Source organism: Mytilus californianus, unplaced genomic scaffold (genome assembly GCF_021869535.1).
Source record: "Mytilus californianus isolate M0D057914Y unplaced genomic scaffold, xbMytCali1.0.p SCAF_6, whole genome shotgun sequence".
Taxonomy (NCBI): domain Eukaryota; kingdom Metazoa; phylum Mollusca; class Bivalvia; order Mytilida; family Mytilidae; genus Mytilus; species Mytilus californianus.
Genome location: NW_026262712.1, coordinates 34,810,727 through 34,954,905, shown reverse-complemented (window position 1 = coordinate 34,954,905; position 144,179 = coordinate 34,810,727). Strand labels below are relative to the sequence as shown.

The following is a 144,179-nucleotide window of genomic DNA, read 5'->3' as shown; positions in this document are numbered from 1 at the left end:
TTAAAATCTCAATTTTAAACGGAAAAAAGTTCTGCTCTAAAAACATTTTAAAAACCCCTATTATTCAGATAGAAAATGTTTTGTGACTAAATTGGTCATTGTTTATTAATCATCGGACATGCCATCCACGAGAAAATTGCATTATGTGTACATGATTCACACCAGGAAAATATTTTCATGGCAAATCCTGTTGTTGTCAGATTGAAAGGCATTACATTGATGCGAACGTCATGTTTCCTGTCAGCTTCTAATTCCCGCATGCCACACACAATTGCTGGAATTTACAAAAATGGCCTATCAAATCTTATTATGTGACTGACTTGTTTGTTCGGCAAGTCCAACCACATCAGACTGACCTGCAAAGATAACAACATTTATATTTCAAAGGTCTAAGAACCTACTCAATGATCTTGCGGGAATGGGCTCACCTATGGCGATCTGCTGAACCGAAAACTTTAAACTCGTTCTTGGTATTTAAATTCATACTAAGAACACGGCATTTAGAATTCAAACCATAAATTGGTCAGCTCTGAGTTAGAAATAGTGTGACATTTCTTCCTGTGTAATTTTTTCTTGTGATCTATCTCTTAATACGGATTAGAAAGTCAGTCTACTACAAAGTCGGACTCATATTAATATTACATTGCCATGTTCTCGCCCTGATATGCATGTAGTACTTCTCTGTGAACCTTGACATATCCATTCATGCATCCAAAGGGCAAAGAGTTTCGTGCTTCATTAATTATTTTTACATTTGTAATTTTAGAAAAGAAATATCCTTGTTTTCGAAAGTCTTTCTCTATTTTCAGAAGGATTTTATATTCTTAAATTTGACCATGTGATTGAAATTAAACAAACAAAGGAAATGTTAGTCCAACCTCTTTTATGTGATTAAATTTATTAGCGATCTTTTAAGATTATACGCAATGTGCAAGCGTCTATACAAATGTAACGTACATATATATGTATATTTCCTCATAAAAATATCTTAAAGAGACATTCATTTTGCAACCTTTTTTGATTTAATAACGTTTTGTTTCTTTTTTGGTTTCTTTTTTTTGCTTAATTTGTATCATGTGGCCCGTTTTGGTTCAAGAAACCGGAGTACATGGAATTAAATACGTTTAATGATGATATAATATGTAAAGAATACATAGCTGAGAGGGTGAAAGAGCAGATTGCTACCACAAGAAAACATTGTCAACCGAGGCGAAGAGTAACAATCTGCTCCATCACCCTCTAATTATATATACATGTAGTTAGCTATGTGTTAATTAATTTATTATACTAAATGTTCTAGGGGCCATCTTATACTTGTGCTGAGATGAGATTATTTGAAGGGCTCACTGTGACTTTGAAATGGAGAACAGCAGTACAATCGTATTCCTTTGATATTATTTTTTTTTAAATTCGTGTAATTATTGCGTGTTAGAATTGATACACAGCCTTTACTTTTATTTTCATACAGTCATAACTTAGGGTTTGGGCATTTCCTGATATGGAGAGTAAACATATAGCTTACTATGCGGTATAGATTTTGCTCATTGTTGAAGGACGTATAGTGACCTATAGTTAACTTCTATGGCTTTTGGTCTCTGATTTTGTCTCATTGGCAATCATACCACATCTTCTTATTTTATATATAAACAGGTAAAATGGACAGGTTGTTGATATTTTGATCAGAAGTTACATATAATTCAATAGCAACCAGCTACCTGTAGACGGTCTATAGTTGGTTTAATTGATATACTCTTATACGCGGTTATTTCAATGATTTTTTTCGTTAAAATGAAAGATTTTACGTCAGTCTTAACTTATTGATAAATTTGGCCTTATTAAGGTGTAATACCACCAAATCAAAGTGCGTCACATCCGGTTTGTATACGAAAAAGGGTCGAAAAAAAATATTCCCTTGAACTTGACAATTATAGGAAATCAATCCTACATTTAATTGCAGTGAAAAAATTCTGAGTCATAAACATATATCTTGGGTGTTTAAAAGCACCCTTCTTTTTTATTTGGTGTTTCTATAGAATATTTTGGAAACTTGAGGTTACATGGTTACTTAAGCTTGTACACAGGGAAAAGAGGGGTGAAAATTTGATTGGTTAACTTCCAGTGATGGTTATTTTCTTATATGCCAAAAAAAATGTGATGTGAAATTTTGTCTATAGTACTGGACAGCATAAAACTTTACTCATGCAAAGTATTTCTTTATTTGAAACAAAGATAAATTCTGCACAATTTTTTTAAAAGTGCAAATTTAACAAAGACTAATAGGGGGGAAATTGCACCTTAACACGACGTTCACTCTGAGTATAGACAAACTAATGCATTATATCTTATATGAGTAATACGCTTTGTGCGTTTAAAATGTACCAAAAAAATCGGATTTCGAGATTCATTTTTTGCAAGCCTGTAGATGATGATGAAACAATCAAACAATTGCATTTCAATTGATACGGTCCACTTATTTACTCAGTTTAGTTTACTTATTATTGTACATCTAATGCTCATGTCAATTAGTGCGGGTCACTCTATGAATTATTACACGAAAGAAAGTTCCCAAATATCTATCTCAACTTAGTTTATTTTAGCACCTTCTGATGGAAGGAAAAATAAAACACGAAATGTTTTTTTTTCTTCTTTTTTTGCAACATGAAATGCATTTAAATGTTTATATATCTAGGTCCAATCATGACTTAAAAATTTCCATGTGCAAAGGTTTATGCTAAAGGAGATGAAATAAAGCAACAATTGGTACACCATATCCGGATTTCGACAATTAATGTCTCTTCATTGTTATAAGGAATCGAAATAGGATGAACGGATTATATAAACCCTATATTTATCAGATATATAAAGGGTTTATATAATCCGTTCATCCTATTTCGGCTTAGCCAGTAAAAAATAATTACATTATGATTGGAAGAATTGCTGATCCTTTTTCGGAAATTCCGTTTAAAAATTTACAGGTGACTCCTATCGGAGTAGTTCATAAAAAAGAGGATGGTCAATTTAGATTGATACACCACTTGTCTTATCCCTCGACTCATTCTGTAAATGATCATATTCCTGGTGAATCTAAAAGTGTTTCGTATGCTACAGTTGGTGATGCTGTCCGGCTGATAGTGTTACTTTGTCGTAATTGTAATCTCGCCAAGTGCGATATTAATAGTGCATACAGAAATATTCCTGTTAATTATTTGGACTATGAATTATTAGGTATCAATTGGAAGAATCAGTTTTATTTTGACCGTTGTTTAGCAATGGGTCTTGGTAGTTCTTGTTCTATTTTTGAGAAATTTTCCACAGCTTTGCAATGGATAGCCCAAAACAGGCTAAATATCAGGCATATGATTCATATTTTAGATGATTTTCTTTTTGTGGGTCCTGCGAACAGTAATGTTTGTGAGGAAAGTTTAAGATTGTTTTTGAATCTCTGTAAAACATTAGGAGTGCCACTTAAGAATGAAAAAAACTGAATATTTCTGTACTTGTCTTGTATTCTTGGGTATTGAATTGGATTCAGTCCTCATGGAAGCAAGGTTACCAGATGATAAAATAAGAAAAATTGAAGCTGCTTTGCAGGCTATGAAAGTTCGAAAAAGGGTTACTTTACGTTAGCTTCAGTCATTGGTCTGTTAAACTTTACGTGCTGTGTTGTTGTTCCAGGGCGAGCCTTTTTAAGGCGATTGGTAGATTTGACAAAGGGTATCTCTAGGCCTCACCACTATATCAGGCTTACAAAAGAAAGTCGTTTAGACCTATTAGCTTGGTATATGTTTATCAATTGCTTCAATGGAAAGGCTTTGATGCTCGACCATGTGTGGATGTCATCTGTTAAGTTGCACCTTTACACAGACGCAGCTGGAGCTATTGGTTATGGTGCTTTTTTCAAGTCGCATTGGTTTTATGGGCGCTGGTCAGATTCTCTAAATGAGTGCACAATTACGTTTAAGGAGCTTTATCCCATTGTGCTTGCCGTTGCAGTCTGGGGTCATTTATTTAAAAATTCTTGATTGTTATTCCATTCTGATAATCAGGCAGTTGTATGGATTGTCAATAAACAAACCTCAAAAGATCCTGTGGTTATGAAATTAGTGAGGCGATTTGTTCTGACATGCTTGAAATTGAACATATTAATGCGTGCCGAACACATTCCTGGAACACATAATATTCTACCGGATCTGCTTTCACGTTTTCAGATTCAGGAGTTTCACAGACTGGCCCCTTTGATGGACACGTATCCCACATACGTGGACCCAGGATTACTAGAAGTTTGTTAAACACTTCAAGACTGCTGATAGACGCTGCTATTGCACCCTCTACCAAAAAAGTGTATGGTAATACTTTAAGAGTATTTTTTTCTTTTTTAAGTAAAGTCTTTCCAGGTCATACTATAGTTAATTGCTCACTTGAAATGCTGATGTTTTTTATTGCATCTTCTTATGAGGATGGAAAGTCACCGAACACTATAAGTACTTACTTGGGTGCATTATCTTACAATTTCAAAATCAATCGTCGTCCGGATTAATGTTCAAATTTAAAAAAAAAAAATGATGTGTGGTTCTAAGCGTTTATCAGCAGCTCCTGATTTGAAGCGCCCTATTACTCTTTCTGTTCTCCATGACATTATCAGGGCATTATCATTTGTCTGTAGATCTTTCTATCAACAAAAAATGTTTTCGTTGATGTTTTTAATTTCATTTCATGCTTTCCTTCGTATAGGTGAGATAACGATTAGGAATAAACAAGAAAATCATAATTTGATTTATTTGGAAAATCTGACTTTAAAAAATTGTGGTTCTGGAAATCCGTATTTAATTTTAAAGATGTCCAACTTTAAACATAATTTGTCTAAACAGCCTGTCCAGTTACAAATTCTAAGTCAAGTTGAACCCGACTTTTGTCCTGTAAAGACAATGAGAGAATTTTTAGAATAACGGGGAAAAGCAGCAGGCCCTCTTTTTTGCTATAGAGACACAAGACCTATTCAAAGATCTGAATTTTGTAATTAATTAACATTGGCGCTTTCGTCTGCTAAGTATGATACAAAGTTTTACAAGTCTCACAGTTTTCGTATCGGTGCTGCTACAACAGCTCACATGATAGGTATTTTCGGGTGCCATTGTTGCCTTGCCTTCCGATGGTTTAGAAATCTTTCCTATCCAAAACCCGTCCAAAGTCTGTTATCTTTTAATTTTATTCAGTTTAATAAAAATATGAGACTGACTGAGGCAGCTCATATCTGAATTTAAATCTCTTAAGGGATTGTCTGAGGCAACCCAAACACGATTGTCGATTTGCTGTTGCTGCTAACCAGGATTTGTTTATTTTCAAGACTGAGATCATGGAGATTGCTTGTACATTCATATGTTATATTATTGTATTTTCTCTCAAGACTGTCAGAGGCGGCTTGGGATCTGCTTTATTCAATGTTTTGCATTTAATGTGTGAAAAATATATCATTTATAAAGTGACTTTCATTATTAATGTTGCATATGTTATTACAGTATTATTTTCTATTTTTAGTGAACGAGTGTAGTTTTTTAATTACATTATTTTAGTTAGTCTGCAATGATAGAATACATTTGTGTATGAAATGGTTATGGTTGATGTTGTTCTTGGAGAAGCTGTGGATAATTCAGTAGTCTTGAATTGGACCAATACATAAGACATTGCACATGAAAATCTCATAGTTTTAGAGATATTCTGGTGTTGTACAGACTTTATATGACTCCGATCTGTGATGCCTAACCTGCTAAACAATCTGTAAGAACTGAATTTGTGTCCGCTATAAAAGGAAACACGATAACGGACAACAACAACAGTTTTGGGAATGCAAAGTTTACGTTTTTACCTGTTGGATAGACTTTTAAATTCGGCTTGCTGAAGTTTTAATACTAGATGCATTGCAAGGATGCACATTGCTTGCTTTTATACGAAATTTGAACTTAGACTGATGTTAGAATACCTTTGAGCGGAATCGGATGATGATATTGCTAACATTTCAAAGACATTGGTCTGCCCTTCTTTGCAACAGCATTGTAACGTGTATTGTTATTCACAGCGGTGGATGTTAATATTAATTATGCCGTCCTGATATTCCATATCGTTGATTATTAGAATACTCCGCTAAAATCCGTCCATTAGTTCTACGGTTGACAGTAACATCTATTTTTGAGACTATGTTAACCATTATCATGATTTATATGTACATTGTTGTAGGACATTGCATGGCAAATGTACTGCTAGGAAGATGGTGTAAAAATAATTTTGTTTTGTTTAACAGTAGTTTATAGTCTTTAGTATTTCTTTCATTTTATTGTCGAGCCTTCGACTTTAGTCGAAAAAGCGAGACATAGCGATCCTACATTCCGTCGTCGTCGTCGTCGTCGTCGTCGTCGTCGTCGGCGGCGTCCACAAGTATTCACTCTGTGGTTAAAGTTTTTGAAATTTTAATAACTTTCTTAAACTATCCTGGATTTCTACCAAACTTGGACAGAAGCTTGTTTATGATCATAAGATAGTATCCAGAAGTAAATTTTGTAAAAATAAAATTCCATTTTTTCCGTATTTTACTTATAAATGGACTTAGTTTTTCTACCGGGAAATATTACATTCACTCTGTGGTTAAAGTTTTTAAAATTTTAATAACTTTCTTAAACTATCCTGGGTTTCTACCAAACTTGGACAGAAGCTTGTTTATGATCATAAGATAGTATCCAGAAGTAAATTTTGTAAAAAAAAAATCCATTTTTTCCTTATTTTACTTTTAAATGGACTTAGATTTTCTGCCAGGAAACAACACATTCACTCTGTGGTTAAAGTTTTTAAAATTTTAATAACTTTCTTATACTATTTTGGATTTGTACCAAACTTGGACAGAAGCTTGTTTATGATCAAAAGCTAGTATCTAGAAGGAAATTTTGTAAAAAAATAAATCCATTTTTTCAGTATTTTACTTTTAAATGGACTTAGATTTTCTGCCAGGAAACAACACATTCACTCTGTGGTTAAAGTTTTTAAAATTTTAATAACTTTCTTATACTATTTTGGATTTGTACCAAACTTGGACAGAAGCTTGTTTATGATCAAAAGCTAGTATCTAGAAGGAAATTTTGTAAAAAAATAAATCCATTTTTTCAGTATTTTACTTTTAAATGGACTTAGATTTTCTGCCAGGAAACAACACATTCACTCTGTGGTTAAAGTTTTTAAAATTTTGATAACTTTCTTATACTATTTTGGATTTGTACCAAACTTGGACAGAAGCTTGTTTATGGTCAAATGCTAGTATCTAGAAGGAATTTTTTTTTTCTTCCAGTTAACATTACATTCAGTCTGCAGTTAAAGTTTTTAAACATTTATTAGATTCATAAACTATCCTGGATTTTTACCGAACTTGGACAGAAGCTTCTTACAATCAAAAGATAGTATCAAGAGGAATATTTTTATTGATTTACTTCCTCATTTTTGTTGAGCCTGCGATTAACAGAAAAAGTAGGCGAGATACTGGGTTCCGCGGAACCCTTACGAATTTTTATACTTGTTCATAGAAACTGAGTTATTCTTATGTTTATCAGAGGCATACATCGGTTGGGGCTGCTGTTTTACTTTTCATGTAAAGACATTTAAATTCAAACAGCTTTATTGGCGCTTTTTATGCCCCACCTTCGCTCTAATTATATCAGATGAACCAATCACTATTTACAGTCTAGTCATATGCATGGTTTTATCATATTGGTTACATGAATAATTTTGATATTTGTTATATTTTATAAAATTTGTTTTTGATATCATATTGTACATGTGTTCTCTTGTTTGATATTGGCATTTTATATTAAATGCTCATTTTCGACATACAATTGTGTTGGGTTTTATTCAGAGCGAACAAGCTCCTGTATGTCTCCCTGTATATCGTTGTTTTAACGGTATAACATTGGCGGGATCATAAAGGTATTTATGTTAAATATAAATGAATTTATGGTCCCTCAATACTGCTAGGATTTTTGCTATTGTTTTAGCAGGTTTCTTGTTTAGATCGATAGCCGATCAACCAATGAAAAGTCTCTTTTTATACAACACCTTCATTTTAGAGAAACAAAGAAAAGAAATTTTATCCCACGAAACATTTAATTCGTCGATTTTCCGCTTTCCTCCCCTACCTCCCTCCTTTGAAACCAAATCTTTTTTATTTGAAAAAGTGTAAATTTGTGTTATGTTTTGATTTTTCGTCTCGTGTGGTTTGTAATCACATCAATTAATTAGTATTTGATAGTCTGAATATTTTTATTCAATGTTTGTGGGCGCTTTTTATGCCCCACCTTCGCTCTAATTATATCAGATGAACCAATCACTATTTACAGTCTAGTCATATGCATGGTTTTACCATATTGGTTACATGAATAATTTTGATATTTTTTATATTTTATAAAATTTGCTTTTGATATCATATTGTACATGTGTTCTCTTGTTTGATATTGGCATTTTATATTATTTTCTTTTATCAATCCCACATTCCAAATTCTCTCTGAAAACTTAGCATTTTGTGCAAAGGGAGGCAAATCAAATTTACTCTCTTTGGTGCCATATCACCAGCTGATGGTGCTATATCTGATGGGTGCAGTGATCTAGACTTTACAGGTTTCTCTATATTTAGATCTTGGTTAACCGTTATAGAATATCCGTCTCACAGATGACAACGGATATGTTCTAATTGTCGTAGGATTTAGGCTCACGATATTTCGGGCCTTTGGATAACACATTTCGCAGAGAAGTGTTATTGTCAATGTTAAGGTCGCCGTTAATAACGTGGCCAGCCGGATTATATATGAATGGGAACTAGCACAGGTGCAATCAGGAGGTTTAGACTTGATGTCGTCAATATTGAGATGAAAATTTTAGTTGCAATTGGTTTGGTATAGGTATAAGAAACGATAGGTACATATGATACAGACTGATCTTTACAAAAGGGAGGTTTTTTTTTTCGAGTGAACTGATTTATGATGAAGGATATTGCCCAAGTTGATGGCATCGAGACCTTTGTTGGCAAAGGAAAGTTTAAGAAAGGATCTTTTCCCTTTTCATCTTTTCCAATGCGTACTGGTTTGAAAAGTGTTTGACTTGCAATATCCGAAATGATAGCTGTAAGTTTGTATTGGTTTGAATGAGGGTTAGTAACAGTGGTTTTCAAACATGAGTTGTACAGAGAATGAAGTTTTGAAAGGGTTAATAAATAAAGCTTCGTGCGAATGTGATGAATACCTAACGGCTTTTGTATAAATGGCAGTAGGTCATTGATAGAGACATTATGGAAAGTAGGTGATGTATAATGACGATGACCATGACTGCGTCTACGTCGAGGAATAGAGTAGAAACCGTGAAAAATTGAAAACAACACGTTTAAAAATTTCATGCGTGACTGATACCAATATCATTATGTCGATGGCTGATACAGCACGATTGTCATTATTTGTATTACTAATATAATTTTTCACTTTTTTGGTCTTTTGGAAAATGTTGTTGTATTTAGACCCCTCTACCAAGAAATTTGTTTTGCATGCACACGTATAAAAGTTGCGGTTTTTATCCAACGCAATCATATGTTTGAACGTTGTTTTCAATTTAGACTTGTTTATATTTTTTCGTTTGGGCTTGTATTATATTTGCCTTCGGGTTTATATAATCCGTTCATCTTATTTCGACTCTTTAAAATTCAAGAGTCACTCCTAAATTGAGGTAAAATATATTGCCTTCCAAATACTGTTTCGATTCCTGACATCACTGAAGAGACATTAATTGTCGAAATCCGGATATGGTGTACCAATTTTTGCACCTTATGTTTGCGGTTTACTATCTTTTCTGCAAGTTTATTGTTTTCTATTTGGTATTAAATTAATAATTAAGATCCATTTTGTTACATTTGGTGATCCGTTTATTTGGCAATCGCCCTGACAGTCAGCAGGGTTTAAGAACATCTCTTGTTCGACCTGCTAGTCAAATGCGTTTTGTTAAAATATACTTTTTCACTTTTTTGGTCTTTTAGAAAATGTTGTTTGTGCTGTATTTTGACCCCTCTACCAAGAAATTTGTTTTGCATGCACACGTATAATAAAAGTTGCGGTTTTTATCCAACGCAATCATAGGTTTGAACGTTGTTTTCAATTTAGACTTGTTTATATTTTTTCGTTTGGGCTTGTATTATATTTGCCTTCGGGTTTATATAATCCGTTCATCTTATTTCGACTCTTTAAAATTCAAGAGTCACTCCTAAATTGAGGTAAAATATATTGCCTTCCAAATACTGTTTCGATTCCTAACATCACTGAAGAGACATTAATTGTCGAAATCCGGATATGGTGTACCAATTTTTGCACCTTATGTTTGCGGTTTACTATCTTTTCTGCAAGTTTATTGTTTTCTATTTGGTATTAAATTAATAATTAAGATCCATTTTGTTACATTTGGTGATCCGTTTTTTTGGCAATCGTCCTGACAGTCAGCAGGGTTTAAGAACCTACTAGTCAAATGCGTTTTGTTAAAATATACTTTTTCACTTTTTTTGGTCTTTTGGAAAATGTTGTTTGTGCTGTATTTAGACCCCTCTACCAAGAAATTTGTTTTGCATGCACACGTATAAAAGTTGCGGTTTTTATCCAACGCAATCATAGGTTTGAACGTTGTTTTCAATTTAGACTTGTTTATATTTTTTCGTTTGGGCTTGTATTATATTTGCCTTCGGGTTTATATAATCCGTTCATCTTATTTCGACTCTTTAAAATTCAAGAGTCACTCCTAAATTGAGGTAAAATATATTGCCTTCCAAATACTGTTTCGATTCCTAACATCACTGAAGAGACATTAATTGTCGAAATCCGGATATGGTGTACCAATTTTTGCACCTTATGTTTGCGGTTTACTATCTTTTCTGCAAGTTTATTGTTTTCTATTTGGTATTAAATTAATAATTAAGATCCATTTTGTTACATTTGGTGATCCGTTTATTTGGCAATCGTCCTGACAGTCAGCAGGGTTTAAGAACCTACTAGTCAAATGCGTTTTGTTAAAATATACTTTTTCACTTTTTTTGGTCTTTTGGAAAATGTTGTTTGTGCTGTATTTAGACCCCTCTACCAAGAAATTTGTTTTGCATGCACACGTATAAAAGTTGCGGTTTTTATCCAACGCAATCATAGGTTTGAACGTTGTTTTCAATTTAGACTTGTTTATATTTTTTCGTTTGGGCTTGTATTATATTTGCCTTCGGGTTTATATAATCCGTTCATCTTATTTCGACTCTTTAAAATTCAAGAGTCACTCCTAAATTGAGGTAAAATATATTGCCTTCCAAATACTGTTTCGATTCCTAACATCACTGAAGAGACATTAATTGTCGAAATCCGGATATGGTGTACCAATTTTTGCACCTTATGTTTGCGGTTTACTATCTTTTCTGCAAGTTTATTGTTTTCTATTTGGTATTAAATTAATAATTAAGATCCATTTTGTTACATTTGGTGATCCGTTTATTTTGCAATCGCCCTGACAGTCAGCAGGGTTTAAGAACATCTCTTGTTCGACCTGCTAGTCAAATGCGTTTTGTTAAAATATACTTTTTCACTTTTTTGGTCTTTTAGAAAATGTTGTTTGTGCTGTATTTTGACCCCTCTACCAAGAAATTTGTTTTGCATGCACACGTATAATAAAAGTTGCGGTTTTTATCCAACGCAATCATAGGTTTGAACGTTGTTTTCAATTTAGACTTGTTTATATTTTTTCGTTTGGGCTTGCATTATATTTGCCTTCGGGTTTATATAATCCGTTCATCTTATTTCGACTCTTCAAAATTCAAGAGTCAATCCTAAATTGAGGTAAAATATATTGCCTTCCAAATACCGTTTCGATTCCTAACATCACTGAAGAGACATTAATTGTCGAAATCCGGATATGGTGTACCAATTTTTGCACCTTATGTTTGCGGTTTACCATCTTTTCCGCAAGTTTATTGTTTTCTATTTGGTATTAAATTAATAATTAAGATCCATTTTGTTACATTTGGTGATCCGTTTATTTGGCAATCGTCCTGACAGTCAGCAGGGTTTAAGAACCTACTAGTCAAATGCGTTTTGTTAAAATATACTTTTTCACTTTTTTTGGTCTTTTGGAAAATGTTGTTTGTGCTGTATTTAGACCCCTCTACCAAGAAATTTGTTTTGCATGCACACGTATAAAAGTTGCGGTTTTTATCCAACGCAATCATAGGTTTGAACGTTGTTTTCAATTTAGACTTGTTTATATTTTTTCGTTTGGGCTTGTATTATATTTGCCTTCGGGTTTATATAATCCGTTCATCTTATTTCGACTCTTTAAAATTCAAGAGTCACTCCTAAATTGAGGTAAAATATATTACCTTCCAAATACTGTTTCGATTCCTAACATCACTGAAGAGACATTAATTGTCGAAATCCGGATATGGTGTACCAATTTTTGCACCTTATGTTTGCGGTTTACTATCTTTTCTGCAAGTTTATTGTTTTCTATTTGGTTTTAAATTAATAATTAAGATCCATTTTGTTACATTTGGTGATCCGTTTATTTTGCAATCGCCCTGACAGTCAGCAGGGTTTAAGAACATCTCTTGTTCGACCTGCTAGTCAAATGCGTTTTGTTAAAATATACTTTTTCACTTTTTTGGTCTTTTAGAAAATGTTGTTTGTGCTGTGTTTAGACCCCTCTACCAAGAAATTTGTTTTGCATGCACACGTATAAAAGTTGCGGTTTTTATCCAACGCAATCATAGGTTTGAACGTTGTTTTCAATTTTGACTTGTACATAAACATTGTATATATAAATATTTCGTCTCAAGTTTAGTCCAACAATGTTAGATCTTCAAATTTACGGATTCGAACATTTGCTTCTCTTACATCGTGACAACACCACCTGCACCGTGTCCAGCACCCTAGAACACTCAACTACCTAGCTTAAATTAAATATAACTTTCGCTGGTCGAGTAATGTCTTTCCTTGTCGGCTTTATCTAGGGTTGTAACACAGTTACTACATATAGGGTGATTTCATCTGTTTTAATACATATCTTTTCAAATGAATATTCGCAAATCAATATGACAGTAAATCGTGATGTGCATATAATTTGGTTTCTTGCTAGAATTTCAGTAACATATATATTATATATACTTCGAAATTAGTAATGATTCAATGGGAATTTTTGTACAGTATACTGAAAGTTCATGCGATTTTGTTTTAAATATTATTTTTCGATTATCTTTGGTCGTTTTTGGTTTTTTCCAAGGTCGTTGTCTGTTTGTCATCGACATACATTTTTGAGATTGAATATCCCTTTGGTATCTTCCGCCTTCCTTTTCTAACGTCTCTTTAAATCTCTCCAGAACTGTCAGGAAAGCTGTTCTAGAACAGTTTCTTGAACAGTTCTTCTGACACCTTTACAACAGTTTCTGACATTCAAGACAAAGCGGAAACATTAAAACCCATTAGTGGAAAAAAAAAACAGAGAACGCCATCGACGAAAGAAATATGACGAAAAGACAAAACAACATTCAACAAGTTAAACCTTTCTGAAAAGGAACAGAGTGCGTCGCACTATCAAAATTTACGGCAGTTTTTGTTATTAGTGTAATTTTAAGAGGGAGCAAATTTGGTACAGACGGTAGGCTGGGTTTTAAAAACCACCTCCAACTTACAAGTAATATTGATTTATTCGAAAATCTCCACCAATATATGTATTTCATAGGACACGCATCACATATTTAATGTCCCAGCTATCAGACATACAACTTACATCTTAATTAGATGTAAACTACACTAATCATTCATAATTACTATACTATATATAAAAATATTAATTTTCGCGAACCATTTAGGTCACAGAAATTCCAAAATATGGCATCAGTAAGGAGAGTTGTACAAATAATGTGAATACACATAACCCCGATCCAATTTATCTTTTGCTAAAAGTATTCATCATTTTCTGTTTTGTATGTACTAACAAAATTCCATTTTTCTATAATTTCGATTAAAATATTCTAAAACCTGCAGTTAAAATAGGTCATGCACATGCCCCAAATAAACATTTCCCCGATTGGTGGAACTAGTGTGGCGTCGATGCAAAGCAACGAAAGCCTCGATGTAAAGCACACGCTTCACAAGAATAAGGAGAGTTGTACAAATTATGTGAATACAACCCCCGATCCAATTTATCGTTTGCTAAAAATGATCAAGTGTTCATCATTTTCTGTTTTGTATCTACTAACAACATTCCATTTTCTATAATTCCGATTTAAATATTTCAAAACCTGCAGTAAAAATAGATGTATAATGTATGCCCCAACTAAACATTCCCCGATTGGTTGAAAAGCTATAGCATGTAAATCAACGCAAAATTTTCCGTTAATATGTTAAACTTCGACCCCGGGTTCAACCGATTCACAAACAGAGATATTCTTGCGCTCAAATGTAATTCTAAGTAAAGTATACTCAGTGTCTGGTAAAGTTAAAGTATATTCTTTTACAGAAATATATACACATTTTATCATTAATGTATTGTCATGCTTCTACATATGTACTTTTATTTATGCTGAAGATTAGTTAAATTTAATTCTATACAAATTTTGTTACGTCAATCAATAGGAGTAAGAATATTTCGCGCCAAAACAAGAAAAATAACCTGCATCACAGTACTTTATCACGGTACATCGACATTTTCAATAGAAATTAGCGTTTAATATAGAGTAATTTTGGTAAGTATTACTTATTAATGTTGTGGTTCTCCAGAGGTGGTTCTCTAGACCTTCTTGACGGTCAATTCAATTTAATCCAATTTATCAATTATCCGCGATGACAGAAATGTCAACCCAGTCGATTTGTGTCATGAGTGAAAATCTTATCTATATGATGGAACTTCATTACCTGTACATGCAATATAATGTATTTTTTGATAACCGTGCACATACCATTTGCAAGTTTGCAAGATAAATGGGTTATGTATGTGTGAATTGTGGCGGACGATATAAATTTGTGACGTCATTGAGTGATCACGTGACATTATTATTTGTAAACAAACGGGCTCCACATGTAACACGTGTCGGAATTAGCCATACTTTAACAAGGTGCAATCAATCTTATATTTCACTATTTTATGATATTTCTGTGTCTGTTTGTAGGTTTGCAGATCAGTAGTCATAGTTTCACAGACATAGTACCATACTATAGTGTTAGTGTCCTGTTCAGTAGTTATATTTCTTTTTTTTTTATAAAAAATTAGAAGGTAAGTCTAAAAAAAATGACAACTGGGCCTGTTATTTTTCCTCAATTTTTGAAACACGGGTCTAGGATGAAATTTGAAAAAAAGGCAGGACACGAGTTTGAATTAAAAAAAAAAGACAGGACAAGACACTTTGAAAAAGAAAAAAAAAAGGCAGGATGACAATTTATGTAAAAACAATTTTGGATAAACTAATAGAAAAAAATGCAGGACCGAAAAGAGTGAAAAATAAAAAGGCAGGACAGAGATTCAAAATGTTCATCCTTCAACCCCCCTCCCCCTTTTGCAGTTTTCCTACGCCTGTTCATGAGCAATATAATAATTGGTATGCCTTTGTCTGCCTGCCCTGATCTGTCTGTTTTTAGCATGTTGTTCACTAACACTTTCACCAATTTGCATGAAACTCTGGTGCATTGATTATATCTATTGACGTGAGCTCCCTTCATAAACTAAATGAGATATTTTATAAAGTATATATAATAACATATCTAATATAATAAATATTTATATATTATATAAGGTATATTATAGAAGACAGATTATATTAGATTTTATATGAGTCATCTTATTGACATGCTCTATAACAATTTAAAAATTCAGTCAGTGGTAGGCAGAAGTAGTCAAGAAGACAGTATTATTTTTTTCAGGGGTTGACAGGATACATGTAATCGTTATTAGTTTTAATTTCAATGTTCTTATGCAAGCAAATTTAATAAACAATGATCTTATACAGTTTCTTTTGGTTTTCACCTTACATAGGGCTTTATTTCTGATCTTATTTCTGTGTACACAATTATGATACTACATATTTCACTTTTATCAAGAAATCAGTTTAAAAGGATGATTCCATATACCATAATGTTTTAGGGTTTTTAGCTTCAGTGTCAAGTTGATGTACATAAAGCGTTGTCTGCGAGAAATAAATAATTTTTCTGATAGGGTAACTAAATTCTAAACCAATATAAATATAGTTAACATATATAAACTGATCGGAATGTGAATGACAACATAGACCTGAAATTTGTATTGGTCTATCCCGTTTAACGCAGTCATGACATTTGCGCGGGAATTTCTTCCATTGACATCGTAATATAATTGACTGGATTATTGTTAATTTTAGATGTAATGTGACAGGATTTAAAGTGATATTATTTGTCTCTTCTTCTATAGTACATAGTTTGACGTCAGGTTTGTACACATGATGTCTCTAGTCTAGTCAAACTGAAGTATGGATGTACTCATTCTCAAATTGATGTATTGCATATCCCATCTTATCGTCCTTTCCTACGTCACCCTGCTCAGTCGCTCCGTAATTCTCGAATCACGGCTTTGAGATGAGAGCAGGCATTATCAGCAATGTCATAATGTCTGGTAGAAGTTCTCAGCGATGTCACAATGTGTGAGGAGACATTTTCAAGCTTGCTTTCGTCTAGCGTAAAAACTGTCTGAGGGTGGTGAAAAAGCTAGTAATAGAATGATAAACAGATGCATGTATAATCTGGGTTTGGTATATAGATATCGTAAAATATCAGCCGCTCTACACAATGTGATTCATTCGCTGTGCTCACTTGCCGAAAAGGTTCATTGTGGCTCGCTGACTGATATTTTACGATATCAATGTATAGAAAAGCTGATAATCTATAATATATATCCGTTGATAATCTGGTCTTTTTCGTATAGATATCGTAAAATATCAATGTTTAGAAAAGCCGATAATCTATACTTATATGTATATATATGTCAACCAAAAATTCTAAGGGAAATAAAAAAGACCAGCAATAGAACGATAAACAGATAATCTGGTCTTTTTCGTATAGATATCGTAAAATATCAATGCATAGAAAAGCCGATAATCTATACTTATATGTATATATATGTCAACCAAAAATTAAAACCGATTTACACAACAACTGTTGAAAAGACCTTTTTGTATTTATATCTAATCTTATTATAGTTCGTTCAACTGGGCCTGCGAAATCAACAGAATTGGTGTATATTTCGTGAACTCTTAACAGAAATCGGCATGGACTATTCTATATACCAATACCTTTTAGCCATTTAGGGGTCGTTTGCATTCAAAGTCGAATTATAAATGTATGTTACTTAGAGGGTTTGTTTTGCGAAAAAAGAACTCAATTTCCTGATACACTCTCTCAATACAGAAACATTACATTTAGTTCACATTTTCTTTATATTTTGCTGTGTCAAAATGACCTAAATATATAGGACAGTATATAGCCCTAAAATGGTATATCGCGTTCTACACACGACATTAACTCGGAAAAGACTGCGATTGGAATATATCACCACATTGCGACAATAAATGTCTTAATTTGATCTCCTTCCACCAAAGTCGTTCAAGTAGAATATTATCAACATTTAATGTCGGGTTTGTCCACAATTTGGAATATATACAAATGCATATTATAGATATACTGTTTAGTCTGTTTCCAGATGCCTGAGATGGACTTCAATTTATATTATTTATTGAAAATAAGCAGATCCATCCTTTAGAAAAGTTGTTCCTATGGTAATGCCCCCCCCTTTTATAAGTTAAAAAGGCTACATCTTTTTTTCCTTTCTTTTTAAAACAGCTATTTTTTTTTTGGGGGGGGGGAGGGGGGAGGGGGTCCCAACCTATTAATTAGTTGAATTGTAAATCTGGTCATTACTTTTCTCAATACGTTTCATGTCGGGACTCTTTTTCTCATTTTTGAAGGCTCTATGGTTGCCTATAAATTGTCATTTTTGAACCTCTGTGGATAGTTGTCTCATTGGCATTCATACCACACATCTAATTTTTATATGAATCCATCCTTTTTGAATGTAATGAATCCCCTCCCCCCCCCCCCCTAATAAGTTAAAAAGACTACATCTTTTTTTTCCTTTTTAACAACTTTTTTATTTGGGAAAGGGGGGGGGGGGGGGGGGGGGTGTTCCCAATAGGTTGTTTAGTTGTAAATCAGGCCATTACTTTTCTCAATTGAATTGAATTATTGCATTCTTTACATTTTGGGACTGTTTTCCTCATATTTTTTGGATTCGAGCGTTACTGATGAGTCTTTTGTAGACAAAACGCGCGTCTGACGTAAATATAAAATTTAATCCTGGTATCTATGATGAGTTTATTTTAAGGCTGTATGGTTGCCTTTAATTGCTTTGATATTTGAGCTTGTGTGGATAGTTGTCTCATTGGCAATCGTACCACATATTCTGATTTATATGGATTGCAGACCTGAAAAAGATGTTCAAAGTTGAATATGCTGCAAACTTCAAACAACCTACTACAACTGATTAAACATGAAACTATATATTTGATCTCATTCCAGTCCTTATACCACTATCAATCAACAGAACAAATGCAAATAATTATGAAGTCTTGAAAGGTTTTTAATTAATCTTGAATCTTATCAATATAAAGTTTAAAACTGTATCGCAATAGAAACATATTGGGCTCTTTTACAGCCGAATACACATTCTGGGGCTTTTTCCCAATTTTGAAGGTGGTATGGTTGCCTATAATTTCTTACATCCATTTTATTTGAATTTAAGGGAATAGTTGTTATTTATATAAACAAATCCCACGTCAATATATTACATGTACAACAATCAGACATCAACCCAACAAACTGGATGTAACTGAAAGACATCTAGAGCAATATACAGTCTCGAACAATAGACAAAATAAGAAAAAAATATGGCGAATTATTGAGAAGAATTATTATTACATGTATTTGCAAGAATTAAAATATTTTGTTTAAAATTTTTAGAGTTTTAGGTTCCACCTACCATTTTAGAAAACTGTGATTTCATTGCGGCTAGTCTATTAGAGGGGTATTTCATTGGTCGTAGATTTGGAATCTTATTTTATTATGAAGTAAGATTTGAACATCGGCTTGAGGAATGAAGGTTGAGTAAAGGGCGGACGTCAATTTTAGTCTTATATATGTATACATATATTATTGATTCAGTGGTTATGGTAAATAGACACTGACGAAGTCTAATAACATTTTATAGTTTTGAATGTTTCTTCAACTGTTAACTAAGATTAGGTGGAGGTATGTTCTTATTTCTAACAGAGGGGCACTCAACCTATATCAATTTGCGCATGAAGCGATTATTACTTGCTAGATACCGATTGATTATACCACAAATTTGTGAAAGTTTTAACCGGTGTATATACTGAAAATATGATAAAAAAAAAATCATGTCTTTTTCAGGACTTCTGATCCAACCATGTGGTATGGAATGTTTGTGAGATGTGGTTATGGCGGATGGATGTTCATGAAGGACCTGTAGTACAAAGTATTTCACTGGATTGAGCTCTTTGTCTAAGTGTATTATTAAAGTGCTTTGCTTTGAGCTCAGTTCATTGTTATGCATTTCATTCTTTGTGAAATAAAGATTTGACAGACAACTCTCATCTGCACAAGGAATTATCAAAGTAGTATCCATTCTGTGTGCAATGTAAGTAGTAATCGGGAGATTAAAGCATTTTATTTAGATTTGAACCAAACATTTTTTGTCCAGAAGCCAAATTAAAAAAAAAGCACAAATTTACCAAACCATGCTACTTGTGTTACTAGCAATATGATGCTCGGTGGTTTTGTTACACTTTTTTTTTATACATCTGTACTGCCTTCTGACGACTCAGTCCTGAGTGTAAATGGTCATTCAGTATGTTAACAAAAAAAAGAACAAAATTCATAAGGCCTATCTGGCCTAACTGATTTCTAAAATTGTATTTCATTGTTCAACATTTATTATTTATTCGTTTATTTCTTAATTTGTGTGAATTAACAGTAAATGTTTTACTGCGCTTTCATACCACAGTACTGCCTTACTGTACTGGTATCACTTATATTTGTATCCATATATATATATAAAAAAAATGAAAACAAGAATATTTTTGCAACACCTTTTTTCATTTTGAATACTATAACTTTTTAGATATTTAGACATATTAAGTAAATGTTCATATCCACTAGAAATTTTGTCAGATGACTTCTGTAGCAGTTATGAGTCTGAAGCATGATCACAAAGGTCGATATTATTTTCATATTGGTCGAAACTTTTTTTTTGCTTTCACCAGGCCTTGGAGAAGATATTTTCGAAGAATTAATAAAAAAAAATAACACAGGAGTTTACTTTCTAGCTCATCTAGCCCCAAGCATCATGTCAGACATTGTCATTACTTAAAACCATTAAATGTCTTCTAATCTGAGAAACAATTTCGACATTTAAACGAACTTTTTTACTTATGATACTGGGAAGATCCATCTCAGAGTAACATAAATAGAACCATACAAATAGTATGCAAATACATGTTCTCAGATACCATCTCCAATATAAAAGAATCACATCATGATAATTGAACCTAATATGTGTTCCTTTCCTAGCTACAAAATGTATCCAAAATCAAAAATATGGAACATATTCTATCATAATAATTTGGTAGGCAATGCAGTAAGTGTCTCTTCCATGACAGTCTTGAACATAAAAAACTAAATATTAAATAAACAATACTCCTTATACTCGGGTTGGCTGTCATTGTGCAACACAGTTAATAATATGGAACCCTATTGGAAAAACCAGATAACTCTATTTGTCAGAAAACACTGTCAAACATCCAAACATACTATCCACACTGATCTGTGTCAACACTTGTCATTAGATAAAAAATAAATGCATCGTTTCTACAGACAACTTAACAGAAGTTGAATATTTATGACCCACTGACATATATGTCAACCTGTTGTTATATTATATCCGTGAATTTGCACCCTATCAATAATTTTGAAATTAAAAAAAAAGTTACCCATACCAGCAGCACTTCTGCGTATATCTTTATGTAGAAAGAGATCCCTCTTCCGTGTGTTAATACAACAACGTGTATCCATCACGATCGTTTAGCATTATAATTCATCGATCGGGTCTATGATACACATAATATTGCACTTCGATCCGTGTATAATTTTCTTCTCCTTTCCGTAATGGATTTTCAATTTTATAATCCATTTTAGCCAATAGAATCTAAGCAACACCTCTAGGAAACCACTCAGTACTAACTTTTGGTACGTAACTAATTGAAGATGGCTTGTATATCGTATGAAACTAATCAACAAAAACTAGATATTAACGAACAAAAACAATACCAGACACAGGACGAATAGCAGTTTTGATTAACTGGGTTATTCGGGAACAAAGTATGTAAGGTTTTAATGCAATTTTAGAACCTTTATTATAATTGAATTTTAACATATGCTTTAACCACCGTAACTTGAGAATGAGTGTATTTCATCAACGTTCTATTTCGTTATTGTTTTCAACTATACTTCTTCTGTATTATGCTCAACTACTTTGGATCAGGATCTGTATATCCTTCTGGAGCACCTGCAATTACCATCAGTGAAGTTTGTGTTGCTCGACCTTTACTTTTGTTTGTTTGTTGTGTTTTGTAGACTTGTTTTTTTTTTGTTTTGTTTGCTTTAAATGTATAAAAACGTATAAGTCTAAGGAAAAAAGACAACACTGTGGGAACAGAATAAAAAGATGAAAGACAAACAACACCAGAAAAATAATTTGTTTTGTTTTGATTTCTCTAAGACATGTATCGGCACAAACAAATTATGATCATGAGCACTGCGTGTTCTAATTATGATGTTTGCATTTTATGTTCTGTATTTCCTCTGTTTATCAAGTTTAAGTAAAAAGAAAAGATACATCAAACACATTCGACATGCAGAAATACAAAAATCGCAGTTCATAGATTTTTTTAAATAATGTCGTTGAATGCTAATTTCTATAAAAAAAGCTTGTTTTTCTATCAATGCAAATACACATGATATAAGTATTAGTTATAGAAGCATTTACCGTTTCATTATCCGTCTGTTTGTTTAAGTTATGTTTTTATGTTTTTATGGTTTTTTTTGGGGTTTTTTTGTTATGTTTTGCTTGATGCTCTGGTATTTTTGCCGTTTATGATACTATTTTTGCTCTAGGTAAGTACATCCGATTATGTTTCTACTAGTAATCATACCTATCAATTGACCATTTATGTATTTCCCTTATATTTATTTTAAAAAATTTAATAAATATTAAATGCATGTATGTTTGATATAAGATTTGATTTCATGTACTCTCCTTAATTTCTTTTTAATAGGGTTTATTCTTGGGAGAAGTGTGTCTACAAGGCTGAATTGAAAGGCATTTTATATCTTAGACCGTATAAACGGGTTTGAAAATAACACAAGCTAAAAAAAATTTGAAAACAATTGTATTTTGGACAATGGAATAAATAACGATTTGAAGTATATGAATTTTGTGAAATGCAAGGAAATTTCCAACAATAGATGGAAGTTGGAAGGTGCTGTAATTTCGTAATACTATTGTCGGAAACCATTTTTGAATATTTGACTAAATGTTGCTATTTAGAATTTTATTTAAAAAATAGTTTTTGTTGTTTAAAGTCAAATCTGCATACTAGATTGACTTATTTGGTGTTGATTTTTGAATAAGGAAAAAAAACCTCAGGTATATTGGGATAAAATGGTAGTAAAGGATTTTTACTATGTTTACGTTTATTAACTTCATTGTTAGAATACTTGTCCCATATTTGTTCGTCGCCATCATATCGAACATACGCATATTTCGTAAGGACTAATTTTATTCAAAGTGAAAATAACATGATAACAACGCACTAATGCGTTGAATAATAAAACAAACATTTCGAAATGTACATTATCTATTGTAATGTCATATCTTGAAGCGGACATTGGTTTCTTATACTTCAATTACTAACACGTCGAGTTACCTGAAAAAGAAACAATGTACATTGTGTTTTATCACTGTTAATTTATTGTTAACGATAAATTCGATGCATGATAATAATCTTTATAAGTTTTCGTACCGGAAAGTGAAACTTAACTTGGCTACACAGAAAAACAAGCAAACATCTTATAAAAGGCATGCCATTGAATAAATAGAGTATCAAATTCATACAAAATACAAAAAAATATACGGGGAAGTAATAATGAACATACAACAGGTGATGAATTGATCATGAAGATATGATTCTGGTAACCTTCCTAAATAAATTCTTTAACGTCTTAAAACCTTCTAATAAGTATTTTTAAGACATGTTAAATGGTTTCCAATGCTTTTTCCTTGCTATTGAATCTAACTCCCAATAAGTATCATGCACATTTACAGTTGAATATTTTGTGGGTTGACTGTATGAATCATTGTTTGGTCTACTGTGTTGCCCTTGTTTCGATACGTCAAACCTAGCTTTTCTACAAGCTTGTGTCTTAAAGTAACGTCAAATGGACCAATAGAGGTGAAAGAGGCGATACTAGATTTTGCAAATAAACGTTTAAGGGTCAAGAAAAAGAAACAAATGGCAAGGAAACAAAATAGTCCAAAGATACATTGTATTATAAAAAGAAATGAACATGAATATAATATTTAAAAGAAATATACCAAAATGACATGTACATAAAATCATTTCACTGACTGAACAGAAACTAGCTAACAGGAAAGAGAATTATTCACGTCAAAAATATAATATCAGACTTGTTTTTGTACTGTTGTGAATCACAGTTTATGACCAAATTCAGTAAAGACCCGTCTAAATTGCATTTAATTGATCAATTCAACAACACTTACCGTTATCTTGATGATATGTTTTCGTTTAATAATCAAGAATTTTCTAAATATACTGCCGAAATTTACCCAAAGGAACTCACTTTAAATAAATCAAATTTAAACGAAAATAACTGTTCTTCCCTAGATTTAGATATTTCGGTATTACACGGGAAACTTCACACTAAAATTTATGACAAAAGGGACGATTTTTCGTTCCTTATTGTTAATTTTCCCTTTTTGGATGTTGATGTTCCTTTGGCACCCTCTTCCGGTGTTTATATTTCACAACTCGTTCGCTATGCCCGTGTCTGTTGTGACGTTTTTGATTTTAACGAACGTAATCTAATCTATGTATTACTTGTAAATTATTAAGCCAAGAATTTCATTACCACAAATTGCTTAAAACGTTTTCTAAATTCTTCCATAGATATAAAGATTTGGTTTTGAAGTTTGGTTGTACCTGTAGAAAACTTATTTCAAACGGGATAGCACATCCTCATTTTTACGGAGATGTTGTTTGCCGTGCCCGGTAATTTAGAAACGATCCTGGTAAACTTATCGATCCTTTAAATAAACTTATTCTAAAAGGTTACAAATTCAACACTGTAATTAGATAATTGAATATTGTTTTTATTGGTATTAATATTGATTTTGTTATCAGTAAATTCAAACTAAATATTATTGTTATATACATGTACACATTCATTGATCACAATCTATCGGTACCTGTGTCTTGGCATTGCACAAGGTCATGTTTTTTCTCTGACTGTTTATGACGTCTTTACACTAAATCCACTGGATGTTGGAGTGTACTGATTGATAATTTAGTCTTAGATGCATGATTTTTTTATTAGTTGTTAACGGTTTTGAACTAGCTGTAAGTAACTGCAAGTACTCTCAGATCTGTACTTAGTGTCCTTTTGTTGTTGGGATATACAAATACCCTGCCACGTCCGTCCACTCTGTGTTTTTGTTTAACCCCACCACATTCTGTGTGTATGTGCCTGTCCCAAGTCAGGAGCCTGTAGTTCAGTGGTTGTCGTTTGTTGATGTGTTACATATTTGTTTTTTGTTCATGTTTTGTACATAAATTAGGCCGTTAGATTTCTCGTTTGAATTGTTTTACATTTTCATTTCGGGGCCTTTTATAGCTGACTATGCGGTATGGGATTTGCTCATTGTTTAAGACCGTACGATGACCTATAGTTGTTAATTTCTGTGTCATTTGGTCCCTTGTGGAGAGTTGTCTCATTGGCAATCATACCACATCTTCTTTTTTATAAGTACAAATTTACTGCTCCACATCAAGATAATACGTTTCATCAATAGATATAAATGATAGGAAATACTTACACTCTAGAAAATATCAGTATTAAAACTCATATTGCTTTTGCGGTACCTATTTTCTTTCAATTTTAACTTGTTTCTAATTAACTATGTTTCGACTTCTCAATCATTTTGAAGTATGTACTAGAATTATCACGTTTACGACCAGATAATACTAGCTTTATGTACGTACTGGGAAGACAACAGACATGACAGAACTCTGTGTAATAACAATCTGCATGCGATCTGTAATCTTTATAGAATCCAATCGGACAATAACTACGTCTACATTTACCTCCATGTTCTTTACAAGCGGACCCAGAACCTGTAACGCACATAATGAGTAGTGAATTATGATGACATTAAAGTTATGAGAAGATTTTTTTACCGATAAAGGACAATTTTAGTAGTTGAAGTGCCATGTCTTTTGAAATGTTTTGTGTTTATGACTTGTTGTTATAATTTCAAGATTTATCATCAAATAAAGATGATTAACTGAGAACTCTAAATCTGGTTCTTTTTTCATTTCTGGTTTTATTACATATTAGATATAACACTATGCGATGAATATTTTATCTCTTTTCTTCTAATTTTGTATGCATGTTCAATGTAAATATCTATGATATATGTGTTATAAATTCAGGATTTATCATCAAATAAAGATGTTAAACTGAGAACCCTAAATCTGGTTCTTTTACATTTCTGTTTTTTTATTATACATTAGATATAACACTATGCGATGAATATTTTATCTCTTTTCGAATTTGTCATCATGTTCAATGTAAATATCTATTCTATATGTGCTTATGCAGTACTTTTTAACAAAAATGATGATGAAAATGATTATGCAATTTTTAAATAATCATAACTCACATGTTCCACACAAGACCATTAATAGACAAGCAACAAATATCATATGTCCTTGCTTCATGATCAGTTGATTAAGTCCTTAAAATATAAAGTATTTCTGTATTTTTACTGTTTTTGTTTCGACTCTATATTATATTTAGCAGTTGTACTCGAAAATATTGGTAGATGAAGCATTCATAAAATATAGAATTCTAGAAGCCTTTGCACGGTTTACTACTTCAATTATTTGTGCAGCTGTGGTTCATTGATAGTCTCCAATGATAAAATGCAATCAACAGCAAAAAAGTGTATGATTAAAAAAACATTATTATAGATTTATAATTTTGAAATTACTAAAGTCAATGTTAAATCTCAGTTTGCAAATGTCTCAGGAATTGTTGACCAGTGTTATTGTTGTTTTTTTATATAGGTATTTGTTTCCAAATATTTAATGCGTTTGGCTTCTATTACATTAGTTATAAAATGTGCAATATGAAAGTTATTATACAACACGCTGTAGGCACAATTAAATTGGTATACCATGTTTGTATGATAACGACAAGATTAGCGGCGCTCTGAGCACATTCTTATAGCTGAAGGCACTGATCGTCATAATCCCAGTATTTAAGTGTGCAAACATAGTTCACATAATACATGTTAAACGTTTCTATAACAGAATTTAAATTTATTCATCAAAGTAATTGTAAAAATAACCCAGGTTTAAAAATTCTTAAGCCTGTTATGCCGAGATCATTTCATTGATGCATTAGATTATGTGGATACACGTTTGCGTATACATCAAGCTCACCCAAAGACACTAGATGATGCAGTTAAGTTGGCTGTTGAGCTCGAGGCATTTTATATCGCGGATAAACAGAGTGACAAACATTTAAGTGTTCGAAATTTTGCTAATTCGGAAAGTTCAGAAGTGTCTGGTCAAATTGAAACACTGACTGATGTGGTAGAAGAACTTCGACGTGAGCTTCAGTTTCTTAAGCGCGATATGTGTAAACAGAGACGCGGATTTAACAACAATAACAACAAGACGGGAAAAAGAGGATGTTGGACTTGTGGCGAGACAAGTCATATTAGACGAAATTGTCCTAATGATGACAAAAGTAACAGAAATTATCAACAAAAAGACAGAGTTAGAACCGGTCGTGTAGCAAGTGGCGATTGAGGAATGTATATTCCTGGTAAATTTCAAGGTACAAACGTTCAATGTTTAGTAGATACAGGTGCAAATGTGACAATTTTGAACGATAAGGTATACGATTCTCTGTCCAAAAACAAAGTGGTGTTGCGTCCAACACTACATTGGCTAGAGGTATAGGGGGAGGGTTGAGATCTCATAAACATGTTTAACCCAGCCGCATTTTTGCGCCTGTCCCAAGTCAGGAGCCTCTAGCCTTTGTCAGTCTTGTATTATTTTTAATTTTAGTTTCTTGTGTACAATTTGGAGTTTAGTATGGCGTTCATCATCACTGAACTAGTATATATATTTGTTTAGGGGCCAGCTGAAGGACGCCTCCGGGTGCGGGAATTTCTCGCTGCATTGAAGACCTGTTGGTGACCTTCTGCTGTTGTCTGTTCTATGGTCGGGTTGTTGTCTCTTTGATACATTCCCCATTTTCATTCTCAATTTTACATACAAACATGAAACATGCCGACGGTAAACCACTTAAAATTAAAGGAATAGGTAAAATGGACGTTGAAATTTGGAGGACACTTCTCACACACGATGTGTCGGTAGCTGATATAGATGAAGATATAGACTGTATTATCGGCTATGACTTCATGAAACAAATATGTGTTGCATTGATGTGGCCAACAATACAATGACTGTTAATAAAGAAGAGATATTATGTGCAGTATTAAATACACAGGGTGTGCGATGTTATCGAGTTGATGTGTCAAAGACAACAGTTATTCCGCCGGGTGTCGAGCAGATTATTCCGGGGAAAGTTATTGATATTGGTTATGCTCCAGAATGTAGCATATTAGTAGCTTCAGATACATTTGTGGAGAAACATCAGCTCCTGTTGGCTAAAACAGTAGTTAATTCATCATCAAATGTCGTTCCGATTCAAGTTTTGAACGCAACAGATAAGTCTGTTAAAGTGTATGAAAAAACTTCTGAAACGCCATGTGAAGCAGTAACAGTACTTAACGAGTCAGCTTGTTCTCTACATTTGTCAAAAGAAGATATTCCAGAACATTTATCTAGTTTATCATGTTTATACACAAACAGTATTAGCGACTTGTTTTACAAAATTCAGAACCAGCAAAATCAATTACAACAGATCTGGACTAAAACCGTATTTTGGAGATTTTGACAATTGGCTAATTAAAACTGTAATTCAAAAAGACACGGAGTCTAACGCTTCCGCAATCGAAGAAAATAACACTGAGTCTGACATTGAATTAAGTGAAAATGAACAGTGCAATTTGTCTAATTTTCCAACTGAAAAGTTGAATACAGTCGCATACAACGTGTTGTAAAGCGTCCACCCAACATATTCGTTCCTGATTAGAACTTTTATTGAACTTTATAAAATATGAACATTTAAAATGAACATTGAAATGAACATTGCATGTTTTCATGATTATGATTGGATTATTTTATTCATTTTATTGTTACAATGTTGAAATTGATTTTTGATACATTTTGATTTTTCCACGTATATTTTATTGCGTGTTTTTGTTTTATTTTTGAAAGTGGTCTTCCATACTCTAATAAGTTAAAGTTGTTTTTTTTATTTTTTCTTACATGTGAGACCCATGTTTTTCAAAGAGGGAAGTAATGTAATATTCTAATGTTTTGTAAATATTGACCTTTAGTTAATTTGGCTTTATAACTGTTTATTCGTGTACAGAGAAAATTAATAACGCAATGCTAATTTGACAACCGGCTAGTTTTATTATCTGCAGTTAAAGTTGAACTGTCAGATGTAATTAAGACAAGTAACGATGTCTTGGGGTGTAGGGTAATAAAATTAATTATGCCTATTTGTTTTGTCTAGAGAGAAAGTAATTTAACTCTCTGATAAAGGTCAGTTGGTCAAGATACTGGAGAAGGTGTATCAGCTGTGATACTGTAAGGATGGAATTTTCCTTGAAGTCTTGAATCAGAATAACGGTCACGTTACAATATTATATAAACAAGTCTAAATTGAAAACAACGTTTAAACCTATGATTGCGTTGGATAAAAATAGCAATTTTTATACGTGGGCATGCAAAACAAATTTTTCGGTAGAGGTGTCTAAATACAGCACAAATAACATTTTTCAAAAGACCAAAAAAGAGAAAAAGTATATATATACATAGATATACAACTCGTCTAAACATCAGCACAACAATGTTAGATCTGTAAATTTGCTTTCGCAAATTTTTTGTTCTTCCCTCGCCGGGATTCGAACTCATGCTACTAAGATATCGTGACACCAAATCGCTTGCACTGTATCCGACGCACTAGACCACTCGACCACCTAGGCTTCAAAATAAAGCTTTCGGTGGCCGGGTGTTACCTTTCCTCGTCAGTTTTAATCTAGCGTTGTAATACAGTACATGATATATAAGGCAAGAAGATGGAATTGTTACAGATCAGCTGAAATATCTATTGTAAAGGATCCTACAAATTAATGCAAGATACAGTCACAGAAATAATTATATTTATAAGTACGTCTGAACCAGTGACAACTCTACAACAGATTTATCCATCGGATCACCAACAGTGATGGTAAAAGATGGTGATACACATATATATATATATATTGAATGATACAAGTATGTCCAAATTGGAAACAACGTTCAAACCTATGATCGCGTTGGATAAAACCGCTATTTTTATACGTGTGCATGCAAAACAAATTTCTTGGTAGAGGGGTCTCAATACAGCACAAAAAAACATTTTCCAACAGACCAAAAAAAGTGAAAAAGTATATTTGAACAATATGCATTTGAATGATAAAAGATCATACATGTAGTTACCCTAGCGATCATATATTTTTCACAATGAGTATATATACCTGCACAAAGCTATCATTGTTACGCTATTTCATGGGGAGATACTCGTAAATAGATTTGACAAATATCTTAAACATTTACGAAAGTGATTTTAGAGACATATATACACAACCTCTGGTGATTTTAATTGCATCTGTAAAAAATTATCGACATCTGATTTTTTTCAGATTCAATCATCAACCTTGTCTTATATTTCACCTAAATTTCTCGACCTCATGCAATATCATGTAGCTTCAAATAGTGACCTATCCAACGACTCATCCCTTCCATTCATTACATAATAAGTGCCCCCACACACACCCCAAGATCGTTGGGCTGAGTTGATGTTGTCTAGATCTACCTAGCTAGCTTTTCCTAGCAAGATAGCAGACGTTACAGAACAGAAGACTAAAAATATATCTAAAAGGGAATATAAAAAGAACAAAAAACTACTCTCAGACGATAAAAGCAATTATACATGTATGCTAACATATTTTAAGCAATGTTGAACGATTTCAAAGGAGATGTGAAGTATACATAATTAATTTAGATAGCAACCCAATTAACCAACAAACAAAACGTGACAATTTACTTCTAAAGTTCAATCTACTGTCTTCTTCAATGGACATGTCATTACAACATTTTAAAGTTTTTTATCCTCCCAAGTCTAACTATAATATATAGAATAGTTGCGAATATGTGAGCCAAAAAATTGTTCCTTTGAAAAAAGTTCCAGCGGAACAAATATCACAGGAAAAATATTCAGGGAGAACTTTTTTCACAGATAATTTCTGTATAATTTGTTCCATCTCTATAAAATAAGTTCCACAATTTATATGAAAACATAAGTTCGGAGTTTGTGAAATTTGTTCTTTACCTAGTGAAATAAGATCCGGGTTCGTGAGATATGTTCCTTACCTGGTTAAATAACTTCTTTTTCTTTGAAATATGTTCTACTGGTTATCAAAGTTATCTTTAATACTGAGTATTGTCATCAGTGAGTCTAAAGTTATAATTCAAGTACATTATAAAAACATGTATTATATTGATAATATAATAAATAAAAGGTGATAACATCCAATATGGATTCTGTGGAGTATAGCAAAATGTTTAATTACATTATCTATAAAAAAAATTACCCAAATGACATTAATTTAATGAGTCAGAAAAGCGAAGAATAAGAAAAATCCATCAGAAAATTTTTAAAGATCAATCATTTATTTATGAATATTGCAATTCAACATATGTTACTTCATATCAGAATTTGTAGAAAAATGGAATAGTGTGTTTTGAATATTTATCATAGTTGTTAATCATAGTTGTGCATTTGTTTTTTAATTATATTATCTACGTACAATATATATGCTGACTTAATTTAAATTTATAAAAGATTTACCTTATTTTGAAAGTTTTCGTGTTGTTTAAAGACTTCAATGTTGAGTATTAAATTTGTCAGGTCAACTATAGAACGCTTTGCTTGATATAAAGTTAACGCATCCTGTTAATATATAACACCCGGAACTTATTTAACATTTAGTAAAAAAATTAGTTCTGGAACAAATTTTACAGTGCTGGAACATACTTCCTTATAATATGTATGCCGGATATAAATTTTCTGTGATATAAATTCCGGTGGAACATATTTCCTATGAAATAAGTTCCGGCGGAACAAATGTCACGCCGAGACAATTTTTTAGTTACAAGAAATAATTCAGATATTACTAGAAGCTATGAGCAGGGTCAGGAACAAACATCTAATGTTTGTTTTGAGGTTTATTGACTATTTATACTTAACATGCTATATGAGAGAACGAGAAATAAAAGAAAATTATCAATTTAAAAGACGAAAATACTGTTGGCCGTTTAAAAGATTATTCTTAATTGTATGTTTTCTACAAGAATTGTAAAATAAGTATAAACATACATATACTATGATCATAAAACAAAATGACTTTTATTGAACAGATATATCATGTTATTATGGGTATTTTCGAAAAATACCAGTCAAGGGACTGTAAAATTTCCCGAGTCGCAAATACCCCTCCATAACATGATATATATGTTTAATTACACCGAATAGATTTGGATTGAAACTAATTCATTAACATGTTTATGCATAATTCAATCCAGTATGTCAAGCTTTTAAAGGTAAGTAAGATAAGGACCTTATTCGTCATCCAACATTAAATGGTTTAGTAAATAAATATGAAGATATGTACAAGTAAAACAATAACAAAAGATACGATATCAAGCTGTATGCTTAATAACGTTGGTCAAATTTGTTGATTCTCTTATGTTGATGGCCTCATAGTGAACTTAAAATAGCTTTGCAGAACTTATCACCTTCTTTATAACCAACGACGTGACGTCCATTATAATTTGAAAAAGAACGGCGGCGAAACTTCTAGTTTTGAATTTCAGGCGCTTACAATAGGTCTTATATTACCAATAACCCGTCTCACGACTCTGTTGATTTTTTATCAGAAAATATAATCAAGAAGTCCAATAAAACCAAATAATATGAAAGAAAAACCATTCAATTGTAAGGATACTCATTATTCAAATATAGAAAAAAGAGGAGTGGGGCATTACATATTCCAGTCAAACTACAATGATTAGACACCATCTTCATCGACAACAAAAATAACCATACATATATGTTAAGCTTTACATTTTAAGGATCATTTTTGAAAAGATGTGATATACCGTAGGATATATTTTAATTGTGTTCTTATATGTTTAAATTTTACTACGTTTCACTCTCTACACTTTTCGATGCCTATTATGAACGAAAAACTTTCAGGTGAAAGCGGCCATACTTTTCTAACACAAATAAATAGGCAAACAACCAAAGAAAAAGTCAACGACCAACTCCGATATCTGTTTATAAGATAATGATCAAACGTCCTGGAAAATTGTCAAAATGAAACAAACTCAAATAAAAAAAGAATTGCCGTATATATCATTTTATCATTTATCTTGTTGTATAACAACAGAAAATGTCATACATTGGCTAGAGGAATAGGGTGAGGGTTGAGATCTCACTAAACATGTTTAACCCCACCGCATTTTTGCGCCTGTCCCAAGTCAGGAGCCTCTGGCCTTTGTTAGTCTTTTATGTTTTTAATTTTAGTTAATTTATATGTTTTGGAGTTTAGTATGACGTCCATTTTAACTGAACTAGTACACATTTTTGTTTAGGGGCCAGCTGAAGCCCGCCTCCGGGTGCGGGATTTTATAGCTGTGTTGAAGACCCATTTTTGGCCTTCGGCTGTTTTCTGTTCTTTGGTCGGGCTGTTGTCACTTTGACACATTCCCCATTTCCATTCTCAATTTTACATAAATGTTAAACAGTTCACTTCATAATGTACATCTTAAAAGTTGATTTTACCATTAACTACCTTAAACCAAAACTGTAATCTAAAAATTTAACCTGATACAGAACTAACAGAGGAATCCACAGTCTAACAAAATACTCCAATATTGTATTAAGGGAATAAACACATGTTATTTACTCTGTAATACCGACATAATTATATATGTAAAAGTTAAACTATAACTTATATCGAACTCATGCGAAAAAAAATTCTTGCTAGAAAAGGGCTTCTGGTTGGTTGTGCGGGATATATAAATACGCAGATAGGTATACAGTCAGAATGCGTTCGTTAAATCAGATGTCTCGTACAGGAAGCAGTGCATGTACTATTTGACTGATCGATGACTAATCGGTGATAGATCGGTGACGGATCCCTAACTGATTGGTGACGTAGCACGGAAGCAACAGATCTGACCTGTTGTATCCTATCCGGACAACAGTCCCCAATTATAAATAAAGTAATGATATGCACGAATCAGAACGGGTGCTTACAACTTTCAAATGTTTACTAGAAATAAGCTGTATTACCAACTGTGAACTGTGAACCGTTGAAATGCATGCATGTTGAATTTTTGCTCAGTTCTATAACACATTTAAGTTTACATTGTATTATGTTTCAATTACTAGTATTTGAACCTATGCATAATTTTTATAGTATGGCAAATTTTTAAACCGAATATTTCAATAGCACGAATATACAACGATTGTATAACCGAGTTAATATGTTACTAACATGATCCTAACGTTGACTGATTGATGAATGACCGATGACTGATGACTGATGGCTGATCGCTAATTCTGTTTTGCTAAGTCCTGAAGGGTGCCACGGTTTCCACGCGTATAAACCATTTTCAACAACTTATGTAGGTGACCTATTGCAATGTTATATGTCTATCCCTATAAAACTTTCATGTATACTCTTTTTTGAGTAGCAGTTGTAATACGTACAAATGTACCAATGTAGGACAATTCGAATTCTCCTGAATTTGTTTAACGCCATGGTCGTTTTCAAAATATTGTCCAGTGTGTACTTTAAACAAATTCACAATATCACAGAACTTCGTGCGCTTTGTATTTCTTTGGATATTCTGGCTTATTTCACTAGAAACTACCAAATCTATGAAGCAAACTGATTGCTAAAAACCGAAATTTTGACATATATTCCGGCTTCATCCTGGTCTATAGCTATATTAGTGCATATATACTTTTCCTGAAAGATAGGCCAACAATTTTAGGTAAGTTATTTTTTTTGTTTTTCAGGACGCCTGCTTCTTCCTAGACCAATTGAATTTAGGGAATAAACACATGCTATTTACCCTGTAATACCGACACTCGGCCAACTCAGCTATATAAAATAGGCAGTAGCTATTCTTCCGGCTAGCAAGAAAAATAGCAAAAAATGTCTATTCGTCCGACCATCCGGAAGAATAGCTTTTCTCTGCTATTATGCTATTATTCCGGCCATACATCCCATGAATGATAAATACGCGTTTGGTTAATTGATTATTGTAGCTTCCAATGGAGAATGCAGTGGCCCAAAATTTTACTCCGAGGCAAACACTGCGAATTGTAACTAAGTAAATTCAGAAATTATTGCGATGTTTTTATTTTTGCGAAAAATGCGACAAGGTTATTATCGCAATAATTTAAACTCGCATTTTGAATTTTTTTATATGAAATGAACAGGATATTTCTAAATATCGCAAAAATTTAAATCGCATTTTAATCTAAATTGACAAAATCGCAATAATAAATGCACGCAATAATTTCTGAATTTACAGTATTCATTTATGCACTTTCTCCGCGCGCATATTACTGATTAAAAACTCAAGATAAAACGTTCTGGAAAATAGTAATAATGGAAAAAAAAAAGATAAAAACAGAATCATCATGGGAATAAACTCCTCAAGTACCAACTTTGATTGGTGTTTCTACTAGCTGTTATATGGACCAAGTCGATTCCCCGTAAATATAAACAGCTTGTCAAATAAGACCAAAAGAATAATATCAACATCGATTGATATGCAGCAAAAAACACTTCTGAATTAAAGTCACTTAACTAAAAATTGTACAATAAATTTACTTTATAGCATACAGCATATTCAGATTTTTTTTAAGGGAAAGGGGGGGGGGGGCAAAAATGCCTCTCCCATCTTAATATTCTCCCTATGAATTTCCTGCAAGGTTAGGACTCGGGCCACTGATTTATGGCTTCAATGGGCTCTATTATTTCTAAAGAAGATCCTGAAATAATCATTTCCTTGAAGTTTGGTTCAAAAGAAGTCGTCAAATGATTTTGCACGATTTTTTATTTAAAATGTTCGGTGATTTTTAACACAACGAAATAAGAGAAAGGGGTAGGCACATGTTTATGTCCCCAAAGTAAGACTGTGTTTATGATAGCAAAAATATAAAAAAAAAATATTGACAAAATAAATAAAACAGAATGAAATAAACAGATGGGATTATACCCAAATCCTGGTATACTATTCCGAGTCCAGGCATATCAGTGCGTATTCATATATCTTCATTGTAGTAGAACTTAGAAATAATTACCTTCTCCTTGAGACGGTATTAAGATTGAACGATGGACAGTCTGCGAGCTGAAGGCTTTCTTACTACCTGATTGGAAGATATTACTGACGCTGTAATAATTAGAGTTCGTTGATTGGTGGGGACAATTCAAACCTAGTAAATGTCTTTTAATCCCGTAGAGTGTCGGATCCGAAATCTTTATTACAGTAAATAGATTTTCCTGGTTACCAATCATGCATATCGGTACACAGGTAGAACTTATCTATAAATAGCCGAATCTCCTGAAGATTTGTAAACACACACGTGATTATTTCAATCCAGTCGCTCACTGTTACGTACATTTTATACGTTAAACATAAGAAAACTTTTAGAAAATGCTTTTTTCTTAGGTTTTATTTATTTATACTCAGTAAGATAATCTAAAGGCAACATAAACATTTTAAAACGAAGAAATCAAATATTTCTTTTCGATAAATATCAATCAACACGAGAATTTTCATCTCAGGGGGGCGGGGGCGGCGGTACTTCGACCTTTCTATGGCATGGGTGAGCAGCTGAGACATCCAAAACCCCACCCTTTATAAATATATATATACATGTGTATATATATATATATAAACAAGTCTTCATTTAAACAACTTAGAGGGGTCTAAATACAGCACAAACAACATTTTCCAAAAGATAAAAAAAGTGAGAAAGTATGCATATATATATATATATCAGTATTGTTAAAACTTTTAACACTGAGGACGGCCATTTGTTGAGCCGAAATATTTGCAATTATTGTATAATTTATATCATCTGTTCAGTTTTTCAATCTTTGTGCGATGATATTCAACACTTTTTAGTGTTTTGTTTTCCATCTATTTATCGGTATTGTTACACAATCTTTTAGACTCATATCATTTTCCCTGTTTGTGTAGTATTGTCAATTTTGATGATCTAATACCTATTAAGTTTACTGGTTGGTAGATTCTTATAGACTCTATATATATATATATATATATATATATATATATATATATATATATATATATATACAGGTCTAATTAAATTGAAAACAACGTTCTATCCTATGATTGCGCTGGATAAAAACCGCAATTTTTATACGTGTGCATGCAAAACAAATTTCTTTGTAGAGGGGTCTAAATACAGCACAAACAACATTTTCCAAAATACCAAATGAGTGAAAAAGTATATTTTAACAAAACGCATTTGACTAGCAGGTCGAACAACTGCTGTTCTTAAACCCTGCTGACTGCTATTGGCGATTGCCTAATAAACGGATCACCGATGTAATAAATGGATCTCAATTATAAATTTAATACTAAACAGAAAACAATAAACTTGCGGAAAAGATGGTATACCGCAATAAAAAGGTGCAAAGGTTTTTGTACACCATATCCGGATTTCGACAATTAATGTCTCTTCAGTGATGTTAGGAATCAAAACGGTATTTAGAAGGCCATATAATTAACCTCAATTAGGATAGACTCTTGAATTTTGAAAGAGTCAAAATAGGATGAACGGATCATATAAACCCGAAGGCAAATGTAATACAAGCCAAAACGAAAAAATATAAACAAGTCTAAATTGAAAACAACGTTCTATCCTATGATTGCGCTGGATAAAAACCGCAATTTTAATACGTGTACATGCAAAAGAAATTTCTTTGTAGAGGGGTCTGAATACAACACAAACAACATTTTCCAAAAGACAAAATGAGTGAAAAAGTATATTTTAACAAAACGCATTTGACTAGCAGGTCAAACAATTGATGTTCTTAAACCCTGCTGACTGCCATTGGTGATTGCCTAATAAACGGATCACCGATGTAATAAATGGATCTCAATTATAAATTTAATAGTAAACAGAAAACAATAAACTTGCGGAATAGATGGTATACCGCAAAAAAAAGGTGCAAATGTGTTTGTACACCATATCCGGATTTCGACAATTAATGTCTCTTCAGTGATGTTAGGAATCAAAACGGTATTTAGAAGGCCATATAATTAACCTCAATTTAGGATAGACTCTTGAATTTTGAAAGAGTCAAAATAGGATGAACGGATCATATAAACCCGAAGGCAAATGTAATACAAGCCAAAACGAAAAAATATAAACAAGTCTAAATTGAAAACAACGTTCTATCCTATGATTGCGCTGGATAAAAACCGCAATTTTTATACGTGTGCATGCAAAACAAATTTCTTTGTAGAGGGGTCTAAATACAACACAAACAACATTTTCCAAAAGACCAAATGAGTGAAAAAGTATATTTTAACAAAACGCATTTGACTAGCAGGTCGAACAACTGATGTTCTTAAACGCTGCTGACTGCCATTGGCGATTGCCTAATAAACGGATCACCGATGTAATAAATGGATCTCAATTATAAATTTAATACTAAACAGAAAACAATAAACTTGCGGAATAGATGGTATACCGCAAACAAAAGGTGCAAATTTTTTTGTACACCATATCCGGATTTCGACAATTAATGTCTCTTCAGTGATGTTAGGAATCAAAACGGTATTTGGAAGGCCATATGATTTACCTCAATTTAGGATAGACTCTTGAATTTTGAAAGAGTCAAAATAGGATGAACGGATCATATAAACCCGAAGGCAAATGTAATACAAGCCAAAACGAAAAAATATAAACAAGTCTAAATTGAAAACAACGTTCTATCCTATGATTGCGCTGGATAAAAACCGCAATTTTAATACGTGTACATGCAAAAGAAATTTCTTTGTAGAGGGGTCTGAATACAACACAAACAACATTTTCCAAAAGACAAAATGAGTGAAAAAGTATATTTTAACAAAACGCATTTGACTAGCAGGTCAAACAATTGATGTTCTTAAACCCTGCTGACTGCCATTGGTGATTGCCTAATAAACGGATCACCGATGTAATAAATGGATCTCAATTATAAATTTAATAGTAAACAGAAAACAATAAACTTGCGGAATAGATGGTATACCGCAAAAAAAAGGTGCAAATGTGTTTGTACACCATATCCGGATTTCGACAATTAATGTCTCTTCAGTGATGTTAGGAATCAAAACGGTATTTAGAAGGCCATATAATTAACCTCAATTTAGGATAGACTCTTGAATTTTGAAAGAGTCAAAATAGGATGAACGGATCATATAAACCCGAAGGCAAATGTAATACAAGCCAAAACGAAAAAATATAAACAAGTCTAAATTGAAAACAACGTTCTATCCTATGATTGCGCTGGATAAAAACCGCAATTTTTATACGTGTGCATGCAAAACAAATTTCTTTGTAGAGGGGTCTAAATACAACACAAACAACATTTTCCAAAAGACCAAATGAGTGAAAAAGTATATTTTAACAAAACGCATTTGACTAGCAGGTCGAACAACTGATGTTCTTAAACGCTGCTGACTGCCATTGGCGATTGCCTAATAAACGGATCACCGATGTAATAAATGGATCTCAATTATAAATTTAATACTAAACAGAAAACAATAAACTTGCGGAATAGATGGTATACCGCAAACAAAAGGTGCAAATTTTTTTGTACACCATATCCGGATTTCGACAATTAATGTCTCTTCAGTGATGTTAGGAATCAAAACGGTATTTGGAAGGCCATATGATTTACCTCAATTTAGGATAGACTCTTGAATTTTGAAAGAGTCAAAATAGGATGAACGGATCATATAAACCCGAAGGCAAATGTAATACAAGCCAAAACGAAAAAATATAAACAAGTCTAAATTGAAAACAACGTTCTATCCTATGATTGCGCTGGATAAAAACCGCAATTTTTATACGTGTACATGCAAAAGAAATTTCTTTGTAGAGGGGTCTGAATACAACACAAACAACATTTTCCAAAAGACAAAATGAGTGAAAAAGTATATTTTAACAAAACGCATTTGACTAGCAGGTCAAACAATTGATGTTCTTAAACCCTGCTGACTGCCATTGGCGATTGCCTAATAAACGGATCACCGATGTAATAAATGGATCTCAATTATAAATTTAATAGTAAACAGAAAACAATAAACTTGCGGAATAGATGGTATACCGCAAACAAAAGGTGCAAATGTGTTTGTACACCATATCCGGATTTCGACAATTAATGTCTCTTCAGTGATGTTAGGAATCAAAACGGTATTTAGAAGGCCATATAATTAACCTCAATTTAGGATAGACTCTTGAATTTTGAAAGAGTCAAAATAGGATGAACGGATCATATAAACCCGAAGGCAAATATAATACAAGCCCAAACGAAAAAATATAAACAAGTCTAAATTGAAAACAACGTTCTATCCTATGATTGCGCTGGATAAAAACCGCAATTTTTATACGTGTGCATGCAAAACAAATTTCTTTGTAGAGGGGTCTAAATACAACACAAACAACATTTTCCAAAAGACCAAATGAGTGAAAAAGTATATTTTAACAAAACGCATTTGACTAGCAGGTCGAACAACTGATGTTCTTAAACGCTGCTGACTGCCATTGGCGATTGCCTAATAAACGGATCACCGATGTAATAAATGGATCTCAATTATAAATTTAATACTAAACAGAAAACAATAAACTTGCGGAAAAGATGGTATACCGCAAACAAAAGGTGCTAAGGTTTATGTACACCATATCCGGATTTCGACAATTAATGTCTCTTCAGTGATGTTAGGAATCAAAACGGTATTTAGAAGGCCATATAATTTACCTCAATTTAGGATAGACTCTTGAATTTTGAAAGAGTCAAAATAGGATGAACGGATCATATAAACCCGAAGGCAAATATAATACAAGCCAAAACGAAAAAATATAAACAAGTCTAAATTGAAAACAACGTTCTATCCAATGATTGCGTTGGATAAAAACCGCAATTTTTATACGTGTGCATGCAAAACAAATTTATTTGTAGAGGGGTCTAAATACAGCACAAACAACATTTTCCAAATGACCAAATGAGTGAAAAAGTATATTTTAACAAAACGCATTTGACTAGCAGGTCGAACAACTGATGTTCTTAAACCCTGCTGACTGCCATTGGCGATTGCCTAATAACGGATCACCGATGTAATAAATGGATCTCAATTATAAATTTAATACTAAACAGAAAACAATAAACTTGCGGAAAAGATGGTATACCGCATACAAAAGGTGCTAAGGTTTATGTACACCATATCCGGATTTCGACAATTAATGTCTCTTTAGTGATGTTAGGAATCAAAACGGTATTTAGAAGGCCATATAATTTACCTCAATTTAGGATAGACTCTTGAATTTTGAAAGAGTCAAAATAGGATGAACGGATCATATAAACCCGAAGGCAAATATAATACAAGCCAAAACGAAAAAATATAAACAAGTCTAAATTGAAAACAACGTTCTATCCTATGATTGCGTTGGATAAAAGCCGCAATTTTTATACGTGTGCATGCAAAACAAATTTCTTTGTAGAGGGGTCTAAATACAGCACAAACAACATTTTCCAAAAGACCAAATGGGTGAAAAAGTATATTTTAACAAAACGCATTTGACTAGCAGGTCGAACAACTAATGTTCTTAAACCCTGCTGACTGCCATTGGCGATTGCCTATTAAACGGATTACCGATGTAATAAATGGATCTCAATTATAAATTTAATACTAAACAGAAAACAATAAACTTATATATATATATATATATAACGGGTACCTCGAGAATTCGGAATGTCTGTTATTTTATTTAATTTTAAACATCCATTGACAATTCATAATTATTGAATTTAACAGTATACATTGAGTGAGGATAACAGCACAATTCCTCTAGTTAAATGAACTGTTATTGGTTAATGTCTGTCATATTTGTTTTTCGTAAATTTGTTTTTTAAGAATTATGTTGTTAGTTTTCTCAACTTGAATAGTTTCATATTTTTCATGTTGGGGCCTTATAAAGCCGACTATACGGTATGTATTTTTCTCATTGTTGAAGGCCGTACGGTTGCCTATAATTGATTACGTCCACTTCATTTGAACTTTGGTGGATAGTTGTCTTATTGGCAATCATACCACATCTCTTTATTTTTATATGTATGTTGGATGTGTACTGGTAGATAATTTATCCTAGATCGGTACTTTAGATCTTTTGTCTTCTGTAGATATTTTTTTTAAATTTCGTGCCCATCTGACAAGGAAAACTTTTCTTACTTATTTCAACAGTTTGGTCTTGTGTTGTGTTTTTATACAACTGCCCCAAGTTTAGTGGGATTAGGATAGATTTGAGCACTCACAAACATGTTAACCCCGTCGCATGCCACGGTTTAAAGTAACTGTTCTGTTTTAAGTCAGGAACAAATTACTTGTAATTATGTGTTGTCGTTTCTTACTGTCTTTAATATATATTTTCTTGTTGTTATTGTTTTAGCATAAACATGTTGGTTGGGTTTTTTTTTGCGTTTTAATTGTTTCGACAATTAACATGAGATCTGTCTAAACATGATTAACCCCGCCGCATTTTTGAGCCTGTCCCAAGTCAGGAACCTCTAGCCTTTGTTAGTCTTGTGTGTTTTTTTTTTAAATTGTGGTTCATTTATATGTTTCGGAGTTTGGTATGGCGTTCTTTTCTCTGAACTAGTTTACATTATTGTGTAGGGGCCAGCTGAAGCCCGCCTGCGGGTGCAGGATATTCTTGCGCTGCGTTGAAGACCCATTGGTGGCATTGGGCTGTTTTCTACTCTTTGGTCTGATTGTTGTCACTTTTTTGGTCTTTTGGAAAATGTTGTTTGTGCTGTAATTAGACCCCTCTAACAAGATTTTTTTTTTGCATGCACACGTATCAAAATTGCGGTTTTTATCCAACGCAATCATACATGTAGGTTTGAACGTTGTTTTCAATTTAGACTTGTTTATATTTTTTCGTTTGGGCTTGTATTATATTTGCCTTTGGGTTTATATGATCCGTTCATCCTATTTTGACTCCTCAAAATTCAAGAGTCTATCCTAAAATGAGGTAAATTGTATGGCTTTCCAAATACCGTTTCGATTCCTAACATCACTGAAGAGACATTAATTGTCGAAATCCGGATATGGTGTACTAATTTTTGCACCTTTTGTTTGCGGTATGCATCTTTTCCGCAAGTTTATAGTTTTCTGTTTGATATTAAATTAATATTTACGATCCATTTTGTTACATCTGGTGATCATTTTATTTGGCAATCGCCAATGCAGTCAGCAGGGTTTAAGAACATCAATTGTTTGACCTGTTAGTCAAATGCGTTTTGTTAAAATATACTTTGTCACTTTTTTGGTCTTTTGGAAAATTTTGTTTGTGTTGTATTTAGACCCCTCTAACAAGAAATTTGTTTTGCATGCACACGTATAAAAATTGCGGTTTTTATCCAACGCAGTCATAGGTTTGAATGTTGTTTTCAATTTAGACTTCTCTATTATCTTGTGAATTTTGTGGGTGGAGGGTAGGTCATCTCGTGGATATTTACCTAATATCTCACATTATATCAACATCTACGACGCAAACGATAGACAAGTTAAACAAGAAACAGAAAACATACAAGCTTCCAGCATAGTTTCCACCATATATCCACAGGTATATACCCTGAAGCTGACATGTTAATTGTCATACAAGTATCTGTTCAAAGCTAACAATCTTTATCGTTTTGTGAAGAAATTATTGATTTTTTATTTAATATTGTTTCGACTCAATACATTTTAATTGAAATGAAAAGCTAGTGATATAAAATTGACAAAGTGATAATAAAAAGTAGTTTTTTGTTTTTTGTTTTTTCTATTTTATACACTTTTCGTTTTGATTATTTTTGTCATCAACAAGTTTCTTTATGACGGCGAATGTAAAATTTAAGTAATGAATGTATTTCAAAACTATTTAACGGGTCTTGAAAGGTGCAAACTTTCCAATTTATTGTGCGCACATATTATTATTCGTGTATTTAGTTTCAAGAAATTAAATAACAGAAACTCGGTTTGATGTAAAATATATTATTAGATTTCATCTTGCCGTATCAAGTGGTCGAAGTCGTGGAGTATTCTAAATGTTGTTTTTATGCACTCTTTAAAGTGCGACGAAATGGAATTGTTCTCCTATATGATTGTGTATTCAAATCGTGTTATAATTTAAACCATCTAGGGATTGTCAAGAAAACGAGCCAGTTGTCTGATTAACAATCATACAACATCTTCTTCTTCTTTTTTTTTTAAATCAAGTGTGAATAGAAACCATTTAATGCCATTGAAAAAAAATATGATTGTGTATTGATAAAACATCCAGATGAACAAGCATTTATTTAAAATAATGCGTTTTAGATTTTTGATTGCATTCTAATGATATATTTATTAATTTCACTACAAACCAGTAAAGTCTGAAATGGCCTATATCTGTACTCGACTGTACTGATTTTTACTCGACCAGTCTGAATTGGTCTGAATTTTACTCGACATTACTCGACCCCAGTCTTAACCATACCCGACCGTACTGATTTGTACTTTACACTTATCTTTGCCATTGAAAATAGTCTGAACTATTACTCGACCAGTCTGAAACAGTCTTAACCCATTCTCGACCTGTACTTGACCAATTTTTTCAGTCTAAACCATACTCGACTAAAGGTCTGAACAATACTCGACCAGTCTGAACCATACTTGCCCAAAGAACCTATATTTTTTTTTTATTTTAGCTGTTAAAATTAAATTTTTTTTCTGACATGAAAACAGCCACAATAAAATAAAGATATATACATGATATATAAAAATATATTTTTACATCCTTACATGATTCTCAGATTTATCAAATAGAGATAGTTAAATTAAATTATCTTATACAATAATTTAATTATATTAATTTTAAAGTTTAAGAGTTTTGTTGAAAAAAAGATTTTCTTTTAACTAAAAACCACACCTTTACTGAGGGTAATAAAATCTTATTAAGGTGCTTCTTGTTTGGCATGTGTGTGTTTTTTTTTCCTTAATTTTCCTAAATTCCTACAGAAAAACTATATAGGCTTCATGGTTATATACAATAGTTATATAATTATCTTTTTCATGAGGTAACAACAGCCAAAAAATCACTGAAATTGTTTAATCTTATATTAGAAATATATCTATTCTTATTATGATTTGGGATAATATATCAAAAGGGGATTAAAAAAATAAAGAAATAGATTAAATTTTTCTTCTGATTAGTGGTAAAGTATAAAGTATTACCTCCTGCTTGGGGCAAACTCATTAAAAAGATCACACCTGGTCAGAGAGTATTAATTTCTAATAAACATTCATTAAAAATTGCAACATCCTGTAAAACTTAAATCGCAAGGCCTTTTGAATTCACTAGATGTGTAATACACGAGTTTAAGACAAAAAGGGCTTTCTTTTTACCCGTAAAACACACATGTACTGAGGTAAATAAACCTTATTAAAGTGCTTCTTGTATGCCATGTCTTTAATTTTGACAAAAGTTATTTAAATTTAATTGAAATAAATTTTTTCTGCAACTTTGGAACACATTTCCTTTTATAAATGGTTATCAAGGATTGCTATGGAAGTTCTATTATCATGATTATCTTAAATTCTTGGTTTCACAAAACAAAGGTGTTATTTTTAAAATTTATTAAGTTGCTTGATATACTATATTTTAAATATATTTTAATAAAAAAAAATGTTCACTGCATTATTAACTAAACTCAACTGACACCATAAATCTATACAAGGCTTAAGTAAATGGTGAAAATTGTCCAGTAACCATAAAATATATCTGAAACATTCAAAAAAATTTGAATAACATTGAAAATATTAGTCACAATTCAGTTTTGAGATTATTTGATCAGTTTGTTTTATTTTTACTTTAAAGGTGATATATTTATGTAAGTGTTGATAAATATGGTGTTGAATTTAAATTATGTTTATTGTGAAATTTTGGTTTTAATGCCATATTGAATACATTTTAAATTTCAAATTGTTGTTCAAATTTCTAGCCAGGCCTAGGGGAAATAGCTGTTAAAAACAGTTCCTAAATTGATGAAATACAATAGATAGATACAAAAATTAGGTCTAGGTTGGTTTAGACTTAGTCGAGTATGGTTCAGACGAGGTCGAGTATGGTTCAGACTAGGTCGAGTATGGTTCAGACTAGGTCGAGCATAGTTCAGACGAAAATAAAATGGTTAAGTACTGGTCGAGTACAAGTTCAGACTGTTAAGTATGGTTCAGACTACAGTCGAGTATTATCAAGTAAATTTCAGACCAATTCAGACTGGTGGAGTAAAAATCAGTACAGTCGAGTACAAATATAGGCCATTTCAGACTTTTACTGGTTTGTAGTGTTTTCGGTTATAACCACGTGAAAATAGAAACAAAAAATAACTCAAAATCTAATCATCTTCAACAAGGATGTGTATAGTGAGGTATACAAATCCTTGTCTTTAATTATAAAAAAAAACGTTGATTATAATTATATAGTGTTTTGCTATTCCTTCAACCCTAAATCAAATTTATACAAAATGTCGTTTACACTGTATTACATGACTCTGGGAATATATTATGTCTCAGCATGACTGTATAAACACGATTATGTAACAATTTTTTATCTGTTTACACACACGATGTATCCTGTTGTCAAACAGAAATTGATAGAAAAAAAACAGAAAATCGCCTACTTTCAAATCAAATTTGGAGCAAGAAGAAAATAACCAATTTAAAAATACATGTTAAGCTTTAACTTTTCATCTTTATCTTGGTTGCAGCAGCTAAGGTATATCATAAGTAAAAGTATTTTATTTATTTTTTCAAAGCTGACCTCTCTTCCGAATAATGACATTTTCCTGTAAGAATAACGGCAAAAGTAAGCCATTTGACATCACTGTAAAAAATCCAAATTTGTTGCAAGAAGTTAAAAAAAATTTTTAAATGATTTATATCATTAAAAAGAAGACACATTAAGGATTCTGGGGATTGCAGCAGCTTAGAATACCATTGAGAAGAAAATTGAATATCTTCTTGTAAAGACTATTTTCTGTATAACTTCTATATAACGATTTTATCCATGTAGGGTATCTGAATTCACGCATGCGCAATATTGACCGGACTGATTCTTCACAATGAGTGAACTACAATTGATAGACTTCAAAGAAAAAGTGATACTCACGATATTTTTTCCCTCATACAGCTCTTCTTATATTCGAATGCACACATATAAGTTGGTCTGTATGGACATCAATATAATGCTCATGTTTGGAAAGAAAAAAAAATGTGGAATTTTAGAGGTTAAAACAAATTAAATTCAAATGTCATGGCAAATAATGATGAGGGGACTGTGTATGTGACTGATGACTTCATCAACACTGTAGTGGTAGTGCCAATGACGGTAAATTTTGTAAGAAAGTTTTACGGAATCATTTGAAATTATTAGACTGGTTGTAATTTATTTCGTCAAAACATGAAAATATTCTTTTCGTTAAAAAAAGATTCAAAGGAAAGGATTTTGTTTTGATGCCCTAATAAATCAGACTGAACATAAACTTTCTTACCTTCATACATCTTGTCCTCCTTGTCTATTTTATAACTTTTCTGCAATTAACAAAGAATAGCCAAACCATTACTTTAAGCAGGACGTATGTCCTCCTTTATAAATTTAAAAGTGTTTCATTTACCTTCGAGAAATGTCAACAAATGAGTTATCTGACCGCAAAAAAATTTATGGATTGTTTGCTAAAAAATAAATCAGACTGAACATAAACTTCATTTACTTACATAGGCGTATTCATCTTTTTCTTCTTTGTCTATTTTCTAACCTTTTGTCGAAAACAAAGAGCAGCCAATCCATTACTTTAAGCAGCTTCAAGGCATGTCTACAAATGAGTTATCTGACCGCAAAAGCATTGATGGATTGGTTGCTAAAAAAGTCAAAAGATTCTGTATTATATAAATGTGTTTGTTGTAGCGGCAGCTAAAGCATAATCCCGATTGTTTGCAAGTTAAAGACAAGATATACAAAAAAGAAGGTAGGATCGAATTTAGACTTGTATTCTTACAAAACCTTTAATTTAATGTTAACAAAGAAATTTTTGTGTAATAAGTTTTATAAATTGATACTTATTTTAGTTTCTTTTTATCTCAATTCAATTTACTCAGTGCATAATGGTCAAACTTTATATTGATTTTGTTTTTTTTTTCTTTTAAATTAGACTATTTCAATTAACCTAGACATCAATGATTTCTAGCTAGTAACGAGAATGTGTGTCCAGATGAAGCTATAATAATATTCATTAGACAAGAAAAGAAGAAGAGACAAACAGATGATCCAGATCAAGACTATTTTTGGTTGGTGCAGGAAGATATCAACTCCATTTGTAAAAAGAAATTTGATCAACACAGCTGGAGGACCTAAATGAACAAATGGGCTGAATCAAGTATTAGCAAGTATTTAGCCAACTTAATGTATGATGACAATACTAGTTCATTGTGTGATAGAATTTAAACCAAGTTCAGCTTTGTTTACGGGAACAAACGTGTTTCTGTCAGGGATTTGGACAAAAGATCTTCTTATAGAAATAGAATAAGACGATCGTAAGGAGAATGTGTATACCGTAAAAGAGAGTGAAAACAGCAAAATATACAAATTGTCAAAGTATTTAATCTTTTCAAATGTAATTATGAAACTCTTTCTATGTTTGCAGTCCCATGTCATATACCCGCATGAAATAAAGTCTACATTTTTACATTGTAATTGAATTATTCTATGAAACATTTTTTTATAATATTATTTCTGTTAAAGAGATGGATATACGTCAACTCGACAGTTAACTAGTGACCATTTGTACCGCAATATGGTTGTTTACGAGACAATTCTCCATCCAAGACCAAATGACATTAATGTAAGCAACTATAGATCACCGCATGGCTTTTAACGCAGAGCATTTGACAACACCTCATAGTATTCTATATAGACCAAAGCACAAAAAGACCAATGTAAAACAATAATGACGAGAAAAATAACGGCTTGATTTATATGCAAAACAATAAACGAAAAACAAATAGGAAAACAGCAACAAACGATTTCCACTGAATTACAGGTTCCTGGTTTGAGCCAGGTTCATAAAGTATATACTAATAATTGCAATTTAACAATTACACTTGTTTGACAACTATCGTACTTTAAATAAAATAGAATTTATATATGGTGTACCAACACCTGAAGAAGTAGTAATCGTACGTTTGGGTAATAGTGTGTGGATGCCGAAAGGTATTCACAGTTGTCTTTTACTAGATAAGTGTATAAAACGATAATAAAGACAACAATACCGATCCATTACCGCATGGTAAGATTTTATTGCATGTTTCACCAACAGGCGGTAATTGATGGTAATTGATTGGTGTTGTTGACTTTATTATCGTTTTAAATAAAATAAGAAGATGTGGTATTATTGTCAATGAGAAAACTTCCAACCAAGACTGTCGCTGATATTTGCAACTAATAACCGTATGGCCTTCAACGTAGAGTCTTAGCCCAAGCCGCATATAAAGCTATATAGGACAACAGAATGACCAGTTTAAAACAATTCAAAAGAGAAATGTAACGGCTTGATTTATAAACAAAACAATGAAAGAAAAAAACTAATAGAAACACAGCTACACACGAAAACCTTTGCCCGAACTATATTCCCGTTACAAAATCGCACTTCATCGTGTTATACCATTGCACTAAAGTCCGTTTAAAAGTAAAATCACGTTAAAATTTTGCCAAAAATATAATGGTGTAAGATATCAGGTAAAAGAACTAATCTTTTCGTAATCTTGATCCTGCTTAATATTGATGTCTTCAAAAATATTTAAACGATTGAAATCATATCACAGGCCAGTAACATCATTTATATAGAGGTCTTTTGTTCCAATATTCCGTTGTGTAAGATATAAATGAAGATAAACGTATTTTTCCATAGTCACATTCATTAATGTTTACAAAATTATTTGAAAAAATTAAATTATATCACAAGATAGAAAATGCATTGATATAAATGCCTTTCTGCTATGAACGCGTACGTTTTGTAAATTAGTATTTTAAGAAATAAATCGTGCGTTGTAAACAAAATGTAAAACACAAAATTACACTTCGAAGTGCTTTTTCTGTGACGTAAAATTTATATTAATTTACATGTAATGGATACTAAACAACATTTATGGGTGTATGTACATTCATGTATTTATGGTATTATGGCAGTCGTAAAGCAGTTTTCAAATACATGAAACAAATTTATCAATGAACTTATAACATAATCAAAGGCATATCAATCCTTATGGTATCTTGTTTCAAAAAAGTATCCGATGATCCCCCCCCCCCCCCCCCCCCATTAATCAAGATGGCCGCCGTGTCTAAAAATTGAACATTGAGGAAAAATGTAGATTTTGGCTTATATCTCTGAAACTAAAGCATTTAGAGCTAATCTGACAGGGGTAAAAATGTTCATCAGTTCAAGATCTATCTGTCCGAAATTTTTCAGACACATCAGACAACGCGTTTTGGGTTGCTGCCCCTGCATTGGTATTTTTTAGGAAAATTAGCAGTTTTTGGTTTTTATTTGATTGAAGTTTTATTTTTTAATTAAGTCGTTATAACTAACTTGTTTACTTAAAAACTACTTATTGTAAATGCACAATTTTTTAACAGAGTTATGTTTGATTATAGTTTTTTTTAATTCATTGATATTTTCCACTTGTATCACATATTGATTTGTAAAATTCAACCGTCTGGGTAACCGAGACTAGTTCCAGATTTTATTTTATTTCTCTTTTCAAGAGTAATAACCCGGGATACAGTCATGTTTCTTTGGTTGGTACATGAATACTCTATTGATAAGAAATATACCGAAAACTTAATCACATTTACGGATTAGTATTAAAAGTATCGCATTTCAGTGAGGAGAAAAAAAATAACAATAACTTCTGCTTTTGCCGCCCTACAGACTTGACCAATCTTAAAATAAACACTGTTGATGTATTTATTTCAAATGTTTCTATTAAAAAAGTGTTTTATATTTAGAAATGCACTATCTTTTTCTAAAATATTGTGCACAACTATTTCGTTATAAAAATTAAGTAAATGCTAAGTAGCCTTTTAATTACTTTCCACTCTCTTTTCGAGTTTGTCAAACAACAATTAACTACTTGGCTGACAATGCTGTTAACCAAATTTTCCTTATTACTTGAATAGCCTCGAACGCTTAACGGTACGCCATTTGGAAATAGTTGCTAGACAATTCCGAAATTTAAAAATTAATACAGTTTATCTCAATAAATAGCTACACATGTCTTCCTTAAACTTTGCGATAGTGTTCCAAAAGTTAAAGCATTGTTTGTTATATTTGTAATATTTGTAATGTTTAAAAAAAAAACCAAAGTTGTTGGAAATATGATGAAATTATTACCAGACAAAAACAAATTTTTAAAACTAAAATGTTGCAAAATATTTTGGAGCGACGAACAGACGGCCGTTCGTATATCAGTGCAAATGGTGACTATATATCACTAGCGGAAAGAAGAAACTGTGCGTATAAGCTATAAAATGTCGTAAATGTATGCACTTCCACATGCAGCAAACGCCGACACCATTTACCATAATGGTAAAACAATTCAAACGAGAAAAACCAACGGCTTGATTGATTTACAAAACTGTATACGACAAACAAATATGATATACAGAAACAAACAACAACTTATAAATTACAGGTTGAACCCCCGTTCCTGACTTATTTGTATGATTGTCATATATAATATTTAGCGTGGTTAAACATATACAGAATTTCAATAGCGAAACCATCACCGTAACATGGCCGGATTATTTGATTTGATCAATTTCTAAACTATTCTAAAGTTTCGAACATGTTCGTCTAAATCTTTGAATATCCCATGTATTCTACAAATTTGAGAAGGTACACCATTGCTAACACGTTTGAGGATGACAGACTAACTAACGATTAGAATGAATAAGCGTTTGTCTATATAACACGATCTAAAATATTCCTTGTTGTGTAAAACACTAAGAATGCCAACTCCTCACACGTACAAATATCCTAATATCTTGCCTTCTTTTTCTCCTGTTTATGTCCCCTTTTTTCTATTTCTTCAATTTCTTTTTTTCACTCATCTAATTATTATGTCTATTTAAATTCAACATTGTATCAATATAAATGCATATGAACGCTTACATATATATAATTATTGTGATATCATATATAAGAGCGAGGCGAAAGATACAAAAGGGGCAATCACACTAAAAAAAGGTCGAAACAAACCAACAAAGCCACAGCTAAAATGAAAAACAACAAGACACACAACAGTCCACAAAACACAACATTGAAAAATAAAATCTGAGCAAGAAGAACCCTGTAAAAAACCGTGATGATTTATGGTTTTCGGGAAGGGTAAGCAAATCCTGCTCAGTTTGTGTCGTATTATAATCATATTTTGGACAAGACTTCAGTGTGCCAGGTCCATTAATATTATGTTTAATAAAAACATATGTTTAACTGAACTTTCTTGGAAGATCTTTAATCCAAGGGGTCCTAAATAGTTGCTTTTTGATGACCCTACAAGGAGTTACAATTTAATTCCTTGCAAACACATTCATAAGGACCGAAAATTCCCATCTGCATCTTTTAAAGATTCCGAATATTGTATAAATTGAATGGGATACCGCATTTTAAACCCAGCGTCTCGGAAAATCTCATCTAAGGGCACTAGATAATGATTAAATTTGTAGCTATTAAATAATTATACATGGATTTCTGGCGAAAACATTTAAAACGGCCGAATTTAAAGTTCGTCTTTGCTGATAGAAGACATTTCACAATAAAAACTGAAACGCAAAAACGCACAAACGCATAAAGATGTTTATTCAGGACAATAATTTATATACAAAAAAACAGCAGAAATATATATGAACTACCACCAATGAAGGTTGTAAAATACTATAGGTGATACTTAATGCTTTACGTAATGTTCTTTTTATCTTTTTTGTTTGTCGTTAAGAGCAAAAATTGCACAAAAATAAAGGAATCATCCTTTAACGAAAACAACTCTTGAAAAGTCATCGGCTATTCGTTGATGGCTAAAGGCTATTCATTTCTGAAATCTAAATTCTGTTTTGCTGTTCTGAGTGTTCAAGATGTTACATGCAGCTAGAATATTGGTAAAAACAATTGAAAAACATACTGCTCTGTATAAAATGTACACAAAAGTAAACGAATGAAAGCCGCTGGAACGCAGTCCAGGACTCGGATAAGCACATTTAAAAAAATGACAGCTTACATGAACTGAGTGCCACTAAAAGTCCAACACTTGCTTTTTCAAAAATTAAAATCTTTAAAAAAAATTGAATATGAAAATTTACAATTCAAACAATTGATCGATATCAACATGATCAAACAAAAATGTTTCATTATCATTTTTCGGCTACAATGGGTATATGAAACATCCAATGTCGAATTATCAATATAGAGTCCTAATAAAGAATGTTTCTGTCATGTTGTGCAACGAAATCTCTACAGCACGTTGTAATGACAACACTAAATGTTTAATAGGATCCCGCGAAAAGCCAGACTTTGGTCCACGAAGGTAGCAAATTGTCTGTGTGACCATCGCTGACGGCTTTTGGTACACATAAGATGTTTGTTGGTTAACAGATATTTTTTACGCCGGACGGCCATTAAAATATCACCAAGGAAAGGTCGCCGTGCTCTTTATTAATTTCCACGCAAACTGATATAGCTCCAAAGGTTTTACCATGAACACCAATGGATACTCGTGTCAATTAGAAAGCCACGCGGAATCAATATCGGAGATGTTTAAGACAAATGCATCGGTCCTGCTGAGCGTTTGTTGCTTTATGTCTCCCAGGATATGGCCTATCATTAAAAGATCCCTTTTGCGCAATTCAATAATGTAATTTAAATATACCTTCATGTGCTACTTTAAGAGATAAAAGGGGTAAAAATTTCGTTTTTTTTGACATTTCTATCCTTTTGATAGACACACCTAACTTTTTTATTTCAACAGATAAACGCAAGCGGATTTTTGTACAAAAATTATGAAAATATTCTTTACTCATCTCTTAGTATGTTCATCAATTCTTTGAAAATAGTTAATGTTTAACAAAATTTCAGAATCTTAGGAAAAACGGCATTTTTGCGATATATTTATCAAATTTTAAAAAATCAATGTTCACTTTTTCATTAAAATTGGTACATGTACCAATAAACTTTATACGTAATCAAACATAATGCAATTTTAAAAGAGAGGGGTCCATGTACTCGTTTTTAAGTTAAATCAGTTTAAATCACACAAAAAACCCATTCATTTCCCGATATGTCACAGTTTGACCTCGCGAAAATTACGTTTTACGTTAGCAACGCCATTACCTCCCCTGTAATTGTATTGTATGCCCTTAATGACAGAGGGTAGTCGTGAAAGTATGGATTACTTGTACAATTCATTCAAACGTTTATAACATTTAAAACAATAAGAGGGGTTTGTATGTTTAAGAACACATATTAATGTCATATAATTTTCACAATTCTTTTCTTCAGGCCAATTTGACTATACGTTTTGACTTTTAAGGAAAGATTCCTCTGAAAGTGGTACAAAAGACACTTTTCTAAATGTATTCACCGTGTTTTTACACATCAGGAAGATGTATTTTTCTTTCATTAAAACTTTTTTATCAGAATTTTTTATTTCTTACGTTTTGTATTTTAATCTATACAGTAATGCAAATACCGTATAGCGGAAAGTTTGACTTCAGTCTTATTGACTAAAAAATCAGAAGACATCAGAAATTTCATGCAAATCCAATGGTTTCGTGTAAAACTTGTGTGGTATATTTGTACATTAGATGACTATCCAGTAAAGCCAATAATCAAAAGAGTGATCATTATAAACCAGTTTTCGCTCGGCTTTTAACAGTGGATAAATCCCATACCACAGAAAAAAACTCGCTCAAGCCCTGGAATGATTGATATTTAACGCTAATGGCATTTTCTGAATTTGCAACCACGAGTTCGTTAGTTTATGCGTGAAAATCGTAACAATACTTGTATCTACATATTTTCAAAGTTTTTTTTGTTTCAAGGGCCATAACTAAGACAACAAATCAGTAGTCTGAAACGAATTCAAAAATAAATTAAACAACTCAAATTAATTAAATAAGTAATAATTATGCCTCGATACAAAATAGATGTAAAATTGACATTTCAAAGCAATTATTTATTTCAAGTCCTTCAACTTTGGCAAAAATTTCTTAATCTGAATGAAATTGAAGGATGCTATGCATTTTCTCAGGATAAAACCATACATACTGTTACAAGCTTACAGATAGATAAGGAAAATGGAAATTCTAAGGTTTCAAGCAGAAATGTTCCATCTAAAGAGGGAGGCGAAGGATACCACGGGGGCATTGAAACTCAGAAGTCGAAAATGAAATGACAACGCCATGGCTAAAAAAGAAAAAGACAAACACACAAACAATTTAAGTACAAAAAACATAACATACTGAGCAAAACTGGGGCTGATCTCAGGTGCTCAGGAAGGGTAACATGTATAACCCCGCCACATTCTGTATGTATGTTTTCTGTCCCAAGTCAGGAGCCTGTAATTCAGTGGTTGGTGTTTGTTGCTGTTGTTTTTCGTTATTTTTTTGTACGATAATTAGGCCGTTAGTTTTTCGTTTAAATTTTTTTACATTTGTGATTTCGGGGACTTTTATAGCTGACTATGCGGTACGGGCTTTGTTCATTGTTGAAGGCCGTACGGTGACCTATAGCTGTTAATTTCTGTTTCATTTGGTCTCTTGTGGAGAGTTGTCTCATTGGCAATCATAACACATCTTCTTTTTTAAAAGAAATTCCTGCTACACACGTGGCACTCAATGTGTTGCTCATGTTAGTACAAACCCGGTAACAATAATTCGGTAGGCCACATTCAGGGAAAAGTGGGCGAGATTGTAGTTAAGACATTTGAAACCTATCCGCTATACATCATCTGTGAAACAGATATTCCATAACGGTCAACCAACTCTTTATCGCGTCCGTAAAACCTACGAGGGGGAGATTTCAACTTCACCACTTGGAACTCTTGGTTTAACAGCTTCTATGTGAGCAGCAACCCTCTATCAAAGAAATCATGATTGGAAAATTGGTATTATTGTCGGCAAAACAGTCTTGAAGAAAATGGGTCAACAAAATAAGTCAAGTTGACCGATTAGTAAAAGTATCTGAAAAACTTGACTATCACAATATTGATCAAGGTCAAACAGACGTCTGATGTTCAGTCGTTTGTTGATGTGGTTCATATGTGTTTCTCGTTTCTCGTTTAATATATAGATTAGACCGTTCGTTTTCCCCTTTGAATGGTTTTACACACGTCATTTTGGGGGCCCTTTATAGCTTGCTGTTCGGTGTGAGCCAAGGCTCCGTGTTGAAGACTGTACTTTGACCTATAATGGTTTACTTTTACAAACTGTGACTTGGATGAGAGAGTCGTCTCATTAGCACTCATACCACATCTTCTTATATCTATTCTAACGCTATCTTTACGGTTTTTAGGTTTATGCATTATAAATGATGCCGATGATTTTCACGTTTTTGATTGTCTATGAGGTGAAGATTTCTGCTCCGCGTTGAGTGTCGTACGGTGTCATGTAGTCTCTATCATCAAAGACATTTGGTCTCTTGTAAAAAATGGTTTTATTGGCAATCTTACCAATTATTCTAAGTTCCATATTTTATTTTTAATCGACCGTCACTGATGAATCCTTTGTAGGGAAACGCGAGTTTGGAGAATACAGTTATACATCTGCATGGTATCTTTCATGAATGTTTTAATTATTATCCGAGATACAGACCTATAACCACCAATACTAAAAATTGACCAATGAACTATGAAACTGAGGTCAAGGTCAGATTGCCACTTCTTGTCGGATATGTAAATCATACATAAATTAAATCTAGCTTATGTCGAGAACTCATGATTGATCGATGAATGACGAAAGTAAGGGCAGTGTCAGTTTACATGCAATTAGACGTCTATATATTGCAATTATCCAATACAACCAATATTGTCCACCTATTGTATTTATTATCTAAGCTACCACACTCATTAAGACAAACAAATAAACCATAAAAATGTATTAAATTTCAGACATACTATTTGCGAATAGTATGTTCACGTTACAATCATTTCAGAAAATATACTTGGTCTACTATGAGATTATTAAAAAAAAAACACCAAAATCTCATGAAAAATAAGCATCGAACAAAAGCACATGAAAATAAGGTCAATGTTAGATGAACCCCATTCAATATTCTAGTAAAAATAACAAGCCCTGTATGCGCTAATTGTAATTGACCCATTGCTTAAAAAGCATCAGAAAAAAAAACCGAATCATAAAAATAGAACATTGACAAAAAGTTAGTTGAATGAAACCTACCGGTTGGACATGTGCACCATACAATCAGCCTATACACAAACGAAACAACGAAAATTAAATCAAGGACAATTGAAAATAATGTCATTGAAACATAAAGTTTTAGTATGCAAAATTTGAAGCATTCGGATCTTCTTCACATCTGAAATAAAAGAAATATATACCAAAAGATAATGACGTCGAACTTGCATACCTATATTTTGTATTATGTTGCGCTCTTCTCAGGCGAAACTAAATGTATGTCAAAATTATAAATGCTCATAATAACGATCTTCTAAAACTTTTCCAATGAATCATTTTAAACGTATGTGAGCGGTAAATTCAGAACATATTGATCATTCTAGATGGAGAGTTGTTTCATTGGCACTCATACCACATCTTATATCTTATATCTAGTGAAAGAAACGAATATTACATGTACAAATCATTTATAAAGTGAGTATGGTCTGTATTTAACTCCAAAAAGGGCATGGTGTTTCGAAGTTCAAGGTGAAACTTGCAACAAATATACCCATTTTTATATCGGACATAAAGCAAAATCAGCGGACAAAAAGCAAAACGGACAAAAAGCAACGGACAAAAAGCAAAAGTGTCGGACAAAAAGCAAAATTATAGGACAAAAAGCAAAACGGACAAAAAGCAACGGACAAAAAGCAAAAGTGTCGGACAAAAAGCAAAATTATCGGACAAAAAGCAAAAGAGGACAAAAAGGAAATTGCGGACAAAAAGCACCGTATCAAACGTTTCCGCATCCTTTTGTTAAATGCAATATTAGTGAAAACTGTCTTAATAATTTGTAAATCAATGAAATATCTGACAAATCATACGTATTTAACGTTTGTAACTCATGTTATCTAGTTTGTTGATCCAAAGTGTAATTTTGGTACAGGTTAATGGAAATAATATTTGATCCGTTTATATCTCTAAGAATATTTCTTAAAATTTCAATAATAACCGGCGAATTTCTGAAAAAAAACCGTTATATGTGTTACTGCAAGAACAATACAATGAATACTTTATTGCGATACTTCATCAATGTTCTTTTTCGTTGTTGTTTTCAACTATACTTCATCTATATTATGCTCAACTTCTTTGGAGCAGGATCTGCATAACTTTCCGGAGCACCATCAATTACCACCAGTGGAGTTTGTGTTGCTCTGCCATTTTTTTTTTGTTAGTAGTGTTTTGTAAACTTTTTTGCTTTATTTTGTTTTTTTTCTAAATGCATAAAAACGTATATAAGTCTTAGAAAAAACAGATAAGTACATTCGATAATGTTTCTACTAGTTATCATACCTATCAATTGACTATTTATGTTTTGTCCCTAATGTCAATTTTAAACAATTTAATAAATATCAAATGCATGTATATTTGATATAAGAATTGATATCATGTACTCTCCCAAATTTCTTTCTGATAGGGTATATTCTGTGGATGTGTGTCTACAAGGCTGAAATGAAAGGCACTATATATCTTAGACCGTATAAGCGGGTTTGAAAATTACACAAGCTAAAAAAAAAAAAAAAAAAAAAATTGACAACAACTGTATTTTTGACAATGGAATAAATAACAATTTGAAGTATATGAATTTTGTGAAATGCATGGAAATTTCCAAAAATTGATGGAAGCTGGAAGGTGCTGTCATTTCTTAATACTATTGACAGAAACCATATTTGATTAAATGTTGCTATTTTGAATTTTATTTAAGGCGAAGTATACGTAATTGCACGCCTCTAGCGGAACTTGGGATAAAAAACGTACGTCGTTAGTTACGCAAGTTATCTCCCCTACTCCAAGAACGGGAAATGGGCACATGAAAGAGAAATGACTTCGTGCGGTCTATCATGAATCCAAACAAGTATCCCGTGCTTCCTCAAAACTTAAAAAAAAAAAAAAAATATCAGAATGACTCCAATTAGAAATATGAGTATACTATTGTGAGTTAGTCTGTCTATATTACCACTGTTTATGTTTCTGACACGCAGGAGGAGCAAGTACACAATACGACTCGTGTTTATTTCAACAACAAGTAAAAACGCCTAAACAACAAAACTATAACCAAATAAATAAATAAACCATTGACAATTTCTACTTCTAGTCGTATCAAACTCGTTAAAATCAAATCAAAATTGACCCCCACAATATTATTTGAAAAATCATAGTTTTGAATGAAATTCACATTGTAGCGTAAAATTGTAGATAACGAATTATTGCATGTGAATTTGTATGGTGAACTATAGAAAGACGTTGGCATGTCTCGTTTTTTATGCAATTGATAATTTTAGGATAATTTATATTTATGTGAAACGTATAAAAGATACTACGGAGTAATCGACCACTAGTGCAACATTTATAACATGAACATGTACAAGTCGAAGAACAAAGCTAACAGCCAAAAAAAAAAAACCCTAAAAAACCAACATGCATCAGATTCCATCCACAAAACATTACACAGAAACTAAGAATTGAGCACTATAACATTTATCCCAGAATAAGTAAGATCTATATCATCCAAATCTCAGTTCTGCAAAAATAAACAGGTGTCTTCTATTCCATCCGCAAATTTTAGGGAAAGTAAAATCTAAATTTAGAACCATGGTTGAAACTGAAACTACACATGTATCATGATAAAAATAGAACAGTCATGGTGTTATTTCTTGATCAAATTCCAATTTCGAAGGGATAGCGAAATTTGTATTTCTTTTGTTGTCCTTAAATATGTCATTCATAAGTATTGAATTTTGAAGTAAAAATTTTCTTCTCAAGTCTCAATATTGAAGATTATGATAGAATAGAGTATAAGAGTATAAGGTAGGGAAGAAGGGGGAGAGTTTAGAAAATAATGTTACAATTTTTGGGCCTTTTATAACCGACTATATGTTATGGATTTTTGTCAATGATGAAGGCCGTATGGTTGCCTATTATAATTGCTTACATCCACTACAGTCAGTAACGAAGATAGCTGGGGTGTCTAAATGTTCGACGATAGATTATTCGTAAACTTCTGTAAAAGACTTCTCGGTCAATGAAATTTCAAATTTCAATATAAGAACCGATCGATGGCTCACGGACCTTGATTTTTCGTAATAGTACATTGAAATTAACGACATTTGGGGTATTTTGTTTTGTGTATATAGGGGAAACTTAAGTTTTCCTTATTGAAGAAACATTAAACGATAGAATTGGCTTAAATTCGATGAGAGAATTGCTTTTCATTAATACTGAAATATCAAAAAAAAAAAAAAAAACAATACAATAGGGGGTCACGGGCCTTATTATCTTAACAATCAAAAACATTATTGATAGTTCAATCTTTAAATTTCAAGTTTTATGTATTTTGTTGTATATTGAATGATACTTGGTAAAATGTTTTTAAAACAATAAAGTATTTTTGCAACATGACCAGAACGGACGCTCAGATAAAAAAAAACCCTATCTACCTTAAACTGTGGCAGATAGTTGTCTCATTTCTAATCATACCACATATCCTTATTTTTATATTATATTAAAAAAAATCAATTCATTTACGTTAGATACAGGCACAATTTGTATTATTTATATACATTAGGTAAACTCATATAGTATAACATAATGAACAGTCTCCTTGCCAACTTCCGAAGCAAGGTTGTCGGTTCTCCGAACTTTCCCGAAGTCCTGAGTTTATTGCCGACTTTATGAGTTTCGGTCCTTGCTTGGAAGTTGTCTCCTTGCATTACTGGATACATTCTAATAAAATTACACTAGGTACATTTTTAGCACCATACTGTATGGATACATCCGTACATTTATAGCATTACACCAGTACATTTATAGCATAAAACTATACACTATACAATACGGCTATAGCATTACAATATACACAATGCTAAGGCATAACACAAGCAATGATCTGTGCAACGGGAAGTTATATATATAAAAAAAACTCCGATCTGTTTTATTTAGCTGAAATTCATATGCGGGTTCTTCTTTTGACGTTATTACAGCAAATCACAAGATAATATGCATATGCGATTTCTTATATTTTGGGAGTCGTACATCATGTACATGTGGATATTAAACAAATAATGGTACAAGAAATTATTTCCCTTGTTACTGAAACTCCAGCAACCATTATATCATGCTTTGTCATGTAGTTAAAGAAAAGGGAAAGCGATCGAGATAGTAAATTTAAAAATAAATTTGCAGAGTTGTGTCACGTGCACATGTGTGATCCTGACAAATAGAATGGGTTTTGTACGCAATACCTCGAATAGCATAGGAAATACTGAAAATGAAAAGAAGCAGAAAATTATATTTACCTTTTTTTCAAAAACAAACACACAGAAATAAGATTTAAAGGGCACTAGCTGTCAAATTCATGTTCACCGATTTGACTCAAATTCTCATATTTGATTTATAACAAAGTAAAACATTTATCCAAATTATGAAAAGTCTAAAATAAACAATATACCGGACATGGGCTCGATGATATGTAGCTTCGTTTCGTGTGTACTTTAGTCTAGACGCCATCTAATTAACTGTCGAGTTGACCCCCGAAGACCTCCGATTGCCATATAAGCTATATAAACATAAATATAGATATAATAGATATCAGATTCGTGCATTTGATTTTTCTACGTCTGTTTAATTTCATATCATAGATTTAAAATATATGTTAATCATCGTTTTTACCTGTATAAGTATTAGATACTATACAAAGGTAACAAAGAAACAGGCCGGTAACAAACGTTGCCGGATAGTTTTTCTGCACGAGTAGTCAGGTGAAGGTCCGAGGCGATAGCCGAGGACCTTGACCTGACTACAAGTGCAGAAGATATGTGAAATTTAAATTAAAAATCTGTGGAGTAGTTAATTCCGTTCACTTCGCCTTAACATGCACTAGTTTTTGCAGTTAAAAGTCAAATCTGCAGACTAGATTGACTTATTTGGTGTTGATTTTTGAATAAGGAAAAAACACCTCAGGTATATTGGGATGAAATGGTAGTAAAGGATGATTTTTACTATGTTTACGTTCATTAAGTTCATTGTTTGAATATTTGTTCCATATTTGTTTGTTGCCATTATATCGAACATAGTTATTTAATACGCATATGTCGTAGGGACTTAATTGTTCAAAGTGAAAATAACATGATAACAACGCACTAATGCGTTGAATAATAAAACAAACATTTCGAAATGTATACATTATCTATTGTAATGTCATATCTTGAAGTGGACATTAATTTCTTGTACTTCAATAACTAACACGTCGAGTTACCTGAAAAAGAAACAATGTATATTCACACTTTTTTTAATATAGCATATTGTGCTTTATCACTGTTATTATATTGTTAGCGATAAATTCGATGCATGATAATAATCTTTATAAGTTTTCGTACCGGAAAGTGAAACTTAATTGGTTACACAGAAAAACAAGCAAACATCTTATAAAAGGCATGTCATTGAATAAATAGAGTATCAAATTTATACAAAATACAAACAAAAATATATGGGGAAGTAATAATGAACATACAAAAGGTGATAAATTGATCATGAAGATATGATTATGGTAAAACCTTCCTAAATAAAATCTTTAACGTCTTCAAACCTTCTAATAAATATTTTTAAGACATGTTAAATGGTTTCCAAAGCTTTTTCCTTGCTGTTGAATTTAACTCCCAATAAGTATCATGCACATTGCTAACAATTTGTAAGACGTTTACAGTTGAATATATTGTGGGTTGACTATATGAATCATTGTTTTGTCTACTGTGTTGTCCTTGTTTCGATACGTCAAACCTAGCTTTTCTACAAGCTTGTGTCTTAAAGTAACGTCAAATGATCCAATAGAGGTGAAAGAGGCGATACTTGATTTTGCAAATAAACGTTTAAGGGTTAAGAAAAAGAAACAAATGGCAAGGAAACAAAAATAGTCCAAAGATACATGGTGTTATAAAAAGAAATGAACATGAATATAATATTTGAAAGAAATGTACCAAAATGACATAAACATAAAATCATTTCACTGACTGAACAGAAATTAGCTAACAGGAAAGAGAATTATTCACGTCAAAAATATAATAGCAGACTTGTTTTTGTACTGTTATGAATCACAGTTTATGACCAAATTCAGTAAAGACCCGTCTAAATTGCATTTAATTGATAAATTCAACAAAACTTACCATTAACTTGATGATATTTTTTCGTTTAATAATCAAAATATTTTCTAAATATACTGCCGAAATTAACCCAAAGGAACTCACTTAAAATAAATCAAATTTAAACGGAAATAACTGTCCTTTTCTAGATTTAGATATATCGGTATTACACGGGAAACTCCACACTAAAATTTATGACAAAAGGAACGATTTTTCGTTCTTTATTGTTAATTTTCACTTTTTGGATGGTGATGTTCCTTTGGCACCATCTTACGGTGTTTATATCGTTCGCTATGCCCGTGTTTGTTGTGACGTTTTTAATTGTATCGAACGTAATCTATGTATTACTGGTAAATTATTAAGCCAGGAATTTCATTACCACAAATTAAGAAAACTCATTTCAAACGGGATAGCACATCCTCATTTTTACGGAGGTGTTGTTAGCCGTGCCTGGAAATTTAGAAACGATCCTGGTAAACTTATCGATCCTTTAAATAAACTTATTCTAAAGGTTACCAATTCAACACTGTAATTAGATCATTGAATATTGTTTTTATTGGTATTAATATTGATTTTGTTATCAGTAAATTCAAACTTAATATTATTGGTATATACATATACACATTCATTGATCTACAATCTGTCGATACCTGTATCTTGGCATTGCACAAGGTCATGTTTTTCTCTGACTGTTTATGACGTCTTTACACTAAATCCATTTGATGTTGGATGTGTACTGATTACTAATTTAGTCTTAGATGCATGATGTTTTGTATTAGTTGTTATCGGCTTTGAACAACTGTCAGTAACTGCGAGTACTCTCAGATGTGTACTTAGTGTCCTTTTGTTGTTGGGATATACAAATACCTTTCCACGTCACCTCTGTGTTTTTGTTAGATGTATTTCTATTTGTATCCATCAAATGAGTTAAGCCTTTTTCAACTGATTTTTATAGTTAGCTCTTTCGTTGTACTGTTACACCCTGTCCCAGGTCAGGGGGAGGGTTGGGATCCCGCTTACTTGTTCAACCCCGCCATATTCTGTATGTATGTGCCTGTCCCAAGTCAAGAGCCTGTAGGTCAGTGGTTGTCGTTTGTTGATATGTTACATATTTGTTTTTCGTTCATTTTTTGTACATAAATTATGCCGTTAGTTTTCTCGTTTGCATTGTTTTACATTTTCATTTCGAGGCCTTTTATAGCTGACTATGTGGTATGGGATTTGCTCATTGTTGAAGACCGTACGGTGACCTATAGTTGTTAATTTCTGTGTCATTTGGTCCCTTGTGGAGAGTTGTCTCATTGGCAATCATAATACAATACAAATGTAATGCTCCACATCAAGATAATTCGTTTCATCAATAGATATAGATGATAGGAAATATTTACACTCTAGAAAATATCAGTATTAAAAATTGATATTGCTTTTGAGGTACCTATTTTTTTTTTCAATTTTAAGTTGTTTCTAATTAACCATGTTTCGACTTCTCAATCATTGTGAAGTATGTACTAGAATTATCACGTTTACGACCAAATAATACTAGCTTTATTTACGTACTGGGAAGACAACAGAACTCTGCGTAATAACAATCTGCATGCGATCTGTAATCTTTATAGAATCCAATCGGACAATAACTACGTCCACATTTACCTCCATGTTCTTCACAAGCGCACCCAGAACCTGTAACGCACATAATGAGTAGTGAATTATGATGAATTTGAAGTTATGAGGAGATTTCTTTACAGATAAAGGACAATTTTAGTAGCTGAAGTGCCATGTCTTTTGAAATGTTTTGTGTTTATGACTTGTTGTTATAAATTCAAGATTTATCATCAAATAAAGATGATTAACTGAGATCTCTAAATCTGGTTCTTTTTTTCATTTCTGGTTTTATTACATATTACATATAACATATAACACTATGCGATGAATATTTTATCTCTTTTCTTCGAATTTTGTATGCATGTTCAATGTAAATATCTATGATATATGTGTTATAAATTCAGGATTGATCATCAAATAAAGATGTTAAACTGAGAACCCTAAATCTGGTTCTTTTTCCTTTCTGTTTTTTATTATACATTAGATATAACACTATGCGATGAATATTTTATCTCTTTTCGAATTTGTCATCATGTTCAATGTAAATATCTATTCTATATGTACTTATGCAGTATTTTTCAGCAAAAATGATTATAAAAATGATTATGCAATTTTTAAATAATTATAACTCACATGTTCCACACAAGATCATTAATAGACAAGCAACAAATATCATATGTCCTTGCTTCATGATCAGTTGATTAAGTCCTTAAAATATAAAGTATTTCTGTATTTTTACTGTTTTTGTTTCGACTCTATATGTCAAAATATGTCGCAGATATTATATTTAGCAGTTGTACTCGAAAATATTGGTAGATGAAGCATTCATAAAATATAGAATTCTAGAAGCCTTTGCACGGTTTAATACTTCAATTATTTGTGAAGATGTGGTTCATTGATAGTCTCCGATGATAAAATGCAATCAACAGCAAAAAAGTGTATGATTAAAAAAAATTTATTATAGATTTACAATTTTGAAATTACTAAAGTCAATGTTAAAACTCGGTTTGCAAATGTCTCAGGAATTGTTGACCAGTGTTATTGTTGTTGGTTTTTTTTATATAGGTATTTGTTTCCAAATATTTAAGAGCAATTCTCTGTAACCACCAACCATTTTATATAGGGGGGTCGGCACGCATAATCACCGATTTTCATGAAACTTCGCCAAAACATGTGATCATGTAAGAAAGTAAGAAAAATGCCCCCAAAATATTGCTAGGCCATGGTTTCCATGGCAACCAAGTGAATGAGACTTCCCGCAAATTTTGAGGAATTTAGCATCGAAAATACAACTACTTTGCAGTCATTCATAATGAAAACCAGGTTTTATTTATTGATATTTGTGAATAGTTTTCAGAAACATGAAACTTAACAAACAAAATAGCAATGTAATATATAAAAATTATTTTTGCTGAATATTGTCACAACCGCATAAGCAGAGGTCATTTTTCATTGTAGTTGAGTAGACAAATTTCACACATTTTGCATGAACAAAATAGGCATTTTTGCATCCACCTCCATTCAAGCTGTGGTTATGAATTAAAAGTATCAATGTTTCTTATCAATAAATTATAACAAAATGTTTGGGATATTGGGTTCTAGGATGGTTGCTATGGAAACAAAAATGTGTCATTTTTGCCTTTTTACCTCTAAAATGAGGCCATGTTATTAAAATAATCCACAAAAAGTAATAATTATTGAATGACTATGATGTGCAAACTATTGGAAATTAAATTACCATAAGTTTGTCCAGAGGTCAAAGGTCAATGATGACCTTGAACTTTGACCTTGTGTATATTAATTGAATTTTGAAAGGAAATCTAATAGAAAGAGGCATACTATACATGGAGAAAATGTTCAGGACGTTTTAAGCAACTATTTTATTAACATATGAAAAAAAAAGAGTCAAGGTCATGTCAAAAGTGCTTAGCAACCAACCTTATTTGATAAAAAAAGTACCTAGTAACCTTACATGATTTCATTCAGGACTATATAAACTATTACATAGACCTAACTTAAAAGGTGGGGGAGGGGGTTGTCATCACATTAGTTTTAAAGAATCATTTATTTGAAGTGTAAAAATGCCTAGCAACCATTCATTTGTGTTAATAAAGTGCCTAGCAACCATCTATTTATATTGAAAAAGTGCATAGTAACTATTTATTTATTTAGAAAAACTGCGCAGCAACAATATATTTATTTAGCTTTCATTTGGACAAAAATCCGAAAAAAATAATGTTAAACATGCAGTTTTCTTTAAGAACACATGTCTAATCCAGAATAGTAAATAATACAGCAAATTCAATTTCATGAAACATGATTACACATTCAAATATAAAAATTTAAAAGATGTCGTCCGATGAGACAACTTTCTAGAAGACAACCAAATGTTATTTTTAAGACAGGTTCTTTGAATCTACAAGAAGAAGAGAAAAGGAATATAACTGCTAAGAGATCGACGAGTTTATTTTTTTGGATGGGATTGGCTTTTCGAGCTTAGACAAAATATTCATTTACAATGACACATTTTTGTTTCCATAGCAACCATCCTAGAACCCAAAATCCCAAACATTTTGTTATAATTTATTGATTAGAAACATTGATACACCCCGGTTTTTTTATTTCAAATCGTTTGTGGCTGATGTGCATCTGAATGTACAGAAAATTCGTTTTCAGCATGTTTTGTGCAATATTATTGATCTTCAGATCAAGACACTATCACATTCATTTCCTTAAACATCCATTATCCCCATCACAAAATATAAAATGATCTTTCCTAACTAATAGAACTACCCTGCATCCGCTCATTGCTATGTTTGTATTTCAACAGTGGAAGATTAAAAAAAAATATTAAAAAAATACGTTGTGTGTTTAGCAATAGTTATTTTTTAATAGAGCCACAGAGCCAATTGAGATTTACTCATAACATTGGGCTAGTCGTCGTTAACTTTAAAAAAAAATTCTCCTCTGGAATTAATAATCGAACAGACTAGGCCAATCAGGATCCCTTTTTGGCCCCAAAATATAGAATTATTACAAATTTGGTTAAAAATGTAAACTTTAACGCTATTCATAAGAAAGTGGAATGCATTTGTTACATAAATATGAGTCGTCTATGACAACACAATGGACACGCGTCAGATACTTGAATTATTATGTCATGCAAAAATACTGAAATTTTAGCATTTGTGCTAATTGTAAGATGGTTTTTGTCTTGAATGGAAGTGGTGGCACTTGTGTTAAATCTTAATATTAGAATAACAATATTGTATGTAATGAAAATGCATTACATATATACAGTCTGCCAAAAGTTAAGCACCACCTAAATATAACTGGCAGTATTTTTTTTAACCATTTCGAAACAAATATTTATGTTTGGTGTTATGCATTACCTATAACATACACTAAGAGAATTAATTACGACAAAAAAAAAAATAAACTCCGATAAACACGCCAAGCAATTTTTTATTAAAGGTCATCTGCACTTTTTCGAATACACTGTTTCGATGCCTTTAAATCATCTTCCTACTGTCCCGCTCACAGGTGAAATTTAACCTTCACCAAGTTACTGTGAAATATGGCAAGGGATAAGTTATATGGGACTGAACCTTGACAAGGAGCACTAGTTGCATAGGTAACCATACCAATGTTAAACACACCGTCATTGTCAGATTTTTACAACGTCATGTTGACACAGGAACTGTAAATGATAGACCAAGGTCCGGAAGACCCCGTTTAACTACCGATCGTGATGACAGACTCCTTATTGGTTGTGCTGAAGCCAACCCATTTACTCCTGCCCCACAACTTAGACACCACTGGCGTCAAGATGGTCATATTAGTGTTCGAACATTGGTCCGTCGACTTCATAGAGGCTACCTAAGAGCACGTCGTGTTGTCAAGAGACCTGCCCTAACAGCCAGGCACCGTATAATCAGGTTTCAAAGGGTTAATGACCATCGACGCTGGAACATGAGAAGCTGGAAAAATATTCATTGGTCAAATGAGAGTCAAGTTTCTGTTACGACCAATAGACGGCAGAATACGAGTTTGTCGTGGAAATAAAACTGCTAATGACCAAAACAACATTTGCCCAACGACTGCATACGTTGCTGGTGGTGTTACTGTATGGGGTTTCTTCTCATACTGTTGTAAGGTGGGTATGCATATTCTGCAGGGTAACATGAACGGACAGACATACAGGGATTTGGTGCTTAAAAATTTTGTAGTCCCTCATTTTGATAATTTCACTTGCTTTAAGACCCTTGTGCATGTACGACAATGCTAGACCACACAGGGCAAGGATTGTAACCGAGTACAAAGTGTACAAAGAGCAAGAAGCCATTGACACTATCTTTTGGCCTTCCATGTCTCCAGACATGAACCCTATCGAACATGTCTGGGATGCCATTGGCAGAAATCTCAATCGCAGATATCCATCTATGCAAAATCTTAGCGATTTAAGAAGCCCAATTGTTGCTGAATGGAATACATTTGCTCAACTAAAGTTCAGAAGGCTTGTACAGAGTATGAGACTCCGTGTTATGGAACTGTACCAGAAGAGAGGGTGTTACACATCCTATTGACTCAAATATTGACATTAAATTTGCCGAACATACCAAAGATTATTTGTAGAGACTTTTAATGATATTGGGTGATTAATTGTTGTAAAAAAATAAAATCACAGTGAAACTTAAATTCCGTTTCTGATTTGTGTAATTTTCACTATTTCTATGAACGCAAATTTCAAATGCATAGAACCTGCATAGGTGAACAAACGTAAGTCTACGGTTTGTTTATGGTATATGTTAGCAAAATTGCTACATGATAATTTTCTCTTTTTCGAGAATTAACTGATTTTTTTAAATGAAAAAAATTTCGATGCAATAAAACTAGGTGGTGCTTAACTTTTGGCTTAACTGTATATAAATGTTGAGACTGAAAATGAATTTGGCAACTTCCATTTTAGACAAAAAAAAAACATCCTCAAAATGAAATTTAATAGCAAATTTAATAGATTTTCATATTTGAACTTGAATTCTAGCATTTGTAATGACCAAATCAGTTCAAATCTTTAACACAAACTGATTGATTCAAGTGAAGTACACACTTAAGTGTCTAAAATGTAACTTATCTTTTACCGGACTTCTCCTTAAACCAGATTTGGACACAGTTATCATTAGGGTATGTACTTAAAATGTATCCCATGATGGCTGTCATGGCTTAGATAGAATATAGGAGTAAAATGCAAGTTTAAATTGTCTATCATCATGAAAATTGTTATAACTAGAAGCATTAAGTTTTACCCTTGTATATCTGTATGTACGTACGTACGTCCGTCCGTACATCCCAGAGTTGGTTTCCGTTCTCTAACTTTAGTTTGCCTCAACCAAATGTTATCAAACTTTGCACAATGCTTATTACAACAAAACACAGATCAAGTTCGAAATTGGGTGGCATCACTTTTACAGTTTAGGAGTTATGCCCCTCTATAAACAAACAAAATGCTGAATTTTTCGTTTCCGTCCTCTCATTTGAGTTTACCTCAACCAAATGATATATACATATACATTGCTTATTGCTACATAATACAGATCAATTTCGAAATTAGGTGGCGTCACTTTTACCGTTTTGGAGTGAATTAATGCTCCTTTATAAACATAATAATTGCTGAATTTTTCGTTTCCGTTCTCTAACTGTTGTTTGCCTCAACCAAATGATATGAAACTTAACCACAATGCGTATTACCTCAAAAAACAGATCAAGTTCGAAATTGGGTGTAATCAACTTTACAGGTTTGGAGTTACGTCCCTTTATAAACTTAAAAATTGCTGAATTTTTCATTATCTTTCTCTAATTTTAGTTTGCCTCACCCAAATGTTGTTAAACTTGTATACAATGCTTATTGCCACATAATACAGATCAATTTCGAAATTGGGTGGCGTCACTTTTACCGTTTGGAGTAATATGCCTTTATAAACATAATAATTGCTAATTGTTTCGTTTCCGTTCTCTCACTTTAGTTTGCTTCAACCAAATGTTATGAAACTAATACACAATTCTTATTACCACATAATACAGATCATGTTTGAAATTCAATGGCTTTTCTTTTATCATTCTTGAGCTATGTCCGTTTATAAACATTAAATTTGCTAATTTTTTCGTTTCATTCTCTTACTTTAGTTTGCTTCAACCAAATGTTTTCAAACTTATACACAATGTTTATAATATTACCACAAAATGCAAATCAAGTTTGAAATTTGGGGGTGTCACTTTTACAGTTCTAGAGTTAGTTTTGTTTACAAATGGAAAAATTGCTGAATTTTTCGTTTCTGTTCTCTAACTGAAGTTAGCCTCAACTAAATGTTATGAGACTTATACACATTGTCTTTTATCACAAAACTCAGATCAAGTACAAATTTGGCTAGCGTCACTTTTACAATTCTTTAGTTATGTCCCTTTATAACTTCATAAATATGATATGCAAGCGGGGGCATCATCTGTTTTCCACGGACACATTCCCCATTTATGTTTTGTCTTTTTTGCCTATTATCTTGAAAACAATAAAAGAGAAAGAGAAACATTTGATTTAATAGATTATCAGCAGCACCAGATCTTGTTTGTTTTAATCGTCAGCTGATTTTTATCGGAGTTATTGCCCTTAAAAGACTTTTTTTTGTGTGCGTTTTTGCCTAATATCAAAAATACCATATTATAGCAGAAGGAAACTTATCAGCAAGACACGATTACAAATAATTTAACATGGTTAAATTCGTTTGACAACCCCTAATTAGAGTAAATACCTTTTTAAAGACGATTTGGGGTAACAATCGTCATTTATTATTAAGGGAGCTACCATTTGATTTTTATGGGGGTGGGGGCTAGGATGAAAAATGTTGTCCTGCCTTTTTATTTTTCCCTTTATTCGGTCCTACCTTTTTATTTTTCACTCTAATCGGTCCTTCCTTTTTTTTTTAGTTTATTCTGTCTTTTTTTTTACATAAATTGTCCTCCTGCCTTTTTTCTTTGGCAAATAATCTCATCCTGCCTTTTCATCCTAGCTCCCCCCCCCCCCCCCCCCCCCCATAAAAATCAAATGGTAGCTCCCTAACATAAATATGTCAATATAGAATATAGAATAATATATATGTATAGCTACAAGAGTAGGTAAACAAGTCTAACATACTTGGGATAAGGAAACAAGAAAAATTGCTGTTATTTGAATTTGTCTCCTTTAGTATTCATTTAAGGGCAAAACGCAAAATTTAGAATATGTTGATTTAATTATTAGTCTTGTTGGTAATTTTTGCTATTAAATTGTTCATTTATCCATACAAGTTTCAATAGATATAATGATTTGTTATATTACTTTCTATCCATGTATCCAGTTTCAAGATTAAGAACATTAAAGTAAAACAGGAGGCCCCTGGGAAACGCTATTATGATTCAACTGGTATTTATTTGTGAAATTGATAAAACACATTGGAAAAAGCAGCATTTGTAATTCAAGTAAGAACAGGAGACAAAGTAGCTGGCGATTAACTGAAATGTACATGAGTAAACTCATGTATGTGAATTATTTAAGAAACACAATTACTGTTCTTAAAAGAAATTTGAGAGTCTAATTGGAAGAATGAATTACAACTTTAGTTTCAAAATTTCAGAATTTTTACCGAAAGCACCAATACAAGGGTGGTTGTTAATGCATTTTCTAGTTATATGAGAATGGCTGGTAAAGTTTATGTTAATAATATTGACCCCTTAATTTTTAATTAGGATCTATATTTTAGTTCGTATTAATCTAAACCCAACTTTATATGGTTGCTAGGTACTTTTATATCAAGTAAGGGTCGTTGCTTAGAACTTAAAACATGACCTTGACCTCTGGCATTTTGCTTTCTTACCAAATAAAAGCAAAATTTGGTCTAAACTCTTTTTCTAAATACTTTTTGGGTTTATTTGTTACAATACTTAACAAAATTAAATAAAAAAGACTGAAGGTCAAAGTCAAGGTCATCAATAAGCTTTGACCTTTAGGACAACTTTAAGGTCATCGAATGCACAATTTGTCCCAAGTGATTTTTATTTTGTATATGTCACTGTTTTAAAGCTATTTCAATAACAATGTCAAAATTCTTTTTCAAAATACCAAAAATTACATTTTTATGTTCCCATAGCAACCACCCTAGCAACTAATTTCCCAAACCTTTATTGATAAATTATCCCTAGGCAACAGTGATAGTTTACATTTTTTATCTTTGTATAATTGGTTGTGGATGCAAAAGTGTAAAATTATGCCATGCAAAATGCCTATAATTTGCCTTCTTGAATACATTGAAAACTCCACTATTTAAATCAGTGCTGCCCCCTACTTCCCCTTTTGTCAGAAATAGTTTTTATCTTTCATCTCACTCATGAAATGTTATATTTTAATGAACAAAAGTCAAAATATTCATAAAACTTGAAATGTGTGCATGATTACTGCTTAAAATGCGTCATTTTTGTTCGTCAAAATATGCATTTTTGAGGCAAAATCCAAGGGGACCCGTTACTATGGCAACGGGGGCATAAACAAATTTTTTGTCAACATAATTCTTCTTTGTTTATCGATAGCTACCAATAAACCAAATTTCAAGAAAATCTAAGACTATGAGTGCCGCAACATGGTTGGTGGTTACAGAGAATTGCTGTTAATGCGTTTGGCTTCTAATACATTAGTCATAAATTGTGCAATATGAAAGTTATAATACCAACACGCTGTAGGCACAATTAAATTGGTATGCCATGTTTGTATGATAACGACAAGATTAACGGCGCTGTGAGCACACTCTCATAACTGAAGGCACTGATCGTCATAAACCCAGTATTTTAGTGTGCAAACATAGTTCACATAATACATGTTAAACGTTTCTATAACTGAATTTAAATTTATTCATCAAAGTAATTGTAAAATTAACCCAGGTTTAAAAATTATTAAGCCTGTTGAGCCGAGATCATTTCATTGATGCATTAGATGATGTGGATACACGTTTGCGTATGCATCAAGATCACCCAAAGACACTAGATGATGCAGTTAAGTTGGATGTTGAGCTCGAGGCATTTTATATCGCGGATAAACAGAGTGACAAACCTTCAAGTATTCGAAATTTTGCAAATTCGGAAAGTTCAGAAGTGTCTGGTCAAATTGAAACACTGACTGATATGGTAGAAGAACTTTGACGTGAGCTTCAGTTTCGTAAGCGCGATATGTGTCAACAGAGACGCTGATTTAACAACAATAACAACAAGACGGAAAAAAAAGGATGTTGGACTTGTGGCGAGACAAGTCATATTAGAAGAAATTGTCCTAATGATGACAAAAGTAACAGAAATTATCAACAAAAAGACAGAGTAATAACCGTTCGTATAGCAAGTGGCGATAGAGGAATGTATAGTCCTGGTAAATTTCAAGGTACAAACGTTCAATGTTTAGTAGATACAGGTGCAAATGTGACAATTTTGAACGATAAGGTATACAATTTTCTGTCCGAAAACAAAGTGGTGTTGCGTCCAACACATACAAACATGAAACTTGCCGACGGTAAACCACTTAAAGTTAAAGCAATAGGTAAAATGGACGATGTGTGGGTAGCTGATATAGATGAAGATATAGACTGTATTATCGGCTTTGACTTCATGAAACAAACATGTGTTGCATTCATGTGGCCAACAATACAATGACTGTTTGTCTTTTTATCTTTGGCCATGACGTTGTCAGTTTGTTTTCGATCTATGAGTTTGACTGTCCCTCTGGTATCTTTCGTCCCTCTTCTTTAATAAAGAAGAGATATCATGTGCAGTATTAAATACACAGGGTGTGCGATGTTGTCGAGTTGCTGTGTCAAAGACAACAATTATTCCGCCTGGTGTCGAGCAGATTATTCCTGGGAAAGTTATTGATATTGGTTATGCTCCAGAATGTAGCATATTAGTAGCTTCAGATAAATTTGTGGAGAAACATCAGCTCCTGTTGGCTAAAACAGTAGTTAATTCATCATCAAATGCCGTTCCGATTCAAGTTTTGAACGCAACAGATAAGTCTGTTAAAGTGTATAAAAAAACTTCTGAAACGCCATGTGAAACAGTAACATTACTTAACGAGTCAGCTTGTTCTCTAGATTTGTCAAAAGAAGATATTCCAGAACATTTATCTAGTTTATCATGTTTATACACAAACAGTATTAGCGACTTGTTTTACCGTATTCAAAATTCAGAACCAGCAAAATCAAGTGTTGTTCATTACAACAGATCTGGACTAAAACCGTATTTTGGAGATTTTGACAATTGCCTAATTAAAACTGTAAGTCAAAAAGACACGGAGTCTAACGCTACCGCAATCAAAGAAAATAACACCGAGTCTGACACTGAATTAAGTGAAAATGAACAGTGCAATTTGTCTAATTTTCCAACTGAAAATGTTGAATACAGTCGCATACAACGTGTTGTAAAGCGTCCACCCAACATATTCGTTCCTGATTCGAACTTTTATTGAACTTTATAAACTATGAACATTTAAAATGAACATTGAAATGAACATTGCATGTTTTCATGATTATGATTGGATTATTTTATTCATTTTATTGTTACAATGTTGAAATTGATTTTTGATACATTTTGATTTTTCCACGTATATTTTATTGCGTGTTGTTGTTTAATTTTTGAAAGTGGTCTTCCATACTTTAATAAGTTAAAGTTGTTTTTTTTTTAATTTTTTTTTACATGTGAGACCCATGTTTTTCAAAGAGGGAGGTTATGTAATATTCTAATGTTTTGTAAATATTGACCTCTAGTTGATTTGGCTTTATAACTGTTTATTCGTGTACAGAGAAAATTAATAACGCAATGCTAATTTGAAAACCGGCTAATTTTATTATCTGCAGTTAAAGCTGAACTTTCAGATGTAATTAAGACAAGTAACAATGTAGGGTAATAAAATTAATTATGCCTATTTGTTTTGTCTAGAGAGAAAGTAATTAAACTCTCTGATAAAGGTCAGTTGGTCAAGATACTGGAGAAGGTGTATCAGCTGTGATACTGTAAGGATGGAATTTTCCTTGAAGTCTTGAATCAGAATAACGGTCACGTTACAATATTATATAAACAAGTCTAAATTGAAAACAACGTTCAAACCTATGATTGCGTTGGATAAAAATAGCAATTTTCATACGTGTGCATGCAAAATAAATTTTTCGGTAGAGGTGTCTGAATACAGCACAAATAACAATTTTCAAAAGACCACAAAAGTGAAAAAGTATATATATATAGATATACAACTTGTCTAAACATCAGCCCAACAATGTTAGATCTGTAAATTTGCTTTCGCAAATTTTTTGTTCTTCCCTAGCCGGGATTCGAACTCATGCTACTGAGATATCGTGACACCAAATCGCCTGCACTGTATCCGACGCACTAGACCACTCGACCACCTAGGCTTCAAAGTAAAGCTTTCGGTGGCCGGGTGTTACCTTTCCTCGTCAGTTTTAATCTAGCGTTGTAATACAGTACATGATATATAAGGCAAGAAGATGGAATTGTAACAGATCAGCTGAAATATCTATTGTAAAGGATCGTACAAATTAATGCAAGATACAGTCACAGAAATAATTATATTTATAAGTACGTCTGAACCAGTGACAACTCTACAACAGATTTATCCATCGGATCTACAGCAGTGATGGTGAAACATGGTGATACATATATATATATATTGAATGATAAAAGTTAGTCTAAATTGAAAACAACGTTCAAACCTATGATCGCGTTGGATAAAAACCGCAATTTTTATACGTGTGCATGCAAAACAAATTTCTTGGTAGAGGGGTCTAAATACAGCACAAACAACATTTTCCAACAGACCAAAAAAAGTAAAAAAGTATATTTAAACAACATGCATTTGAATGATAAAAGAACATACATGTAGTTACCCTAGCTATCATATAATTTTCACAATAAGTATATATACCTGCACATAGCTATCATTGTTACGCTATTTCATGGGGAGATACTAGTAAATAGATTTGACAAATATCTTAAACATTTACGAAAGTGATTTTAAAGACATATATACACAATCTCTGGTGATTTTAATTGCATCTGTAAAAAATTATCGACATCTGGTTAGTTTCAGATTCAATCATCAACCTTGTCTTATATTTCACCTAAATTTCTCGACCTCATGCAATATCATGAAGCTTCAAATAGTGACCTATCCAACGACTCATCCCTTCCACTCATTACATAATAAGTGCCCCACACACACCCCGAGATCGTTGGGCTGAGTTGGATGTTGTCTATATCTACCTAGCTAGCTTTTCCTAGCAAGATAGCAGACGTTGAAGAACAGAAGACTAAAAATATATCTAAAAGGGAATATAAGAAGAACAAAAAACTACTCTCAGACGATAAAAGCAATTATACATGTATGCTAACATATTTTAAGCAATGTTGAATGATTTTAAAGGAGATGTGAAGTATACATAATTAATTTAGACAGCAACCCAATTAAGCAACAAACAAAACGTGACAATTTACTTCTAAAGTTCAATCTACTGTCTTCTTCAATGGACATGTCATTACAACATTTAAAGGTTTTTTATCCTCCCAAGTCTAACTATAATATATAGAATAGTTGTGAATATGTGAGCCAAAATTTGTTCCTTTGAAAAAAGTTCCAGCGGAACAAATATCACAGGAAATATATTCAGGGAGAACTTTTTTCACAGATAATTTCTATATAATTTGATCCATCTCTATAAAATAAGTCCCACAATTTACATGAAAACATAAGTTCTGGGTTTGTGAAATTCGTTCCTTACCTAGTGAAATAAGTTCCGGGTTTGTGAGATTTGTTCCTTACCTGGTGAAAAAACTTCCTTGTCTGTGAAATATGTTCCACTGGTTATACAAGTTATCTTTAATACTGAGTATTGTTATCAGTGAGTTTAAAGTTATAATTCAAGTACATTATAAAAACATGTATTATATTGATAATATAATAATTAAAAGGTGTAAACATCCAATATGGATTCTGTGGAGTATAGCAAAATGTTTAATTACATTATCCATAAAAAAAAATATACCCAAATGACATTAATTTAATGAGTCATAAAGGCGAAGAATAAGAAAAATCCATCAGAAATTGTTTAAAGATCAATCATTTATTTATGAATATTGCAATTCAACATATGTTACTTCATATCATAATTTGTAGAAAAATGAAATAGTGTGTTTTGAATATTTATCACAGTTGTTAATCATAGTTGTGCAGATGTTTTTAATCATATCATCTACGTACAATATATATGCTGACTTAATTTGAATTTATAAAAGATTTACCTTATTTTGAATGTTTTCGTGTTGTTTAAAGACTTCAATGTTGAGTTTTGAATTTGTCAGGTACAACTATAGAATGTTTTGCTTGATATAAAGTTACTGCATCATGTTAATCTATAACACCCAGAACTTATTTAACATTAAGTAAAAAATTAGTTCCGGAACAAATTTTACAGTGCTGGAACATACTTCCTTATAATATGTATGCCGGGTATAAATTTTCTGTGATATAGATTCCGGTGGAACATATATCCTATGAAATAAGTTCCGGCGGAACAAATGTCACGCCGGAACAATTTTGTTGTCACAAAAAATAATTCAGATATTACTTGAAGCTATGAGCAGGGTCAGGAACAAACATCTAATGTTTGTTTTGAGGTTTATTGACTATTTACAGTACTTGCAACCTTCGGCGTTATTGTTTGACGTGAACTTGACTGATCGGTGAATGATCGGTGACGGATGTTTGACTGATCGATGACTGATCGGTGATCGATGACCAATAGAATCCGTCAGATACGTCAAATAAGCTATATGAGAGTTACCTTGACAACGGTCAGCGATCGATCAGTAAAGTAATTATATGCACGGATCTGACGGATATGTATATAATTAAAATTCTTATGTAAAACGAACTCCACAGTATTTACATTCGATAAACGCGGACCTCTACGAAGACACCTTACTCGTTAATTTTTTTATCAACGGGTTGCAATAACACATACATAATATATAAATTACTTTTCAAGCATTATATGTATTACTTAATATTCTCTTGTACTTGAACGTGGTATGTTTATTCAAAATCAAAAGGCCTCAAGTAACGACTTTTTTATAAGAGTTGCATACTTCATTTCAAATTGTAAGGTGAAAAATACTTCAACTTTTTTTGTGTTGAATACGGTGAATACGAATGTAATAATTTCTTTATTTTGATAGAAATTACGAAATTCCATTAGATTTCAGTATTTTGTGTACATCAGGATTGATTGTTTTTCATAAAATATGCTAACTTTTAGGGAAAAGATACAGTACTAAATTTTTTTTCGTGTTGAATAATAATGCAAACATTTTTTCTTTTATATTAGAAATAGAAATAAAGCAACCTCAAATGCAATCAGACATTATAAATGCATTTAGATTTGTACATTTGTATAAGATGTTAATAATATAAGGATATATAAGCATAAACTTTTGTTTTTGTTGAAAAAGAATGCAATATTTTTTTTATTTTAATGGAAATTATTGACCGTCATTGGATTTTTGTACTTTTTGTAGTTCAGGATTGTTTTTTTTTTCATTTAACTAAAAGAATATCAGAGAAAGTATACTAAAATGTTGTTCGCAATGTATAAAATTACTAATTTTTCTTCTTTTGATAAAAGATAATGAATTTATTTGAAACTAATTATTGTAAAGGCCTCGAGATCTGTTTTTTATAAGAAATCTAATAATGTAAGGAGAATAGTACTTAAACTTTTGTTTGTGTTGAATACATATACAAAAGTTTCTTTATTTTGATAGAAATTATGAACCGCCATTTGATTTCAGTACTTTTTGTACATCAGGATTGGTTGTTTTTCATAAATTATGGTGAATTTGAGGGAAAAGATACTAAAATTTTTGTTTGTTTTGCTTAAAAATGCAAATATTTCTTCTTTTATTTCAGAAATTTTGCAACGTCACTTGCTATCAGTCATTATAAATGCTTATAGGAAAGCAATTTTGTATAAAATGTGAATTATTGAAGAATAAATATGCATAAACTTTTGTTTTTGTTGAATAAGAATGCTATCATTTCTTTATTTTAATGGAAACTATTGACCGCCGTTGGATTTTTGTATTTTTTGTTGTTCAGAATTGGTTGTTTTTCATAAAATTAAAAGAATATCAGAGAAAATATACTAAAATGTTGTTCGCATGGTTTAAAATTACCATTTTTTCTTTTTTTGATAAAAAAAAATGCAATGATTTTGAAACTAGTTATTTCAAAGGCCTCAAGATACATGTAAGATTTTTTATGAGAATTTTAAATATATAAGGTTTAAACTTTTGCTTGTGTTGAATAGGAATGCAATAATTTCTTTATTTTGAAGGAAATTATGAACCGCCATTTGATTTCAGTACTTTTTGTACATCAGGATTGGTTGTTTTTCATAAATAATGCTGAAATTCAGGGAAAAAATACAAAATTTTTGTTTGTGTTGCTTAAAAATGTTTATATTACTTCTTATATATAAGTTATAATGCAACGTCTCTTGCAATCAGAGATTATAAATGCCTTTCGATAAATAATTTTGTATAAAATGTAAAAAATTTAAGGATAAATATGCATAAACTCTTATTTTTGTTGAATATGAATGTAATAATTTCTTTATTTTGATAGAAATTATGAACCGCCATTAGATTTCTGTATTTTTTGTACATCAAGATTGATTGTTTTTCATAAAATATGCTTAATGTAAGGAAAAAGATACTAACTTTTTATTCGTGTTGCATAAAAATACAAATATTTCTTCTTTTATATCAGAAATAATGCATTGTCAATTGCAATCAGACATTATAAATGCATTTAGATCAGTACTTTTGTATAAGATGTGAATAATTTAGGGATATATATGCATAAACTTTTGTTTTTCTTGAATATAAATGCAATATTTTTTTATTTTTATGGAAACTATTGACCGTCATTGGATTTTTGTACTTTTTGTAGTTCAGGATTGTTTTTTTTTTTAATAATACTAAAAGAATATCAGAGAAAATATATTAAAATGTTGTTCGCAATGTATAAAATTACTAATTTTTCTTCTTTTGATAAAAAATAATGAATGTTATTTGTAACTAGTTATTTAAAAGGCCTCAAGATCAGTTTTTGATAAGAAATTTAATAATGGAAGGAGAATGATACTTTAACTTTTGTTTGTGCTGAATACATATACAACAGTTTCCCTATTTTGATAGATATTATGAACCGCCATTTGATTTCAGTACTTTTTGTACATCAGGATTGGTTGTTTTTCATAAATTATGCTGAAATTCCGGGAAAAAATATAAACTTTTGTTTGCATTGCTTAAAAATGCATATATTTCTTCTTATATATGAATAATAATGCAACGTCACTTGCAATCAGACATTATTAATGCCTTTAGATAAATAATTTTGTATAAAATGTGAAAAAATTTACGGATAAATATACATAAACTCTTATATTTGTTGAATATGAATGTAATAATTTCTTTATTTTGATAGAAATTATGAACCGACATTAGATTTCTGTATTTTTTGTACATCAAGATTGATTGTTTTTCATTAAATATGCTTAATTTAAGGGAAAAGATACTAACTTTTTATTCGTGTTGCATAAAAATGCAAATATTTCTTCTTTTATATCAGAAATAATGCATTGTCAATTGCAATCAGACATTATAAATGCATTTAGATCAGTACTTTTATATAAGATGTGAATAATTTAGGGATATATATGCATAAACTTTTGTTTTTCTTGAATATAAATGCAATATTTTTTTTATTTTTATGGAAACTATTGACCGTCATTGGATTTTTGTACTTTTTGTAGTTCAGGATTGTTTTTTTTTTTTTTCATTAAACTAAAAGAATATCAAAGGCCTCATGATCAGTTTTTTATAAGAAATTTTATAATGGAAAGAGAATGATACTTAAACTTTTGTTTGTGTTGAAGACATATACAATAGTTTCCCTATTTTGATAGATATTATGAACCGCCATTTGATTTCAGTACTTTTTGTACAACAGGATTGGTTGTTTTTCATAAATTATGCTGAAATTCCGGGAAAAAATATAAAATTTTGTTTGCGTTGCTTAAAAATGCAAATATTTTTTTCTTATATATGAGGAACAATGCAGCGTCACTTGCAATCAGACATTATAAATGCCTTTAGATAAGTAATTTTGTATAAAATATGAATAGTTTAAGGATAAATATGCATAAATTATGCTGAATTTCAAGGAAAAGATACTAAATTTTTGTTTGCGTAGCTAAAAAATGCAAATGTTTCTTCTTTTATTAAGAAATAATGCAACGTCAATTGCAAAATGGATTGTATTTCACAAAATTAAACGAATATCAGAGGGAAGATACTAAAAGTCATTCACATTGTTTAAACTCTAATAAATTACCAATATTTCTATTTTTTATAAAAAATTCAGCAATGTTATTTGTAACTAGTTATTTTAAAGGCCTCCAGATACGTTTTTTATAAGAATTTTAAGATTATAAAAATATAAAAAATAATACATTGAAATTGGCAAAAAATGATCATGTCTTTTCATTTTTCAGAGCATTTTCGGGGAACAAAATCCAAATCGCGATAAAAAATCGTTTTAGCACTGTTCGGGTATGAAATATATAACCTAAATAAAAACGAAAATCACCATTCTGTTATAATAATATATAAAATCAGTTCGATCTGCATATTTCTTTTTTTTTTTTAATTCTTAAAACTTTGCTGAATAATCACTAAAAAAAATGTTGATCTTTTGTACTTGAACGTTTCGTATTTTCCGTGGCGCCATTAATTAAATGAAACGAAACTAAGATTCCGTAATTTGTATTAGTTTATCATGTGACGTAGTAGAGTTAAATCCGTCAGAAAGGTCGATCGGTCCTATCCGTCCGATCCGTCCGATCAGTCAAATATTTTTTCCATAAAACTGACGGATTGGTGACGCGAACTTGACTGATCGGTGACTGATCGATGACCGCTGATTGATCGCTAAAATAGTAACGCCTAAGGTTGCAAGTACTGTATACTAGACATGCTATATGAGAGAAAGAGAAATAAAAGAAAATTATAAATTTAAAAGACGGAAATACTGTTGGCAATTTAAAGATTATTCTTAATTGTATGTTTTCTACAAGAATTGTAAAATAAGTATAAACATACATATACTATGATCATCAAACAATAAGACATTTAAATGTCAACATAAGAACGGTCTCCCACAAAAGATTATGTCAACCAAGTATGTCAAGCTTTTAAAGGTAAGTAAGATAAGGGTCTTATTCGTCATCCAACATAAAAATGGCTTAGTAAATAAATATGAAGATATGTACAAGTAAAACAATAACAAAAGATACAGTATCAAGCTGTATGCTTAATAAAGTTTTGGTCAAATTTGTTGATTTTCTTATGTTGATGGCCTCATAGTCAACTTAAAATAGCTTTGCAGTACGTATCACCTTCTTTATAACCAACGACGTGACGTCCATTATAATTTGAAAAAGAATGGCGGCGAAACTACTATGTTTTGAATTTTAGGCGCTTACAATAGGTCTTATATAACAAATTACCCGTCTCACGACTCTGAGTATTTTTCATCAGAAAATATACTCAAGAAGTCCAATAAAACCAAATAATCTGAAAAAAGAAACATTCAATTGTAAGGATACTCATTATTCAAATATAGAAAAAAAGAGGCGTGGGGCATTCCATATTGCAGTCAAACTACAATGATTAGACACCATCTTCATCGACAACAAAAATAACCACACATATATGTGAAGCTTTACATTTTAAGGATCATTTTTGAAAAGATGTGATATACCGTTGGAAATATATAAATTGTGTTCTTATATGTTTATTTTTTTTACGTTTCACTCTCTACACTTTTCGATGCCTATTATGAACGAAAAACTTTCAGGTGAAAGCAGCCATACTTTTCTAATACAAATAAATAGGCAAACAACCAAAGAAAAAGTCAACGAACAACTCCGATATATGTTTATAAGATAATGATCAAACGTCCTGGAAAATAGTCAAAATGAAACAAACTTATAATAAATAAAAAAAGAATTGCCGTATATATAATTTTATCATTTCTCTTGTTGTATAACAACAGAAAATGTCATACATTGGCTAGAGGAATAGGGTGAGGATTGAGATTTCACTAAACATGTTTAACCCCGCCGCATTTTTGCGCCTGTCCCAAGTCAGGAGCCTCTGGCCTTTGTTAGTCTTGTCTGTTTTTAATTTTAGTTAATTTATATGTTTTGGAGTTTAGTATGACGTCCATTTTCACTGAACTAGTACACATTTTTGTTTAGGGGCCGGCTGAAACCCGCATGCGGGTGCGGGATTTTATCGCTGTGTTGTAGACCCATCTTTGGCCTTCGGCTGTTTTCTGCTCTTTGGTCGGGCTGTTGTCTCTTTGACACATTCCCTATTTCCATTCTCAATTTTACATAAATGCTAAACAGTTCACTTCATAATGTACATCTTTTAAGTTGATTTTACCATTAACTACCTGAAACCAAAACTGTAAGCTAAAAATTTAACCTGATACAGAACTATCAGAGGAGCGCACAGACTAACAAAATACTCCAATATTGTATTAAGGGAATAAACACATGTTATTTACTCTGTAATACCGACATAATTATATATGTAAAAGTTAAACTATAACTTATATCGAACTCATGCGAAAAAAAATTCTTGCTAGAAAAGGGCTTCTGGTTGGTTGTGCGGGATATATAAATACGCAGAAAGGTATACAGTCAGAATGTGTTCGTTAAATCAGATGTCTCGTACAGCAAGCAGTGCATGTACTCGTAGCGTTACTATTTGACTGATCAATGACTAATCGGTGATAGATCGGTGACGGATCCTTAACTGATTGGTGAATTAGCACGGAAGCAACAGATCTGACCTGTTGTATCCTATCCGGACACCAGTCCCAAATTATAAATAAATTAATGATATGCACGAATCAGAACGGGTGCTCACAACTTTCAAATGTTTACTAGAAACAAACTGTATTACCAACTGTGAACTGTGAACCGTTGAAATGCATGCATGTTGAACTTTTGCTCAGTTCTATAACACATTTAAGTTTGTTTACATTGTATTATGTTTCAATTACTAGTAGTTAAACCTATGCATAATTTTTATAGTATGGCAAATTTTAAAACCGAATATGTCAATACCACGAATATACAACGATTGTATAACCGAGTTAATATGTTACTAACATGATCCTAACGTTGACTGATTGATGAATGACCGATGACTGATGACTGATGGCTGATCGCTAATTCTGTTTTGCTAAGTCCCGAAGGGTGCCACGGTTTCCACGCGTATTAACCATTTTCAACAACTTATGTAGGTGACCTATTGCAATGTTACATGTCTATCTCTATAAAACTTTCATTTATACTCTTTTTTGAGTAGCAGTTGTAATACGTACAAATGTAGGACAATTAGAATTCTCCTGAATTTGTTTAACGCCATGGTCATTTTCAAAAAATTGTCCAGTATGTACTTTAAACAAACGCACAATATCACAGAACTTCGTGCGCTTTGTATTTCTTTGAATATTCTGGCTTATTTCACTAGAAACTACCAAATCTATGAAGCAAAGTGATTGCTAAAATCCGAAATTTTGACATATATTCCGGCTTCATCCTGGTCTATAGCTATATTAGTACATGGTGTACAAATTTTTGCACCTCATGTTTGCGGTATACCATCTTTTCCGCAAGTTTATTGTTTTCTGTTTGGTATTAAATTAACATAATTAAGATCCATTGTGTTACATCTGTGATCCGTTTATTTGGCAATCGCCATGGCAGTCAGCAGGGTTTAAGAACATCCGTTGTTCGACCTGCTGGTCAAATGCGTTTTGTTAAAATATACTTTTTCACTTCTTTGGTCTTTTGGAAAATGTTGTTTGTGCTGTATTTAGACCCCTCTACAAAGAAATTTGTTTTGCATGCACACGTATAAAAATTGCGGTTTTTATCCAACGCAATCATAGGTTTGAACGTTGTTTTCAATTTATACTTGTTTATATTAGTACATATATACTTTTCCTGAAAGATAGCCCAACAATTTTAGGTAAGTTAATTTTTGTTTTTTCAGGACGCCTGCTTCTTCCTAGACCAATTGAATTTAGGGAAAAACACATGCTATTTACCCTGTAATACCGACACTCGGCCAACTCTGCTATATAAAATAGGCAGTAGCTATTCTTCCGGCTAGCAAGAAAAATAGCAAAACATGTCTATTCGTCCGACCATCCGGAAGAATAGCTCTTCTCTGCTATTATGCTATTATTCCGGCCATACATCCCATGAATGATAAATTCGCGTTTTGTTAAATGATTATTGTAGCTTTCAATGGAGAATGCAGTGGGCCAAAATTTTACTCTGAGGCAAACACTGTGAATTGTAACCATTCATTTATGCACGTTCTCCGCGTGCATGTTACTGATTATAAACTCAAGATAAACCGTTCTGGAAAATAGTAGTAATGGATAAAAAATAAAAAAATAAAAACAGAATCATCATAGGAATAAACTCCTCAAGTACCAACTTTGATTGGTTTTTCTACTAGCTGTTATATGGACCATGTCGATTCCCCGTAAATATAAACAGCTTGTCAAATGAGACTAAAAGAATAATATCAACATCGATTGATATGCAGCAAAAAAACACTTCTGAATTAAAGTCACTTGACTAAAAATTGTACAATAAATTAACTTTATAGTATACAGCATAATCAGTTTTTTTTAAGGGAAAAGGGGGGGGAGGGCAAAAATGCCTCTCTTATCTTAATATTCCCCCTATGAATTTCCTGCAAGGTTAGGACTCGGGCCACTGATTAATGGCTTCAATGGGCTCTATTATTTCTAAAGAAGATCCTGAAATAATCATTTCTTTGAAGGTTGGTTTAAAAGAAGTCGTCAAATGATTTTGCACGATTTTTTATTTAAAATGTTCGGTGATTTTTTACACAAAGAAATAAGAGAAAGGGGTAGGCACATGTTTATGTCCCCAAAGTAAGACTGTGTTTATGATAGCAAAAATATTAAAAAAAAAAATATTGAGAAAAAAAAATAAAACAGAATGAAATAAAAAGAGGGGATTATACCCAAATCCTGGTATACTATTCCGAGTCCAGGCATATCAGTGCATATTCATATATTTTCGTTGTAGTAGAACTTAGAAATAATTACCTTCTCCTTGAGACAGTATTAAGAGTTGAACGATGGACAGTCTGCGAGCTGAAGGCTTTCTCACTACCTAATTGGAAGATATTACTGACGCTGTAATAATTAAAGTTCGTTGATTGGTGGGGACAATTCAAACCTAGTAAATGTCTTTTAATCCCGTAGAGTGTCGGATCTGAACTCTTTATTACAGTAAATAGATTTTCCTGGTTACCAATCATGCATATCGGTACACAGGTAGAACTTATCTATAAATAGCCGAATCTCCTGAAGATTTGTAAACATACACGTGATTATTTCAATCAAGTCGCTCACTGTTACGTACATTTTATACGTGAAAACATAAGAAAACTTTTAGGAAAATGCTTTTTTCTTAGGTTTTATTTATTTATACTCAGTAAGATAATCTCAAGGCAACATAAACATTTTAAAACGAAGAAATCAAATATTTCTGTTCGATTAATATTAATCAACACGAGAATTTTCATCTCAGGGGGCGGGGGCGGCGGCACTTCGACCTTTTCTATGGCATGGGTGAGCAGCTGAGACATCCAAAACCCCACCCTTTATAAATATATATATACAGCCCTTGGATGGTGTAAACCTAAAAAAAAAAACGTGTATGGTGTAATGGTGTATGGCATATGGTGCAATGGTAGAAGGTGTATGATGCTATGGTGTATGGTGTAAGGGGAATGGTGTAATGGTGTGAAGTGCGATCGGGAAAGGTGTGAATGAATGGTGTACGACATTTAAAACTATGCAAAATATTGATAAGAACTGATTTTTAATTTTATACATTAATTTACAATATTGTGATCAAAATTCGTTTTCTAAAATAAATAAATAATTTTGTAGTCGCACGCTTTCTTTGAAATTAAATTGCATTATGGCGTAATGTGTAAGGTGTATGGTGCAAAGGTGTAACGTGTATGGTGTAATGGTACAGTGTGTATTGTGTAATAGTGTATGGTGAATGATGTAATGGTGTATGGTGTTAGTGGGAAGGTTACACCATCCAAGGACTGTATATATATATATAAACAAGTCTAAATTGAAACAACGTTCAAACCTATGATTGCGTTAAATAAAACCCGCAATTTTTATACGTGTGCATGCAAAACAAATTTCTTGTTAGAGGGGTCTAAATACAGCACAAACAACATTTTCCAAAAGACCAAAAAAGTAAAAAGTATACATATATATATATATATATATATATTGAATTATAAAAGAGATTCTAAATTGAAAACAACGTTCAAACCTATGATCGCGTTGGATAAAAACCGCAATTTTTATACGTGTGCATGCAAAACAAATTTCTTGGTAGAAGGGTCTAAATACAGCACAAACAACATTTTCTAAAAGACCAAAAAAAGTGAAAAAGTATATTTAAACAACATGCATATGAATGATAAAAAAACATTCATGTAGTTACCCTAGCTATCATAAAATTGAGAATGGAAATGGGGAATGTGTCAAAGAGACAACAACCCGACCAAAGAGCAGACAACAGCCGAAGGCTACCAATGGGTCTTCAATGAAGCGAGAAACTCCCGCACCCGGAGGCGTGCTTCAGTATATATTTTTCACAATAAGTATATATACCTGCACATAACTATCATTGCTACGCTATTTCATGGGGAGATACTAGTAAATAGATTTGATAAATATCTTAAACATTTACGTAAGTGATTTTAGAGACATATATACACAATCTCTGGTGATTTTAATTGCATCTGTAAAACATTATCGACATCTGATTAGTTTCAGATTCAATCATCAACCTTGTCTTATATTTCACCTAAATTTCTCGACCGCATGCAGTATCATGAAGCTTCAATAGTGACCTATCCCAGCGACTCATCCCTTCCACTCATTACATAATAAGTGCCCCCACACACACCCCAAGATCGTTGGGCTGAGTTGATGTTGTCTAGATCTACCTAGCTAGCTTTTCCTAGCAAGATAGCAGACGTTGAAGAACAGAAGACTAAAAATATATCTAAAAGGTAATATAAAAAGAACAAAAAACTACTCTCAGACGGTAAAAGCAATCATAAATGTATGCTAACATATTTTAAGCAATGTTGAACGATTTTAAAGGAGATGTGAAGTATACATAATTAATTTAGATAGCAACCCAATTAACCAACAAACAAAACGTGAAAATTTACTTCTAAAGTTCAATCTACTGTTTTCTTCAATGGACATGTCATTACAACATTTTAAAGTTTTTTATCCTCCCAAGTCTAACTATAATATATAGAATTAGTTGTGAATATGTGAGCCAAAATTTGTTCCTGTGAAAAAAATTCCAGTGGAACAAATATCACAGGAAATATATTCAGGGAGAACTTTTTTCACAGATAATTTCTATATATTTTGTTCCATCTCTATAAAATAAGTTCCACAATTTACATGAAAAAATAAGTTTTGGGTTTGTGAAATTTGTTCCTTATCTAGTGAAATAAGTTCCGGGTTTGTGAGATTTGTTCCTTACCTGGTGAAGTAACTTCCTTGTCTGTGAAATATGTTCCAATGGTTATACAAGTTATCTTTAATACTGAGTATTGTTATCAGTGAGTTTAAAGTTATAATTCAAGTACATTATAAAAACATGTATTAAATTGATTATATAATAAATAAAAGGTGTAAACATCCAATATGGATTCTGTGGAGTAAAGCAATATGTTTAATTACATTATCCATAAAAAAATACCTAAATGAGATTAATTTAATGAGTCAGAAAAGCGAAGAATAAGAAAAATCCATCAGAAAATTTGTAAAGATCAATCATTATTTATGAATATTGATATTCAACATATGTTACTTCATATCAGAATTTGTAGAAAAATGAAATAGTGTGTTTTGAATATTTATCACAGTTGTAAATCATAGTTGTGCATTTGTTTTTTAATCATATTATCTACGTACAATATATATTCTGACTTAATTTTAATTTATAAAAGATTTACTTATTTTGAATGTTTTCGTGTTGTTTAAAGACTTCAATGTTGAGTATTGAATTTGCCAGGTACAACTATAGAATGTTTTGCTTGATATAAAGTAAATGCATTATGTTAATCTGTAACAACCGGAACTTATTTAACATTTAGTAAAAAAATTAGTTCCGGAACAACTTTTACAGTGCTGGAACATTTTTCCTTATGATATGTATTCCGGGTATGCATTTTTCTGTGATATAAATTCCAGTAGAACATATTTCGTATGAAATAAATTCCGGCGGAACAAATGTCACGCCGGAATAATTTTTTTGTTACAAAAAATAATTCAGATATTACTTGAAGCTATGAGCAGGGTCAGGAACAAACTTCTAATGTTTGTTTTTAGGTTTATTGACTATTTATACAAGACATGCTATATGAGAGAAAGAGAAATAAAAAAAAATATAAATTTAAAAGACGAAAATACTGTTGGCATTTTAAAAGATTATTCTTAATTGTATGTTTTCTACAAGAATTGTAAAATAAGTATAACATACATATACTATGATCATAAAACAAAAAAACATTTATATGTCAACATACGAACGGTCTTCCACAAAAGATTATGTCAATCCAGTATGTCAAGCTTTTAAAGGTAAGTAAGAATAAAGGCCTTATTCGTCATCCAACATTAAATGGTTTAGTAAATAAATATGAAGATATGTACAGGTAAAACAATAACAAAAGATACAGTATCAAGCTGTATGCTTGATAAAGTTTTTGGTCAAATTTGTTGATTCTCTTATGTTGATGGCCTCATAGTGAACTTAAAACAGCTATGCAGAACTTATCACCTTCTTTATAACCAACAACATCCATTATAATTTGAAATAGAATGGCGTCGAAACTACTATGTTTTGAATTTTAGGCGCTTACAATAGGGTTATATAACAAATTACCCGTCTCATGACTCTGAATATTTTTCATCAAAAAGTATAATCATGAAGTCCAAAAAAAACAAATAATCTGAAAAAAGAAACATTTAATTGTATGGATACTCATTAGTCATACATAGAAAAAGAGGCGTGGGGCATTCCACATTGCAGTCCAACTACAATGAATAGACAAAATCTTCATCGACAACAAAAATAACCATACATATACGTGAAGCTTTACATTTTAAAGATCATTTTTGAAAAGATGTGATATACCGTTGGAAATATATTAATTGTGTTCTTATATGTTTGAATTTTACTACGTTTCACTCTCTACACTTTTAGATGCCTATTATGAACGAAAAACTTTCTGGTGAAAGCGGCCATACTTTTCTAACACAAATAAATAAGCAAACAACCAAAGAAAAAGTCAACGAACAACTCCGATATCTGTTTGAAAAAAAAAAAAATAATTAATAAAAAGACATTACCCCTTAAATTCCAGTGTTAATGCTTTCCCCAAAAGAAATTGGTAAATCTAAAAACTTGTATAAGCCTTTTATAATTTTTGTAATCCACTACAATTTACATACAATTATGAACGAAATAAACTTCAAAGAGAAAACATTTCCATCTAAGTATACTTGATTCATTTGTTTTCCCGTGAATTGTTTTTATGCTTTTTGCCTACATTGATACAGGTAAATGTAATGGGGCAAATCAGCAACTTCAGTTTGATCATTTCAGTTTGATTCCACGCTTGATTCCTCTCATTTTACGTGCACACGCAATTGTTCTGTTGTCTGTCCTATAGAAATTTGCTTTTTTAAGCAATCACATTCTCTCTAATTTTCTTTAGGACATCATGTATATAGTTATACAAATTGTTTTACACCCGTTCGTCGATAGGTCGCAGGTGAGTTTGACATAATCTATATCAAGGACATAAGTTCATTAATGAACAAGGCTTAATTTTGTATGGATCGAAAAAATTGAAATATGTCAGAAGGAGTTATATTCTTTATCTTTGATTGCTTCTGGGACAGATGTTGGTAACTCAAAAAGACGTTTAGTGGAATTGTTGGCATACCTCCCAATGTAATCCATAACGTAACGCGAGCGATGACAGAATCATGTACGGACGCTGCCATGACCGAACAATGAAAAATCACTGTACAAATGTTATTTTGTGTTATAATGGTTTATAGCCGACACCACAATTGGATTGATATTTTTACATTCACATTATAATTCTTTAAGTTTTATCTTGTTTTTGTGATTATGCTATCACGTTTTATTCTTAATTTTTTAATTGAAATAAAAAGTAAAATCACAAAAATACTGAACTTTGAGGAAAATTCAAAACGGAAAGTCCCTAATCAAATGGCAAAATCAAATGATAAAACACATCAAACGAATGGACAACAACTGTCATATTCCTGACTTGGTACAAGCATTTTCAAATGTAGGAAATGGTGGATTGAACCTGGTTTTATAGCGCTTAACCTCTCACTTGTATGACAGTCGCATCAAATTTCGTTATATTTACAAAGATGCGTGAACAAAACAGACATAATAGGTAAAATAGTCACAATATGTGTACAGCAGCCATCACTTGTCACAATCTCAAAACAAACAAATATTAAACAAAAAAGCACAAAAAAGTAAAATCACAAAAATACTGAACTCCGAGGAAATTTCAAAACGGAAAGTCCCTAATAAAATGGCAAAATCTAATGATAAACACATCAAACGAATTTACAACATCGTTAAGCATCTATAAAATTTAAAAACCACGTTCATTGCTTTGCGTGTCTGACGTCTTAAAATGTAAACGTCACATAGGAAGAAATTGTGTCGTTCAAAATATTATCAAAAAAAATTATAATTTCACATTGGGAATGGTGGTATAAAGGGTTAAAAAATCAAAAGTAGTGTTAAGACTAATTTCAGAAACATACAGATATTTAAAATTATCAAGAAGTTCTTTAGAATTTTTTAGAATCCACATATGGTTAATACCACTACGCGAGTAAAATAATTTTGTCGTTTGTTGTTCAAAGTATTTTCAAATTTATAATAGAACAAGAACATAATGACATATAATAGAACAATAACATAATGACGGGATCTATAAAATATAGTCATTAAAGTATCAATAGTTTAGACACAAATACATATAAATTTATTATAAATGATTTAGTATGTAAATGGATGAATGAAATATGAATTTATTAAGAAAATCAAAGATATTTATGTAAGGATCCTATAATTCTTCATTGACGTGCGACAGGGTATATTAAGTATAGCCAACGGCATATTTTGGTTTCCCTATATTAAACAGACAACCATGAACTATTATATATATTATTTCCGAAGGCAACATACACGCAGTCTTAGTAAAGGTAATGGAGTTGTCTAGGTTTTGATACCTATGTTATTTAACAATACATATAAACCCGAAATGACATACATACATATTTAACTTTTAGAAATTGCAAAAAGCAGTGGTAAAATTAAGAAGTTGATCTAACAAACTGTATTTTAGTAAACACTTTAAATGTTTGCAATAACATGTTTAAATAAAAATGCAGTAACCACATTTTTTTATTGAAAATTGTAGACAGAATTTACTCTTGTTTTTAAAATTTTCTGAAGTCCCGACTATGTAATGGTTACCTATATTATACAAACAACCATTTAAATTTCGTTTCATCTCCGCATCTAGTAAGTGTTCTACTACTAATCTGTCAGTGCTTCTAAATACCTCCCTTACTACTATCAAAGAACTTGTTATTAACTTTTGTAATGAAGCTTATGAAAATAATGGTATTAATTATTTTTGGAGTGTTAAAAATTCATTAGAGGTTTTAAATAAAATACGTGCTTTTGATGGTCCTTTTAATTCTGTTGACAGTTATGATTTTTCTACTCTCAACACTACACTTCCACACAATCTTATGAAGAAAATATTTTTCATATTTAATTAAATGGTCTTTTAAAAATTCTCATTGCAAATTTATTTGCTGTTACTCGTTTAAAGCCTTTTTCTGTAACGAAAAAGGAAAGTATGCTAGATACACTTACTGGAAATGTGAACATATGATTGAAGCTTTCAATTTTCTCCTGGACAACATATATGTACGTTTCGGCAATAAAATGTATCGACAGGTAGTAGGTATTCCTATGGGCACTAACTGCCCCCTCTTAATAGCAGATTTATCCTGTATTGCTATGAATCTCAGTTTATGACCAAACTCAGTAAAGACACATCACTGTTACATTTGGTTGATACATTCAACAATACCTACCGTTATCTTGATGAGATGTTTTCGTTAAATAATCAAGAGTTCTCTAAATATACTACCGAAATTTACCCAAAGGAACTTACTTTTAATAAATCTAACATAAACAGCAGTAGTTGTCTTTTCTAGATTAAGACATTTCAATTTTTAAAGGGAAACTCAATATTAAAATTTACGACAAAAGAGACGATTTTTCATTCCCTATTGTTAATTCTCCCTTTTTAGACGGCGATGTTCCTTTGGCTCCATCATACGGTGTTTATATATCCCAACTTGGTCGTTATGCCCTTGTGTGTAGTGATGTCATAGATTTTAACGAACGTAATCAATGTATTACTGGTAAATTATTAATTCAGGGATTTCGTTTCCATAAATTGCTTGAAACTTTTACTCAATTCTTTCATGGATACAGATTTGATTAGTAAATTTAGCTGTACCTGTAGAAAACTTATTAAAAACGGTATTTCACATCCTAAATTTTACGGTAATATTGTACTAAAAGCGCGTAAATCACTATGTGATCCGTGTAAACTCATCGAACCTTTAAACAAACTTATTAGTAAAGGTTATCTTACCAATGTTGTAATAAGTTCTTTGAATATAGTTTACATTGGCACAAATATCGATTTTGACATCAGCAGATTAAAACAAAGCTAAATTTGTATTCTTTTCAAACAGTTTTTGGGAATGTATAAATACACATCCACGTTCATTTTCTATATAGAGATCACTCTATCTATATATTACATTATAAATATTTATTAACAGGTTAACTCCTAACTATCCTACTGCCTGTCGATACTTTTATTTTGGCATTGCACAAGTCATGTCTTCTTTGACTGTCCATGACGTTAAAACACTTAATCCCTCGGATGTGTTTCAGTTGATTTTAGTCTCTGATGTATGATTTTTTATTATGAATGTGTTTGGCTTTTAACTAGCTTTCAGTAACTGCGAGTACTTTCAAATCGTACTTTCGTGTTAATTTGACCTGTTGATACAATTTGTAATGTATTTTTGTTATTTAATGTTTACTTATTCAGTGTTATATCTAGTCTCACTACTTTCAATATATACCACCTTTGATAAGTGTTTAGTATGACGATAAATTTTCACCTTAGTTCTCGTACTAGGAACAACAAAATTATTTATTTTGCAAAAATTATTACCGTACTCCATGTATACCTTACAATAAAATTATTTTATTTACCTGTGTACGTTATTTTATTTGTAAAACGTTTAAACCCGCTGCATTTGTTTGCACCTGTTCTAAAGTCAGGAACCTGATATTCAGTGGTTGTCGTTTGTTGATGAGGTTCAAAAGTGTTTCTCGTTTCCCGTTTTTTATTTAGATTAGACCGTTGGTTTTCCTGTTTGAATGGTTTTAAACTAGTCATTTTTGCGGCCCTTTATAGCTTGCTGTTCGGTGTGAGACAAGGCTCCGTGTTGACGGCCGTACTTTGACCTATAATGGTTTACTTTTACAAATTGTGACTTGGATGGAGAGTTGTCTCATTGGCACTCATACTACATCTTCTTATATCTATGCGCACAGACCACTTTTGCTTTGATGGTCTTTAAACTTTAAGTCTGTTTGCTTCCAAAAGATTCTGGTTAAGCGTACCTATCAACAGAGAGGAATATTTATATTACGTTAAATTTCTAATTCAGAGAAACTAGCCGATAGAAGAATTTCGGTAATTTGTACATTTTCCCTTTGATGTGTACTCGCTAATTATGTCTGTATCACAAACTGTCATTGTTAAAAAAAATCGGTTCAATTCACACTTGATATGCGGCCACTTTCAGCGAATGAATATCTTTTTATTGTAAACCTATGAAATCGTCATATGTAATGCATACCATAAACTGTTATAACGCAAGTCAGTAGCCGAGTGGTCTACGTATTCGAACTACTATATCTCTAGCCTGTCAACATCTAGGTTGTGAGAACGAATCCCGCTCAAGGCAGGTGCGCTCGACTCAAATCTTTATTGACTTAGATTGTCAGTTTTCCAACCGAAGGTCGGTGGTTCTCTCAGCGCACTCTGGCTTTCTTTATCAATAAAAACTGACCGCCACGATATAGCACAGTAGTGCTGAAAGTGGCGTAAAAGACCAATCAATCTATCTATCAATACGACGCAAGTGGTTGTCGATTTGTAGAAACACTAGCACCAATCAGAGTACTACTGATATTTCACAATAGCCCACCAACTGATTTAGCTAGTTTAAAACAGTATTTGCAAGTGTTTTATGTTGGTATTTAAATAGAAATTGAAACAAATGATACACAGGTAAACAAAACTGACAGGGAATATCAGCCAGAAAGCTTTAATAATTTAGAACAATTCAATTCCATTTTTTTAAACCCAGCAGTATGGTTATATCATGATAGACGATGCATTTCAAAATTTCAGAGATTACAAAACTGCCCCCCCCCCCCCCCCCAATAAAAAAAACAACAAAAAAACAAAACAAAACAACTACAAAGACCAAGAGACAGGGAACACTCCAAATGCTGCAGAAGCATTGGAATCAGAGGATGAAGACGTATATTCAATTCTTATGGTTTTAGTTTTAGCAATAATTCATTAAATTAAACAAATTGTGTCATTTCATCTTGCTTAAGGTTACTCAATTAATGTTATTGCTATTACTATAATTAGACACAGAAGTCTGAACTCAATCATATTAGATGAAGAGATGATGGTCATCATTTTAGTAATTTATTATTTTAAGATGAGAATTAGGTTCAGATTGATTTAAAATAACACAACAGTTAAATTGCGTATTCATCTATGCAACGTAGCAAAGATACTGAACTCTAAGACAAATTCAAAACTTGGTGTCCATACAACAGACAAAATCAAACGCTATCAATCAACTGAACAAGTGAAAAACAACTGCCATATTCCTGACTTGGAATGATGATAGGAGCTGAAAATAGTAAATTAGTAAGTTTATTTTACTTACATTTAAAATAGTTGCCAAAACAACCGCAACTTTATCAATCTGATAACACAACCGAACAATTGAAGAACGATTTCGAAAATAACATGTTGATATAGAGATGATATGTGTAATAGTACGCTAGTATTTACGTGGTCTGAAGATGTAACACATGTTTAATGCAGTTTCAGTGGTTTAACAGGAAATTCTTTTGAATACATTTTGTTCTGAGAAAGAGCAACTCGTACATTTATATGGCCACGTATAAGTAAACATACGAAAATAGTATATTTCTATGAAACGTATTGCAGAAAAAAGTATTCAAGAACGTATGTATTCACTTTAACCTTTATAAAAATAATTCTTTATATAACTTACTAAATGGTCAATTCATAAAATTAAACAAATTGTGTCATTCTTACTTGTTCAAGCTAAGGTTTCTCAATTAATGTTATTTCTATTATTAGACTTAAACACCAGACATTTAAACTCAATCATACTAGAAGAAGGAAGGTTGGACAATAATTCAGAAATCAATTCCACGTATTGTTAAGGATATTTGTACATTATAAAGTGGACGTCGTCTCACTGGTTACAAAAACACTTTGTCATAATCATTACTATTTGGAACTAGTAGTCCACAGCTTTCACAATAAAGTACATTTCCTTACGATGTTGATAAAACTGTGTCATAGAATTATGATAACGTCAATTTATGACTGACATTGTCCCAACAACCACATCTACATAAAAATGACGTTCTATGAACTGTCTTCAGATAGCTATTAATCTAAAGGGAGGATCAAAACGGAGAAATTCTGAGATGTATTCGATATTTGAAAAAAAGTCTACTTGTCATTATCAATATCCTTAAATGTTTCAGTAATACAATTGTTTAGTAACGTTGAACATGAAACTGTAGAGAGAGTGTGTGATGTCGTGTACCTCCTTTTTAAAACATCATACCTAAAGGAATACAAAATATGACCTATCTGCAAGTTTTGTGATTTTATAAGAAATTGCAACTATTTAACCAGTTCAAGCTCTCATATAAAAAGATTTTTTCTTAAGAATGTAGGTCCCTGTTGTAGAGATCAGTTATTCAGAATTTAAAGTACACATAATCCAACAAAAAAAAACATTCAGCAATGCCCAAAAAGAAATGGCCGTTTTGGGTTCGAGGTATGTTTTGGTTGAATAAAACTATTATCTATGTAGAATACTAGCTGTCCTTTCAACTTGATTCCAGCTCGATAATGTATATTGTTATCTTAGGTTTTGCATTTGTGGTAAGAAATAAACGAATATAATCTATTCTTTTCTTTTGATTAGATAGATAATTGAAAAAAAAATTATCGAGAAAAATTATCGAAATTGTAGCAGGTCCTTCACATTTTCAAAAACATTTCGTGTTATATTAGCAATTTTGTGTTTAAGGTAAACTAGGGATGTCCAGAGATAAATCTAATGATACATTTTGTACGAAATTGAAATTCATTTTTTCAGGGTGAAGAAAATATCCTTTATTGCACAAATCACTACTGAACTGTAAAGATTGACCAGTTAGTTACTGCTGGAAAAGAGTTCACGTTTATGAATCGACATTTCCAACACCTGCAAGAGTAATTTCGGAGTGTTTGTAAGACTAAGAATATTTCATCTTTTAATGAAGATCATAATTCACTGTTGTTGGATAAGCTCATCCTACAGTACTAGTGATTTACAGTTCAGTTGCTCGCCAAGCAAGTTTTGTATGCACAATCAATGCACAGAAAGGAAGAATATTTCTGTTTCAACAACTTATTTCGAAACAGAAAAGAGACTAAAATATTTCCTGAAAAAGTGGCAATTGCTAAAGCTCGAGAAATACAGGTTTGCATGGGTTCAATTGAAGAAGATATGCCATAAATTCAGTTCAATTTTAAATCATTTTTACAATAATAGAAAATTGTGCACTCAGAATTGCGCATAGCAAATAATTGTGTGAGAAATTTTGGGAGAGATATCTTTCAGCATGTTCAATAGTGCGAAATCGGAAAGCGGCATTGGTGATAACTTGAAATATAAATCTAGATGTTATATTGTATTTAAGATCAATTTAAATGACGTATATTTATTATGACATCGACAATAGATTTATATAAAAAATCCATAAACTATGTTTATAAATAATTTGGGTAATAATTGTGTTTTAAAAAGTTGTTTTTGTTTCCTGTTATAATTTTGGTATTTAATAAATTTAATAAATTTACCATGCAAAAAGTAGTTTGGGGAAGAGGGACTCTTCGAAAAGTCCTCTGCATGATAGCTAAAATTACTGAACTGAAAATGTATCATCATTATGTAGGTGAACATCTCTTTTTCATACATATGAAATTGAAAATATTCATCAGAATTTTGATTGATTGTTAACTCTACATGTCATATTTGTCTATGTCGATATTTCATATTTGGTATGTCCATTGATGTGATTGCATAAATAAACATCTGTTTTTTTTCGTTCCTATGATTTTTACTCAGAGGGTAATTAATTATATAGTTATATAAATTGTATTGCACCCGTTCGTCGATAGGTCGCAGGTGAGTTTGGCATAATCTATATCAAGGACATAAGTTCAGTAATGAACAAGGCTTGATTTTGTATGGATCGAAAAAAACAGAAATATATCAGAAGAAGTTTTGAATGCTCCTGGAACAGATGTTGTTAATTCAAAAAAGAGGTTTAGAAGAACTTTTGGCATGCCTGCCAATGTAATCAGTAACGTAACGCGAGCGAGCGATGACAGAATCATGTACGGACGCTACCATAATCGATCAATGACAAATCGCTGTACAAATGTTATTTTGTATCATAATGGTTTATAGCCGACACCGCAACTGGATTGATATTTTTACATTCACATTATAGTTCTTTAAATTTTATCTTGTTTTTGCGATTATGCTATCACATTTTATTCTTAATTTTGCAATTGAAATAAAATATAACCAATATTTGCACGATGCACAAGTAACAATATCTTGTCATTAATCTAGTCAAATTTCCGAAAACAAGTGATAAAGAAATAATCTAATCAGTCACTTGAGCTAGTTGTTTAGCAGAGAAAAACAAATATATTTCTAAAATATATAGACTGTAACAAATTACTTAATATTCTTTCGGGAATTGAAATGTAAAATTGAATAGAATCCCATGTGATTCCTAACCATTCTAATTTTTGGGTATGTTCAAAAACAGATTTTTGTAAATTGACTAAAACACCAGCATCTGTTATTGATTTATCACAAAATCAGAATCTTTCCGACATAATTCGTAATATGAAGCCATCCCGAAACTATCGTCTAAATACAAGACAATATCAATTGAAATTTGTCTCAAATATTTATGAATCTTTTTTGAAAAATTGAATGGCTGTTTTCCAGTCTTCAAATTTCTTTTTTTATGCTTCAACGTCTAACCATCGCAGCTCAGAGTCTTACACATATTTTTATCTGGTATACATGGTATAATAACTAACCGTTGAACTTGATAGATAATTTTACATAAAACAAACTAAAATAATAAATCAAAATACTTATGAGCACAGAGGGGCAAATATAGCAGGAGTGGGGTAATCGTAATCTTTAATCGATTGTTACTGATTACAATCTCATGAGCAATCGACAAAAATATGTTATCGTCGAAATGTTCGATTACATGTTATCATAATTTATTCGATTACAGCAAAAATTTTAATGTATTTATCGATTAATATTCGATTACATCTCGTTTACTTTAGTAAAATAGTTCAATGAAATAGAGCCCTTCTTAAACGAAAATAGACAACTGCATGTATTCTTCGGTTCATAGTACAGATAAAATAGAATGTATAAATATGAATTGAGAGTTCTATTTAAAATCTTATTCAGATCTTGTTGTATTCGTATGCAGGAATCAAGATGTCGTTGGATTGCAGTCTTATAGACTTGTATTAATATTCCAGTTGGTTTTTTTTTGTTTTTTTTTTTTTGCCTTGTTTTTTTTTGCATTACACAGATTTCATCTTTAAAAAGTTTTCCAAAAAAATGTTTTCTAATTGAAAATGTAAATTTGTAGTCAACGTCTTGTTTCTTGAACATCTAAGTAATTTTTTTTTTATTGTACTAGTAATAAGAAGTTCCTCACCACGTGTGCCCGAGTAAATTGATGTATACATGTTTTGTTTGAGGTGTTATCCAATACTTCTGTCTGTCTGTATACAAGCATAGAGTGTTGTTAATATGATTCGTATTTATTTTTAAAATTTTGACTTCTGAGAAAAATGTATTAGCGTTTAGAAATTTTACTTGCATACATTCCAGATGTGTTTCGATATGAGCTTCAGGCCTGATTGTATAATCCTGCAATGGAATATATATATATATCTCCCAGTTGATACGATGTTCCAGGGCTTGTATTTCCTATCATGATTTCCTTGATAGAGGGTTGCTACTCACAAAAAACATATTAAACCAAGAGTTCCAAGTGGTGAAATTGAAATTATCCCTTCGTAAATTTTACGGACGCCTTCACGAGTTGTTGACCGCTTGAGTAAGACCTACCAGTTTAGACTTATTACCAGGTTTGTGCTAACATGAATTATACGACGGGTGCCACATTTGGAATAGGATCTGCTTAGCCTTCCGGAGCTCCTGAGATCACCCCAGTGTTAGGTGGGGTTCGTGTTGCTCAGCTTTTAGTTAACTATGTTGCGTTTTGTGTACTATTGTTTGTATGATGGTCTTTTTCTTTTAAAGCAATGGCGTTGTTATTTTATTTTCGACTTATGAGTTTAAATGTCTCTTTGTTATCTATCGCCTCTCTTTTACATTGCTCAACAAAGATAATAAGCTACATCACACTTTAAAATTGTAAGAACAGATCTTAATCTTTGATGGTAATCAAAAAGCTGTGATAACAAACTGAAAATTAAATTCATAAAATTTACTGATACAGTAACGGCCAACTTCGGGCAATATTGGCCCAAATCGTTCAAGTGCGCATGCGTTTAATTTCAAGGGGCAAATTCCTATTAATACAACATTAGTGGTAGTGTAATGATTTTTGCTGTTCTATAGAATTTCTACATTTTTTTTTTTTTTTTGGTTGAAAGGAAAATAATTTTAAAAAGAGGATATGGTATGATTGCCAATGAGACAAGCATCCACGAGAGACCAAATGACACAGAAATTAACAACTATAGGTCACTGTACGGCCTTCAAAAAATGAGCAAAGCCCATACCACATAGTCGGCTATAAAAGGCCGCGAAATGACAAATGTGAAACAATTCAAACGATAAAACTATCGGCCTAATTTATGTACAAAATAATAAACGAAAAACAAATATGTTACACAGCAACAAACGACAGAATGCTTTAACCAAACATCATTATTCTTGTATTTTTATCAAAACCAAAGTGTGCAAAAGGATTTGAATACCAAGTATTCAACTTCTTTGTAGAACCATTTTTGTTCTGTTCACTAATGGAATTCATTTAATATAAATTGTATTACACCCGTTCGTTGATAGGTCGCAGGTGAGTTTGACATAATCTATATCAAGGACATAAGTTCAGTAATGAACAAGGCTTAATTTTGTATGGATCGAAAAAACTTAAATATACATGAAAGAGTTATATTCTTTATCTTTGATTGCTTCTGGGACAGAAAATTCATTTAAAAATTTGCCTTTGACTTTGTAATTTTTACTTGCCTTCACCTGGAATCCTTGAAGTCTGTAATGGATGATTGATATGATCATACACATCGACGAAAACTCTCGGCTACCAATGGGTTGCAATTTAAATATCTATTTGATATATCTCTCTCTCTATATATATATATATATATATATATATAGAAGTTGGTAGCCTCGAGGTTAAGATGAATGAGCCGAAGAGTTAAAGTTTTTTTTTGTTAGTAGAGGTTTGTTGGGCCGATCAAGGTTCGAATCCCTTTTTTTTTTCTTATCCCTATATATCTTGTCGTTTATAGTTTTTCTTATTTGGATTTTTTGTTGATATTTCTGTATTAAGAAAGGATTTTCCGTTTAATATTGGCTATTTCACGTATTTCAAAAGAAAATGATTACTTTCAATTTGTCCATTTTTATTGTTTTTGTAAATATAGGATGATTTCATATGTTTTAATCCATATCTTTTCAAAGAAATATTCGCAAATTAATATGAGAGTAAATCGGTATATACATATAATTTTGTGTTTTGCTAGAATTTCGGTAACATACATATTACAATGTATTATATATACTTCGAAATTAGTTCGAACATGCCTTATTTTGTCAATTACGGATTCGTTATAATTTAATGGGAATTTTAGTAAAGTATACTGAAAGTTGATGCGATTTTGTTTTTAATTCCACTACTTGTATTCTACAAATTATTGATTGTTTCTTGTCAATCGTTCAAGATAATTAGATGGTTATTTAAACTCACTAATAATAGGGCATAATTAATGAAAGAACTGTAATTTTGAATAGACGTCTCAACAATAGTTTGAATAATTATTATAGACAAAATGAATAAAAGTTGATATTGATTTTAATCGATAATCCCTACCAATACACTTATTTCATAAAGACACTTACTGTGAAAGTACTTTTATTCGTGTCCAACATTCGTGTCCCATTGACACAAAACATGATTTGGCAATCTTAAGGTTGCCACAAGTTTAACTATGTTTGTGGCCACGATTTCTGAACGAATAAAATGCTAAAACCCTCCAAAGTATGAAAAATGGAAGGTTTGCAACGTTTTTTTCATAGAATAAGATTCCATAACTGCTAATGTCATGAAATTTATAAAAAAAAAGAAGGGATTTTATGTCTATATAAATACAAAATTCGCCAAAGATTCATGAAAATTGCTCAAAGCATCTTTCATTTATAGCCAGAGTAACCACCTATTTTTAATGAATACAAGCCCGTATCTCAGAAACGTAAAATTATTTTTTTTTAAATGAACAGGGAGCTTACATCAATATATATAAACAATTCACCAAAGTTTTCTTGAAAATTTGTGAAAGAGTTTTTGAGTAATTTTCCGAAGAATTGACTACGGACGGACAGACAACGATATACCACAATACGTCTTGTAAACGGGCGTATAGAATTATTAAAAACAAACACATGATTTACCGTTTAAAACCACAACGTATGTCTTCGGAGAACCCTTCATTCGATACGATATTTTTTTACGCAACATACATTTATTCTAAATCCAGTTGTTGACAACTTTGAAGATAGTATTATGTTTTTCTCGTATATTTATGATGGCATGATACTAAGCCCCTAACGGGAGGCACTATGCTTGATTTTCATATGATGAAAACATAATCTTTCAATCAGTTTAATTGAGGTCAGGAGCAGGAATGGCAGTAGTCCTTTGTTTATTTATGTTGATCATTGTCATTTTGCTTAGTTTCTTCTGCTACCTTTTCTAACATTGGACTCGAACTTCTTTTAAACTGAGTTTTACTATACGTATCACTGTGTGTTTGGTTTTTTTTTCACATTGGCTAGAGGTTAAGGGGGAGAGTTGAGTTCTGACAAAACATGTTTAACCAAGTCGCATTGTTGCGCTTTCCTATAAGTCAGGAACCTCTAGCCTTTGTTAGTCTTGTGTTTTTGTTTTTTATTTTTCATTTATATGTTTCGGAATTTAGTGTGGCGTCCATTTCGCTGATCATTATATTATACATGTATATGGTATGGGCCTGCTTGAGCCCGCGTCTGGGAGTAGAATTTTCTCGCTGCGTTGATGACCAATTTGTAGCCCTGGTCTTTCATCGGGTTGATGTCTCTTTGGCACATTCCTCGTTTCCATTCTCAATTCTATCTAGCATTTGAGCATCAAAAACTGAACAGCCGAAGTCGTTTAATTTCCTCAATAACATATGCTGTGTTAAAAAAACATAAACCGCTAACATCTGATCAACACATACTCTTGATCATGTTGATTTTGCTGTAACAGACGGGACCTTTTCAGTTTATCGTATAGAACCTTCTAGAACAGAAAAAAAAAATTAAAAACGTTGTGTTTTCGTATATATCTTTACCAGATTTTGGCATTTATTTTATATTATGTTATCGCTATTTTACGAAATTTTCCTTTGATCTTACTGACTGATATTTTTCTTTCTCAGCACAGTCGAGTGATATGAAAAATTATCGCTAGAAACTAAGGGAGCACGTGCCGTTGTCAATGAAATTAACAACGTCGCCATAGGTAAAATAGCGATAAACAGATTATCATTGGTCATCTCAACTCGATTGCTTTTCTCACTTTCGCCGTTTCGGCTCAAGTGAGAATATCAATCTCGTTGAGATGACCAACGATAATCTATAATTAATCAAATGAGATATTTATCTAATATGTAGCCACGTGCCTTATTCATTTTACTTTGACAATAATACTCTTCCTTGAAGACGAAAGTTGATCGATATCGTACCAGATGTTCAGAAAAATAAAAAAATGATGCCTTTAAACGATTGTTATTCGTTGGATTGCTGTCACATAGATGAATACTTCACATACCCTTTTATAACTATTTTATAAGTTTACAGAAAATTGATATGGATTTGAAACTTTTAACGAGCACTGTTTAATTGTTTTTACTTCGATAACACGGATAAAGTTTTATACTGTAATTTTGTCTTAAAAAATCAGATTTGAATGGTTGGATATTGATTGTTGTATTTGCAAATACATGTAGTACAAATTTTATTGATGTTTTACGACCATTAATATGACTTTTATGACACTTTGATTAATAAATATTTATTTTTTTATGTTCACACATTGCGAAGCAACAACGTTATAAACACTTTGAAAACAACATTCAATTTTTGTCTATTACTTGCGCCTAAAGTATTTGAATTTAAGATTGTATTAATCTCATTTCTAAATATAGAAATTAGTTGTATATTTAAAGTTTTGCTAAGTATAGATATTAGCTCAATTATACATGACAGGAAGTAAACAGTTATGGTAATGTTTATTTTTACGTAGACTAAATAGACACATACAAATGCAAGACAACGCATGTTAAAGGGAATAAATACACGTAAGTTTTAATACATATGTTTTGTCAGAACTTATAGTTATTTAGTTTCGTTTTTGAATTATTTGAATTTGTCCACTATATGTCAAATATATAGTAAAGATAGTAGCCTGTAATTGTTTTCAGAGACACGTGCCAGTGGTCTATGTATAGCATGATTGCTGCTTAAAAAAATGACATTACACATGTTATAAGTGTATCACCTCTCGGCATCTATTTGTGAACTGAATCAGATGATTCGTCTCTCAGCCAATAAAAAAACAGTATCTAGTATATATTCTTTAATAGTCTGAATAAAATAAACTTGTGGTTCGGGAGATCGAATCTCGATGTACAAAATTGGAAATTTCAATAACGGCTCCAGAGGGATGGGCGTAAAATTATTATATATCATGCTTAAAAAAAAGTAAAAAAAAATAAATATTATGCATATACTTATACTATTTTTCTTGACTATATCTGTCTATATGAGTAACATGTTCAGGGGCGGATCTAGCCATTTATAAAAGGGGGGTTCCTAACCCAGGATAAAGGGGGGAGGGGTTCCAACTATATGTCAACATTCAAATGCATTGATCGTCAAAAAAAAGGGGGATTCCAACCCCCGGACCCCCCCCCCCCCCCCCCCTGGATCCGCCACTGATGTTTTTCACGATTTACATGATTTTTTAGCAAAACATCGTCCAAACTTTTGATCTCCTCGCTACGCTACGCCGGGCGCCCCTGTGATTACAAGTTATATATATTCCAATACATTGGTATACTATCTCATCCACGTTTTGTACTGTTTTATTTTGTTTTTTCTTTTTCAGAATGATTATTGGACTTTATTGAAAATTATGGTAATAGTAGAGAAAACGTCACTGATATATATGGCCGTACCATGAAAAATTATAAGCATATTAATACGGCGATCGATATTCTACAGAATTTTTAAATTAGATGCTATTTCGAACTTTGTAAAAGAAATTTGAAATTTACAGAAGTCATTATTTTCATACATATTACTTCCGAGAAAGTTTTTTTCTAAAACAAGCTACGTAAAATCAATAACAACAGTGTTAATCCAGATATGAACATCAACGACATTCCAAGTGAGCTACTTCTTCATATATTATCATACGTACCCCAGAGTGATCTATTCACAAACATTGACCAAGTATGCGACCTATGGAAACAACTTGCATTTACATCGTGTCTCTGGAAACATGTTGATTACACGGAAATCTATGGAGATTATTCTAATACGTTTGGGCATATGCGCAGAATACAAAATTTTGTGAAAAGCTTAACCATAACTCCTGGTCATATCATCGACTTTTTCGGCTTTCAGAGAAAACTGCAGTTCGTAAATCTCAAGTCACTTGATGTTTCCGACAAACTTGTAGTATCTGAAGTTTTCTTTGATAAAATAATTCAACGATGCCCAAATCTAGAAAAAATAAAATTCATATCCGACAGTCGATTCAATATGGAGCATTGTTTAGAAAAACTAAAAGGACTTAATCTTACCGAGCTAGATATAGGATATTTCTACGGAACTCGCACTCTCGATGATGAATTAATTTCACTTCTACGAAAACAACCCGAATTAACGAAACTAGCTCTTCGTGGATGGAATACATTAAAAGATAGTTCTATTGCCTCAATTTTAAATGATTTTACGAATCTTAATTCTTTTTATCTCTTTAATGGGCAAACTTCAAATGACGCTTTCATGATTTCAGAAGGGGATCTTCCATTAGCTGAGCTTACAATTCATTCTAATTTACTCGATGACGAAGGACTTCAAAACATAACAGAGAGAACAAAAAATCTAAAACTTCTTAACATTGAACAAAGCCGGGGAATTACAGATTGCGGAATGGTACAAGTAACACAAAATTGCCCACGGCTTGAAAACATATCTTTCGGGAATACATATCCTTCAAACAGCGAAAACTTATCAAATCGGACACTTTTCGCAGTTGCCGAAAATTGCCGACTCCTAAAGTGCTTGTCAACGATTGGCTGTAGAAATATCGATGACGATGGTTTAATTGCAATTGCAAAATCATGTCGACATTTAACGTTCCTGACATTAAACGGATGTACGGAACTGCGGGACGAATCTTTGTTTGCGATTGGGGAAAACTGTCATTATCTTAGAGAAGTGGACTTCAGTAATTGTTTTAATATTACCTTCAGTGGCGTCTATTTTCTCATAAAATCATGCCCACACTTATACCGTTTGATTCTTTCCTTCTGTACTGGTATTTCGCATGCAAATCTTGGAGAAAGCTCTAAACTGATCAATGATAACATTATTATTTCCGAGTCACATTCTCACTTGAAGGAACTTATATTGCGATCTTGTACACATATCACAAAAGAAGCAGTTTTGATTTTAATCGACATGTGTCCCGATCTACGAAAACTAAGTTTATCAAATTGCTTAAGCGATTGTGATGATGATGACTTTCTATGCAGAGTTTTTGAAGCATGCCAATTTGTGACAAACTACAAAGTCTATAACAAAATGATATGTCGTCAAAATTATAACCGGACGGATCTATATTCACCTCGTTAAAAGTTAGCATTATACATACTAGGAGACAATATCCCCCCAACTACCAGGATATAAGTATGTACTGTAATAATATATGTCCTATGGTGTAGTAAATGTACTAAGCTATTGTGCACAGTGGAATAGTTTGTTATCATCACTCGTCCGTTTTTTAAGTTTAAGTTGAGATTATTTGAAGAATTTGGAAAAGAATTCGGATTAATGTAATTTAAGATATTTTAATATTCAATATGTAATCAACGGATTGAAATAAAACATGTCCAACCAACAACGCGCCATAACGTAGTCTAAATGAAACCAGATTGGTCTATAGAAAGATTCAGACCAAATCAAACGAAGTAACGCATTTAAATTTGACGGAAATCGTTGAACTTCACTTACGTACACACATGTACATCTCATCACTTTTTTCAACATGGTCACCATTACATGTACAATAATAAGACAATGAGAATGTTAAAAAAGTACATACATAAAAATCACCCTATATTCTCGCGAGATGTCTTCTAACTAACATTGTAGTTTAAAACGTCATTTGTATTAAGAATAAATTTATAGTTTACAGCGGTATTCTTTTTTTTGTTAATTTTCGTAAGCCTACAGATGTTTTGAAATTATAAATTACTTGACGGATATTAATGAAACTTTACACAATGTCATGTAGTTGTAGTACACTATAGCTAAAGATGTGCATGTAGGAAGATAGATAACTTCGTTAAATATTACAATATAGGGTAATATATAGTCTTGTTATGTAAGCGCAACTTATTCTAAAACGTTTATTGGATTTCAATGAAACTTTACATTAGTGTAGTATACTGTGTGCTTAGAAGTGCATAAGAAATAATAATGTAGTCTGGCAACTGTTACTTGAGTTAATTTTAATTTGAAGGGGAAAGGGGGAGGTGATCGTGATCACAGTTCTCGTTTGATCTGTATTAGAATTAGATTGAAATGAATCATTTTAAAAGAGGTCAAATGGTTTGCAATAAGTGATCATATTTATTGTATTGGGAATACATATCATTATAGTACAATTGTTATTAACGTTACTTATTCTAGAAGTATTTTTGTAGCGTCTGAACCATAAAAAACGTTTGATTTTAGCGATAACGTCTGCTACGTTTATAGACACGAACATCGCGATTTTCTTTACGTCGTCAGTAATAGCATCCTTCCTTGTTTTTCTCTCAAGATATGTCCAACATGACTTTTCAGAGGTAAATATTTGCGTACGTACTCTTTTTCCTTTCGATAGCCGTTTAAGGGGAAGTCCCAACTTTCTTGAAAGCAAAGTTTTCTTTCGTTATTTAGTTATGTTTTCACCACTCGTGCTTGCTACGATTACACTTAATGCAGTTCTTGCCGAATCAGATCTTGAAAATTTTGCCAGGTCGACTATCTCTTTAAGATCATTTGGAACAGCATTGCCAAGTTGAGTGTCCGTTTTTTCTTCAGGCTTCACGACAAACTTTAATTTTTCAAGCGATTGAACAGTTGGGGAATGTTTATTGTCTAAATACGTGGCCATTACTGCTACTCTTTTCTTCGGTGTTGTAGGGAATGCCCTCTTCATTGATTTTACAGTCCTGCTTTTCTCCATCTTATTCGAAAAAGTGTTTTTATTGTCATTTATAGTGTTTATAGTGGAAACTTTATTTTGAGTTTTCCTATATTTTCTTTTCCGTTCAGTTTCATAAAGTCGTTTATCAGCGTTAAACTGCCTTTCTTTTCTTTTTCTCTTGGCCGCGGAAGTTTCGGAATAACCACAATTGTGACATTTTTGTTTTAATGCATTCATTCTGTCATTTCGTAGTTTTGTTTACACCTTTCTCTGTTTTTCTGTGCCTTTTTCTCCTTCCACATTTCCAATCTCAAAGCAGACGTGCTTTTATTAACTGCAAATTAAAATCAGTACCAAAAATTTATGATTGAGTTTTAAAAAATGGAACGCTTGTGTATAGTGCTAAAAGATAGAAACGCATAAAAGAAATGCTCGTACAATTACGCACCCAAGGTTTACTCGTTTTAAAAACTTTGAAAGTTCTGCACCCAAGTTAAAATTAAAACATGCAATCTGTTCCGCGCCACGGTCGAGGGCAACACTTATCATTATCACGGAATAACAAAAAGGATCCGAAAAATCAGTAACATATAGATAAATCAAATTGTAGCTTAAAAAGTCTCTCTATATATATATAGTTGAACAATGCATGCACCAACAATCGACTAAGTTGTGCGCTTGTTCTGTGTGTTTTTATGGCGCCACGTTTTTTGTTGTTTTCACTATTCGACAGGTTGCCGCCGTAATAAATTTAATGCGTGTGACATCTTTTTCACCATTTTTTCAAACATTTTATTTTTTCGGAAAGTACGAATGCTATGGAGATTAATATAGATATTTTAAAAAGACTAGAAAAATAACATGTCTATATTAGAATTTCATTGTCGACAATCAAGTGCAAAACTAATTTAACATAGTTAATTTTAGTTACGACTGTACGTAGCGTTTTTTCAAAAAATGAACGTGTGACATTTTATTCACCAAATTCAAAAATTTAGCATCTTTTCTGTTTTTGTGTTTGAACTATTTTGCTTTTGAAATTAATTAATTACAGAAAAACAACATTATACTAGCTATATCATTTTCTCACCTGATGACATCATTTATCCGAATCATGTTTTCAACTGTTTTCGTTAATCTAAAAAAGTAGTTTCGGAAATGGAGATGGGACACAATGAAACTTTGCCGATTTGCCTGCCGAAACAGAATATGACGTCATTAGCCGTCATACAAATACGTCATAATGGGTTGCCATTTAATGGCAATTCGCGGCAAAAAAAAAATTAATGAAAATCGACAAAAAAAGAAGGCGAAAAGAAGGTGTATACTTCAGTTTTCATCGCCGAGTCACTGAATGTTACCCAGGACAACCCATTATTTCTCGAAAATCCAGAATCAAATGCTTATCAACTCGAACAAATGCGTTTTATATTGTTATTGGAGATAAGTGAACAAGGACATTTATATCCAGCACACTGATATCTTTGTTTTAATTAAAATACGTTTTTTTCTGCACCTGCAGCGTAGTTTTACTCACGAAACATGCAAAAAAAGTAAACGGTACGAACATCGCGCGTAACATCTCACATATTCAAGACTTTAGAACGTGTTAACGTAAATAATATGAATATAAGCCTTTCTTTGTACTAGACCGACACGCTGATCCGGATAATGTTAATGTGCTAGTTCACAATTAAAGTAATAGTCCGCAGGAAGACCTATCACCTTACTCGTACACATTATTCTGACTCCGAGCCGACCAGTCTTTGCTCCTACTCTTTAATGCCGCGTGCTTAGCGGAGAAGCAGCAAATACTAATTTTAAAGTCTTTTGTTTGCCCGGCCGGGGTTTGAACCCACGACCTACCACGCTCGAGGCGAACATGCTACAACGAGACCACCAATGCGGTCTCTAAAGGATGAAATGAGGTACATAAGGGGGGGAGGGGGTGCAAGGGGAGATCCAATAACAGCAAAACGGTAAATTGATTTGGCTTAAAACAGATAACAAGGAATTAAAAAAGGATACAGACAGATAACAGTAAATCAAATATTAAAATCAGTCATCTCCAGGACCACTCCAGCATATCTCATTATAATCATTTGTTATAAATTCCATTTTCTATGAACATAAAATTGAGAATGGAAATGGGGAATGTGTCAAAGAGACAACAACCCGACCATAGAACAGACAACAGCAGAAGGTCACAAACAGGTCTTCAATGCAGCGAGAAATTCCCGCACCCGGAGGCGTCCTTCAGCTGGCCCCTAAACAAATATATACACTAGTTCAGTGATAATGAACGCCATACTAAACTCCAAATTGTACACAAGAAACTAAAATTAAAAATAATACAAGACTAACAAAGGCTAGATGCTCCTGAATTGGGACAGGCGCAAAAATGCGGCGGGGTTAAACATGTTTATGAGATCTCAACCCTCCCCCTATACCTCTAGCCAATGTAGAAAAGTAAACGCATAACAATACGCACATTAAAATTCAGTTCAAGAGAAGTCCGAGTCTGATGCCAGAAGATGTAACCAAAGAAAATAAACAAAATGACAATAATACATAAATAACAACAGACTACTAGCAGTTAACTGACATGCCAGCTCCAGACTTCAATTAAACTGATTGAAAGATTATGTCTTCATCATATGAATATCAGGCACAATCCTTCCCGTTAGAGGTTTAGTATCATACCATCATAATATATATGAGAAGAACATAACCCGTGTCATGCCAACAACTGGTTTTTAAATAAATGTGTTTAGTGCCGATGCAAAGACCCTATAAGTGAATCAATATTAACGCCAAAATATGCAATCTTTAATGACCTGACAACAGTATCGTAACTATATCCCTTCTTAATAAGTCTATTTAAAGGTTTTGTTAGCTTCAGAGGTGAATACTGACATTTTTGTGCTTTATAAAGAATATTTCCATAAAAAATTGGATGTGAAATACCTGAACGTATAAGAAGTCTGCATCTTGAGCTATATTTACGAATGATGTCCTTATACCGATGATAGAATTTAGTAAATGTTTTGACTAGTTTGTGATATCGAAAACCCTGGTGTAATAATTTTTCAGTAATACATAAATTTCTTATTAATGTATTTAGAGTTATCTAGCATTGGTTTCCTCAATGTATGATAATAATTTTTTGTTTTCCAAAACTAGTCGACTCAACCCTTGGATCACCATCTTTTAATTTGTAGACGATCTACTTCTTAGTAAAGAAGGTGTACAGAACAGTATAAATAAATTTAGTAGTTTCTGTGAAAATTGGCAACTTACTCTAAATATAAATAAAACTAAAACCACGATTTTACAGCCACATATTGCCAAAAGTTAGGTTTCATTTCTGAACTACAATGGTAATATGATAAAAAATGTTTTAGAATATAAATTCCTAGAAACTAATATAAAGAGCAATGGTAACCTTATTTCAAGTTTAGAAGACTTAGCGAAAAAAGCAAGAAAAGTCATGTTTTTGGTTAAAGCCAAGGTAGCTTCATTGGGAAATCTCCCAATAGAAATTTCTAGTAATCTTTTTGATAAAGAAGTTTAACCAGTTTTAAATGATAACTAGGCGATATCCTCTATGGATAGCTATACAAATTTAATCCTTGTGTTAATTTCTTTTAGAATTGTAACTTATTTCTTTGCTATATTCATGCTGTTTTTGTTGTTGTCACAAACTGATTGTTTATATGACAATAAAGATATGATATGATATAATGGCCATATGTTTTCCTTTTTGTAATATTAGGAATTGTTCGAATTTAATATCTACGTATGGGGATACAGGGAACATTATCCCTATATATACGTGAAAAATCAAATTCGTACAATTATTAATATTACAAAATGGAAAACATATGGTCAGGGATACCTGATGAGGATACGACCTTAACAGTAACACCTTTTGAGCTCACCGGGGCTCGAAGGGCTCCATGTGAGCTTATGCCATCACTTGGCGTCCGTCGTCGTCTGTCGTCGTCGTCTGTCGTCGTAAACTATTTCAAAAATCTTCTCCTCTGAAACTACTGGGCCAAATACCTTCAAACTTTAACTAAATGTTCCTTAGGGTATCTAGTTTATAAATTGTATCCGAAGTTTTGATCCATCGACAAACATGGCTGCCATGGCTAAAAATAGAACATAGGGGTCAAATGCAGTTTGTGGCTTATATCTCATAAACTAAAGCTTTTAGAGCAAATCTGACGTGGGGTAAAATTGTTCAATTGGTCAAGATCTATCAGCTCTGAAATTTTCAGATGAATCGAACAACCCGTTGTTGGGTTGCTGCCACCGAATTGGTAGTTTTAACAAAATTTTGAAGTTTTTGTTATTATTTTGAATATTATTATAGATATATATATATAAACTGTAAGCAGCAATAATGTTCAGCAAAGTAAGATCTACAAAAAAGTTAATATGACCATAATTGTCAATTGACCCCTTAAGGAGTTATAGCCCTTTAAAGACAATTTTACACAATTTGTTCATCAAGTTTGCTAACATTTAAAAATCTTCTCCTCTGAAACTACTGGGCCAATTACCTTCAAACTTTATCTAAATGTTCCTTAGGGTATCTTGTTTATAAATTGTATCCGAAGTTTGTATCCATCGACAAACATGGCCGCCATGGCTAAAAATAGAAAATAAGGGTCAAATGCAGTTTTTGGCTTATATCTCAAAAACTAAATCTTTTAGAGCAAATGTGACATGGGGTAAAATTGTTTAATTGGTCAAGATCTATCGGCCCTGAAATTATCAGACAAATCGAACAACCCATTGTTGGGTTACTGGCACCGAATTGGTAGTTTTAACAAAATTTTGCAGTTTTTTGTTATTATTTTGAATATTACTATAGATATATGTAAACTGTAAGCAGCAATAATGTTCAGCAAAGTAAGATCTACAAAAAAGTTAATATGACCAAAATTGTGAATTGACCCCTTAAGGAGTTATTGCCCTTTAAAGACAATTTTACACAATTTGTTCATCAAGTTTGCTAACATTTAAAAATCTTCTCCTTTGAAATACAGGTGAGCGATTCAGGCTCTTGAGAGCCTCTTGTTAAACAGAGCTGAGTGTGTGTTCCTTATTGTATATAAATTTTATACAATAAGGAACACAGACTCGGCTCTGTGATTCCTTTCTCAGAATACACACACTATTTAAATTACAAGCACGTGTGAGTTTCTTTAAAAACACAAAAATAAATGCTGAAAAAAAGTATTCCATAACAAAAAATAATCATACATTGAGTTAAACCAGAGACATATAATATATGTCTCTGGTTAAACATATTCTCGGTAACTCAATACATTTTTTCAAAGAAAATGTAATTTATTACGAAGGATTATGATAAGATATACTGGAATGGTCCTGGACCCAACTGATTTTAATATGTTTCTATGATGTCACGGTATGTTACCGGAATCCTTCTCCATATTACCAGTGGTAAGACCCAAATGTTCAACAATTTTCAATAACTACCAAAGATTGGCGGTCAAAATGCTAACATTCAATTTTCAATAACAGTTAACAGCAAATACATTCTCACAATAACAGATAACAAAAAAAATAATAGTCCTAGAACAGCTAACAAGGAATAAGGTAATAACAGTTAACAGCAAATATGTTTTCAGAATAACAGATAACAAAGAATTAAATTGCCCCAAAACAGCATAACAGTTAAACCCCTTGCCCCCCTCTTTTATTTTATTATTTTTCATTTGTCATCTGATTTCTAATAATGAAATCTATTCACCGAGGTGAACTATACAATGTGAGTATTGGTTATTTTAGAGTGTCTTCTATCCTTTCAAAGCTTGAAGGGACGAACAAGCTTGTACTATATATTCTCGCTAATTTTTCACCTGAAAAAAGGACCTCTGTGGCCGAGTGGTCTCAGTAGCTCAACTATTGTATGATCACTAGCCTGTCAACACTGAGGTTGTGAGTTCGAGAACCACATGCGACTCCAATCTTAATTGAGTAGGATTTTCAGTTTTCCTACGGAAGGTCAGTGGTTCTCCCCTGGCACTCCAGCTTCCTCCGCCAATACAAATTAGCCTCCACGGAATGGCCAACAGACTCAGTGCTGATCAATCAATCATCTGTACAAATATGTTACCATTTATTGTGGAATACTATCCTGAATCTTACTTAACAAGAATGTGTCCATAGTACACGGATGCCCCACTGGCACTATCATTTTCTATGTTCAGTGAACTGTGAAATTGGGGGTCAAAACTCTAATTTGGCATTAAAATTTGAAGGATCATATCATAGGGAACATGTGTACTAAGTTACAAGTTGATTGGACTTCAACTTCATCAAAAACTACCTTGACCAAAAACTTTTAACCCTAAGAACCAAAAACTTTAACCTGAAGCGGGACAGATGGACAAACGAACAGACGCACAGACCAAAAAACATAATGCCCCTAGGTGGGGCATAAATATATTTTTTAAATAAGTGACATTGGCATTTACATACTGATCCCAACACAAAATCAATATGCCCGTCTCTCTTCCCAGTATCAATTTTAATCCTATCAAGCAAGGGAAATTCATTTTACCATCCGGTAACACTTTTTCCAAACTTTGTCTATTTTAAGTAACAGTGATCTGGACCTTTGGCTTATTGACTGAAAAATCTTCTCATCCTCAGATCTTCCTTCTGTAAAAGTTTCATTGCAGTCTTGCAAGAAATACTTATAATAAGTTATCATCTGAAAACCATTTGTTTTTTAGACATGGACATCCAGATATACAGAGGAAGTTATTACTTACTTTATTAAGCTCCTGAAATATTTTTTAAAAAGCATGAAAATGAATTGCAGACTCCAAGTTGGGCCAATGATTTTTATATTATGCCATTCAAGCTAAATTATTTGATAATTGTTCTATCTCAGAATTTAAATTTGTATGCAAAACAAAACGTCTTCTTAATTTTGTTCAATATCTGGTTATTTAAATGATTATATAAAACTAAGTCATGTGAGTATATGCACTAAACATAAGGTTGCAACTTATCCTTAAATAAATTCGACCTAAAGTTGTTTTATTTGCACTTGGCTTTCAAACTTTTGGTCTGGAGGGAACTTGATGAAAGTAAATCCAGAAATGAGTCAGTGCTATTCGATTAAAATGAATGTGTATGGGTAGGGAGGGACATACACTATTTACCCACAGCCTACACACTTTCTTTGAGTAATTTTGCATACATAAAATGGACATTGAAGGCCGTACGGTGACCTATAGTTGTTATTTTATATGTCATTTGGCCTCTTGTGGAGATTTTCCTCATTGGCAATCACACCATATCTTCTTATTTATATGTTTAACTATAAGAGACCCAAGACCCATGTCCAAAATTTAAACCTTCTTTCCACACTCCTTTATAATTCATTTGAATGAAATAGCCCTCATGCACACTGAAATCAATTACTGTATATTCAGAAATGTTAGCAATGCTTTTATTTTTGCAAAAACTGTGACTAGAGAGATGTCGAAAAAATGAAATTAAAAATTTTGATAGCATTATTGTATGCAGCTTTACTTTTCCGCAATTTTATCGATTGTTAAACAATCACTTATTTCTGAATTTCTATTATTTATATTTTTCAAGACAAACAAAAGCATCTTTGGAAAAATTATTTTATAATTGATAAATTTAATTATATATTAATAAAATATATACATATAAAATGAATTATTTATATAATAAAGAAAATACATTAATAATCAACATTGCAACAATAAGTACAAATCATTCTGTTATCTTGAATGAAATCTCTATCTAATTAAATCAAATTTCAATTAGATTGAACGAATTTTATTACAGATGAAATTATGCTAAATGGAAGGAAATAAAATCCTAAATCATGTTGGTTTCAATATACATAAATATGACAAGTAATGCTGAAAGCCTTTTGTGACATCACAGTTGATATATAATACCCTAAATGGCCATTTCTGGTTCAATAGAACAGGATCAACAGCATTGAGCTTCCCCGAAACTATCTTATATTGCATAAATCTTTTTCAGTAAGGCTGTCACTTGCATCAATGATAAGAAGTTTTAAGAACAAAATTGTGGGGAAATATTTTGTATTCGATCCTTGGAATGCCAAATGTCTGATAGCTTAAACAAAAATATAAAAAAGTAATATCTGACACACTTCTATTTAATGAACTTCTGTGAGAGTTTGGTTGACACACATTTCAAATATTGTGATATTCAAATAAAAGGATAAAAGTTGTCCAATCATATGCCTTTTTCATTTAACAATTCAAAAATGTGTCAGTACATTCATATATCATGTATATGTCTTCTGTTTTCAAAAAATAAATAAAGGGGCAAGCTTATGTTTTCATTATAACAAATAAAAAACACTACGACCAAACTAAATTACCAGGTGCACAACCTTAATGATGATGATGATGATGATGATGAACTGTTGTTTAAAGATAAGGACCTCAGGAGGGAAATAATATATGAATATAAGGATGAGAACATCTTAATTTGACATGAATATTAACCTTGCTTTGTATTAGACCAACACTCTTGGTCTTATTGTTATTGTCATCCTACCTGGGTACACTATTCTGACTCTGACATAACCAGTCTTGACCCTTGCTCCATATATACACTTAGCAGAGAAACAATAAATACAAATTTTCAAATCTTAGGTTTGGCTCTACAAAAAGACCTAAAAGCAGGTTTATCACAAAAACATTCCCACTATCAACAATCTCTAATGAATTCTATTTTAATGACATTTTCACCGTACACAGTTTACAATAAATGATGCAGCCTTCAGAGTTACAAAAAATTAACCTTTGATGAACCTAAAAATCTCAGAAATATAGACCAGCGGCTCTTTTCACAAAAAATCTTACGACTAAAATTGATCGTAAGTTATACTGAAATGTTCATGACTTACGAGTACTTTTTCTTGTAAGATTTTTTGTGAAATGAGTCGCTGGTTTTATTTATGTGACAGATTCTTTTCGATCCATATTCAGTATAGTCCCATATTTCACATATTGCCTTTATTCATCAATTAATAAATTTGGTTAAGTAGGCAGGAATCAACTGCATAAAATATCATTTTTTAGTTCTTCTTGAAAAAAAAATGGTCGGAAGATCTGATATTAAAAAAAGAAATGTCACCTTATCCATTTTATCCACATGAAATTAAATTATTTAAAAGAATAACCACAAACTTTTAAAGTGGCAAATGTTAATGTTTCTACAGTATGAAGTCAATATATGAGCTGTGTCAGCTAGAAATCGACCTTATGCAAGTGCACGTATACATGTACATGTTTAAGACTTTGATTGATTTTGAAACATTTAAATACGAAATAAAAGATGAGTTTATATATATATGTCTATTTTGTAGATTTTCTCATAACAGCTAAATTTTCAAATAGTTACAGACTTTCCATAGAGATTTTGTCAACCCAAAATACGTTAAAAGATGTATTGAAATTTATTTGCATAAGGTCGATTTCCATCTGATGCAGCTAATATGTTTCAATGTTTTCAATGAAAATGATGAAAGAATTAATACATGATGAAAGACTTGAATTGATTGTTCAAATCACATAAAAACATATTACAAATAATCTAATCATTTGTTGTATATAAGGAAGTTTTTGAAGCTATTCCATTGGTTACTGTCATGGTATAAATATGTCATGGATGATTTCAGCGACGGCTGTAATGTGTCCTTGTGATACTCAAACATCCACAGAACTACTCCCCAAACTATTGCAGCAAAAAATGGAAAAGTGTCATGTTTCGGTTTTGGTATATATCCTTTTTGAACTCCTAGCTTGGCTAATCCATATAAAATTCTTGATAGCAAGTACAAATTAATCTAAAATATAATTATTAAATTATTTTTATTTAAACATCTACTTTTTACCTTGTGCTATGTTTCAAGTTACAATGTTTGATAAACCATGACAAAAAATGTATGGGTTTTTCTCATTATTGAAGGCTGTACAGTTGCCTATAATCATGATAATTGCTAACATCAACTTCATTTGAACTTTGGTGGAAAATTGTCTCATTGGCAATCATACCACATCTCTTACTTTTATAATGTTACAATACACAAAAACATCACATTTTGTTAAAGGCAAGTGCTACATGCGAAAAATGTTTACATAAAATTGTACATGATGTTGTAAGGATTTGGTATTTTGTGTTGTTTCACATGTAGTAAGATATTCAACTATTGTGCACAATTAATGATCATGACTTGTACATAAAAAAACAACATGAACATATATATGTAGTTGGGCAAATGTACTATCAAACATTGAATTATTTCCTCTTGATCATGGTATTATCAAATAAACTTTATTGGTAAAAAATGTTGTAATTTTTCTTCTAATAATATAGAGTTTAGTTTGGACAGTTTCTTGTTCTTCGTACGTAGTATCAAGTGCACATATAAAATAGAAAGTGATGGTCTTAGCACATTCTACATGTTAGTATATATCATAATAATAATCAACCAAAATGAATATATTTGAAAAATAAACTGTTTCGCTGAGCGCAGCTGGATATGCCCGCAGAGGTCCAACCCTGAACAATTGGGGCAAAAAAGGACACAATATTCAAGCTTGATACAGGTCTGAATTTGGATTGTAATTAAATATTTGATATATTGTAGGTTTCTGAATAAATGTAGTCAAAGAACTTGAAATTGGTTATAAGAAAGATTTCTTGCTGTTGTGCAATACACTGTGCTGTTGCGCAATACTTAGTAAATCTGTTGTCAGACTATAAACAAATAAAATCTTATAACTTGGAAACGTAAAATCGAAAATTTATAAAAATCAAAAGGGAGCTTACAAAAATAGATATAAACAATTTACCAAAGTTTCATTTTTGAGTTATTGTCCGAAAACTTGAAAATCCCCCTTTTTGTAATGAATAAAACCCCATAAATTGGAAAAGTATAATCTGAAATTTATAAAAATCAAAACGGAGCTCATGTCGATAGAAATAAACAATTCACCAAAGTTTCTTGCAAATTGGTGAAATTTTTTTTGAGTTATTGTCCAAAAACTGGAAAATCACCCCTTTTTATACGACCGCAAAAAAATTTTTGTGGTCGTATATTGGTATGACGTTGGCGTCCTCGTCGTTGTTGTCCGGCGTTGTCGTCGTCCGGCGTCGTCCGAAGACACATTGGTTTTCGCACTCTAACATTAGTTTAAGTGAATGGATCTTTATGAAATTTTACCACAAGGTTCAATACCACAAAAGGAAGGTTGGGATTGATTTTGGGGGTTATGGTAATAACAGTAAAGGAATTAGGGGCCAAAAAGGGGCCAAAAATAAGCATTTTTGTAACTTCCAGACATAACTTGTGTGTTAGTGTATGGATCTCTCTGACATTGTACCACAAGGTTCCATATCACTAAAGGAATGCTGGGATTGATTTTGGGGGTAATTGCCTCCAAATTTTAGGAATTAGGGGCCAAAAAAGGGGCAAAAAACAAGCATTTTTCTAGTTTCATGACAATAACTTGTGTGTAAGTGTATGGATCTTTCTGAAATTGTACTACAAGGTTCCATATCACAAAGGGAAATCTGGGTTAGAGTTTGGGGGTAATTGCCCTAAACGTTTAGGAATTTGGGGCCAAAAAGGGGCCAAAAAACACATTTTTTTCTAGTTTCCAGACAATAACTTGTGTTCAAGTGTATGGATCTCTCTGAAATTGTACTTCAAGGTACCATACCACAAAGGGAAGGCTGGGATTGAGTTTGGGGGTGATGAATCATAATAGGGGTTAAAAAAATTTTGGGGGGGGGATTTATTTTTTTTTCCTTTTTTTTCTTTTTTTCCTTTTTTGTTTCTTTTAAAATTTTCCATTTTAAGTTGGTTATTTCTGATTTATATTTAAAATCAAATAATAATGATATGGTAGGAGATACACACCAAACAGGATGTGTAAATTATTATATAATAAGTATTGTGCAATAGCAAGAAATTTTCAATTGCACAGTATTGCACAATAGCAAGAAATCTTCAATTGCACAGTATTGCGCAATAGCAAGAAATCTTCAATTGCACAGTATTGCGCAATAGCAAGAAATATCCAATAGCACAATATTGCGCAATAGCAAGAAATTGTCAATTGTACAGTATTGCGCAATAGCAAGAAATATTTAATAGCACAGGATTGTGCAAAAGAAGATACTTCCTATAAATTGCTTATTTCTTGACCAATTTCAATGGGGTTTTATTCTTGATTTCATGGGGTTCTTTAATATGCTGAATCTAACCATGTATTTAGTTTTTGGATTTTGGGCCCCGTTTTTAAATTGGTCCACATTGAGGTCCAAAGGGTCCAAAATTAAACTTTGTTTGATTTCATCAAAAATTGAATTATTGGGGTTCTTTGATATGCCGAATCTAACTGTGTATTTAGATTCTTAAATTTTGGTTCCGTTTTCAAATTGGTCTACATTAAGGTCCAAAGGGTCCAAAATTAAACTTAGTTTGATTTTAACAAAAATTGAATTCTTAGGGTTCTTTGATATGCTGAATCTAAACATGTATTTAGATTTTTGATTATGGGCCCAGTTTTCAAGTTGGTCCAAATCGGGGTCCAAAATTAAACTTTGTTTGATTTCAACAAAAATTGAATATATGGGGTTCTTTGATATGCTGAATCTAACCATGTATTTAGATTTTTGATTTTTGGGCCCCGTTATCAACTTTGTCCACATTGAGGTCAAAAGGGTCCAAAATTAAACTTTGTTTGATTTCATCAAAAATTGAATTATTGGGGTTCTTTGATATGCCGAATCTAACCGTGTATTTAGATTCTTAATTTTTGGTTCCGTTTTCAAATTGGTCTACATTAAGGTCCAAAGGGTCCAAAATTAAACTTAGTTTGATTTTAACAAAAATTTAATTCTTAGGGTTCTTTGATATGCTGAATCTAAACATGTATTTAGATTTTTGATTATGGGCCCAGTTTTCAAGTTGGTCCAAATCGGGGTCCAAAATTAAACTTTGTTTGATTTCAACAAAAATTGAATATATGGGGTTCTTTGATATGCTGAATCTAACCATGTATTTAGATTTTTGATCCCCGTTATCAACTTTGTCCACATTGAGGTCAAAAGGGTCCAAAATTAAACTTTGTTTGATTTCATCAAAAATTGAATTCTTGGGGTTCTTTGATATGCTGAATCTAACCATGTATTTAGATTTTGGATATTGGACCATAATAGGTGAATGTCCAATTTAAAATTTTTAAGTTCTTAGACCACATTCAATCTGTGTTAGAAACCTATGCTGTGTCAAATATTTAATCACAATCCAAATCCAAAGCTGTATCAAGCTTGAATGTTGTGTCCATACTTCCCCCAACTGTTCAGGGTTCGACCTCTGCGGTCGTATCAAGCTGCGCCCTGCGGAGCATTTTATTTAATGAATAAAACCCCAAAACTCGGAAAGGGTAAATCCGAAATTTATAAAAAACAAAAGGGAGCTCACAACAATAGATATGAACAATTCACAAAAGTTACATGCAAATTGGTGAAATTGTTTTTGAGTTATTGTCCAAAAACTGGAAAATCCCCCTTTTTGTAATGAATAAAACCCCATAAATTGGAAAAGTATAATCTGAAATTTATAAAAATCAAAACGGAGCTCATGTCGATAGAAATAAACAATTCACCAAAGTTTCTTGCAAATTGGTGAAATTTTTTTGAGTTATTGTCCAAAAACTGGAAAATCACCCCTTTTTTAATGAATAAAACCCCATAACTCGGAAAGGGTAAATCCGAAATTTATAAAAAACAAAAGGGAGCTCACAACAATAGATATGAACAATTCACCAAAGTTTCATGCATATTGGTTAAAGCGTTTTTGAATTAATGTCCGACATGTTGAGGAAAAAACCTCAATCACACATGTTTATCAGTCCATACAAGCCATATTAAAAGACCCTAAGTTAAAGCAAGAAAACAAGTTACATTTAATTCGTAACAGGAGAGGTTAAGAAAACTTCAATGAACCAACAACCCAACAGCACAAAAACACAAATTCAACAACGTATAATAACCAGAGGGAAACAAGATGTCAGTGACAATTGTACTAACATTTTAAACATGTTAAATGCCTGAAACAATCATAAAAATAATTCAGTATTTGCAAGTCAATGGCCTTAATGCAAACATATAAATTTATTCCACAATCCTTTTGGATGTATAAAAAATGTTAATCTACATTTATCATGTTTAAAGTTGGCTTCAAATATATCTGATTCAAATTTGTATGAAAAAATGACAGCATCAAGACAGTAAAAAAGTAAGGAGATTAAGCCCTGAAATTGTCATGAAGGCAACTTAAGATAAACAGTATTTGCTTATAATTATTCTTTTTCTATGGTAAATACATGTACATACTGTGAACCAACTTCACAGACACTTTTTTCTTATCAAGTCCTTACTTCTTGATGTCACATTGACTTTTTTGGGTTATTTTTGAACAGCTTTAGAGCATTTGTTTCTGACTATTAATATTCAGGTTATTTTTCTACTGACTACTTGCGAAAGTAATGAAATTTGTTGGTTTACAAGTATTGTCTCAGCAGCGTTCACACCACAACTCCTTATTCTGAGTCAAGAAACATAAATAATCACCTCGCTGCTCGCTTAAACTCTGTGAAAGTTTTGTAAACTTACTTGTTCATTAACTTTGTTGTATCTACCAAACACCAAATATCCTCCAACAAATGCTGCCATAAAGGAGTGAAACTCAACTTTCTCCGACTGTAACCATGCCATCAGACTGGTCAATGATTTATACAGGAATACAAACATGGCCAAATTCTTAGAATGTGTAAACGTTGCTTCTAAAATTCCTTTTGCCATATCTTTTGGACTGAAAAATTAAAAAAAGACATCTAAATCTATAACATCCTAATGATTGTGAAAGTAAAATGTCTACCATGTAGTTAAGAAAGAAAATAAAGAAACTAAAGAAGGCCAGTGGCCGAAACGTCTAAAATAATGATTTATTACTACAATAATGTAAAAGAGGGACGAAAGATACCAGAGGGACAGTCAAACTCATAGATCGAAAACAAACTGACAACGCCATGGCCAAAAATAAAAAGACAAACAGACAAATAAAAGTACAGATGACACAACATAAAAAACTAAAGACTAAGCAACACGAACCCCACCAAAAACTGTGGGTGATCTCAGGTGCTCCTGAAGGGTAAGCAGATCCTGCTCCACATGTGGCACCCGTCGTGTTGCTTATGTTATTACAAATCCAGTAAATAGTCTAATTCAGTAGGTCACATTCGTGAAAAGGGAAGGTATTGTAGTTACGACATAAGGAACATATCCGATATCATCTGTGAAACGGTTATTCCATAACTGTCAACCAACTCGTGATGGCGTCCGTAAAATTTATGTAGGGATGATTTCAACTTCACCATTTGGAACTCTTGGTTTAATAGCTTCCTTGTGAGCAGCAATCCTCTATCAAGGAAATCATGATAGGAAATAAAAGCCCTGGAATATCGTATCAATTGGGAGATATATACTCCGTATGCAGGCGCTGCTGGAATGTTGCTACATAGAAATGGAAAGTTCACAATTGGGAAGCTGAAATCATCTCTTTTGTCGTAAAGTTTTGTTTTCAACCGACCCTCATTGTCAATTTCTAGATGTAAGTCAAGATATGAGGCAGACTTAACTGTATCTGTAGTATCCTTTATCTCTAGTTCGATGGGATATAGATTCGTTCAACATAGTCACCAAATATATGTTCCCTATTGGAATTTTTGAAACAAGGATAAAATTTTCATTACAATCAGTTTTACACATACATATTCTACATTAAATAATGAGTGCAAATAAAAATCATTGCAATATTCATTCTAAACACAATTATCCTCTGCTGGTATCATGTTACTATTATGAGCAATCATAAAATATTAGAAGTACCATATTTTGCAAATTTAAGACAATATTTTGTTTTAAATCTTGACAGCCTTGTCTTGTACTGCAGTTAGATCTATGTAAGACTTTTTTTTCTGAAATCCTGTTGCAAGTTATTAGAAAATCCTGGACTTTCGACAGTTTTCACAATGATATGTATTTTATATTTAAAAATAAGAAGATGTGGTATGATTGCCAGGGATACAACTTTCCACCAGAGACCAAATGATATAGAAGTAAACAACTATAGGTCACCATAGTATACATCCTTCAACATTGAGCAAAACCCTTACTGTATATTTGCATGGATTATATTTTGTTTGGAGAAAAGCAGAAGAAAATTTATTGTTCCTTAATAATAAATTTTGACTATTTAATTAAATATATAATTGACTATAGCTTGTTTTTTTAACATGGTTTTTCATCCCTTATACTTCTCTTAGCTTGGTTTCTTGTCTCTTTTATTTTTAGCAGGAAATGAAATTTTTTCTGACAAACCTCACTAGGTCAGAGCTTTTAAATGTTGATATCACACTACCCCAACAATTACAAATGCTTGCATAACATTTATAGGCTTTCAAGGTTCAGAGTTTGATTTTTCAACGTGCAAGTTTATATATTTTTAACTGACACCCCATATTGGCAGCAATGATAACTTATAAGGCATCAAAAAGCCAGACTTGGTATTAACAATTGACCAATGCCAATATCCCAGCCCATAGACATTGATGTCAGATAATGGATTTGTTACAAAAATAGGCAATTAAATATGAAAATTTTTATTGGTTAATTCATAAAAGTAGCTACATATAAAAAAGAAGATGTGGTATGATTGCCAATGAGACAACTCTTCACAAGAGAACAAATGACACAGATATTAACAACTATAGGTAATTACGCAAAACTGAGTAGTTGGAATCTTGGACATAATTATCCTAGTAAGTTACATGTATCCTTTTTCAATTTTGAATGTAATAAAATTAAGACTAACCACTTTTTCAAGGTTTACTCAAATGAGTCAAATCATATTTGATTAATGACTTTAATGACCAGATGTCGGACACTTACTATAAACTTTCAAGGAAGACTGAACTTGTTCAAAATAAATCAAATATATTCCAACAACGTTCTCATATGTTTACCATTAAAAACAGCTTTCTCCTTGAAACAATGTGAGATTTATTGAATGCAAGTGGAAAACATATTTTATAATGAAAGTTTTAAGACTCTCAAAAGCAATATTCATAGTCATAGTTTTTTGCATTAACCATACATGTGTAAGTGTCGTTTATAAATATTAGAGTTATCTCTCTTTATCCAACTCTTCCACACCAATAAAGTCATGATGAATTGTATAAAGTACCTTAATAACATAAGCAAAGTGAGCGGAGTGTAAAGGTGTTGTATGAAAGAGTGAATGAAAGTATCAAAATATAATCAGTAAAAACATTTTTGGTTTAGCACTGTTTATGTCCAGAACATCAAGTATATGTTTTTTATCCTAATTAAAATTTTTGATCTAAAGTAAATTAATTTTCTTTAATGTCAGCCATGCTTTATTTATAATAAACATTAAACATGTTAAACAAAAATTAATTTCATATCTAAAAATTTGTTGTATAAAATAATTAATATATCAACAAGTTTCTAGCTAAAAACCAAGCAGAAATTGTTTTAAACTCCTTAATTAATTTCAACTATTTAGCAATCTAATATGTTATCTTCCATTTAGAAAAAAAAAATATAATATGTAATCTATATATATAATGTTAGTTACTGTAAGACTTAATGACTGTGAGGGGTAGTACTTTTTTATCTACAAGTAACAGTTAATAATTTTTTTAGGTAAATAGTGATTCATATTGTTTTTAACATAAACTTTGAAAGAATTTTTTTTGTGTTTATTTTCTTCAAATTCTCTTGACAACATTAGAAAATATTTACTGTATGTCTTTAGTAGAACTTTGTTTTTATTATTTCATAAAAGTAAAGTATCATTTGTTGATTATTTTCAATTCTAACACGTCTAATATGACGTTCTTCAAACGCTTTGACTACACACCCATGGTAAAATTCGAATATAAATATGTCAGCTGATATGCAACTTCATGATTTGTTTGGGCTGTTCCAATCCTACTCCCACGTCAAATGCTTTTTATGAATGATTATCCTCATGTCAGATGTAGTAAATGACGTCATTGAACAATGGCGTAAGAATGAAAGGATTTTACAGGAAAATGCATGAATGGGAAACTGAGAGTCTTCAAAACATGAAAACATAAACAAACGATGGTAAAAATTTGTATAATGTCCATATCTCCTTAAATGAAGGTAAGATAGTCAATTAATTTCATCCAAATCTGTCTTAGTATGCTATTGTATATCGGTAAAGAATGTCACTTATTCAATTTTCTACGTCATTTTCGTCATTATTAATAGTAGTGTTGTCGCTTGTGGTAAAATATTAAGCCTACAGGGCCAACCCCATGGCAAAATCATGATAAATTCATGTCACCATGAATTATTTCTAAAACTACATGTCAGTCAGGGGTACTACTTGTACAAGTAATTTTTATTTATTTGAAGAAGTAAATATTTATATACTTATATAAGTAAATTTGTAGGATACTTATACAAGTGTATTTTATTTACTTGTATAGGTAAAAAAAAGTTGGGCTTAGTTATGTCCCTTAGACATTCAGATTTTTTTACTTATACAAGTAAAAAAGTCATCCTATCTTCTTTTCTTGAATTCTTAGGACTTCTTTGCTCTAATAGAATTTTTGATTGTCTGTCCTTTGCAGATGTCTTTACTAATCATTTAAGTGTAATTTCATGGACAATGAAAATCTCATTTGTCTGTTATCTTCAGAACACTGCTCATTTACAAGCCCCCCAAGGGTCAATTTTTGAAGGCCTTGCGCAAATACTTAAGATCTTTGCGCAATCAGTTTCTTTGTTGAATTAATGAGATGAAACATTGAACTCTAATAAAAAGTTATGAGCTAACCTGAGAAAAATTGTTAAAGGCATGTTTTTACATCTCAAAACTTGAGAATTTTTGTTGGATTGTAATAAAAATTTACTTATACATTTGTACAAGTAAATTTTTGAGAAAATTAAGGGGACATTATTCAAACATTATAATTAACTTATATAAGTTTATTTTATTTACTTCTTCAAGTAAATAAAGATTACTTGTACAAGTAGTACCCCTGACTGCATGTACTTACTATGAAATAAAAGCCTCTAGCAGGCTATGTATCACCTTCAATTTTCTCCAGTAAGTGTTACTTACCTTTCCCTTTTAAACAAGAATGACATTACCAGTGAATGTGGAAACCTGACTTTAGCACCATAGCTGAAAAGACAAAATCATACTCTTAGATAGATCATAACAAAAATTAAACGCATCATGGAATTATGCTAAAAATATTTTCTGTTTCAAAGTAAAGTAAAAATCAATTAATAACTCTTAGGAAGATCATAATAAAATTATCCACAACATGCAAATATGTCAAAAAATATTTTCTGTTTCCGATAAAGAAAGTTGAATATTAGAGTAATCTTGTAGAATGTATCATTGGTATCTCTCATCTGTGTACAGTTGAATATCAGTACCTGAAACTGAGCCACACAATAACACAACCACAACACTTTTTTGTAGCATTAGTATACTATCCCTAGGTTTCATTAGATGCAATAAGGTGAAAACCAGGAGTCCAATTATCTCCTGTCAGCTCTACATGTATGACTCTGCCAAATTACTTGCAAGGAAGCAAGCATTAATTTGTTAATGAAATAGTAATTGCTGCAATAATTTATGGTTTCACACATGGATAACTCTTCCCTAACGGTGATAAACAATATTTATTGAAACTCATGATAAAAGTTTATATTTGTTTAGACAGAAATATTCAATGATGTTTTCAAAACGCCTTTAAAGATTAAGATTGCACTTCCAAACTAGAGGCTCTCAAGAGCCTGTGTCGCTCACCTGTATTTACTGATGCTTTGGAAATCATGTAAAATAAGGTTAAAATCATAATTAATAGTATTAGATATTAGATATTATAATGATATCTAAGATAATAACAAAAAACTGCAAAATTTTTGTAAAATTACTAACTCAGGGGCAGCAACCCAACAACAACGGATTCGGCTTAAGTTTCAGAGATATAAACCAAAAACTGCATTTTACCCCTATGTTCTATTTTTAACCAAGTCGGCCATGATGGTTGGAAGGCGGGGTCATCGGAATTTTTTTTTAAACTAGATACCCTAATAATGATTATGGCCAAGTATGGTTAAATTAATTTGTCTCAGTAGTTTCAGAGAAGAAGATTTTTGTAAAAGATTACAAAATTTTACAAAAAATTGTTAAAAATTGACTATTAAGGGCAATAACTCCTAAAGGGGTTGACTGACAATTTTGGTCATGATAACTTATTTGTAGATCTTACTTTGCTGAACATTATTGCTGTTTACAGTTTATCTCTATCTATAATAATATTCAAGATAATAACCAAAAACTGCAAAATTTCCTTAAAATTACCAATTCAGGGGCAGCAACCCAACAACAGGATGTCAGATTTGTCTGAAAATTTCAGGGCAGATAGATCTTGACCTGATAATCAGTTTTACCCACGTCAGATTTACTCTAAATGCTTTGGTTTCAGAGATATAAGCCAAAATCTACATTTTACCCCTATGTTCTATTTTTAGCCATGGCGGCCATCTTGGTTGGTTGGCCGGGTCATCGGACACATTTTTTAAACTAGATACCCTAATGATGATTGTGGCCAAGTTTGGTTAAATTTGGCCCCAGTGGTTTCAGAGGAGAAGATTTTTGTAAAAAGCTAACGACGACGGACGCTGACGACAGACGACGGATGACAAGTGATGAGAAAAGCTCACTTGGCCCTTCGGGCCAGGTGAGCTTATAAAAAGTAAGATACTGAAACTAAACACAAAATATTCAAAGGTTGATATTTTTTGCTTTCGTCTCAATTAGGCCCAAGTCGATATCGCCCAAATTGATGCAGCCTATATTTAAATTGAAAAAAAAATTTAATAAGGATAAAAACTTATATATTTTTGACTTGTACAATGTAGTTCATAAATATTAATACATTTTATGAATACTATCAAATGTAGATGATAAAATATTGTGCATTGGACACATATTCATGATATTCAAATATGCAATTTTTATTAGACATGTTTGAGCACAAGGGCGCATATCAGTCGACTGGTATGCGGTCTACATTGTGGGCACCCAGCTATTAACATAATTACGAAATTAGAAAAATAGATTTTTAATTATTAACAATACTGATAAACCAGGCGTGCGCCAGAAAGTAATCATCAACCAGTTGATATTTTTCTGTATATAAAGAAGAACGTAGAACGCATACCAGTCGACTGGCATATATTTCATCCCCTAAAACATCTACAAATGTATGATACACGCCCCTGTGGTTAGAGGAGTAATTTATTCGAATATTATTTTAATTTATATTGGGGCTGCATCGACATGGGACCAGAACGACCTGATGATCATAGCAATGTAGCTATATAAGCTGAAACAACATATGTACCGAACCTGATCTAAGTTTTAGAAAGACGACCAACGGCAACATACAGACATATATTTGAAACATAACATTTTCGTTATTATATGACTTACACGGCCCCATTTCTGAAACCTTTAACCACCGACAGTACAGTAGCATACTGCCCTGACAGCAATAATCTGTTAACAGCTGCAACTGACATTGTTTGTTATCAAAATGACCCGGTCACAAAATCGCAGATCAGAAGGTTTTTGTTTACATTTGTAGCTTTTTACCTTCATCAGAAAAGAGCTGAACAATCGGGATCCGTCTTTAATTTGCTTGCTCAAATTTCACTACAATGATATTGCAAAATTAGCCAGTAAAGCTGATTATTTTATGGTGCATACTTTAGTAGCAAGAAAGAATAATTTTCAATTGCCTAAAATAACTTTTATCTTATAACAACGTGTTATGTACTACACGTCTAAAAAGTACGACTAATTCTCCCTAGACAGCATTTATTTCCGTAAACAAAAACACGTGCTTTCATTTTTAGCGGTAAGTGATTTTTTCATTAATAGAGTGGAATGTTTTTAAATAAATGCTTCATTGTTTTAGCACAGTTTTATATTATAAAAGGTCGAAATTCAAAATCTACTTTCGATTTGAAATGCTGCATGGAATTTACAAGCATTAAAGATATTTTCATCACTTAAGTTATGTTGTATGCGCCGTCATTTATAAATTATATAACAGGTTGGGGACAACCCGCCAAATGAGGAACTATTCCCCAAATGAGTAACAATCCCTCCTTTGAGTAATCATTTGGTAGTGCTAAAAACATGTTTTTCTTAACTGAGACTTTTTTTTCTTAAAATGGCACATATTCAAGAAAAATGCAGCAAATATTCCAAAAGATGAATAGCCTATCTTGATTTACTGAGAAGTTACAAGCCTATGAAAACTTCGAAAGATTGACAATTTTCAATGCTACTAATTTTTATAAAACCATAATAAAAATATAGTTCTTTGGAAGAAGTTGTTCCATTTGCTATTTTGTTAATCTGTGCCATTTTATGTCAAACGACCCATTTTAGGAAAATTTTGTTTTTCACTATCAACTGATTACTCAAATGAGGGATTGTTATTCATTTGGGGAATAGTTCCCCATCTGGCGGATTGTCCCCAACCTGTATAAGACCGTTGTATAATGGTAGTATAATAGTAAATATATAAATGATGGAAAATTGTATGCTGCCATTGCTGGATAATGGAAGTAGAATAAAGTAGCTAGACTAAGATAAATAAACGAATAAATAAATTAAATTGAATTAAATTGCATTGCTAAAGTCTTGAAACAAAATAGGTGACGTAAGATTAAGTTATTAATAGTTTCGTCTTTTTGTTAAACATGTTAATAAATATAGTTAATCTAATATTTTAGAGTTCTTTTGATCATGTTGATCATAGCTATTAATGTGACGTTGAGAAATAAATTAAATAAACTGTCATCTTTTAAAAGAATAAAAATGTTTGTAATTTGCTGTAGGAAAATATACCTAAAGTGTTCTATTGTCCACTAAATAATCCTGTAAATTAAGTAAAGATTTTGATAATCCATTAATTGCTTTTACATACATGACATAACTATATAAAATATATGTCAATCATATAAATCTACAACATAAAAAGAGAATAGTTGACCATGCAACAAAAAGTAACTTTAGAAAATTCAAAGTTGACGCTGAAATTTCATAGGTGAATAAAATAGTTCCAATCAGCACGTGATGTTGGGTTTAAAAAGGGAAGCCCGCAAACTCCCAACATCACAGATCACATATCACACTCCAATGAAGATTGCTGTTTGGAATAAACAATGAAAACATCAATGATTCATTGTATTTTATTCACCAGCGCCAGGCCTCGAAAGAACAAGTGTCCGAGATGAGGGACACGCCAGCAGAAGGTATATAGACCTGAAATGAGTGACAAGTATTCCCCAGATCACCGAGATAAGATATTATCCCAGACCTTAAGATTACTCGAGAGAAGCTAGAATCCCCAAATACACGAAAGCGAGAATAGTCCCCAAGGAAAGATAACCGTCTCCCGAAATTCAGTTATGAACGTTTTGGAGGGAAAGGGGAGACAACTCGACAGAGCAGCGATCTCTTCCCCCTTTTCCTGCATTACAGAATGCCCGAGGACTTTTCCGGGGCTGCATAACAAATAGACCCAATCATACATTTTGAAAACCGTGTCCAACTCAATTTGTCACAGTGAGTCTGACTTGTACTTGGCGACGATACGTACCGCAAAAATATGTGATGCAGGCGTTATTTATATAAAAAAATTGTTTTATTTTTTTTAAGGACAATTCTATAATATTAGCAGCTAAACATTTACCGATTCTCTGATATTACAATGACAGTGGTTTATAAATGAAGCCCCTCCGTTCAGTTTTATTATTTCCCAAATACTTGCAAATATCATCATGAATATTGATTTTCATGAGATATTCTGTTCTCAAGTTTACAACCAAGTTTATTTTATTCACTGCTACATAAATGATATGAGGGTCTGGATGGGGGTTCCTTTTACTATATATTCTTTTAACTTTTTAAGCCATTATGATAGTTCTCTATTTTTTTATATTTTTTTCTCGATTTTTTATTTACTAGCACCCTATTCGTGCTTGAAGGAATTGTATCTATTAATCTAATGTTGACTGCAATTGAACCCCTTCTAAACGATCTTTTAATTGGGTAGTAGATTGAAATATACACAGACAACAGCCTTTCATCCAGGCAAGTGTAAAATATGCCTTGATTATCAGCCAAAATAATAATCCAATAAATTGCACACAATTGCACCTTACAATCTCATTACAATACAGATACTGTGTCTGACTTTAAGCTTGTAAGCTTGGACATACAAGATCCGTATTTTTACTGAATCAGATTGCGAGGCAAATTACCTAGGGAATAAAATCAAATCCAACCCTAGAGTCAAATAAACCCCATAGATCTGAAACAAAGCAAACGACACACCACACTTGTTTGCTTATATGTAGGAACCTTAACATCAGTTCCACCTCTGTCATCAGTAAAGAGAGACACAGACATATGTTATGTACATATTTCTACATGTTCTAGTAGACATATGTTATGTACATATTTCTAGTAGACCATCACTACGATATACCCTGACCAGTTTACTGTGGACATAAAAAAAATTGCAAAAGTACAAAGAGCTGCCGCGTCTAGGTTTGTCACTAACAGAAGAAGAATGTTAATGACATGTTAAACAACGTAAAAATGGGAGACTGAGCAGATAGAAGAACAGACGCACACCTTGTCATGTTGTAAACCATTTTAAAAGGATTTTTTACTGACAGCTTTATATCGTTTTTGAAATATAGTCACATACGACAAAACTAAAAACGGGCATCCTTTTTTGAATATATAAAAAAACGCAGCCCCGCTCTGTCATGTCTGTCGGAAATAGGACGTTACATTTTAGGCCTGTGATTGGAGCTAGAGCACCAAGCTCTTTGCCAGTTAAAAAAACCCAAAAAGTCTTAACAATTCTTTCATGGGTTTGCAGTCCGGACAGTTTGCACGGTAAACACTTTTGTCCGTGTAAACATGGTAAAGTCTTTTCAGTTGTAGGACACATTTCCCGTCCCCAACTCAGTTGACACATGTCGCAGAACCTTCTATGATTATATACTAAAGTATAATGTAGGGTCTAAACTGCGGGTACTACACCAGGTATACGTCATCAGTGTCGGTTCCAAAAAAAGGGGGGGGGTTGGAACTCCCCTTAAAAAAAGACTGGATCCGCGCCTGGTCATGCTGGTCATAAGGGAATGATTATATTGTAAATTATGTAAACAAAGAAAGAAAAAAAAAATCAGGAACCCCTGCAACTGTGGACCATGTTCACTTCAACGAACTTTTCTTCAGTTTGTACTGCATGTTTTTCAGATGTTTTTATTTTACTGATCTCGACCTGAATTTCCCTATCAAGAAAATTTCTAAAAAATCAAATGTTATCTTACCTTAAAACCCTACTATATAAGAAAATGGACATACTACAATGTACTAGTCATCTTCGCTAGCCAAGGGTTACGATCCAATCCCCTCCTCTCCAAGAGAAGAGGAGGGAATTGGATCGTAACCCTTGGCTAGCGTAGATGTGTGCTAGTATCCTTAATTTTTGATGTATTATACATTTTTTTTATGGAAAACACATTTATGAAAACATGTTGTTTGATATTTTGAATTTCAGTAACGAACATTTTTAAAGATCTTAACATTGTTAGCATGGTTATCATGTGAATTACAATACTGTTATATATAAATGGCGGTATCCTGGTACTGCAAAATATGTTCATTGATATTGCTACAAAATAAGTTTATCCCAAAGCCACGCACAAGGATTTCGCAATATGCATTTATCGTCGTTTTTCATTTGTCATTTCAGTAATACTCAAATTACAAAATGCCGTCGAATGTTGAAATAAAAGCACATTTAAAAGACTTAGCAGGTGTCTGTAAGGTAGCAGAACAGATCTGTACTGAAGGACCAACCATTCTACAGCAAGAAGACACATTCTTCACTGTGGATAAAGGAAGACTCAAACTGCGAAAGATTGAGGTAAATTTACCCATACATGAATTCATCCTAAGATGAGGATGTTTTTTTTTGTACAGGTTGTATTTAATTTATTTTACTGAAGGGTGATTCAATCCAGAACAGATTCTTGATTGATCGGTAAAGTATCTAAAATTCAAATCAAGACACATTTACTATCATAGAATTTTTGATACAGTATACCTCATGCTTATTCTCATATGACTGTTGAAATTTCTGTTGAACTTCATGACAAACTTCTTCTTTTTCTTTTTTCTCCGAAAAGGGTAGAACGGCGCAACTGATTTTCTACGATAGACCTGATCAAACTGGACCCAAATTCAGTGACTACAACATTACTGAAGTCGCCAACCCTGACAGTCTCAAGGTAAGCAAATTGATTAGTTTAGTTGCTTACTGTTTCTCTACTTAGAATGAATAAAAGGACATGTGCGTCCGTCCAAGAACGTCTAACAATAACTCAAAGTGCGGTTATCAATCTTCACAGTGTCTGGATTTAAACAGGAAAGCCTAGCTCGTCCCGTTTACGTATTATGATTTTTAAAATTTAACGGCCTATAGATGTTACATCACATTAAAAGATAGTTTAAATTGTAATAAACCTTAAAATTACATTTCATGAAACCTAAATTTATCTCATTGACTACTATCATGACTTTATTTATTTTATATTTTGTTATTATGTTGTCTATATACATTAAGACCAGGCTCCTCTTTTCTATTTTGACTTTTTCTTAGAATTGTCATTCCAGAGTAATTTGAAATGATTTAATAGAATTGTTTCATGTTTTTTTATTTTCTGTTTTTAATTTACTTTCTGCGATGCGAAAGTACATTGGCTGTCAAATAAGATTCAATGTCGGTAAATTGTCAGATCAAGCACCTAAGCTCAAGTTTAGAAACTACCAACACATTTGAAACGATACTATCTAATCATGAATGATGTTTTACTTGTACTAGTATTTCTATCGTTAAAACTACAAATGATATATGTATGTAATTGTCCTCACTGATTTTGTCAAGCGGAAGCCAGATAAAACGATCCTACAATCAGTTGTCATCGCTGTCATCTGCGTCGTTAACATTTAGGTTCAGTCTGGTTAAAGTTTTTTTCTGACACCAGTTACTTTGTCAAAACGTCATGGAATTTAATAAAATTTGGACAGCAGCTTTAAAATGATCATAACAGGACCCAAAAGAAAATTTTGAAAATATTTTTTTCCCCGTATTTTACTGATAAATGGACTTAATTTTTTTGGCAGTTTGCATTATTAAGATACAGTTTGAAATTAATGTTTCCAACATCCATAAACATTTCGTAGAATTTCATCAAGCTGGAATTTTTTATTGTTGATTTTTATGCTCCCGCCGTAGCGGAGGGGGCATTAAGTTTTACCCTTGTCCGTCTGTACGTACGTACGTACGTACGTACGTACGTCCCAAAATTTGTTTCCGTTCTCTAACTTAAGTTTGCCTCAACCAAATGTTATGAAACTTATACATAATGCTTATTACCACAAAACAAAGATCAAATTTGAATTTTGGTGACGTCACGTTTACCGTTCTAGAGTTATGCCCCTTTACAAATGGAAAAATTGCTGAATTTTTCATTTCCGTTCTCTAATTTTAGTTTGCCTCAACCAAATGTTATGAAACTTATACACAATGCTTATTACCACAAAACACAGATCAAATTTGAATTTTGGTGGCGTCACTTTTACCTTCTAGAGTTATGCCCTTTACAAATGGAAAAATTGCTGACTTTTCGTTTCCGTTCTCTAATTTTAGTTTGCCTCAACCAAAATGTTATGAAACTTATACACAATACTTATTACCACAAAACACAGATCTTTGAATTTTTGTGGCGTCACTTTAACCGTTCTAGAGTTATGCCCCTTTATAAATGGAAAAATTGCAAAATTTGTATTTTCTTCTAAATATCAAGTAATTTTGTAAAATTGGAGTTATCTTCCTTTGTCCATGATTATAGTTGAATCAACTACAATCAATGCTTTATACAATGCAATGTTTAATATTGACTTCCACTGATAAAACACAGATCAAGTTTGAATTTGGGTAGTGTCACTTTAACCATTATTGAGTTATGCCCCTTTATAAATCGAAAGATTGCAAAATGTTTAGTTTCCATTCTGTAACTTAAGTTTGCCCAACCAAACATTATGAAACCTATACACAATATTCATTACTACAAAACTAAGATCAAGTACAAATTTTTTGTTTCCGTTTTCTAACTTTAGTTTGCCTCAACCAAATGCATGAAATGTTATGAAACTTATACACAATTCTTATTACTACATAATACAGATTAAGTACGAAATTTGGTGGCGACACTTTTACCATTCTTGAGTTATTTCCCTTTACAAACATAAAAATTGCTGAAATTTCGTTTCCGTTCTCTAACTTTAGTTTGTCTCAACCAAATGTTATAAAACTTATACACAACCGTTCTAGAGTTATGCGTGTTTACAAACAGAAAAATTGCTGAATTTTTAGTTTCTGTTCTCTTCTTAAGTTAGCCTCAACCAAATGTTATGAGACTTACACACAATGCTTATTACCACAAAACTCAGATCAAGTTCAAATTTGGGTAGCGTCACTTTTACCGTTCTTCAGTTATGTCCCTTTATAACTATATGATATGCAAGCGGGGGCATCATCTGTGTCCACATGTGGACACTATCCACATTTTTTTTCCATATTTTACTGAAAAAAGGACGACTTAATTCTTCTTTGCAGTTAGCGTTTCACTGCAATCTAGGGTTAAAGTTGTTAATACAGAATTTACAACTTTAACTCTGGATTGCAGTGAAATGCTACCTGCAAAGAAGATACATCAATAGCCCAGACAAACAGTAATTGAATTTCCCAAACGTTAGTATGAGCAGTTAGATCAAACACTCAGTCTGGTAGGCACACTATCAAAATTATGTCAGGGCAGGGTCACCTCTCCTTAGGACTTAAATCGTGTAGTATAGTATGATTCAAGTTATATTTACAGGACACTAAGCTTCACCCTTTGTGTTGTGATGCACTATAAATAATTTACAGTACACGTGACTTCAAAGGAAAAATGCATCTACCATTCCGCAAACCAAGTTATAGAAAAGTATATATATTTAAATGACATTAAGATTCTATCGTTCTGCATATGCGTGCAATATCGGCCTTAGAAGACGTTGATCAGCCACAAAACAGTCCGTCGAGTACTTTTGATTGACAGACAATGACATTGAACAAAGTCTTTGAGACCGAAATATTTTCTTACGGCAGTCGAAATCCAAAAATAATGTTTTCATCGTTTTACAATTTGCCGTTTCAGAACCACAAGCATTGTCAGTAGTTTCCTTGTTTGTACATGTTGTACACCTGAACGAAAATAAAGTTACGCAACTTCATGCTTAAATCGCTCTTAACCAACCACAACGTTTTTGTGTCCATCAGTGTTCTCGAAATATTTCCCCCCTGGTGGTCCTTGAAGAAAATCTGCTGGTCCTCACTATTATTTCCATTGCAAAATACCAAAATTGTGTCAGTCCTTTGAAAATGTTGGTGGTCAAAACCTTTGGACCACCACTTTTCGAGAACTCTGGACATTTTGAAGATTTAACCTTAATTCATTAAATTTGAAATGGATTGTTATTTCAATTATTCTTACACTACATTATTTAATTGCACCTTTTAAAATATTGTTTTGTACGCAGGAGACCCTTGGTAAATGTCTTGGTATAAAGGGAGAAGTGAAGAAAACAAGAACTCTTTATATGGTAGGACAAACACGTGTCCACATCGACAAAGTTCATAATCTCAATGATGGTGACTTCATGGAGCTGGAGGTAAATATATTCCTGTTTTGAGCTCTTAGCTTTAAGTAGTAAATACTGTAGCTTAGCTAATAAGGTACACGTATATCAATTGAATTATGGTGCATTTGTACCTTAGCTTGCTATAAAGCAAATTTCATATTAAAAGGATGACCAATTGTAAGTGACTGAACGATGTCGAACTATATTTTTGGGGAATCTGCACATGATAGCTTATGTTATGAGACTGTGAATTTTTAAACAAAGGTCGCTTTTTTCTGTATAAAATTTCATTTAAACCTTAAAGATTAACGTGTGAGGTGGAGATACTTTGAATTGTTCTCTGAGTGGTTTTTAATTGTTCTTTGATTGATTTTTAATTGTTTTTAATAATTGTATTGCAGGTTGTGATGAAAGACGGACAGACAGTGGAAGAAGGACAAAGCATTGCTGATGATTTAATGACCAAACTTGGAATCTCAAAATCAGATCTTATATCTGGTGCCTATATAGACATGATTTTAGGAAAAAGTTGAATTTACTGAATGCTATTGTTTGGATTAATATTAGGGAGCTATGAATAATAATTTCAATGTGTTCTATTCACTTTTCATTTTTCATTTTTCATTTTTATTTTAGTTAACAACACTGTATAGGCTTATGTAGACTAATTGTGCAATTCTGGTCACAAAATGTTATCATTTTCGATTTGATGATTGAAAATCATTAAAATAAATGAATGTAAACATCATGGCATGTGTGTATATCAATAACATTGGTAGAGTATAAGTTATGTGTCTTCTCTGAACGCATTTAATACCAACTTGAAGTATTTTTTGCACTAACACAATGTTGGACGACACACATTTGAGTGATACCAGTTGATTTTGGTCAAAGGGATGGTTTGCATTAAACAAGAATGTATACTGCTTTTTTTCATTTCTGATATTCATGATATTGGTAAATCAATAAAAAAAAACATCATATTGCAAACACGAAATTTAAGGTCTTAAGCTGCAATTGTAAATTGTTAAACTTTTAAGTTATAATCATGTTAGTAAATGATTGCGTATAATACATCACTTGAGGAACATGTGTGACTCTTTTGCAATGATATAGTTTGTATCAATTCGAACTTCTAACACTGGTAAATGAATGTATTTCAAAATATATGATGCATTGAACAATGTGTCAAAATAATTATTTAGTAAGACCGATACATGAAATATTATTTTCATAAATTTACCTGATGAAACATTCACATTCGAAGGTATTCATACTTTTACTTTTAGTTGTGTAAATGTATATATAACAGATTTAAGCAGTCAAGTCGGGAATCTCGTATCTATCTCTTATAGGCCTTGCTTGGTTTTTGTCCTTTTAAAGAATTTGATGTAAATGGTAGATCATTTGCAGTCTCGGTAAAATTTTCCATTTTTCTTCTTCTAAATTCGAACCGAGGTTATTTATGATTCGACATGTGGTATAGACACTCTTCAATTGTTGCAATGTCTTTTGCAGTTTGTTATTTGTAGTATTGCTCTAGTTTTTAAATCTATATCTCCATTCATGCACTGCTTTTGGTTTGATGATTGTTTACAATGGTATGTTTTATGATAAGTATAGCGTTATTATGGCGTTGTCAGTTTATTTTCAACTTATGAGTTTGATTGTCCCTGTGGTATCTTTCGCCTCTCTCTTATAGAATATAGAGCATGTGTGCATCATTATTTATAAAATAGTTACAGAATACAAAAGCAAATACAAGGAAATTTAACAAATCGAAAATCTAATTGACATTCATATTAAGCTACTGAAAAGAAACACAAAACAAAACGTTAGAGACATCACTTACACCGCATTTATAATTTACACTGAGATTTGAAAAGACTCCATTGAAACGATCCGAGTGATTTTATTTGTTGATGAAGGGTATGAAAAAATCAGTGATGAAAGAAATCTGGTCATAAATCAGAAGACAGTAGGACATATGTCAATTGTCATTTAAAAATGTTCACACTTAATTGGTCCAAACCAATTATTGCATTGCCGCAGTAAAATAATCTTGACTGAGTGCTTTGTGAAACTATGTTGGAGCACCTGAGCTGATAATGACCATGGGTAATTTTTTGGCAAGGTTCATGTTGCTTAGTCTACGTAGTGTTTTGTGTACCGTTTTTTGTCTGATTATTTTTTTTCTTATGCCGTTGTGTTGGTTTTTGATAATCAGTTGGTATTGTGTTGCATTTTCTTATATTTTGTTTAAACTATTTTTTTTTATAACGCATCAAGTCTTGAGCGTTGAATTTCGCCAATACGGATATTGTCTATGTTTCGAAAGTTCTGGTTTACATACAGGATTCCTGAGTAGCTAACAGTATTCTCTTTGATACTGATAAAGATTCTAGTTTAAAGTGAAAACATACGTTGTATGAAAACATATTTTATTAAAAAAGACAAATAGTTATAAAAGTATAAAAATGATTAATTTAGGAATACATATATAAAAAGGAAATTAGATTAATAATTTAGTATATGACAGCACTATGTTGGATTTCACAAAATCATTTGGATAATTGTCCGGACTCTTTCATGCTTGAAACCTGAAAATACCAAAAAATTATAAATTTAGCATTCGATCAAAAAAGATTTGAACTGTTCCCTGTTAACGAACCTGGTACCAATAAACGGCACAGATTTCCATTACAGCACGGTATACCGATGAAGCAAGCAATGTATCTGATCTGGATATAAATTATTTTATTTAGATTAACATGATACTCTTTATTCTACATGTTGTCTAAGTTAAATAACAAAAATACCGAACTGCAACGGAAATTCAAAACGGAAAGTCCTTTATAAAATGGCAAAATTGAAAGCTCAAACACATCTAACGAATGGAAAACAACTGTCATATTCCTGACTTGGTACAGACTTTCCGTATGTAGAAAATGGTGGTTTAAATCTGGTTGTATATTGCTGCATGAACTCATATTAATCCCACCACATTCTTTACTTTTGTGCACGCGTCCCAAGTCAGGATTCTGTTATTCATTGATTGTAGAAGGTTGCTGTTGGAGTTTGCAACATATAGGTGTTGTTCATTATTGAAGGTAGTACTCTCTTGATCTCTGATAAT

At 32.1% G+C, this 144,179-nt stretch overlaps 3 protein-coding genes and 1 long non-coding RNA gene across 6 annotated transcripts; 2 read left to right on the top strand and 2 right to left on the bottom strand.

The window, feature by feature from the left end:
- Positions 1–23,029: 23,029 nt before the first annotated feature.
- LOC127705342 (uncharacterized) lies at positions 23,030–90,251 on the bottom strand. Of its 3 annotated transcripts, none has more exons than XR_007983840.1 (4): positions 78,153–78,299; positions 65,891–65,965; positions 65,213–65,335; positions 23,030–23,116 (listed from the first exon to the last, which is right to left on the bottom strand). It is a non-coding gene; the product is annotated as an uncharacterized LOC127705342 (long non-coding RNA). The 3 variants fall into 3 exon arrangements; XR_007983839.1 differs by lacking the exons at positions 23,030–23,116; positions 78,153–78,299 and adding exons at positions 62,687–62,775; positions 90,121–90,251; XR_007983838.1 differs by lacking the exon at positions 23,030–23,116 and adding an exon at positions 62,687–62,775.
- A 16,500-nt stretch (positions 90,252–106,751) lies between these two features.
- LOC127705335 (F-box/LRR-repeat protein 7-like) lies at positions 106,752–109,988 on the top strand. Its single transcript, XM_052209648.1, has 2 exons — positions 106,752–106,855; positions 107,665–109,988. The coding sequence occupies exon 2, from the start codon at positions 107,925–107,927 to the stop codon at positions 109,419–109,421; it is 1,497 nt and encodes a 498-aa protein (XP_052065608.1). The 5' UTR covers positions 106,752–106,855; positions 107,665–107,924; the 3' UTR covers positions 109,422–109,988.
- Positions 109,989–115,986: 5,998 nt separating this feature from the next.
- LOC127705337 (peroxisomal membrane protein 4-like) lies at positions 115,987–132,895 on the bottom strand. Its single transcript, XM_052209650.1, has 4 exons — positions 132,692–132,895; positions 130,301–130,363; positions 125,734–125,932; positions 115,987–120,892 (listed from the first exon to the last, which is right to left on the bottom strand). The coding sequence occupies exons 1-4, from the start codon at positions 132,778–132,780 to the stop codon at positions 120,644–120,646; spliced, it is 600 nt and encodes a 199-aa protein (XP_052065610.1). The 5' UTR covers positions 132,781–132,895; the 3' UTR covers positions 115,987–120,643.
- Positions 132,896–133,008: 113 nt separating this feature from the next.
- On the top strand, positions 133,009–141,791 carry LOC127705339 (adenylate cyclase CyaB-like). Its single transcript, XM_052209653.1, has 5 exons — positions 133,009–133,118; positions 137,049–137,222; positions 137,485–137,586; positions 140,942–141,073; positions 141,445–141,791. The coding sequence occupies exons 2-5, from the start codon at positions 137,067–137,069 to the stop codon at positions 141,574–141,576; spliced, it is 522 nt and encodes a 173-aa protein (XP_052065613.1). The 5' UTR covers positions 133,009–133,118; positions 137,049–137,066; the 3' UTR covers positions 141,577–141,791.
- Positions 141,792–144,179: the final 2,388 nt, after the last annotated feature.

Excerpts from the sequence above, each read along its gene's own strand:
- LOC127705339 (XM_052209653.1), top strand. The coding sequence starts at position 137,067 with ATGCCGTCGAATGTTGAAATAAAAGCACATTTAAAAGACTTAGCAGGT. Across the intron at positions 137,587-140,941 it reads CCAACCCTGACAGTCTCAAG|GAGACCCTTGGTAAATGTCT; the intron begins GTAAGCAAATTG and ends TTTTGTACGCAG. Across the intron at positions 141,074-141,444 it reads GTGACTTCATGGAGCTGGAG|GTTGTGATGAAAGACGGACA; the intron begins GTAAATATATTC and ends ATTGTATTGCAG.
- LOC127705335 (XM_052209648.1), top strand. The coding sequence starts at position 107,925 with ATGAACATCAACGACATTCCAAGTGAGCTACTTCTTCATATATTATCA.
- LOC127705337 (XM_052209650.1), bottom strand. The coding sequence starts at position 132,780 with ATGTCAGTTGCAGCTGTTAACAGATTATTGCTGTCAGGGCAGTATGCT. Across the intron at positions 130,364-132,691 it reads GGTTTCAGAAATGGGGCCGT|CTATGGTGCTAAAGTCAGGT; the intron begins GTAAGTCATATA and ends TTGTCTTTTCAG. Across the intron at positions 125,933-130,300 it reads TTCTTGTTTAAAAGGGAAAG|TCCAAAAGATATGGCAAAAG; the intron begins GTAAGTAACACT and ends TTAATTTTTCAG.